Raw genomic sequence first — 144,179 nt, 5'->3', positions numbered from 1 at the left:
AAAATATTTTTAATCTGTTCAAACATACACTCTTTTTGTTGTACTTTTCTGATGCACCAGCATTCTTCACTATCAAAATATTAATGTAAAAGGAGTTTGCATCTTTATCTCCATATAAAAATAACTCATTTGGGATCTTTCAGCATAAATTAATCTTAAAATTGTTGCTAAGTTAACTAATTATGATAACTTGTATATGTTTATTTGCCTGAATTTACTATATCATTTTGGCAAAATTTATATTGAACTACTCATTCCAAACATAATCTCACAGGATTATTTTCTTCTTGAGGTTACTTCTGGAACATACTAGTAAAACTGTAGTGTGGATTGGCAGTTTTGTAGGCATATCAAAAGACCCAGCAGAATGAACTTTTGGCCTAAATACCTCATGTTATTCATTTAAATATTTAGGAGAGGATTGGCCACTTCTAGATGTAATTTATCCAAGAGTTTATAATTTGTTGGCTTGGGCTGGGGAATATGTATGCAAGGAAAATTTTAGTATATTTTATTTAGTATGTAATTCAATTTTATTAAAACATTTATTAAGCTAACTCTGTGCTTAGAGATTTGTACTTAAGTTATATAATTGGAATTTTAACAATAATACAAGGAAGTTATATAACTTTGACAGCAAAGAACACAGTGGCTCATATTTTCAAGCTGGGATCATATTGTATTCATCTTTGTACTTCAAGCATTTTGGTCAGTCCTGGTACATATCTCACACTCTACAATATTTTTTAATTTAATGAAATCTGAAAAAAATAACAGAAGTACAAATTCTTATGGTCAAAGCATAGTCTTTAGTCCTCTGATATTTATAGATATTAGTGTTCTTAAGTCCTAATAGTCTCTGCCCAAAACTGCTTTTTTTCCTAATAAGAGAAAATATTGGCCTAAAATAATGGATTTATATTTTAAATCTAGATATATTATCAAAATATATTAAAACTCAAGGAAAAATTATGAGGTTGGATTTTTTTAAGTCCCACATGATCACATATGAAAAATCTCTAAGAGAAATTTCCAGAGAATTTGCTTACTATGGAAATATATAAAAACTCACTTTATGTAGCTTTAAAATAAATATAACTGTACCTATTGGTTTAATAACCTAAAAGAATCTGGCACCTCTTGGCCAATATTTGATACAAATATCAACTATATACCAGTGAGACACAAATTTTGCAAATTTATATCTTTAGCTCCCAACCTTCCTCTTTAGTTCAATTTATCCAATTGCCTACCTAACATTCCTATATGATATCTGAAAAAAAAAGTGTTTATATGTTATACACAACATGTGTAAAGGAGAACTCTTAATTCTCTGTTCATCCACACACAATCTCAGAAATTGACTTTAAGTATTCATCCAGTAGCACTAGCAAAAATAAAGAATCATTCTTCATTCCTCACTTTTTTTCATTCTTCACAGCAAATCCAGGTTATTTCACTTTCATAACATATTCCAAATATCTCCTTTCTATTCCACCTCCCTAGCTCCCACCCCAGTTCATAGCCACCATCATCTCTCACTGTATCTCTTCCATAGACTCCTTAGTGGTCTCTCTGCTTCCATTTTTGGTCCTCTAAAATCTATTCTCATCAAATAAGCCAAAATTGTTTTTAAAAGTTAATTGATTTACAATTATTTTTTGAATTAGTGATATTTGGTCAGTTCTACCATAACAAAATTTGTTTATTGAAAAATATTTATTGAGCAACTACCATTATGCTATCCAGTTCGAGGCACTGAAAGTATAGTAAAAAAGATAACACAGTTTTTTAGTGTCTGCCCTCATTAAGGTCACATTTAAATAGGAAAGACAAATATTGAATCATCAATTTCAAATTCAGTGCAATATAAAGGAGAAATCATTGGTGGTGCCACGGGTGATAAAAAAAAAAGTAGTGATGGGGTAGGAGAATTATGCTAGTTTGCAGATTTAGTTTAACAATATATTATATTACACCTTCGATCAAGTGTAGAGGTTTTCTAGGGAATGAGGAATAAAAGCATCTTAGTTGCAGAGCATAGCATGGTAAAAGCCTTGTAGTGAGAAAGACCTTACTATTTGAGAAATTGAAAAAAGTCTACTAGATCTGATGTGGGACAAACTTAAAAAAAAAACGCTTTTGCTTTTGTCACAGAATTTTGTTGAGTTCAGACTTTGTTATTATAAATTGGGACTTGAAAGATGAAAGCAAGTTCTAAAGAAAATTTGTGTAATTCTAAAGCTATTGTCAATGAAATTCACATAAAGCACAGAATGCCAGTTTTCTACTGCTTCAAAGGGACACCTTTTGCTTATTTAGAATTTTAACCTCCATCAGTTACACTGGCTCCAAGCAAGGTCAGCCTCTCCTGCTCAGTGCCACAAGCCTCAGGTTTAATTTTGATAATATTCATCATATAGGCAAAATCAATAGTCTTAGGTATTGTAATATAGAGTAAAGTGAATGTGATTTGATTTAAATATTGAAACAGGAAGTATTTTCATCTATTTTTATGGTCAAAGCATAGTCTAACATTTTTTTTTTTGCTTGATTCCATATTGCAAAGGTATTATCAAGACTAGGTATTCTTGTAGATATGATGAGGGGAAAAACTAGTTGATTCAAAATATTAGCTTGTTTCAGCCATAAGGCAATTTTTTTAAAAGTAAGATTTCAAAGACATGGACAGAATGAGATCTAAAATGCAGGTGGAGAAAGAATTGACCTTAAATGCAGGAAAGACACTTCATCTCCTGACATAAAAAGAAAGGAGTTGAGGAAAAATGAATTGAAATATATTTGAAAGTTTGTGAGAGATGTGAAGTGAAATCACATGTGATGTTCTCAATTTTATTGATGAAAGAAGATAAAACTTTGAGAAAGTAAAAGAACTCAGAGGTAGTACTTAGTGACCTGCTTAGCTGGGCTACCAAAAGTTTTGCTCTACAAGGCATTAATTTGTATAGTTGTGTAATTTTTTTCAAGAGTAGGCTATAGTTTTAAAAAAGAGCACATTATTCTTGGTCAGAGTTATCTAGAATAACAAAGATTTTGCAATAAAATGTATTCCATTTTTTTCTCTTTGTTTGTTATGGCATTAATAGATTGGCAACTCCTCTCTTTACTTCTTTATAATACTTTGAAAGTACTGCAAGTCAGTGGAGAAAAAGAAACACATGCTATTCAGATCTTTAAAAGGCTTTCAACAAAGATTTTAGTGGTTGTTGACTCTAGAATATTTTCTAATCCTCCATAAGTGCTTTCTTATTTATACAATCTTCAGTTTATAAAGGAAAATGCCTGGTTTTATAAGAGGTCAGTTACATTTGGGTTGTTTTTTTATTTTTCTTTTTTAAATCCTGGTGGATGGAGTTGGTCAGGAAGAAATTTCCCTGTTTGTGTTGGACTAAATTAGTCAAATATTGTTGTACTAATTTGCACAATTCCAGACCAGTTGGGCAGAGCATAGCAAGCAACTGATTCTCCTTCCTCCTTCCTGGAACAATGCAAATCACTGCCGTGGAATCAGGCAAATGACTACTACTTTCCTAGACAATTGATTCTGTCCTTGGCTTGGAATATCAATCTAACCTTAGAGATAAGATGTATAAACATAGAAGGAATCATAGAGATTATATATTGTATAATGGCCATATTCTAAAGTAAACATGAGGCCAGGTCAAAGAGTTTTACTTTGCTTATGTCCAATCTCTTACTTCACCTTATATGTCCCAACACTGAGTTTTTACTAAGTGCCAAGGATTGTCCTAAGCACTTCATTACTAAGACATTTAATCCTCATAAAAACTCTGCAAGATTGGTACTATTTTCCTCATTTTGCAGATGAGAAAATTAGTTTCCAAGAGGTTTCAACATGACCAATATTAATCAGTTTGTAAATGAAAGAGCTCTTAAAAAGAAATCACAGACCCAAAATGCACATGTGCTAAAATACCCATGATACCAAACCTAGATTTAATCCTGATTTAATTGCAGTTTCAACCTCGTGCCGAAAAATCATCTTAACCAACCAGTCTGGGACTTTCTGGTTAACAACAATGAGGTTATCTGTCACGTAGGCCCTCTCCATTCCCCATAGGAAGAAGCAATCTGCCTGATAAAGCACTTGCCTTGCTGATCCCTTCCACCCAAAAGAAGATGCCCCGGTCTAAAAATAATCTTTTCTTTTCTTTTGTTAATGTACCCCCAACAATCTCTTCTTTTAAAACCTTCCATGTTTTATAATCCCTCCAAGCACCCTTGTCTGTCACTTTCTTGGCCCCCAGCTTCTTACCGCACTGGCCAGCATGCTTCTTGGCCATGTTGCCCTCAGCTCCTCCCTGGCACCCAGGGGCCCCGGGGTGGATGGAGGAGACCACAGCCACACTGGCCCCAGTGAATGTGTCTGTTCAGGCAGGCCAGGGCAGGAGACTCCCAGCAGTTCTCCAAGAGCAGGTGACTCACCTCCTCTTTGAGGGCAGACCGGGGGTTAGGCTGGATCAGCACCTGCTGGTCAGCAGCATGTGCCAGATGCCCAGCTCAGGTGTCCAGTCCCACTCAAGCACATTGGCACCTATCTCACCACTGGCACCCACATCAGGATGGAAGATCTTGGTCAGGAAGTACATCTTGGGCGGGGACGCAGGAAAGTCTTTTCCCAGCAGGAGTTTCATGCCCAACTGGCCTCTGGCATCTGGGGTCCCCTCAGGGCCCTCAGTGGTGATCTGCAGATCAGTGAGATCCCCCTCTTTGGGAACCTCATTGATGTTCCCTTCATTGAGAAGGACCTTGATGCCAGTGGGTGGGTCAGCAGTCAACATCATGACTTCTTTATACACCAGGCAGGTGGCCTATGGGTTGGGGGACAGGTTCTCCATGTTGAATTGAATAGTTGACATTTGAAAAAGACTTGAAACTGATGAAGGTGTGAGCCTTAAAGATTTATGGGAGGAGAACGTTCTGTGAAGAGAAAACAAGAAGTGAAAAGGTCTTGAAGCATGTACATCATACTATAATTTTTTAGGATTCCTCTTCACCTCATGAAAGGAAGAGAAGAAATTCCGGCACTTCTAGGTTCTAGGTTTGTAATAAAGGAGGCTGGTTTTATTTTTTATTTTTTATTTATTTTAATTAAAGTTTATTGGGGTAACAATTGTTAGTAAAGTTACATAGATTTCAGGTGTACAATTCTGTAATATATTACCTATATATCACATTGTGTTTTCACCACCCAGAGTCAGTTCTCCTTCCATCACCATATATTTAATCCCCCTTTACCCTCATCTACCACTCCCCTCCCTCCTTTCCCTCTGGTAACCACTAAACTATTGTCTGTGTCTATGAATTTTTGTTTCTCATTTGTTTCTCTTGTTCGTTTGTTGTTTTCGGTTTATATACCACATGTCAGTGAAAGTAATACAAGAGGCTAGTTTTAATATAAGTTGTTAACATTTTGCCTAAGGAGTGTCTTAAAACACATGAACATTATAATTCCAAGGCTTAGTTTAGTGGGAAAGGACAGGAAAGGTAGAATACAGAAGGGCATGGCTAAGTCTCCATAGCTGAGGTGATTTACCATCCCTAGAAATAGTTCTAAAGTAATAAAAGTTTCCATTTATTTAATATTTCAGTTAACACAAACTTATTGCATATTTACAGACATTATGTTTCAAATAGTGTGATCATCCCTGGAAAACTCTTGTGAACAATTAGTGTCTGTCCTTAGAGAAGACAAAGCACAATACATATTTGTTGAAAAAATGTATTCCAATAGAAATATCAGTTTCTTCTCTAAAGCAATATACATATATATATGTTCTATATATTCTATAGAACAAACATTGGAGATAAAATATTAATAATTTGAAACGTTACAACCCACTAAACTAGATCCAAAGCTTAGAGTTTTTCTCATGCAGTGCGCCTAATGCCCTTTTTGTTTGGACATTGTCCAGTCATAATACATGGACATGTCTCATATCATTAAAAGACAGAAGATCTATGAATAATTTAAAGCATACAGGTCTGAAGAAAGAAAAGAATGGCAAGCATACATATTAAGGTAAGAAGAGGTTAAATCATATAAAATAGTTGAATTGCATTGTGTTTAGTGAAGCATTTCATATGTAAATAATTTCAAATTATTTCAAACTTTCATTCTTTTCAAACAAGATCAAATTATGTCTTAAATTACTTCTTAAAATGTAAAGAAAAAAATATTTACAGTATATTTGCCCTCTTAAAATGTATATATGTAAAATTGTTACACATTTGACAATGAGTTTTAGACCTTACAGTGAATTTAAAGATTATCTTCTCTAAATTCTTGTTTTATGAAGAAAACAAGGTCTAGAAATTTGAAGTAGTTTTGGTAAGCAGTGACAAATCAGGAGGATAGACTAAATGGCTTAATAAACAGTCTAGTATTTTTTTCTGTGCACACAAATCACTGAGAATCTTGGTAAAATGTAGATTCTGATTCAATAGATCAGAGATGGGGTCTAAGATGGTGAATTTCTAACAAGTAGCTGATCCTGCTGGTCTAGAGAACCAGAATTTGAGTAGGAAGATTTTACGCCACCCAGATTGATGTCAGTTAATACAAACTAAATAATACTAGACATTATTTTAGCTTCAAGTGGCTCTGGATAGTAGTTTCCAATGCTGACCTATGAAATGAAGTTTACATTACTACTACACCAATACTCACTTTGAAATTTGTACCACAAAAAGAAGAAAAAAACTTTTACAGTTCTCATGGAAGTGTACTTTTAAAAAATCATATATTACAGCACACATACACGAAACTTGACGTCAAAACTTTAGTCAAGTGGATTTAGAAAACCCAGTTAGAAAACACTGAATTAGAAACACAAAATATCAAATTAGAAAACAGTGAATTCTAGAAATTTCATTGAAAGAGTTCATCAAAATTTTAATTACAGAATATATAAAAATTAAAATTAGTGTCAATAGAACATTCATAATACCGGTTATAGAATATTCAAATACTTTACTGTTAAGTAAAAATGAATAAAGTAAATTAATTGACTTGAGGGCCAGAAACCCAACATAAGCTCTGCTGAACAATAACTATGCTTTGGTGCCTGTCTGCATCCACCTGGAAGAGATGCTCCTTTCTCTTCACGCAAAGATATAAGCTGGTGACAGCCCAGACTTTAAGGATATGAAAGAGTAGCAAGTAATTCTTCAGTGTTCTAAAGACATGTACCTGGGTTGCTGATAGTCACATTCAGGACTTTACTAAATTCTTAGGACATACATTCCTTCCTCACAAAGACAGCATACTTTCACAATTCCCCAAGTAGTCACTATCACTTTGAAGGCTGTTCAGACTAGACTTATGAAATCATTCCAAGGCTAACATAATGTCTGTTCTCTCTGAATCAGATATTCCCTTGTGAGCATACGCATAACAACTTTTCAAGTTGGCAATGTAAGGAACAAGCACCCATTTGTTCATGGAAGAAATAGGAAGGGATGGGTAAGTAACCGAACAGAAGACTCAGGAATACAGAAACATGTGATTCTACAGACCAGCCAGAAACAGTATTTCTGTGTTTTGTCAAAAATCCTGGAATAGCCTAGACCTTGGGGGATAGATTCACTCACAGGAGTTGGAAATCCAGTCACTGTCCTTGCTTCCCACAGGTAGATCACATTATTCCCATCCTCTATAATACCTTGGAACATGTTAGCATCTTAAAAGAGTATCATGCCCATGAATTTTGTTTCAAATCTACATTGGAAACTATTAAAAGAGCCCTAGTAACTTGCAAAAAAATTAGTTTTAAGTACCATGAAAAACATAAGCTTTATTCATTTTCCTTCCTCATTATTAAGGAGTACTGATTTTTAATTTCTGTGGAAATTATATCACTTTATAGGACTAATCTTAACAGTTAAATTAACATAATTTAAGGTAGACTCCCTGCACACAATCACCTATCCTGAAAATATCTCCACAATCACCTCTGCCTGAAAATCTACCATTAGAGAGACTTTTCTTTTGGCCTTGAAGTATTTCTTTAGTATTCCTCACTTTATATAAAATGCACGTACCCCAGTATATTTAGCACTTCCATCAATATTATCAGAATGAATTTACAAGTGACAGCAGGAGGTTCTTCAGAGGGGGATAGAGTGGAATGCATGGAATTCGAAGGCAAACTGTTATTTTTTACTTAGAATAAGCCCAGGTAGTTTCTTCCCAGATGCTGTAAGAACATTTTCTTTTGATGAGGCAGACATTAAATTTTCTCTATGATGAGGCAGACATTAAATTATCTAATGTCTAGGCAGACATTAAATAACCTCTAAGAAGAGGTTAGTTGATATTTTGTATTTCACAGATCAATAAAATAATATAAAATAAAAATTAGAAAATTGATAAAAGATGGCTGATTTTTTATTTTTCCAAGTAAGAAATTGAAGAGTAAAACCATTTATTTTTACCATTACTCTATAAAAGAAAGGACATTTGATACTAAACATGTAGGAAGACTGTAAATTTAGAATGAAGAACCTAATATGTTGTCAGGTTTCTTTATTTCCCTAAGGATTAAAGCAAACTTTGTCAACAACACCAATATCTTATTCTCAGATATTCTTACATACACATTTAAGAAGCATTGCTCTGGTGGTTCCCAACTGGGGATAATTTTGCAAACCCAAGGGATATTTGGCAATATCTGGAGATACTTTTTGTAATTATAGGTAGGGGAGGAGAGTGCTACTAACATCTAGCAAATAGAAGTTAGGGATTCTGCTAAATATCCTATAATACAATGCACAGGACAGTCCCCACAACAAAGAATTATCCAGCCCAAAATGTCAATAATACCAAGATTGATAAACCCCAATTTAAGGGATCAAAGGAGTAAAGAAATTCCTGTATTGACAAGACAGCAGTTCAGTAGCAGTTCAGGGAAACACTCTTAAAAAGGACATCAGTGCTGTGTTTCCTGGGATTTTATGACTCCAGTTAGGGACTTTGACCCATATTTGAAAGCACGTGATTCAGAGTTGGTTACCATTTAACACAATGCATTCCTCATTACCTCCCTTTTCCCAAGCTAAATTTGTAGGCAAAATACACATGAAAGTACTTGGCACAGTGTCTGTCATGTAATAAAGGCTTAATAAATTTTGCTTTCCTTATTTTTCCTTCTAATTTTCTTTTTCTGGTAAACATTGTCTCCATGTATAAATCCATTACCGAACTTAATAAGCTATCTGAAATAACTTACCAAATATTCTCTCAGCAAGGAAAAATGGGAATGTTACATGCTGAGGAGTTGCTAGATAGACTGATAAATGTAAATAATCAAGTTTATCCTGAACCTTCTTATTGTTTTAGTTAGTTAATTGGAATAAAACCTGTCTTGGAACATTCTTGAATCCAATTCCCAGTCAAAGAACTGTTTCTCTCACTCCCACATCTAAAACACTTTAATGGATCACAGTTGCCATTTGGACAAAATAAATACAAAATGGCCTCATGATTTGGCACCTCAGTTTGCTTCCTGCCTCAAGCTTTACCATGTCCTGCTCTCTCGCTCTGCATTCTACCTGCCCTGGCCACTCTGAATCCTTGTACTTGACAGGCTTTTTCTTACGTCTAAGTTGTGGAACATTTTTTTATCTTCATTTGGGACCTACTGCTCACTCCAACAAGAGACATATATTTCAAACACTTTCCTGTCTTTCACATGAGCTATCACACATTCAAGGAGGTAGCCGTCCCTGCTGCTCAGGTCTGTGGGAGGCACCTTCTTATGTGCTCCTCTTCCACCTTGCTTTGCTCTTATCAAGGCACTTATCATACTAGATTTAGCTAGTTTTGAAAATGTCTCTCCTATTAAGTTGTAAAATCTCTTAGACTGTGAATCACTTACACCTTGTTAATTAATTGTTGAATTCCTAGTGCCTTGTTAAAGGTTTGGCCAATAGTAGGTGTCCAGAAATTATTTGTTAAATGAACGATAATTTTTGAAAACAAATTATCTTGCTTTTTACGTCTTTACCTAGTTAATTACCTGGAGGCCTTTAAAAGCAATACTTAGGTCATAGGCATTGACAGGAGTCCAACGACAAGAAGAACATGATGAACTCCCATGTGTTATACACAGCAATTTCATAATCATGCCTTGGAGGTATCCCTGAAAGTTCAAGATTACCTGTGATTGGCAATTGAACCAAATTGTTGAATTATATCGTATCTTGTTCCATGAGTGTCGTAAGAGCAATTTAGATTAACGTGCTTGATATTTACCATCACAGGCACAGTAGAAGGAAATTTGGACTTGCCTCAAGAAAAATAGGCTGTGAAAAAGTATTTTTGAAAATATAACTCAGGCCACCGCAACACAGTATATTTCCATCAAATGTATCATCACTCTATCACTGTGATATTAGAAAATGGCAGAAAGACTGATGTGTAAACTTATATAAAATAACATGGCAGTGGTCACATAGAAAAAGTTATTTTAAATATCAAAATGGTAATCACAGTGAGCTAGGTGTCCAGACTAGAAGGACTACTCAAGGTAGTCTGAGAATAGTCCAGATGGGCACAGTGAAGTAGGTCAGACCCACTCAGTTAAGGTCATTTCACTTTTATGATACTGTCTTTTCATTTAGCAAGCAAAGGAAAGGATGTACAAGAAAATAAGGATACACCTTCCAGCACCTCCCTTGTCCTTCAAAGAAGTGCCATCATAGTTTATTTTATCAATCTAGGAGTTGATGATGGAAGGAGGAGTAGAGTTTCACTGGTTCAGAGGAATCTAGAAGCCTGGATTAGCTAACTTTTATCCCCTTTTATTCTGGGAAGAAAAGAGAAAATCATGTCTTTATAGATGTGGCTGTGAACAAAAACCATCTTCCTCTCTGTGTCCCAGATGTCTGTAAGTTTTCATGCTGTGACCTTTAACCAACCTCACATCCTTAGCAAGCATACCAAAGCCTTCTAGTTGATTGTCTGTGTTCCTTAACACGTAGCCGTGAATATTTTTGTTAGTAATGGCCAGAATGGTATGACAACTGAGATAAATATCAAACAGGTGATAGTATCCATTATAAAAAATCAACCATCACAAGATGACCAGGAGGTATGGCCCCTGGCATGTACAGCATTCTTCGTCTTTGTCTTATCAATCATTAGTCATGAGTTATACTTGTATAAAAAAGTTACAGGAGTCTGTTAGTGGAGAATAATCTGCACATTTTGCTGGGTCATCTGTCTGCTCCACCCCTACATCCTGTAAGTAAATTACCCTATTATAAATTTTTTCATATTCTATGGAGTTGCCTGCATCACTCTTCAGTCTTAAGGTACCTTCTCATTATGGTGGCCATTACACCTTTGCCCCATAATCAGATAATACCTCATCACTCATACCTAATGTCTAAGTTCCAAATAAAAAAAAAAAATGGCCCCACAGTTTCATAACCTCTCCCAAATTGTATTTATTGCTGCACCATCCAGCCTGCTCAAGTTAAAGTATAACAATAGTCTTGGGCATGGAGTACAACATCTGATTATGGCTCTGAGTTTTAGATAATAATAAAATTAAGAATCTGAACATTCTCAAGTGACACCTCTTTGGTGCAATCCTCTTTGACCCTACCCTCCATCAGGTAGAAAATTTCTAAAATGTATATTTCTCTCTTATTGCATTTACATGGTCTGGAGTTGATTTTGTGTGTATCTCACCAATTTTATCACACATTCTTGAAAATATAATATATATATAGTTTGTTTGTTTCTACCCATTCACAAAATCTAAAACACGTATCAATAAATATTTCTAAGCCAATGAATAAACCTCTGTATTGAATGGATAATATTAGTTGAAGTCTAAATGCTTTCTAAGGTCATGTTTCTCTAAGGACAGTAACAAAAATTTCCAGGGGGATGGTGGTTTAGTGATGAATTACATAATTATAAATACTACATTATATTTTTATTTTTATTGTAGTTCCTTCCCCCACCTCAGCCACCCCTTATCTCAAGCTTTTAATATTTTCTCTAGTAAAGGCAAAAGTTGTAGAACTAGAGTGTCTAAACTAATGTATACCGATGGTAACATTTAGTAAGACTCCATTTGATATTTGTCTCTCTATTTATTTGTCTGTCTGTCTGATAGGGTGAAGTGATAGTATTTTGGATTGGTGGTGGAAGTTTAGGCAAATGAAAGATAAAAACTACCACTAAGTGACCTAGGATAGAATCCTGTCTTTAACAGTGTTCAACTTTGTCCAGTTGAAAAAATATGACTCTGTAAACCCAATCACATCGTAAGTTTTCACTTGGCCCTTCATTATCCATCCACTTCTCCTCCATTATTTTGTTGTTGTTGTTGTTGTTGTTACTCATACACAGGTGAATACTGTATAATTAGAAATTTCTTGGCAACTCTAACAATCAATCAGTGATGCAGAAAGTAAACATCTGAGAACAAGAAGGGCAATTTCATTCGTCAGGTAGAATGTTCCTTTATGAGGAAATAGTGATTTCCTTTTTAATGGATTACAACATCAGGAAATGAGTAGTTTAGTTTATTTTAAAACATAATTAACAGCCTATACATTACTGGTCTTGGGCAATACTCTTATTTGTAGTGTTGGCTTAAATGTATCAAAAGGTGAACTAGAAGTTCAAGATGTTCTCAGGAACTCTGAAATAAATTTTGAATTTCTGACAGACACTTCAAATGGACTATCATTAATTATGCAACTGGGAAAATCAAGAAAACGTTTCCTTGTTATTTCAAGTATTTGTAAAATATATAATGTCAAAACAACATCTCCTCAGATTCAACTAAGCGGCGTGAAGAAAATATAGCAGTATTGCTCCATGCCTGATGAATGTCACCCAACTGGAGTAGCAGAGTAGCCAGCCAAATCTTCACCAGTCTTTCTCTTGTTGTTGACTCTCTTCTTTCCCCTTGTAAATGGTTTCCCCACATAATTTTAGCAATATCCATGAAATCAAACATCATCTATAGGATGTAATGATTTCCAAATCTACATCCACAACTCCAAATTTTTCCGGGTGCCATATTTATTATTTCAACTGTCTACTGGTATCATATCTTTGTTGTACTGCAGTCACTCACACTTAATACATACCAAAGTTAAATCACCATTTCATCTATATATTCCTTTTGTCTTTCTCTCTTGTCTAGTTGCAACAGCATTTGCCATCAGTGTTAATCTTACCCTCTCCCTCTTTTTCATCCCCTTATCAAAACTGCCTCAACTTCTAACAATTGGAGTAAAAAAGATATTGTTTGATATTGCCATTGTTCAGGCTCTTGCTTCTGTAACCTAGTCTTTAAGCAGACACAAATGTGGTTCTACTACCACTATTTTACCCTCACTCCTTTCTGTTTTCCATGGAGTACAGAGTTATTATTATATTCATTACTCTTCAAAATAACATTCAAACTCCTAACATAAGAAAAACACTTTTTATAAGGCAACCACATGCTTTTATCAGTAAGCTTATTGAATGACATTTAATACCACATTTTGTTTTCTTCACCAAATTGAAACTACTATTATTTTTAAAGCACATACTGTATTTGATTATAGTCATAATTTTCTTCAAAAAGCTGTTACTTCAGTCACAATTTCTGCAGTTTCTACTCTACCTGAAAAATTCACAAGCATGTTAATATTTCCAACTTAAAATCTTATTAAATTATTTTCCAATTTTCCCATTTATCTTTTTAATGGGATTCTATTGAGTATTGCTCATAGTTTCAATATAGGATAGTCTTTGTATTACATGGTATTGCAATTTATATTGAGTGGACAGTGAAATATTCTAAGAAAAGAAGAGGTCTTACTCATCTGTTTACCATCAGGACCTGGTTCAATAATACTAAGTCCTCCCCAATGCACATTCTCATGATGCCCTATAATTCTTTCTCCTCTGTCACATTTGCCATGAGTGCAATGAAATAATTAATAGTGCAATTAGTTATTTAGCCTCTGCCTTTCCTGATAGAATGATAACTCCAAAACTTATATTCACCTCTTCATCCCAACCATCTACCACAATTCTAGCAGATAGTAGGTAATCAATAAATATGTGTGAATGAATGAGTGAATAGAGGTATTCCCATAGCAGTGAACACCAATAACCTAAATAGTATTGAATTTGTCAACTGATGATGATGTAACATCTATTTTCTATTACGTATATACCCCTTTGCTCAGTAGAAATCTGAGAAATTAGAATATAGTACATTAATCCATGTACTTTTGTATTTTTACATATGAAGATATCCTTCAATCTCACTTAAATTTATAATTGTTAAAAGAACTTTTTCTCAACCACTTACTGTCTGGGTTACCCTATGAAAATTAATGACTTTTTCTGATGCTGTATTTTTCTTATCTGTAAAATGAGAATAAATAATAAATTTAAAATTGTATTTTCTGAGGATTAAATGAGATATTGTCAATATCAGCATCTAGCACATTGCCTGCTAATTATTAAGTATTCAGCAAATAACTTCCCTCTTCAACAGTTCCTCTCTTCCTTTGTCTTCCCCCCTTTCTCCAATACTCCCTCCCGCCTTTCCTTTCTTCTTTCTCTTTTTGCCCCCTCCCTGTCTCCTTTCCTTTCTTCCCTTCTCTATTAGAAGGTAAACTCTTGTCAAGAACTGTGTCTTGTTCAACAAGTTATCTCTAGAAACTAGCACTGTTGCTAATTAATAACAAGTACTCAATAGATCTGGCTGGATACACATCTGAATTTTCTGGAATAAGAGCCCATTAACTTGATAAACATGTTAATCAGATAAAATTGTTTTGGGCCCTGTTAATTAGATAAAATCATATTTGAGAAAAAAGATATCATAAAAGCATGCTATTGCCCAAGATATTTTAAAAGAATAGTGCAAAACATATTTTTGTTAACAGTAAATTGCTTGATTAAAGCTAAGATAGAGTCATTTACTCAGCATAAAAATTTTACATTTACAAAAATAAAACTATTTTAGGGACGTTTCACTACTTTAGATTTATGGGCATTGGGAATAAAGAAATTGTTGCTTTGATTTATACACAATCTGCCTTGTGGTGCTGTTTGTCTTGAATGTTGATGAATGAAAGCTTGTGAGCTTCAATTGTTTTGGAAGCTAGTGACTTAATTTGTCTTATGGAGAGTGGAGTGTAGAGAGTTCTTCTAATAATAAGCCTATGCGGATGAGGGAAGGGTATTGGTCGAAAACGGAGACTCACAGTTTGAAGTTCCGTGGAAATATATTAAATCTTAAAACGGTAGGACAGGTCAGCCATTGAGGATTAGCATTTTAGAGGAAAAGCAGTCAAAAACTAAAGTCCTAAATAGGAATAGGAAAAGGAATGATGTCTTAATCCTACTGAGAAAACAACATGGTCAGAATTTTCGTGAACACACCTCTGCGTTGGAATACAAAATGTGGTCAACACGGAACCCTTGTTCTCGCATGTCTTAGGCCTCATCATTGCCTATATTTTACCTTCCATTACAGCTCCTTGTCTGTTATAATTGGTTTTGTTGTTCTTTCCTTCATATTTGCTGTTGCAGTGCTGCAAGGTTATTTCTAAAAATCTGAAACTTGCATTAACCAGTGTAACATTCTTTAAACCAGAGGCATTAACTCCATCGATATTTGAAATAGAAAGGATGTTAAAGAAAAAACAAATGGGAGAATTAACGCACTGGAGACTATCAAGAGGCTGCTAGTTTCTTTGGTATGGCTCATTTTCTTTGTAGAAATGTTTTTCAATCAAAATGATGGTAAATCTCTCCTTTTTTATATATATTTTTGCAATAAGTGATTAGTACATGTGTATGCACTCACACATGTATGTATTTATCACCTTTTCTTTCATTTTTAAATTATATTTAGGGTAGAAAAGGATATTGAACATTGTAAATAAAAACCTCACTATTTGTGTTCTGCATTATGAAATTATAAAAGAATAACTTAACAGTTTCAATTATCTGTAAAACGAGCCTGTATTGATTGAGATACCTATTTGCATCTGAGTTTTGGTAACATCAGATATGCTACTTTTCCAGAAGCCTGGAAAATTTACCTTTTGGGAACTGGAGTTATAGTTAACAACTTTTTTGGAGGGGCAGTTTTCTGCCAAGTGCTAGTTCCTGTGGTCAGCCCTGTGAGTGAGGTACTAAATTAAACGAATGAACTCCTAAGTGTCATACAACTGCTTTCTTTGTTTTTCTCTTTCTTCCTGTTCAACCTGTGCTGCTGATTCCAAAAACAGAGCAGCGAATTTAAACAGATCCAGTGAACTTAAGAAGGAAGTCATATATTGACACCCCTGAGAAGTAATGGGAAAGGTAATTTAAAATGTCGTTGGTAGGTCTCATGATACTTGCTCCAAAAAGTAATTGATCCTTCATTGTGTGTGACTATAAAAGCAACACTGTACAGAGAGAAGCAGAGTAGAAGGACCGAAAGTGGAGACTTGAGGCAGCTGACTTCTAATAAGAGAAAAAGAGAGACAAAGAGACAGAGAGACTATTTATCTTGAACTCTTTGTTGTTCAGGCATTGGGTTGAAATGGTGCCCACCATTTTTCTGAGTACTTTTGGGCTTTATTTTACTGTTGCTGTGGCTTCAGAACCGTAAGGGAATATTATACTCTCTATTCATGTTAAAGTACTAGCAAAGCGACCTTATTAAATATGTTCTGCGTTAAAATTTGATGTTTTACCACGTCAACTTCTGAGACCGAGTGCTGGTTTGCCTTATAAATGTTAAACAAGTGTATGAAGGGAATTGATATCTTTTTCTTAAGATACCTCTCTTGGCATACTCAAGTTTATTGTAATACTGTCTATGAAAAATGTGTATGTTGCAGGAATATTTCAGTAAGCTAACCTTGCGTTTTATGCATGTTCTGCATTTCTCCTACACTTGTTTAGAGTGTTGGTTACTGTATTTATACAGGCAGTATATTCTATGGGTCTCCTCTGTGATGCAGAGTCATTCTACAGAAAAAGCTTGTCTCCACCTTTTAAACCTTAATGAATCTGTATACTTGAGTGTTGTCTTAGAGGATAATGAATTCAATACCACTATCTTTGAGCAGTCTGTGGAGGAGGAGAACTTCTATGATTGTGCAGATTTCAAGGTGAGGCACTGAATTTGCCATTTCAGAACTTAAGATAGGAACATGAAATTGTTACTTAATATTTATTTTTAAAGAAAAAACAAATTTTGATTTCAGATGAATTGTGGAAACTAGGGAGTAAAACTAGAGAATTTCTGATAGGCAAGAAATACAGCAAATATTTACACAGGCAAAAAAACTTGTGACATATTGCCATTTTTCTATTATAGAAGAATGAAAAATAGAAGAATTTTTCTATTATATGAAACATCATATTTCTGATAAGACATAATTGCTGCTTCTAGGTAAAGGGAAGCAGAATTGGGATGTAGGGCAACAAAAAAAAGGAAATAGAAGGCAAGAAAATATAAAAAGAACTATTACAAAGAGTTCTCATACTAAATAAAGGAATTGTAACAGGTGATCACTAAGTCTCTCATTAAGAAATAATGAGTTTATAAGACTTTCTCAGCCTGAGAAGCCAAATTAAGATATTGTTTACCATTAATGTCTAAAAATAATTTTTCCATTCTCTGCTCTTAAACATAAACAGGTTTCTCAAAAGTCCTCTGAACAGTTGGCTTTTGTGACATTATTGGCAAAAGGAGATACTCTTAAAATCTTTGAGAGGAGGTCCGTAGTAGTCACTTCAGAAGAGACAGTGACCTTTGTGCAAACAGACAAACCAATCTATAAACCTGGAGAGAATGGTAAGTCAATATTCATGTCTCAATCTACAAAGACACCCTACAAAGTCTTTACAACATTATTGATTATATTCCCCAAATTGTCTTTCATATCCCCTTGGCAATATTATGAATACCAATTTGTGCTTTCTAATCCCCTCACCTTCTCCTCATCCCTACTCTCCTCCCAACTAGCAACCCTCAGTTTTTCCTCTATATCGCTGAGACTATTTCTGTTTAGTTTGCTCATTTATTCATCATAATGTTCTCTAGGTCCATCCACGTCGTTGCAAATGGTAAGGTTTCTTTCTTGTTTATGGCAGAGTAATACTCTGTTGTATAAATGTACCACAATTTCTTAATCCAGTCATCTACTGATGGGTATTTCTATTGTTTCCATGTCTTGGCTATTGTGAACAGTGCTGCAATAGACATAGGGGTGCACATATTTTGGGTGCACATATTTTGGATTTCTCTGGATAGATACTTAGCATTGTTTTGTACACCTGAAACTAATAAAAAACATGTATATATATTCATTTTTCCTTTGTATCACTGACCTTAGGAATGCATTCTTCAAATTCAGAGCAATCCACACACATGAATTTTAGTCTTAAATTTATTCTTAATGTTACGAGATTTCTAGAATTTTAACTGATTGGCTAGGTCAATTATAAAATAATTTCCTCCAACTTCAGTAAATGAATGCTTTGCTTCTTAAAATTCTGCATGCCACTTTCACTTTTGACAAATTCTAGTGACAAATTTTATGTACATAATACATAAATACAATACATAAATACATAATACAATGATTACAAGCATGGGATGTGAAGCAAAATTATTTGGTTTGAATTGTTGCTCCATAATTTACCAGTTGAGTAAGGTAGCTAAATTTCTATTTAGATTTGATTTTCTTCATTTGTAGAATAGAGAAAATAAGTGTCTCACTTACATAAATATTGTAAGAATAAAATAAGAGAATGAATGTAAAATAGTAACTAGTAAATAGTAAAGACTCCTTAAATGATATTTCTTACCACTGTTATTATTATTATTCATAACAGTAGAAGTAATCACAAATCTGATAACCTATGCAGAGCCTTTCTATTTTCTTTATTATTATTGTGAGGAGAATATAGCAGAAAGAACACCAAACAAGGGTTCACAAGGATATGGCTTTTGTCTTGGCTCTCTTAATAAATTATTGGCTTTTGCCAAGTAAATTCTGATCTTTGAGATCTTTAGTTTTCTCATTTGTAAAATAGGAAGTTAAATCAGAGCATTTTGTACTAATATTATACATTTGTATGAATATTGAAAAGAATTAAAACAGAATTTATATGATGAGATTTTTTTTACTGCATTATATTCTCTCTCTGTACTTATTAAAATGCTATGATGATGGATATCTATACAAAAGTAGCTACCATGATTTTCTAGAATTCTGCTAAAATTAATGTACTGTAATGTTTGCTAACATCCATATATTTTTCCAGAAAAATTATGTCTAACTCCTACCATACATTTTCCATTTGTCCTTTATGAATAATTCTGCTGCCAATTTGTAAAATAAGCTTATGGGTTGTTAGGGTAAAAGTTTCCAGTGGTGGCAGTAGCTAGTGTCAGCTTTAGTAACAAGAGTATTGTCAACAGAGGAATTACAAATGTGCAATAAGAGATCTCTCCAAATGGAACTTGAATCTCAAAGGGTCAAATCAGAGCTAGAGGAGAAGGGAAGGCAGTATTCTATGACAGCAAGGCACTTAATTTCTATGTATATTCATAAGCAATCATACCTGGAAAAGAAATAACAAGAAAAAAATATTGTCCTCTTTTCCTCTTTTAGTTCAAATTCGCATTGTGACACTGAATACCAAGTTCAAACCTGTTGAGGATTTGGTGAGTTCAGTAATTTATAATGGTACAATGAAACGTAAACAAATCCATTGCTATATAAAATGTGATCAGGCAGCTTTACACAAGTATGAAAATGGATTCTAACATGGAGAACTATGTAGGTATAGTTTCATTGTTAAACTTCAAATTTAAACATAGAACTTTTCTTTATAGTGAGCTAATTTATATTTCTTTAGGGCTTTCTATAACATAAGAAAACAATGGGTTGCATGAAATCTACTTTCGGTTCCAAGAAGAGATTTGGGATCTCTTTCATATTTGGGGTTTTCTTGGCATCTTTAGCTGTAGAAACTTTGCCCTCTGGGAAAGTGAGGGCTAAAGTCTCAGCAGTTAAATTAAGTCCGATAATCTTTATAATGCAATATGTGGCAAAATAAAAGAATGCATTATTATCGTATTAACCATTTTTTTTTCTCTTTCAGTATCCTTTAATCACACTTCAGGTAAGAGATCTACTTTTTCATACCCATTATTTTAAATATTCAGATAAATAGTGATTTGTGTGTAGTTTTTATTATGTATAGTTAGAAATTAAGATAACTGAAATAATCGACAGAGAAATCTTTATATACACAATGTAAGACATTAGACGAAGATCTAAATAAAGGGCTTTTACTTTTCGTATAGGCTGTGTGGCAAATGCAGTAACTTAGGTTTTCATGGAAAATAAAATATTGGCCTCTTTTTAAGGGAAATTTATGTTTAAAATTGCTAATTTTGGTCCCTGGCCCTTCTAAATCTTAATTTAGCCATATCTCATTTTAAAGGAATAGAAAACATAAACACCTATAAATTTACAAATTAGCTAGAAAGTTATATTGTAAAATGGAATATTTGCTTTCAGAAAATAGTTAATGGAGTTTTTTAGAACTAATTCAAATCTCTAATGTCATGTAGTATGACATTCAACTGTATTTGAAGTCTTATGTCTGTCAGTAAATAATAATCAACTCCAACATACATATTTGAATCTCTACATAAAATATATGCACCATTATTATTAACTAATTCGGCAGGTTAGTACACTGAGATCTAGTTTCATCATTAATGATTATGTATGTGAACACACACTTCAAATAGTCTTTATAATTTGAATGTTTTTGACTTTGTTATATGGTAGACAAATAGCTCATTCTTCTAGTAGGATCAATATCAAGTCAGCCATTTTTATGTTTTCTGCATTATTAGTAATCTATAAATAGTATTATCTTCGCATCCTAAATTCAGCTAGTGTTGTGTTCCATTGAAAGCAACAGAAAGTTTAACTAATATTAGTTTAAATTAGTAAAAAATTTATTGTTTTCACAAACCATTATGTCTGAGTGTAGGCACTTCAGATTTAAGATAGTAACAGCATAATGTTGCTGAGGACCCAAACTTCTACTTCTTTGCCTTCCTCAATTTGTTGTTTTATGCCAGCTGAGTCTGATTTTTCAGAATTTTTACCCAGTGACTGCCACTCACATTTAGATGGTCAGCACTCAGTCACATGGGCAATCCTTACTGAAAGGAAGTCTGGAAAATTAATTCAGCCTTCTAGACTTTATGGTAGAGGAAAGAAAAAAAGGAGAGTAAAGAATAATGTTTTTGTTTCTTTGTAGAAATCTTTTTATCAGGAATTCTTTAATCACAATTGGATGATATCAATAAATTTGAGCCATGCTCACATAATGTGTAAAATGCTAAAAGCAAATAAAGGAGAAAGGGTGACATTATCAATCCTTTCTTATTGTAGAACTTCCATTTAATAGCTCTTGCATGCATGTGGAATTCCTGACTAACTTACTTACAGACCAAACAAACTCCTGCGAGAATATTTATAAGTATTTGTTAGAATAAATATCTGCTTGTGCATCTATTGGTGTGGGTCCACTATACTTTACAGAGCACTGCTCTGGAGCATGCACATTGAGTTTTAAATTTTTTAACTATGCAACTCTGGTTCAGAAACATCAAAGTCAAAAGCATTGTTTTTTTTTCTTATCCTTTTGGGCTTAAGAGAGATATGCTATAAACTGAATTTGAATACCTAAGGAAATTATGTTATTTTTAAAATTTGAGATATAAATCTGATAAAATGGTAGAGCTTTCTTTACTTCACATAACTACAGGAAGTACCCAATGAAAAGAAGGAAAGAATAATATTCTTACATGACCTCTCTTTTATTTCCTCTTTATTTTCTAGGACCCTCAAAACAATGGGATTTTTCAATGGAAAAATGTGACTTCTATTCAAAATATTACCCAACTCTCATTCCAATTAATTTCTGAACCAATATTTGGAGATTACTCTATTGTCGTGAAAAGGAAGTCAGGAAAGACATTGATACATCAATTTACTGTTATTAGATATGGTAACCAATTGCTACTTATGGTTGTCCTATAAAAGTGAAGAGTTCAAAGGACTGAACAAAGCAACTTTTATGTTAGAATTTGGCAAAAGTAGGCGAAGCTTGATTTGGTGTTCTGCCATCTTCTTTTCTTGGCCTTTTCTGCTTTATTGTCTCTCCTTTCTTGCTCCTCACTCCTTGCCCATATCCTTATTCTGACTGCTGCCTTTTCTCCCTAGGAAATATTTCATTTTATAGAATCCAGACCATCTTCTAGGGAGGATCTAAAGGGTTGCAACAAATAAAACATGAAGTTCTAAGAAAGGGGAATAATGCATCGTTAAAGAGACACCATCACTTCCTGGCGCCACACAAAATTTGGGGCAATTGAAACATGGTCTATATAGACGCATACATAGGAAAATGTTGTGTCTGGAGGCATACTTATTTACAAGATTGTAATAAGCTTTGTTCACCAGTGATTGTGAAGGCTGAAGTATATTTCTCTTGGTTTCCAGTATTACCCAAGTTTGAAGTTAAGGTCAATGTACCACAAACAGTAACTATTTCAGATGATGAATTCCAAGTGGATACATGTGCTCAGTAAGTATTTATTCAGGAGAGTTGACTCCACAGGTCAATACAAGGCTCAGAGAAAATAAGAAATGAAATAAAATGAACTGTGTAACTTTAATTATTTATATGCTTAAATTAAAATTGTTAGAGAAGTAATGAATTCTCATGGTAAAATACTTGAAAAACATAAGAAATTGTCTATAATAATTCTACTAACTGACTATTAACATTAGGATTTTCTTCTAATTTTTTATGAATAGTTTCCACAACTGCAATCATTCTTTTCTACCCACTATAATTAAGAAAACATGTCCTTATATTTTGCCAACCTTTTCATGAATTCCAATTCCTTGCTATATAAACAAATCTCTATGTGGCTATACTAAATTTACTTAACTATTCTTTTATTATATAATAAGTAGGCTGTTCCATTTTGTTTCCTTAGTAATAAATAATGTTATAGTATATGTCTTTGTGTATAAGTGTGTAAGAAGTACCTTTTGAATTAAAAATTACTTAAGAAAGATTTCCAGAATTGGAATTACCAAAAAAAAATGTGTAACATTCTTTTAGTCTTTTGATTGCCATATTGCTTGTGAAATATGTTGCACCAATGTACACTTTCAACAGCTGGTACAAACATACCTGCCTCATTGAATCTTCATCATCTTGGGTATTTTCACTAAAAAAAAAAAAAAAGAAAGAAAGAAAGAAAAGAAAAGAAAATTTTAAAAATATCTTGGTGGAAAAAGGCATTTTATCAATTTAATGTGAATTAATTTTAATTTTTTAATTAAAAAAATTTCTATATGATTTGAAAAGATTGATTGTCTTTTTGGGAAATTATCTCTAGTTCTGTTTATCATTTCTTAAAGTGTTGTGACTTTTTTTCAAATTTTGAATAATAAAAAATAACTAATACTTATTAATATATGGCAATTAATGTAGAGCATGCACTGTGGAGTTTGAATTTTAATTTCATTAATTAACAATGTGGAGAAGTGAGTTACTTGATTTCAGTTTACTAATCTATAAAATGAGATAATATACCTACATCTCAGGGTCACTGAGGAAAAATAAATAAGATAATGTATGTAAACAGCAGATATATACTAGTGTCCAACATTTAGAAAATAAGTATTATAATTGATAAATTTAATTATTTTGAATTTTGCTATGTACTAATTTTACATTTGTTATCTGTTTTTCTAAATCTTACTGGACAGAATTCTCAAGTAACAAAAAACTCAAATCAACTGTATTTGCCTATCACCGAATCTTTAAAAACCTGTATTGTATTTTTTAGAGACAATGAGATACTTATTTAACCTTATCCCATAAGACATTATGCTTTTGATCAAAGCACATTTAGTTTATGCCAATCTCTATACCTTTTCTAGTTATTGAGTGGTAATATGAGAATTGTTTAAAATATTGCTCAAGCAGTATTTCAAGATCCTAAATAATCCTAGTTTTATTTATATACATATTTTTGCTAATGAAAAAAGTGCTGCAAACAATTTTTATATTTCTATCAGATTAAAATATAATTTTAAAAACTCAATTTAATCATTAAATCCTAGTCACTGAGATATTGAGTCTAACTACCTTGAATTTGATTTTTTTTAAACTTTTTATTTTAAGTGTGTTTTTCCAGGACCCATCAGCTCCAAGTCAAGTAGTTGTTTCAATCTAGTTGTGGAGGGCACAGCTCACAGTGGCCCATGTGGGGATCGAACCGGCAACCTTGTTGTTAAGAGTACAGCGCTCTAACCAACTGAGCTAACCGGCCACCCCTTTGAATTTGATTTTTAAAAAACAGCTGAATCCTCCTAACAGATCTAAATGCCTAATTTATCCTAAATTCTGTGGGGACGATAGAACCAGTAGGTGAGGATTCCTAATGGAATTTGGTCATTGGGGTAGTCACAGTTTAGAGATTTCATATATAATTTCTGAAGAAGACTATAAAATATTACTATGGTTTTATTCATCTATAATTACCAGTACACTCTCCTACTAGGTACACCTTTGGCCAGCCTGTGCAAGGGAAAGCCCAAATCCGGGTGTGCAGAGAATATTATTACTCTGGCAATTGTCAGACTGACAACAATGAAATATGTGAGCAATTCATTGCACAGGTACAGATCATGATTTTTATTCAAAAAATACATGTTTTGTGCATTTTTATTATTATTCTTTCTTTTATTTCATTTATAAAATGGAATTAACAACATATCATTTTGTGGATAATGGAGGTTGCAGCTAGATAAGGTAAAGAATGAGGAGACAATAAGATGTTTAACGATAGTCTCTTAATTCTTTAGGCCATGTAAATTGTTATCCACGTATAGATTAATACATTTTTAGAATTGAAAGATTTTATTGGCTTCCTTCTTTTATATTCTGTCTAGATGACCTCGCTTGATCTTTCTTTGGGGAATCATTAATCATCCTTTAAATAAATGAACCCCTCATAGTATTCTCCATGCAACCTCTATGCAAAAAAAGGTCATTTGCAAACATCTGCAATTCAGAGTATCAACTTTTATTACTTAAAATTAGAAGATCGTTTTTGAAGCTGTCACTTTGCTTTCTTGATCTGTAACGTTTTAACCTTAAGTGAACAACTCTGTCTATCTCTCTGAGGATCACCTTTGGACTTCAATAGTGACATTGGTATACACCACACAGTTTATATTTTAAGCAATCTGCTAAAACTGCCTTCTTATATGAGAGGTTTTATTTATTTAAGTTAATTAGAGTTAATTTTCTGAGTCAAAGTAGATAGATGATAGATAGATAGATAGATAGATAGATAGATAGATAGATAGCATCATATATAATTTTAATTTAAAAAAATATTAGCATTTTGTCCAAAACATTTTTTAAGAATTCAAATTCTTGTCAATAATTATATGAATACATAAAATTACCATCAGCAATGTATATAGGAATTTTAAAATTTTATCATTTTTATAGACACAAATTTATTGTGTTTAAATATTTTTGTTGTCAGTTTGAGTTTGTTCATTTGAGAACTCTTATTTATTCTTGTTTTTTCTGTTTATGTGAAATTGAAACTTTTATTATAAATATTGTCCTCTAGCCCTAAGAAAATATTGTTGTTCAAGTCCGTTATTTAAATATTGACTTCCATTGTGATATTTTTGAAATACTAAAGTTACGAATGTTTATGGGTTCTCAGCTTTAGAAAAAGGTCTCACCTGCCACTGTGCCATACATGTGGCTAAGTATGCGCTTAAGATTTTAAAAATTTCTCTGATCAACATAAAATAGTTTTTTATTATGTTCTAAGATAAGGAATTTTGTTTTCTTCCAGAGGGATATTCAGCTGTGTTAGCACCTAATCTTGTACAGTTTTGCTCTCCTGTTTATTTTTTAAAATGCTCATAAAAAGTTCATCTATGTTGGGTCTTACTCTGACTTTTGTTTTTATTCTTTTCTTGCTAATGTTATTTCTGTGTTCCTAAATAATTTATTTTAGTTTTCATCTTATTAATTCTTTTCCCTAAAATTTTAGTTAATTTTGTTAGTTTTAAAAAAGGTTAGTTGCTTCTTTTTGTGAAAAACACCTTCAGTTTTACATTTTCCTTCGACCATATCTTAACACCATAGATTTTGATGCAAAGCATTTTTTTCTTGACATTAATATCTAGATTCTTATTGATTTATCTTATATTTTCTCTCTGACTCGGGGATTACTGAAAAATATTTTTTTCTCTTAATTTCAAAGCAGTTAAGGTTCTGATTATTTTTCATTATTTCCTTTTAATTTGATTGTATTATTGTTACATAATTGTCCCTAGATAAATAGCAAATAAGTATAAGATAAATATCACCAAAGTTGCCTTTTCTGTTGATGATGATATTATAGTTAATGGTTCAAAGGAGCATATACTCTGAACTCAGAACGCCTGCTGAGCTCCCAAACCTTCTCATTGTGGAGATGATAATAGCATCGACCTCATATGATAGTTTTGAGGAGGAGCAAATGAATTGATATATCCCTCTAACATTTTAAATTTTGAATTAATAAACACTTTTTATTTTAAAATATAACTAAATCTGTATTTTTCTAATGATTTGTATCACTGATGAAAGATTATCTGCAGATTTTTCTTTATTTTAAAAGAACAGTTGACCTTAAATTGTGTTTTAATGTTACATATTTGAGCAGTGCTTCTGTTCCATCTGTTCTTAGTGCCTCTCAAGATTAGTTTAATTTTTCATTCTTAAAATGTCATTCAGTTCCATTTTTATCTTTTAATTTCTTCCTATCCACATTGTTTCCAGGGGAATAATATCGATTATATCTTTACTTTGTTTTAACTGCTGTTGAAAACTCCCCCTATCTACTTCTTTTGTAATTCTTTGATCATTTCAACAATTTTGTGAGATGGAGTCATGGGGCAGCAGGGGAGTTATATATACATCCATGCTAAATAAAACTCCATATTCTTTTACGACTTTTGAATCCCTAACTTTTTTATACTTTCTTTTTCAGTTGAGAAATGGTTGTGTTTCTCAAACTGTAAACACAAAAGTCTTCCAACTCCACCGTTCTGGACTTTACATGTCATTTCTTATCACTGTAACTGCTACAGAAACTGGGACAGGTAATTGTTATGTTTTATGGGCAATCTGGGGACATATGCAGCTCACCGGAGAGAAGTTTATTGAGCTAGCAGTACTCACCAACTATAGATCAATAATTGTTCACCACAGTAGTGATATCACAATCCATCTCTATTACTTACTCTATTTACTATCAGATATCTTTCAAATCTGGTAAAAGTCTAAAAACAGTTACCTTGCAGGCTGAAGAAAGATTTCAGAAAATAAAAGCCTTATTCTTGAGATGTCTCTGACATTCCCTATCATAAAGAAAATAACAAGCTAGAACTGAACAGAATGGTAAGAGGAAGGAAATTAAGAGTGTTTTCTCCTGCTTCTGATTCAAACATTTTCATATTAATTACGGTATTCAGTTTGATGTATGCTACAACCAGATTGATAGAGAGTACTCTCTCAGACTCTCTAAAGCATCCCCAGTTCCCTTTCAATGTAGAACAAGAACATAATCCTGTGCACAGATGTTTGCACATGTACCCTAAGTTATTTGTTCTTTTAAATTCTTGATCAAATGATTGATCTTCCTTGACACTGTTTTTCATTTCTTACAGGTGTGCAGATCAGTAAAAAGGCTTCTATTACCACCACTCAATTGCTTGGGAGTGTGAACTTTGAGAACATGGACCCTTTCTATAGAAGAGGAATTCCTTATTTTGGAACTGTAAGTTTGACTTAAAAGTATATGTTCTCATTTCATTTTCTTGGATCATATATTGACCTTTGGAAATTTCTGAGAACATATTTCATAAGACATTTACAATATTACTGCATCTGAATTTCTGGAAAAAGTCCTAGGCTGAAAGATAAAATTATAGCTGTTTCCATATTATATATTTATTTAATAAAACATCCTTCTATCTATAGGAATTTACGACGTTTACAAATAAATGACCACATTTATGAATAGAAAATTTTTCTGTATAAATATGACATTTTTAATTTTAAAAATTAATTCTTTTTTTTTAACAGCTTAAATTTTCCGGTCCTAATGATGAACCTATGGTGAACAAGTTATTGCAATTGGAGCTCAATGACAAATTTATAGGAAATTACACCACAGATGAGAATGGTGAAGCTCAGTTATCCATTGATACTTCAGATATATATGATCCAGAGTTCACCCTTAAAGTAAGACATCCCAAAGAGGATTTGAATGTTAGGAATCTCTTTTAAAAAATAGCTTGTATTGAGAATTTTAACAAACTTTTAAAATTTAAGGTATTTTATGTTTTCTTTTTCATTAAATAATACATGAGAATCATATTCAATGGTCATGTTTTATGGGCAATCTGGGGACAAGAGAACAAGATAATAGCTTATTATAATGGAGGTAAATTCTCTAAGAACCAATATTTTCCTTTGAGAAACGACATAGTTCATGAAGATGATTTGATTTTTTCATTTAATCATTTTATGCATAGATGGGGGGATACTATGATTTCTATTTTTCTGCTTTCTAAACAGAATTTTGCAGTTAAACAATTTATCTGTTTTCAAATATAGCAGAACCCACAGGACCTAAGGCTATTCTCTGACTTCAGTTACAAAGTAAAAATAAACAATTCATTGTAAGCCTAATGAAATAGATATATATTCATGGTCATGTTTTGTATACAAAAAGAGGAGACAGTGCTATTATTATTTTACTTCCAATAACTTAGAGTTAAAAGTCAGCCTCAAACTAAGATTCCGCTCTACTTTGCAGACATAGAAGCCTTCCATTCCATAATAACTACTGTCCTTGAAAGATCTTTACAGTGCTAAGATTCTTTTGTTTTTCAATTACACCTGACATTCAACATTATATTAGTTTCTGGTATACAACACAATGGTTAGACATTTATAGAACTTACAAAGTGATTCCTTCAATAAGTCTTGCACCCACCTGACACCATATATAGTTATTACAATCTTATTGACTCTATTCCTTAAGCTGTACTTTACCTCCCTGGTAAAGTACCAATTTGCACTTCTAAATCCCTTCACCTTTTTTCATCCAGCCCAGCAACCTTTCTCCCATCTGGCAACCATCAGTTTGTTCTCTGTATCTTTGAGTTTTTTTCTGTTTTGTTTATGTGTTTATTTTGTTTTTTAGATTCCCATTTTATTAATTGTTTTCTGATTGCTTTTGTAGTTCTTCTCTGTTCCTTTCTTATTCTTTTGCTCTCTGGACTTTTATATGTTGATGACTTTCTGTAGCGTTGTGTTTGGATTCCTTTCCCTTTATTCCTTGTATATCTCTTGTAGATTTTTGGTTTGCGTTACCATGTGCTTCACATATACCAAGCTATGTTTATGACAGTCTGTTTTAAGTTAATGATCACTTAAGTTCGAACACATTCTAAAATCACTACCATTTATACTCACCTCCACGTTTTTGTTTTTGTTATTAGTTTTTACTTCTTATGTATGTGTATGTATTTGTGCATATCCTTTAATTTACTGTTGTAATTACACATGATCTTTCTACTTTTGTCTTTTAACTTTTGCACTAGCTTAAGTATTGGTAGATCCACTGCTTTTATTATGTATTTGCCTTTGACAGTGAGGATTTTTTTTCTTTGAGATATTTTCCTTTTTTTTTTTATTCATATTTTTGATTTTTTTGTTCTTTTTTTTCTTAAAGAAGTCCCTTTAAAACTTCTTCAGCTTTTTCTTATCTGAGATCCTTTGTTTTTTTTTGTTTTTTTTTTTATCAGGCCACATATATTTACCATAAAAGCTGCTATCTTCCCAACTGGTTGACGCCTGAGTATAGGGATGACCAGTTCTCAGTCCCACGCTTTTACTCCCGAACTAACAGTTTCCTGAAGATTGTTCCTGAACCAAAGCAACTTAGATGCGATCAACAGAAAATTGTTACTGTGCATTACTCACTAAACAGTGAAGCATATAGTGATGATTCAAATATAAACTTCTTTTATTTGGTAAGTCTCAGCTGGTAGATTCTTAGATCTCGTCTGCTTCACAGTACAGCTTAGAATGTGTACAACCGTCATGTGTCTTCATCTGAGTGAGGCAACTTCCCTTTGCTGGTGAATACTATAGGTACCACTAAAAACAAACACAGAAACAAATAAATGGACACATAAAAAGTTCCAAGGCAATTTCAGTCTCCCTAACATTGAAAAACTTACTCCTCAGAGTCTGCTATTTTAAGCATTCAGTTATAACTCATATCAAGTATTTATGACCCTTCATGAGAGTAAAATATTAGGCAGATACCAGAGACTAAAATAGAAAGTTGATTTTGATAAGCAATAAAAGGAATTCGCCCTTTTAGTTCTGTTTCCATATTTGTCCATTTTGCCTCTATAAGGCATATGGAAAGGTGAAAATCTACAGACTTCAAAATTAAGACTCTTAATTGAAATTCTCCCCCCTCTCCTATTCATCATGCAAGTTAGTTGACCTTGGAGAAATTGTTTAAACTCTCTAAGCCTTAGCTTTTTCTGCTGTATATATGTAATTTGAAATAATAAAACTTACCTCCTGGGGCTTTATATGTGTTAACTCATTAATCAGCCTTATGGATATCTCCATTTTTACCAATAAGGGAACAGAGGCAAAGAAGGTGAAATGACTTGGCTGATTCGAAGCCAGACAGTCTAAACAGAGCTTTATGCACCCCCTTGCATGGTACATTGCATATTATTCACCAAGTGTCTAACACATAATAGGCTCTCAATCAATTGTAGTCATTTTCTCTGTTCTTTTGCAAGTTGTGCAAAGTCCATTTTTAATTTGTTCATGGAAAATACCTTATCTTACAGAATACAGTTATCATTACATCATTTATTATCTAAAAATAATATATTATCATATTAAATGATATGATTTCACATATTGTGTTGTTTTTGTTCTGCACAGATGATGGCCAAAGGAACTATCTTCCTCAGTGGACAGAAGGAAATCAGAAACGAAGGTATATATAATACATTTAATTTTTAATACATCCTCTTCCTGCATTTTTCTTTCTTTTTAAGGAAATATTGTGGTGGTAGAGTCCTCAGTTAGGTTAAAACAGTGCTTAACATTACGATTTGTTGATAGAGGGCAATAGTTAGCATGGATGGCCTAAGGCAGCCTGCTAAGTATGTTGATGAAGGAGATTTCAATCTGTTCCTATTATTGCCAGGTTATCAAGTACATTATAGAAAAGTGATGTCCAAAACCCAAATTGCCTATATTATGCAGTCTTTTTTATTTGTATATACAGTTCTCATTATTTCACTTCTCTGCCTTTAAAATAAAGCTCAATTTGCTCTTTCTATCCTAAGCCATTCTCTTGTATGTAAATTTACCCAGTGAGTCAGGAAACTTTGGGCATTGTATCTGTTGATGACTTCTTGTATTTACACAGCGTGGAATGGAAACTTCTCATTCCCAATCAACGTCAGTGCTGATCTGGCTCCTGTGGCCACCATGCTCGTCTACACTCTTCATCCCGATGGGGAAATTGTGGCTGACAGTGTCAAATTCCAGATTGACAAGTGCTTTAAAAATAAGGTCATGTTTCTTTTATTTCTTGCCTGTCTTGAGAGAGAGGGGTGAGAAGTTTTCTTCCTGTCTTCTCCTTCTTATCTCGCTACTATAAACTTAACACGGTAATCTCACAATAAATGTTGGTCTAAATTAATTGTTAGGGGATGAGAGTATCCCAAAACACAATGAATAACTTTTGATAGTAATGCCAATCCTGAGATGATAGGAGGCTGTCCCTGTATGGAGAGTTGAGAGTGAGAGTAAGCAGGAGAAATAGAGGTACAGAAACCTATAAAGATTTATTTGGAAAAGATGTAGTATATTCAAATTATTTTAATATAAAATTATGGTACTCTCGTTCCTTTTCTTCCCCTCCTTCAGGTTAGCATAAAGTTCTCTAAGGAGCAGGGACTACCTGGCTCCACTACTAGCCTCTATCTTCAGGCAGCCCCTGATTCATTCTGCGCACTCCGGGCTGTGGATAAAAGTGTTCTACTGAAATCAGAAGAAGAGCTGTCAGCTGAAAGTGTAAGCTCTCTGGTTTCCTCATTTTCCTCGTTTTTATCTGTAATCCTACAAGTCCAACGCTTCAGATGATGTTTTTATTTGAGATAAAACATATTGACAATAACAAATATTCTCTTTATTTGTTCTTTCATGGGTTCTATATATATATTTCTCTTGGATGACCCAGCACTCATAACAACATAGAATTCTGTAGATAATTATAATGAGTTAGGGATAACACAACAATGTGGTTTTAAAAATCATAGATGTAATCATATATATATATATATATATATATATATATATATATATATATACATAGAGAGAGAGAGAGAGAGAGAGAGTTAAATATATATATATGTAGAGAGAGAGAGAGAGTTAAATCTCTGTGTTGAAGGATATGCTTGGATACCGTGTAAAGTTATAATCTATTAATGGATTTTATATTTTCACAAGCATTTTCAGACCAGAAATCCCAGAATTTCACACCAAAATTGTTTCAGTTGATAACTGCTGGATATTTTCTCTTTATTTTTAACACAAGTACATATAAATATGGAAATTTATGATCATATATAAAATTAATCTAATAATTACGATTTTTTTCTTAATATTAAAATTGTACCTATTGTCTTAATCCATTAGGACAGCTGGAACAAAATACTACCAACTGGGTAGCATAAAAACAACAGAAATTTATTTCTCACAGTTCTGGAGGCTGAAAGTCTGCAATCTGGGTGCTAGCAAGATCAGGTGAAGTCCTTCTTTTGGGTCGCAGACTTCTTTTATCCTCATGTGGTGGAAGGGACAAGAGAGCTCTCTTGGGCATCTTTTATAAAGGCATCAATCTCATTCTTGAGGGCTCTGCCCTAATCACCTCCCAAAGATCCAATTTCCTAACACCATCATATTGGGCATTAGGATTTCAACACATAAATTTTGTGAAGATACAAATATTCAGACCGTAGCACCCAGTATTGTAGAAAATGTGCAAAATAAACAAAAGCATAGAGAAGGAAATCTTTAAAATCACTCATTATCTTAAAATTAAATGTATGTACATTTTCTTGTAATTTAAAAAATCTCTTTTCTGAAGGTATATATATTTTACAAACAAGATCTCATTGAAAAATGTAATTTTGCGGTTTGCTTTTCACACTCTATAGTAAATCAAGTTTTACACATAAAGCTATAAAAATTAATTAATAACTTAATATCTAAAAACCATGAATCATGATATACTCTATATAATTTTTCCCAATATAAAATTGTTTTACTAAAGCTGTGTTATAAGAAGGGCAGGTTATGTGTATATTAAATTCTAGATTCTCACTTTCTTTAAATTTCTTAAAAAAAGAAAAAAAAATTCTTGAAAATGCTACTCCACTATTGCCTTAGTTTGAATATTGCTTTTTAAGAATTGTGACATAAGTCTAATTAATTTGCCCTTGTAACTTAACTGATATTTTTGCCTAAGGGCTTTTTTTCTTTCTACTTTAAATTTAATAGTTTTAGTAAAATATGTGCCAGAATTTACAGTTTAGAGGAAGTTTTACAAAGTATTTAGTGGACTCATACAATGTGTAAACACGGATCTCCTAATATTTCCAGAATTTTTCTTGAATTATAATTTTAAATATTAGTTTTTCCATTGTTTCTTTTCCCCCTTCTCGAAGTACTCTATAAATATGCTCAGTCTTTGCCTGTTTCCCAATTCAACAATTTTGCCTGTGAACTGTTTTAATTCACTCTTTCTCCCATTTTTATTCTTTTTTCTTATGCTACTTTTTAACGTTTTCTTTCTATTTTTTTCTTGAGCTCCTAATACTTTAGCATTTATTTCTCCTTAATCTTAGAGCATCTTTGTTAGAATTAATTTTTTTTCCAGTTCTTGATATTTTGTGGACAATGTTCATATGCAAAGAGTAATCTTTCCTGTTGTTTTCATGAAATACAATTTCTTTAATAAAAATGTTGTTGGTGATAGAAATAGGAGTGGAGAGATTAGCATATTTTATTCCTCTTTTGTTTCTACAGTGTCCTAAATTTTACCCTTTTACAACCTTTCCTCCTTTAAGTGCTCTGTTTCCAAGGGTCACTATATTTCTTTGAATGATCTGATGATTTCCTATCAGCCATGCTGTTTGGAAGCTGCCACTTCCACACCCATTCATCTCAAGCCTTTCCCTGTTTCCTAGACTGGTAACTATTGATCTGAGGACTATTATTCATTTTTTGACACTTAATGTTGTACTTCCTTTTATTTGGAGTTGACTTTGTGTATTTCCTCTAATTTCTCCAAGCCATTCTCTTCTTTTTTTAATGTAGTCTCTCAAGCTTTCCCTCTCAAGCTTTCCATATCCACAGATGTTCAGTAGCAGTAGAAGCTCTGTTGAAATTTGGTGTCTATTTCTCTACTAACAAATAATTTGAAGGTCACAGTATTATCTGTATCCTAGTAATGTTAAAGACACATGTCATGGACTTTATTACTTCTCCCTGATTTTGTGTTTTCTTTGAAAGGATATTTGAGAAGATTTAGAATAGAGCAGCCACCATTTTCCTCCAGACTTGAAAATTCTAGCATCAGAATTGCAATGAATCATCTGTACAGTAGGCCTTGAATTAAGCCATAGATCTTCAGGCTTCTCTTTCTTACATGCTGTCTTAATTTCTGCACCAGAGCTGAAAAATTTTGTAAACATGTCATTGATCACCTAAAATTGAAGGTTTTTCCTCTGAAAGAATGAGTTGACTCAAAAATGTTGGATTCGATGTTATAGCTATGTTGTTAAAGAAAAACACAAGAATAAACGGTTATGGCACAAGTTTGTCAAGTTTGTAAAAATAAAATGAATGCTTAAAATCATTAGGAACCATGTGATTTTTTTTTTCTCATAGGTGTACGACCTTCTTCCATATGTAGAACTCTATGGTTATTTCTATAATGGTCTCAACCTTGATGATGGCAAAGTAGACCCTTGCATTCCTCAGAAGGATATGTTTTATAATGGTCTGTATTACGTAGCTGTAAGCAACAATGAGGATGGAGACACCTATGATATTGTCAGGGTAAGATCACCTAAAATTTTAAAAATTATTTTATCCCCATTTTAATTTTAGTATTCATAATGTGTATCTATGTTTATGAATTATGTAGTGTTTTTTTTTCCCTATTCTTTGAGATAGGTGTCCGTTATCTGCTTAAAGAGCACTTGGAAATCATTTCACTATAAAAAGTGAAATGATAATTTATCACTATAAAAAGGAAATATTAGTTTTCATTGATTTTCTTTCTTTTGTTGCAAATAAAATAAGTGGGAGCTGAAATTATAAAATTTCATGTTTGAAGTAATGAGATAGTCTTCAATTTATTGTGATAAATCTTATACAGAAATCTTCAAATCAAGATGCTAGAATATAATCTGGGTTTCATCCTACATGGATTATCAATTAGATATGCTGAGACCTCCATGAAAGGACCTTTATAATTGAAGTCTTAGGTATAGAAGAAAATGGGCATAGAATTAGATAGACTTTAGTTTAAGTCCCTGCTATCCAAATTATTGACTTGTACGTTTGTGTCTTTGCTGTTAATCAGGTTAATGATAGTGCTTATCTTTTTTTTTTTTCATTTTATTGGGGAATATTAAGGGACAGTGTTTCTCCGGGAGCCATCAGGTCTAAGTAGTTGTCCTTCAATCTAGTTGTGGAAGGTGCAGCTCAGCTCCAAGTTCAGTCGCCGTTTTCAATCTTTAGTTGCAGAGGGTGTAGCCCACCATACCATGCAGGAATTGAACCGGCAACCTTGTTGTTGCGAGCTCGCGCTCTAAACAACTGAGACTTCCGGCCCCTCCGCTAGTGCTTATCTTATAAGTAATTTTCCCTTAGAATCAAATGGAAAATGATATAAAATACTTAGCAAAATTTTAGCATATAGTGAGGCGTGCTAGATAAATCAGACTGATTATTGTTTTTCTTTTGCCATATATCAAATAGAAGTGACTTGGCTTTTTAAATCCCAGACCCTGCTAGAAGAGATTATATATATATATATATATATATATATATATATATATATATATATATATATATATATATATATATATATCATTATAATGTAACTGACAGGCCTTTTTCAGGTTTTGCATGAAAGGAACGAACTTTTTTTTTATTTGTTTCTTTGAAGGATATGGGTCTGAAAATCTTTACCAATCTCCATTACCGGAAACCAAAAATATGTTCAATGGAGAGGATGCCATTCCCTATGCCATTGGATCTAGATAGAGAATTATATGAACTGATGTCCAGTGCCCCATCTAGAATTGCATGTGGGTAATGTAGAATTTTGTATCTGAAAGATGGCAAAAAGGATTTTATGGAATTGGGTGTATTTGGGATAAAATTATTTTAAAAAATTGGAATTTACATGTTTTGGGCTACAACTACACATTTTGCAAAATAAAGCAGAATAAGGCAGGATAGAAATAGTTTGGGCTAAAAAGAAGGATTCACTTCAGATATGAGTGGAAGTTTATTGTTATTGGTACAATACAATATCAGAACGGTATAGGAGAAGGCAATGGATGGTGATATGGGAGGACATTCAATATAAGTGAGTGAGTATGATACAAGGGTATGAGGTATCCTGTGGGGATCTTATACCCTTATTATATATAAACCACAATTCCCAGAGTTCAAGGCAGAGGATATTTTGATTCCCAGGCTAAATGACTGGCATCAGAGAAATGTGTTTAAATACTAGTTATTTCCTATTAGAAGGACCATAAGCACAAAAGTCAGTCAGTCTTACATGAATAAGGTAATTAGGCAGATTTCCAATACAGAAATTTCATCTGAGAAGCAAAATGAAACAAGGTCATCAGAATAGAACCAAAATCAAAGCTGTGTTCCAGATCTGAAAATACTTGAATAGCATTCCTCAAATCCCTCTGGCCTGCCGTTGAGATTAATCCAGTAATTGAAGTGGGTCTGATCCTGAACATGGGTATCAGAAACTCCACTTGAGAAAAATGAAACGTTTGGCAACTTTATACAAGGGTAGATTCAATGAGTTAAAGAGGCCTTCTAAAGTCCAGAAGCTGAAACTACTTTGAAGTTTCAACTCGGTCAAAAGGTTGAAGCTATCTACTTTTCTACTACTAAATTAAATCATATTTACTGAGCTTTATCAGAAACATCTAAACTTTTTTAGTATTTTTGACTAAAATGTGCTGAAATAAAATGTACTGAAACTCAAAGTCTTTCATTTTAATATCTTCTTTCTTCAGTTATTCATTTATTAATTCACTCAACATTTATTGAGGCCAGGAATTTAGTTACATATTGTAAATACAATGGCGTAATCTCTACTTTCCTGGAATTTTTAGTCTAACAGGGAAGCCTCACAGTAAAACAGGTAATTCCCAAAACCTGGGAAGAGTGTATTAAATCGAAATAAGATCAACATGAGAGACCTAAATTTCTCAAGGGCTTATTATGTCCTTCTGGAGGAAGCAACATTTATATTTATACTAAGATCTGGAAGGTGAATGATAATACACCACAAAAAAGAATTGGAAGGGCACTGCAAGCAGAGAGGAAAATATGAAAAATAAAGAAACTAACAGCAGTTCAGAATGGCAGAAAGCATGGGCCAAGGGCAAGAGTAAAGACAGCTAAAGCAAAAGGGATAAACACACAGATCACGAAGACCTTTTAGGGCATTTAAAGAATTTGGAATTCATTTTAATGCAATAATACAATATTGACAAGTTTTAAGCAGACAACTTAATACGTGTTTTCAAAAAATGTCTCTGGCTGTTCTGTAGAAAAATGGATTGCGACTTGAGCTAGTAATTGAGTTGAGAGACTGTGGTGCTTGAACTACTATAAAAAGACTGTTTTCAAGCTGCTTTCATTTGGTTGGTTATGGTAGGAAATCCAGGATGAGGGGGGTAGGGTCAAGGACAATTCTTCAATTTCTGATTTGGGTAAATGGATAGATTTTGGTACCTTTCATAGAGATGGCAAATACTGGAGAGAAGCAGGGGAGGACATAATGAGTTTACTTTTGGAACAGTTTCATTTGAAATGCCTGTAAAACATCAAAAAAGACACATGCACAAGCATGTTGCATGTGCAACATGGAGCTCAGAAGAAAGGTCCAGGTGGGAGACACAGATTAGGGGACCTCTGCATACGTATTGTAATGAAGCCTGTGTGAGGATATCAGTAGGAGACAGTGCACAGTAAGAACAAGAGAACCTAAAACAGAGCTCTTAGTAGCAAGTCAAGGATGAGGAGAATACATGCTCAAATGAGAATAGCAAAACAAGAGTGACAAAAGAGATGAGAAGAAAATTAGAAGGATGTGATGTTATGGAAGTTTACAATAGTGACTGTCTGAGAAAGACACGGTGATTATAAGAATGTCAAATATAGCCTAGGGGCCAAGCAAATGAAAAAAAGTGTTCTTCATAATTAGCAATATTAATGCAATTAGAAGCTTTAGTGAAAGTAATTGTTAGCATAGAAGAATTGGCAGACACCAGACTGCTTTCTGGCAGAAACCATGATTTCAGATGAGACACATGATTCAGTGAATAGACCTCGCTTTCTCAAAATGTGGCTGTGGTGGAATAATGTAGTCTGACTGTTTGTTGTTGCTTCCAATAATGGGAGAGATTTGAGCACCAAAATGCTGATGCCTAGGTTGCTATGTACGTTTATAGGTAATGAGTCCCAGAAGCAAATCCCAATACTGCTTCACACTAAATATGCGCATTAAAGATGTAGATTATAGGTGTGTGTCATTGAAACATGTATTTTTATTCTCTCTAAAGCATTTCTCTTTTCTTTTACCTGGTGAAGTCACGAAGGACAACTCTGACTCTGTAGAATGGGCTAAAATGGAAACAGTAAGAGCAAACTTTCCAGAGACATGGATATGGGACCTCGTCAGAGTCAAGTGAGCTTTTAAATTTTTTCTCCTGTGTGTCTACATTTCTATTTTCTTACTATTATTTATTGAATTTTATTTCTGTGTATATAAAGCAATACCGTATTTGTAAAATATATACCATTCATTTATGTGTCCTAACCATGTATTTTATTTTTTTCTCCAGCCTTGTTTCTCATTTATTAATTTCATACAGATAGCTATAAGATGCCTCAATTTAAAAAAATAATGTGGTGTTTAAAGAAGTGTGATCATTTTAAGATTAATTTTATAGAAATACAGCTCTCAAAGCTTTTATCGGATGCCTGTCCAAACACTGTAATTCATTTTTAACCTTCAAGTATTAATTTTTGGTTTGTTCTAGACTACATTTAGTTTCTTAATTTACACACACACAAAAAAATGCATTTTACTAATAATCTAGCCTTGTAGTTCCTCAGGTTCAGCAAATCTTTCATTCCTCATTCCTGACACTATAACCCAATGGGAGACAAATGGCTTCTGTGTGAATGGAGATGCTGGATTTGGCATTTCGTCAACAATTGCTCTGAAAGTCTCCCAATCTTTCTTTGTTGAAATGACCTTACCATTTTCAGTTGTTCGAAATGAACAATCCGATGTGATTGTCAGTGTTTTCAGCTACTTGAATACATGTGCAGAGGTAAGTTGTTCCCTTTGCTCTGGAGACAAAAATCTAACAAAGGCAAAAGAGTCCTTAATATTTTCATTGAATATTGCTATATTTTTTATTCTCAAATGCAAACTGGTACTATAAAGTGATACAATTTGTTTCCGTATTCCTCAAGCAAAAGCAATTGCTGTAATTCACAGCAATGATGTAAATACTGCTTTGAAGATGTCATTTCATAATGATATGTGTTCTACCATATTTATCTTCTTGTGAAAGGAGTCATTTGGTATCTTTTATTTTTGCTAACTTAAAACAAAATAGATAAAGCTGAATTTTCTCAAGATATGAGGAGGAATAGTTAATAGCAAAGTATTTACAGTGCTACTCTCATTGCCATGACTCTTTTTTAGATTTCTATTCAACTGGAATCATCTCAGAATTTTGAGACAAATATCCGGACCCCTAAAAACAATGGCAGTGAGATTATTCAAGCTGGAGAGAGGAAAACATATGTCTGGACTCTTACACCTAAGAAATTGGGTAATCAGCTGTACCTATGCCAATCTCTCATGGAAAACCAGCCCATTTTTATTTCTTCTCTTTATTTTCCTTAAATTCTCTATATAAACACAATTTTCTCCATCACATTTTTAATTCTCCTTTTAAAAAATTCTTCATTAAAAATCCTATATTTATAATCTAATTTCTGGTTGCTAATGCTTGTGTAGAGCAAAACCACCTTTCATTTCTATAAAAGCATAATATGATCAAAATACAATACAAATGTTAATTTGCATGACCTATCAAGTCTATATATTATCCCAAATGAAAGTCATATGTTAATTAATACTGACCAGTTCCTTCACTTCTCATTTGTTCCTTCACCTATCGTCACGAACCTGTATCACCTATACAAAAATTGCTTCTCAAGCAAAATGCTTGCCATGAGTTGCAGGTTTACTAAATATATCATATATCGTGAGACACCGAAAAAACTGACTACATGGTTGGAGATCAAACACTGAGAAGAGTATTGTCTCAGTGCATATATTACCTACAGTATAGAAAAACAAGTTTGAACGTATCTTGTTGAAAATGTAAGGGAAGGGAAAAGTTAAAAAGAATCTAGTAAACAAAGAATGCTTGATGTGAGGCATAATACACATTATAACTAATTTAAAAAAATAAGTGTCATTAAAATTTCCTCTATTTCATGTCCTATATTCATTGTATTATTTTAGCAACAAAGACTATTTTATCAGCTCATTTTAGTTTACCTGTGATGTTGATCTGCCAAAGATTAGTTTTCCTATTAGATTTTAAGTTTCTCAATTTTTCTAACTACACAAGGTCTTCAAAAATCTTACCCTGGAAATTGAGATAGAATAGTGTACTAACTTGTATGGTTTTATGGAATTAAGTGGAGGATGCAGTTCTAAGATTGGAGTATCAAGGGCTTCCTTAAAAACAAAACAAAACAAAACACACCACCAATAAAAAAACAAGGATTAGATATTGGTACATAGGCATAAGGTAATATTAAACCAAAATAATTATGTTTTTTAATCCTCTAATTTTTATAAGTAGGAAATTTATGTGAACTATGAAGTCACAGGAGTTAAAAACAATGAATTTCTTTCTAACACTTGATTTAAATCCAGTGCTTTTTCCATTATGTCATATTTTATTATTTTTGTTTGTTTGATCTTGGAAGAAAACTAGGAACTCTGATTATCTAATGGTATCTCCCTATATTGTCATATCTAACCTTTATAAACCATCAATATCAAGAAAATGCCTCAGTTGGCTTTGCAGAATTATTATTTTTCTTTAATTGCTTAAGTTCTAGTTAAGTAAATGAGTCACTTATTTACTATAAAGAATCTTTAAAGAAATAAAATAGAACATACCAAATTGTGTCCAGTCAGGAGAAAGAACAGGTTATTTTGGTCTAAGTATAAATATGATAGAATTCAATTCATCCAATTCAAGATGTGATTCACAGACTCTCATTTCCCATTTCAGAAGAGGCCAATGGTCAATTTTTTTTTTCCAATGGTCAATTTAACTTATGTTTGGGAATGTTTTCCAGGTAAAGTGAATATCACTGTAGTTGCTGAGTCCAGACAAAGTAGTGCTTGCTCAAATGGAACAACCGAGCAGCAAAATCTAAACTGGAGAGATACTGTGGTCAAAAGTTTGTTGGTAGAGGTATGTACACACAAAACTACCAAACTCTTCCAGATAAGAAATAGACAGTATCTGGTAGGTTAAATATTAAAAGACATTCTCCTTGAAGATACTTAATTGACCGTAGTTACTTTTGAGACATGTCATTTTAAATGAATTAAAACAGCAATAAAATCCATCCTTTTCTAATTAGTACCTGGCCCAGGATAATAAAAATTATCACTTGAAACAGGCTTGATGATTTTTTTGTTTGTTTGGTTGGTTTGCTCTAGATGTGAGAGGTTTCCTGAACACTTGTTCTTCTTCCCTTCCTTTTTTAACTGACTCAAATCTGAGACAGATCTACTAGTCCTACACTCTTATGTAGTTCTCATCATCCTCAAAAAGAATCAATGCTTGTCATTGAAAGTATTCTCACTTCGCCTCTTGGCATGTTTTTACTGTGCAAAACATTATTTGTCTACTGGAGATGCCAGACAGGATCAAAGCACTCAGAATGTCCCACAATGACATCAGTTATCTCTGCCCTAACTATGGGAACACAGGGCCCAACATGGGTGTTGGTAATGTACAGTGGTTTCCAGATATAAACAGAAGGGGACAATGAATGGATCTCCTCCCAGGGATAAACATGTCCAGCCATGTCTATGTAAGCTGATGCTTGATTACCTTTCCTTTATGGAAAGATGGTCCAGACTCATTATTTTGTGCTTGTTTTTTGTTTATTCTTTGACAGCCTGAAGGTATTGAAAAAGAAATGACTCAAAGTTTCCTTATCTGTACAAAAGGTAAGAGGATCTTTTAGGTGGTCAAATTAGTCCTAAAGAAAATTTATCAACAGGATCACTTTATTTCTTCTCCTTTCACGTTAGTCCACTTGCCATACTGAGTACTCAGTGATTTCATTCTAAATACCTAATGGGGGATTATTTTATTTTATGCCCTGTCTTGATTGTATAATTTTAACAAACAAAAGGTATATTTATGACTTTTTTTTTCAGTTCACCCATAACATTGGCCTGCCTCAGCCTATTTTTCCCATCCTGTATACTTTTGACTCTTTTTGTCACGTGATTGGCACAACATTAGACAGTGGGAAATCAGAATTATGGCCAGATAGCACATAATGTAACCTTTGCTTTTTTACTCTTGGAATGAAACAACCCATAGATAAATTATAGCCTCTCAATAATTGCCCCTGTTTTATGGTAATCATGAGTATTGTTTTATCTGGTTGATGATGATATGATTTTAATGCCTGATAGAATTCTCTAAACTTTTATCTTTTGTATGTGCTGTTTTATATGTCATAGTCAGTAGGGTTTTTTTAAAATATTTTTTCCATTCTTAAACAGTTTAGGCAATAAACTAATGGAGAATGGGAGTCATTATTTAACATAGAAATTTACATATCATTTTGTGAATGTATTGTTATTACAAGCTAAATCTAAACCTCCATTTCATCTCTTCTAAAAAGCAACTTATGAAATAAAAATAATGGAATATATTTCCTAATATGTTTGTCCCACAAAACTTGTGCTATTGTTTATAAAAGGAAGTCATTACATTATCTATTTTATTAATATTTTCTTTCCAGGTACCAAAGCCTTCAAACAGGTAGTTTTAGATTTGCCACATAGTGTGGTAGAAGGATCAGCCAGGGCCTTTTTCACTGTTGTGGGTAAGTTGGTTCAATTGTGTGTTTCACAATGATTTGAAAATCTTGATTGAGGTGGTCTTTAAAAAGTTCCTTAAAATTAACAGGACAGAGAGATTTTTCTCATGCCATCAATTTAAGAGAATTATTATTGTTGAGGATTATCCTCTGTGTTTATTTGTATATGGGATCTGAAAAAATTACAGTACCCTTTTCAAATCTGTTTCTGGGAAACACTTGCTCTGGTACATGGTAATTGGTGTTTAGAAAACAAAGTGTTCTATTATAGCCCATTAACCTGAAATATTAAATTCCCCTTTGGAGAATCAGAATAATCTTTGCCTATTAAAGATGCTAAGCATTTCCTCAATTATAGGAGAAATCTGTTTTACAAAAGTCAAACTTCTATGGCTATCATTAACGTTAACACTTTTTAGGAAGGGATGGATCACAGTTTACAGTTCATAGAGTCAGTTTCTCAAAAAACAAACAAGCAAGAAACGTACTATCTGGTAATGAGATTTGTAGAAATGATTTGCATACCAGAAGCCCCTTTAACTTCATACTTCATGTCTATCTCCTCTTTAGAATTCATGAAAAATTGCCGTTTCCACCTTTCAGATTAAATTTTAAATATTTTGTACTTGCACTATGTCTCTTATCTATAGTTATTAATGCTGATCTCAGCATTAATGCCAACTTTAAGTAATAGTAACTTCCTGCTTTTCCTATTTTTAGGGGATCTTCTAGGACTTGCAATGCAGAATCTGGAGAATCTTCTCCAAATGCCCTGTGGATGTGGAGAGCCGAATATTGCCCTTCTAGCGTCTGATACCTATGTCCTTGACTATCTGAAATCTACCAAACAATTGACAGAGGAAGTTAAATCTAAGGCTTTTCTTTTCTTATCTAATGGTGAGAATATTTACGTAATTTCTGCTCATAATAGATGAAATCAGTTGTTACTGATACCAAGATGTCAAAAAGCTGTTATTTATAAAATAGTCTCATGGGGAAAAAGTGGATCTGAACTGAGGTACTCTTGAGTCCAAGCTATGTTTTTGTGTTTTATTTTTGGTATTTTGGGGTTTTTTTCAGATTTTAATACCTTTGTGGTCATTTAGTTTCACAATTTAGAACTGTAACCTTTCCAATAATAAGGTCAGTTTTTTTTAATGCCTAATATTTTGCCAAGCTATCTTGTTTGTTGTTGCTATTCTAGTAGCTAGAAATGGTTTATTTATCAACTTCTATATTTGTCTTTCAATTGTGTTCCATTGCAATGAAATGATTGGATTTGTATGTAGAAAAAAGATGTATAAACTTTGTACATCACACAAAATGTGATGTTAAAGAAAAGTCCAGGGATATGATTTCTTTGGGTTTTATTTGTTTGTTTTTCAGAAAGATAACACTGAAGTAAAATAAACTTAATAAAAAGATATTAAACAATTAGTAAATGCTAATTGTTGAGCCAGGCTTAGTCACATGTCATCTTGTATTTGTCATTAAAATCCTATAAGGTAGGAACTATTTTTCCTCACTATGGATAGAGAACTTGAGTTTCAGAAATTAAACTGAAATCATCCTAGTAATTTATGTCTGTCTAACACCTAAACACACGGCTTGCACTACACCATTCTTTTTTTAAACTTCTTAGATTAAAAAAAAAATAACCTCCTACAATGTTGTATTTTAGGTTATCAAAAGCAGTTGTCTTTCAAAAACCCTGATGGCTCATATAGTATGTTTTGGCAAAGGAATCAGAAAGGAAGCTTATGGTGAGACATGAAAATTTTATTTTAAATAATGTAGGACTGATCTGAGGAGGGCTTCTGTGAGAATGAGGGGAAGAGAGTTCAGTGGGGATTAAAAAGCAAAGTGGGTTTCAAAGTGAATTCACAAGGGTAAATCAGATAAAACTAAAATATTTGATTATTTCGATTCTAATACACTATACCTCGAGTCTCATGGCAAATTTAATGACACCCCGTCTATTTCCACAGCTTGTTAATTCCACAGAAAATTCCACAGCATAGTCTCAGAGGCCCATGTAGATTCAGGAGAGTAACACTAGAAGGCATCAAAGCATCTAATTACACTCACTCTCTTTCTACATGTGGATAATCTAATGAACCATATATCAAGAATTTTGTATGCATACGTGCTGGAAATTACCTACTTTTGTTTTCACATATTGCTGTTCAAAACATTTTACTGCCAAAGGAAAGAGCCACTATCAACAAAGACTCATTATAGTCAACATTAGCTAAATTATTAATAGAAACATCGATCACCCAAAGGAACAATGGTGATGAACCTGTTGAGTAGCTGACATCATCTTTCTTATCTAACTGTTGTCGAACTGGTGATTTGCATTACAGGCTCAGTGCCCTTACTTTTAAGACATTAGAGGGAATGAAGAAATATATTTTCATTGATGAACAAGTTCAACAACAGACCTTGATCTGGCTTTCAAGCAAACAGGAAAGTAATGGCTGCTTCAAAAGTGATGGCAAGCTTTTCAACAATGCCTGGGAGGTAAGAGATTAACCGAAGTAGGCTTTCCTTCCTCCATAATCTAGATACAACTCCTCATGACTCTATTATCTGCCTTACTGTCTTTAGCCCTTCCACAGAATCCATCTCTTTCAGTAGATAAACTGGAAATAGGAGATAGGGAAGAGAAAAGAAACCTAGAGAGGAAACATAAACCTGGAGCGCCAGACAATATGTTATAGAAAAGGGCCTTGAATAGATAATTAATTCCTCTTCAAGGATGGCAAGAAAATTGGAGGGAGAGCATCTAGTAATTTACATTGTTTCAATGAAGCACTCTTCCAATACCCTCTCAAGTAAAAGCCTGAGGGCCTAGCTCGCCCTAGGTCAGAATGTAAATAAGATGAACTTTGTCCTTGAGAGTAATCACTCCTTCCCTTTTCCTGTCTATATTTAAGTAAATCACTAGGCACTCTCCCTTCCTTCTGATTTCCTTTCTTTTCAAATAGCTATCCGTCTCCATCCCATCCTCTGTATCCTTTATCATTTCCTTCTGGAAATACAATCCCTGATCATACTTTAGCATGCCCTGATATCCTCTGAAATTTCCTGGCCTTTTCCTGTTTCCTTCATAATCACCACTCTTATTCTTGGATTTTGGAATATAAAGCTAATCCACTTCAAAATATGGGCGAAACATAACTCTGTATGGTATTTAATTTTAATGTGAATTGTTTTCAAATTGCTTTACTATTAATGTAGTGTGGAAAAAAATGTCTTTAAATTATTCCAAGCCTATTTCTCACAACAGAGGACCTGATAGAGAAGAGTACTTGTTCCTATGTAGAAAACTCAGAATTTTTCATGTTCTCTTCGAAAATATCTCCACATCTTTCTTATTGATTACTGATTACTGCTTCAGTTTGTCTGATCTTACCCAATCTTTTTTCCATAATTATAAGTGTATGTGTGTGTGTGGGGGGGAGGGGGTGTGGGTGTGGGTGTGCGCTCGCGCGCGCTGTATTGGGATGGAGAAAGAAGCAAGGGAAAAATAAAAACTTGCACTGAAGCGGAATAGTAATACAACTTTCCATAATTTAAGTGTGCTTTGGGTCCCCACACCTTATTTTAGTGTCTACCATCTGTAGTGATTTACACCTTGAAAACTGAGCTCCTCAGAAATTTTGTTTCTGAAGAAGAGAACAGTCACCTTTTGCTTAAATAGGTAAAACAAAAGGTTTATACTAGATCAATGGATCCCAAGTGCCATCTGAATGTTATTTGTGTCAGTACACTAGAGCACCCATTAAAATCCATTTCCCTGTGTCTCATTCCTGACTTCTTGAATCAGAATCTCTTGTGTGGATACTGCTTGATTTCATGTTTAAGTTTCGTAGGGGATTTTTATGCAGTGTCAGTTTGCAAACCACATAACTTATAAATGTTTTTCTAAGTTTACACTGCAAGAATCTATGAGACCTGACTGTTGTTACCTCCTAGGATACTTTGCCAGAGATGTTCAGGAAGTTCCACAGCAACTTTCTGTTCTATCAGAAATTCTTTGTATACTTTTCCAAGTTAATATCAAATAAAGTAAAATATGACTCTTCCTATGAATTGCTTGGAATTCATGCTAATACCAGGCTACATAAATATAATTATATATGTCATTTAGTATACTTGTGATTAATTGTACATTTTATTTCATTATTACATTGGATCGTGATGGAACCTTGCTCAGATAGTATGGTTATTAACCATTTAATTTAAAAATTATACATTTTCAGGGGTTTTATGAATAATGGTACTTGTTCCAGTGTTTCTTTTATACCTAGTTTCACTTCAGAAGACTAGCTGTTCTTTTGTGGTCTACTACTCTGTATGACTCATTGTTCCTTTGTGTTTAGGTTGGAGATGAAGAGGACATTTTACTCACTGCTTATGTTGTTGGAGCGTTCCTTGAAGCTGGGCTCAATTTCACTGTAAGGATTCCCATCATCTTTTAGTTTCAGTCAGTTGAATGCGTATCAAATAGACCATGAATTCAGAGCAATTTGAAATTCTCAGACTGGATGAAACATCAAAAGAACGTTTCATTCATTACCTCTCTTTAACTTGGTGTTACTCAAACTTTTTTTGCATTCATAGAAACCTTTGATGAACACTATTGGGTTTTTTCCCTAGGGAGAATATATGTATGCACATGTACACAAGTTTTTCATACCATTTCAGGTATTTACAGATCTCCTGAATTTCAGCCATGAAATTCAGATTAAGAAATCGTGCTTTAAGTATAATCATAACCCAGTATTCTGTTTGTCTAACCAATTCAGTGTGTAAACATTTCAACCCAAGTGTTGTTCATCTTGGCTGCCTCCCAATCCAAAGGTCAAATTATCTGATTGCAAAATCTATTCCTGAAAGAAGATACTAGGAACTTTCAGGGTCATTAGTATATCTCAAAAAACATCTTTAGAAACATAAGCTTCTATCTGAGGCATTAGAGTAAAATATCTTAGTTCTAAAAATAAATTTATGTTCTTTGCCACATAGAAGAAATTTATATTATTAACTAGAAAATGACTGATCAGATATAGAGACTGCCATGTACATACTACCTAACTTTTATTTCTCAAATACCAGTTATCCATTAAAATTAATTTTAATGATGTTTATAAAGTATAACACATATGTATATAAGAACAGGTTTGTATATATGAATATATACTTCAAGGATGTGTTATATATTATATACAGTATAAGGAATGATTAGTTTAAATATTCAGAAACTTATAAAGTGTTCAGATATTATTTTAGAATATTATATTATTATTCTTCGTGACTAGTTTCCTGCTCTACGAAATGGGCTCTTCTGCCTAGAGGAAGCATTGGAAAATGGTGTCACCAATGGCTATAATCACGCAATGCTAGCTTATGCTTTTTCATTAGCTGGAAAACAGGACAAAGTAGAGTTCTTACTCCAGATCCTGGATAAAGATGCTACAAAAATAAGTAAGTATTATTATTCACTTTTGCTAATGGAGATGAGCTTGAGAGGAAAGTGATGAAAATTACTTAACAATCATACAGGAACCCTGTTTTCACTAGCGTGATTCTATATTTCTTATGGAATTTCTGAGTGACATTTTATCATTTTTTACTTTATTTTTCAATTAGAGTTAACATTCAGTATTATTTTATATTAATTTCAAATGTACAGCATAGCGGTTATACATTTACATAATTTATGAAGAGATCACCCTGGTAAGTCTAGTACCCACCTGGCACCATACGTAGTAATTACCATATTACTGACTATATTCCCTATGCTGTACTTTATATCCCCATGACTATTTTGTAACTACCAATTTGTACTTCTTATTCCCTTCAACTTTTTCACTCAGCGCCCCCAAACCTCCCCTCATCTGACAACCATCAGTATCTGTGAGTCTATTTCTGTTTTGTTTGTTCATCTGTTTTGAGTGTTCCTTTATCTTTAAAGAACAGTATATATTTTCTGTTTCCTGCTTTCTCTTTTCTGCTAGTTTCTTCTTAAATGAGTGAAATAAAGGAAATCAAGCATAGTGACCATGCCATAGATGATAAAAACTGCTTGTGAAACTTAATCACACCATTCTTGACCTTAGAAGTTGCTTTTTAAAGCTATGTTAGTTTCTTAAGGCTACCATAACAAAATACCATACACTGGGTGGCTTAAGCAACAGAAATTTATTTTTTTCATAGTTCTGGAGGTAGCATTCCAAGATCAAGGTGTCAGCAGGTGTGGTTTCTTCTGAGACCTCTGCCCTTGATTTGTAGATAGCCATCTTCTCCCTCCACATTCACATTGTTTTGTTCTGCTTTGTTTTCTGTGTTATGCATCGCTGGTGTCCCTTTCATGTGTCCAAATTTCCTTTTTTGATAAGAACACCAGTCAGATTGGATTAGGGCCCACCTTAACTGCCTCATTTTAACTTAATCTCCTTTTTAAAGGCCCTGTCTCCAAATACAGTCATATTCTGAGGTTCTGGGAAGTAGGACTTGAATGTACGAATTTTGAGGGGAGGAATTCAGCCCATAACAGAGGCCAAGAATGGAATCTGTGTCATTCTTATGTATAACCAGTTCTTTTTCTAGGTAGGGGCTGTGTGAAATTTTTTTTCTTTTTCTCAGATAACGTGATATATTGGGAAAGCTCAAAGAAACCCAAGACAGAAGCATCCCCATTCTTTATTCCTGGGGCACTTTCTGCTAAGACTGAGAAGACTTGCTATGTGCTGTTGGCTATTATTTCCCAGAAAACTCCTGACCTCACTTATGCTAGTAAGATTGTGCAGTGGCTTGCCCAACAAATGAATTCCCATGGAGGCTTCTCTTCCACCCAGGTGATTGGTATGGGTCTGATATCAATAACAATACGTTTAATGCAAAAGACACTACTGTACAATAATTTAGACAGCAAAGGTAATAATAGAAAATACCTTCTGAGATGAAGAATGGTTGCTGTTAATAAATTTTATTACGTTTAGTTAACAATTATCTATTGGGGCAGTTCTTGTATATCAGAACTGATATACATATATCTACTACGGTAGGAATTCTCTATATACAAATGAATAAAACGAAGCCCCTTTTCAAGGAATTTATGCCTGATTTATATCTCCATTTAAATAGTAAAAATACAATGTAACTCTAGAAGTGATTGTTGTCACAAGCACCAGAGTGTTGATGATTATACTATGGTCAAACTATGAATCAACCAAGGAGAAATTTTCTATTTCTATGGTCTGCACATTGGCAAAAGTAAATGGAATGAATGAATAAGAGAAGAAATGAGTATGAACAACAATGATGTATGTTTTAACAGGAAAAAAATCTTTAATGCAAAGAAATGCAGTTTTATTCTCATGGGGAAAAAAATCTTCATTTCCTTCTTTACTTTCTTTTTTTAAGTCTTAGTTTCTGAGTAAAACCATAAAACCATATGTTAGTAAATCTCCTAACATCGTTTCCAGATTCTGACTCTCCATCTTTGAAGATAGTTGGGCATAAGCATTACGTAAGCAGCCTAATTATATAACGTCTTAATTTTTCAGGAAAGATTTGGCACTATTTTCAACAAAAGATTGTACTTCATGTAATCCTTTAGAAAACTAACATTTGATTAAGATTTGTAGAAGAAAATTAATTTAAATAACAACAACTAGCACAAGCAAATATATTTTCCTGTTCTTTAAGATAATGCTTCTTGGTGTTCTTCTATTGACCTGTCCTAGGAATATTTCTATGAATAGATTTAAAGTTCATGGTCAAATTATGACTAATACTGCAGCATAACAGAGTTTGGATTGTTGCTTATACTGTTCTGTACAGGGCACTGCTGTCTGTCTTCTTGCCATAACCAGCTACATGAAGTTAACCTTCTCTAATGGTGAAAACAATGTCACCTTTAGCAGTGAAGAATCCAGTGAGATTTTCCAGGTTAACAGTGACAACCGCTTACTGGTACAACGTTCAGAACTAACAAAAGCTGGTGGACAATACACAGTAGATGTGGAAGGACAAGGCTGTGCATTTATCCAGGTAATAGAAATCTACCTGAGAGGGAGATAAATGTTTGCTAATAAAAAGTCAGACTGTCTGCTCAGCTATATATGAACTGTTATTTTGCCATTTGGCATAGTTCCATGATTATTTCTATTCTTTCTCTCATGAATATTTTCTACTCGATAGCTGAAAATGCAAGTTTATTTAATGAAAAGAGATTTACTCTGAACAATAACTGGGTAACTGAAAAGTTTCTTGAGGATGTCACTGTTAGAAAGTATTCTAATATTTTTGTTAAATTATGTTGTTAAAGATTCTTGTATCTTCTGAAAACTAAACAATTATTTTTAGTGTTATTTCTTTATGGTAAAGATTTAAAATAAAGTGCATTACTAATGGAAATAAGAAAAAACAATAAATCCTTTAGTTTTTACTACAGGATAAATGGATGGATTTTCTTGTGATTTGTTCTTTTCTAGGCTACCCTTAGGTATAATGTGCTATCACCTAAGAAAGCATCTGGATTTTCCCTTTCCCTGGAAATGGCAAAGAAAAACTCTTCAGAGACATTCCAGAGTAATTTTGACCTGACTGTAACCATCAAGTAAGTGTCCCATTTTAATATCAACTCCCAGGTTAGAGAGAGGGCAATATATCAAAAAAGAATTATTTTAAACAGTAAAAAAATATGAACGATGTTAACCATAATGACTTCATTTGTTGCTGTGTAATTACTATAACATAGTCAATTTATAGCTTTCTGTGTGGACAACACAGTTTAGTAAATCTTAAACTAAGTCAGAACTAGAATTATGCAAGTACAATTTGTACTGTATGCAAGTATAATTTGCAAGCTTCTGCCACACTGATATTCCAGCAATGCTTCCATTTTTTGTGTGTATGTGTGGAAATACTGTCAATTTTGGACAATGGAGATACTATTTTCCCTCCTAAAGACAAGCACAGATGGGCTGGTAGGAGAAAACCTACAAGCGCTTATTTTATAACGGTACAGAGCAAACATTTAGATATTTATTTTTCAGAATAGAAAAACAAGTATAATATATAGATGCCAAAGAGTTTTAGCCTTAGTTAATATGTGAAGAAACACTGAGTAAAATTAGTTTGAAGGATTTTCTTAGGATTTCCAAGTGATAATCTCATGAACACCAGAGCTAAAATCAGAACTAAATACATTGTGGAACTCTTAACATCATGTTTCAACAGTGCTATCCAGATTTAGGGACATGACCTAGAAGATCTCTGAGGGACATTTCTACTCTATGATTCTACCAACATCCTGCTTTTTAAACAAAGATTTCCTCTGAGTGGTATGCAAATTTATGGCTGCCCTAAGTATATGTACTATCAATTTACAAGCTTTTTTTATAAGTTTTGACTTTGAGACCTCAGGTAATCTCAGGGTTTGGGGAGATTCTAAGGTCAGATAATTCATTATTTACTCCAATTTATGTTGCTTTGTATCATCTCATCTGTTTTCATTCTAGTTGTGCCTATTCTCAGACGTTTGCGAATGGCTTTCTTCAGGTGTTTTTTTCTTCATCTTTGCGTTTCCTCCAGACTTATAGCCAATTAGTACCTACGTACCCACCACCCTTGCCATAAGATGTCACTTTTCTAAAATGATGTCTAAACTAGTGTTTTGTTTTTAAACTTCAGATACACTGGAATGCACAATAACTCCAGTAATGTTCTTGTTGATATAAAAATGCTATCAGGATTTACTCCAGTCATGTCATCCATTGAGGAGGTAAATAACAGAAGCCCAATCTTTCAGCAGAGAAAAAGTAATAGCATATAGATGAAATAATTGGTTAGCAAAACCAAGCTATGGAATCCTTCATTTAAACAAACTTATTCAGAGTTCACATTTTAATTTTTGCTGTAACACTGGATAAATGGTATTCTTAATTAGCAATTAACAGTCATTACATCCCATAGTTTATACTCTATTTCTTTATTTTGTTTCTACTTGTACTTATGAAAACATCATGGCACAAGGGAACATGCTGTAAGATAGATTTCTGACGATTGGTTAAATAAACATTATGAAGCATTGCACACTGGAATGGTACTCTTTAATATTTATTCCCATTCCTCCCTGCCAATGTATTCAAAGCTTGAAAACAGTGGCCAAGTGATGAAGATTGAAGTCAAGAATGACCATGTTCTTTTCTACTTGGAAAATGTAAGTTGGGCAATAATTTTTTCCTTCCATGGCTTTCTTTTCTCCTAAGGGTAATAGGACGATCCTATTTCTTACAGATAGAAATGACAAAGATATGGGACATTAAAGATGATCAGTGCTCTTCTATCCCACTGATCATCTTCTCCCTGTTAACTCTAATGTTATTTCATGTATGCCTTGACTACTTGACTAGATAAATCTCAAGTTTAGAAACATAATTTCCCTATTTTTCATTCCTTATGGCATCTAGCATAACCTAGTCACAGAGAAGATGTATAATTCTTTTATAGTTTGACTTGAACTGCAGCGAAACCTGGTGTGAGTTTTAAACTTATCCTTTCTATGTGTACATCATTACCATGCACGTAAATGCATATATTACTCTACTGCTTTCAACTAAATTCCTTGCACCTCAATATAAGCAATGGAACTTGAATTTTTATACAATATACTGTTACCTAACTCATTATTTTTTCATTATGTAAAATATTGATATCCTAGATCTATTTAATTGGGTAGATCATGAACTTCTGGAGATAATTTGCTCAGTGACATTTTTTCTTTTTTGCACATCTGCTCTGATATATTTGTAATTTGTGTCTTTATAGGTTTCTGATACAGCAAACAGTGTCACTTTCTCTGTTGAGCAAAGCAACCTTGTGTCCAACACTCAGCCAGCCCCAGTCATGGTCTATGATTATTATGAAAAAGGTAGGCAAACAACAACCATGCCTTAAAGCTATTGATCATGATATCTATATCAGGGATTCCCTGAACTACCAAATTGTACAAAATCATCCTGTCTACAAAGACTAAAATATAAATGGTTTTACTTTACATTTTTTCTACTTCATGACATTTTCTAACTGTGCCAGTCTCCAGTTATCAGAGTTTTTCAACACCTAGACTCCTTTTGATATAATGTGCAAGAGCTCCCCTTTCATTTGAAATACAAACTATGTTTAGCATCTGGTTTTTTGTTGTTGTGGTTGTGGCAAGACTTACCATTTCATACTACCTTTATGAACTTTGATTTGAGAAGGGGAATGGGCAATATTCTGAAAAGTTATAGGAAAATGTAGATTGATTAGGTTTCAAACCAATTGCTAAGATGTTGTAGAGACCGAAAACATTTTCCTTGGATTGTGAGTGTCATTAATTTCTTGGTGAATATCATACAGTTTGTCAAGAAGTATCGGCATTCTGGCTCTATCATTTACTAATTGAATGTAATTTATCAAGTGCCTTACGCTTTAATAAGATATTTTTGGATTTAGAAAAAAAGAAGTGATTGATTCTCTTGCAAAGTTACTGAAAAGATTAGACCTAATGTATCTACAATAATCTGACATAATATGATTATAGCAAATTGGAGCTCTAATAAGGATGAATTTTCCCTTTATTTTCCAGAGGAGTATGCCATTGCTTTTTACAATGTCAACAATGTTTCAGTTTCTCAGTGAGACAAAACGAGACACAGGTAAGGGTAAGGAACTTGTACATATCACAGACCATTGAAAACACATTCATGTAAACGTTATACATGTATGTGTGTATTTGTTTGTATATATGTATGTTTGTATATATATATATATTCATGTATATATACATAGATATATTTATTTATTGTTTAAACTATGTTTTTAAATCCCAGGTGGAAAGCAATTTACTTTGAACAAACTCATTCTTCTGTGTTCAACATGGAAGAAAACTATGCATATTCCGTAAACTGCTATGACTTCTCTTCACATTTTATTTCTTTATTATCCATTAAATACTGTGATTTTGCATTTGAGTCTATGATTTTCTTTTCTTCCAGTACTTCACTTATAATTTTAATCCTAGAAAACTCTGGGCTTCATTTTATAGCAACTCTAAATATTTGCTTTATTGCTGTCAATTCTGAATTCAAGCTTTTAGACATTAGGGCATACAGAATAAAGAATCCCCTAACATTCAGAGAAAAAGAGAAAGGCAGGATTGATGAAGGGGAGAGAAAGAGACTTAAGTTGAAGAGGATTTCGTGTGAGCTCAAGAAAATAAAAATAAACACACAAAACACAACAAAACACACAGCCTCTTGTCAGGAAAAGTTCATCAAAGAATGGGGGAGATTACTTATGGAGACACAAATTAATTGATAGATTTATTGAGATCATGTTCATTATTGAGAGGGTAATTTGCAGGCATTTTATCTTTCCAAAAATTATTTTATTCTGAGCTTATCATTTATTATTGATAAGCAATACTTAATGTCTATCATTTGCTTAACTTAACACTACTATTATAGCAATGAATTAATATTGAGAAGAGGGAAGAAATGAAAACAATTTCTCTATGAACTTTAATACAGTTAAATGTATAGATATGTACCTCTGCTATGATGCTGCTACTGACAACAAAAAGCCATAGATAAATTGCCCAGTTGCGGAGTTAAACAATTTGGAAACACAGTGTCCTAAACTCTATCAATAGTCAACAAATTTAAAATACAGTGTTTTAACAGAAGATGGCTCGACATTTATTTTTATAATCTGTCTGCCCAATGTATACTGCTAATAACACCTAAGTTACAAATGGCCCTTAATAAATGTTTATTAATTGGTTTATCATAGATGAACTGTTGGCATCAGTCTGTGTGTGGTGCTACAAAAGTTTATTTCACTGTGTTAAGAATTCCTTTATACCATTTCAGTTCTCCTGTCTCACCAAAACATGGCATATCACATGTGTAAATAAGACATCAGTATTCATATTTTAAAAAAACATACCAGAATTTATAGCTATTGAAAGATTCCACTCAAGGAAAATGTGACTCTTATAGTACATTTTGTGCTAAAGCTTCAAGAAAAATGAAAGTAATTTACTTTGTGGTACGTAATATCTCTTGGTGGGAAACTTTTTTTTTGTTTACCAAAGTCAATAATCAATACTTAGTCCTCATTTTACTTGACATGTAGTCAATAGTTAGCCTGCTCACATAATAAAATTGTTCCTCAAAGTATAAGCAAGCAAGAAGGGTATGCAGAGTCAACTACTTGCTATACCCGCACAGAGAATGTCTGAGATTTAATGTTTACATTCGCAAAAATTTATTGGTGTCACAATGAGTATGGGAGGTAACAAGGAACTGAGATTAAAAAAAATTTTTAAAGACTTCAGATGAACAGTGCAGCTCTGTTACTTACCCTTTCATTAAAACCTCTCTCTAGCTTATTTTGGACAGAAAACCAATCATGTCCCAAATCAAATTTTAATAGAAAATGGGGCATAAGGAACATTCCAGTTTAGAAGTGTTGAATGGGAAATGCCAAGCTTTGATGTGATTGTGTGTGTCTGTGTGTGTGTGTGTGTGTGCTTAAGAAAAGGCCTTAGTAAATCAGAACACCATGAAATATTTCATGCAAGATTTATAGCTCTGGTTTGAATGAGGCTTGTGTTATCAAAGCATTATCTGACACTTACTCCTCTTTCCCTTCCACACAAAAATACTGTGGAGAATGGGAATTCATTCCATCTATCATGCTCTTATGCAGTAATCATACTTTTTTTTGCATTTTAAAATAAATTATGTATACATTTAACTAGTACCTGCAATACTTAACATTCCTTTTACTGTCTTCTAGAAATCCCATCCTCTTTGGCCTTCTCGTTTCATCAGTTTTGTCTTCTTTCTCTTTTCTTTAGTCTCAGCTTCTTTCCCTTTATTGTGTTTTCCCTACCATCACCACTTAAAGATTTTATTTCTTTCCTCATAATATACACATTTTCTTCTCATCTTCTGAAAGCTTATTAACTTTTTTTGTCTCCACTTTCTTTTCCCAAATATTAAATAATATTTTCTTCATGATTCTAACAAACATTTTTTTTCACTATACATACTAAAAATATTGTGATTTGAATTACCATCTATACTTTTATGATTTCCAAATATATACCTCTATATCTACATTTTAGCCCCATATTTGCCATTACTTACTACTGTATTCTTTAACCAAATATCACACAGGCACCTCAATAAGATCCATCATCTATCCCTAAACCATCTCCTGTTGAGATTCCTATCCAGTGTGTGAAAAAATCACCATCAAACAGTCACCTAAATGTCAACATTAACTCTTTCCCTCTCTCAGCTCTCCCATTCTATTAATTATTCTTGATAATTGATCATTGTTGATCTATCTCCTGAATGATTATGAATCCACTTGCTTTTATCCACCACTGCTGTGCTGCCTCAGTTCAGACTACCAAGCTTGAGTGTGCCAAACACTATTCTAGATGCTTTCAATATGAAATAGTAAAATGAATGAAAATAATAAAAATGGTTGCCCCGTGGAGCTCATATGCTAATGGGGGAGACAAATAATACATGTAATACTATTAAACAATATATACAGACAAAATCAACATTATAGATAAGCAAAATATAGGGAATTTGAAGGGAATAAGTATTATGGGTCATAAAAAATGTAGAAATAGGTAAGAGCATCTAGAATTCCCAAAGAGATGGGAAGAGGAGAAAGACTGAAATACAAAGTAGGAAATTTAGAGTCAACCTCATTGAGGCAGTGAGATTTGAGCAAAGTTTTGAAGGAGGAGAGGGAGTTACCCACATAGATATCTGAGGAAAGACTATTCCAGACAGTGGGAGCAGCTAGAAAATATTAAGGGGGACTGGGCGTAAGGCATAAGATGGAAATGTGTCTTGTGAACTCAAGGATCTTCAACTAAGTCAGAGTGGCCAGAACAGAGAGCAAAGAGGAGCATATAGTAGTAGGTAAGGAGATGCGGATGTAACAGGGAGACAGAATAGGTAGGAGACTGAGGGTCACCGTTAGGATTTTAACTTTCATTCTGAGCAAAACTGGGAAATGGAAAATAAAGGATTTTGTGCAGAGAACTGACTTGATCTGCTTGTGTTTAAAACTGGTCATCTGGCTTTTGTATTGAGAATAGGCTATAGGAGTGCAAAAGTAGAAGCAAGGAGACCTTTGCTTGCTTCTAGAGGCCATTGCAGTAATTCAGGTTAGAAAAATAATAATGCTGGCTTAGGTCAGGGCCATACCAATGGAGATGATAAGAAGCAATCAGATTCTAGGTGTATTTTGAAGGCAAAACCAATAGGATTTCCTTATGGATAGAATGTAAGGAATAAGAAAAAGAGTGATTAGAGATTATTCCCATGATTGTAGTCTGAGCTACTGGAAAATAGAATTCCCATCACCTGAGCTGGCAATGGTTGAAATAAGTTTTGGGTGGAAGGTTAGGAATTCATCTTTAAACGTAGTGAGTTTGTGATTTTATGTACAGTGGACCCTTGAACAATACAGGTGTTAGGGGAGTAGACCGCCCCCCCCAATGCCCTGCACAGTTGAAAATCTGCATATAACTTTGACTCTACAATCTGCCTTTCCGTCTGTGGTTGGTTGAATCTGAAGATGTGAAAGCCACAGATAGGAAGGGACAACTGTATTTATTGAAAATAATCCGTTTATAGGTGGTCCCATGCTGTTAACGCCCATATTTTTCACAAGTCAGCTATACTCAAGTTGAGATATCAAGTTGGAAACTGAACAATCAGTAATAGGAGTTTGGGAGAGAGCTATGGGTTAAAAAATATAAATTTGTGAGATTTTAGCAAATATGAGGTCGGACAATTAAGTTTGCGAACTCATCCTAGAAAAAGTGCTACATACCTCATTGCTGAATATCACTATGGTCACCTTTGAAGTACTCCTCTTTGGAAGCTATGCACCCACACCAGCAACTAGTCTACCCTTCAAAGCAATTTTGGAACTCTTTTTCTGGAATGGCCATCAGAGCTGTCATCGTATTACCCTTGATGTCCTAAATGTCATCAAAATGTCTTCCTTTCAATATCTCCTGTATCTTTGGGTAAAGAAAGAAGTCAGGTGAGTAGGGCGGGTGTTCCAATACAGCTATTTGTTTACTGGCTAAAAATTCCTTCACAGACAGTGCCATGTGAGCTGGTACATTGTCGTGATGCAAGAGCCATGAACTGTTGGCGAAAAGTTAAGGTTGTCTAACTTTTTCACACAGCCTTTTCAGCTCTTCCAAATAGTAAACTTGGTTAACTGTTTATTCAGTTGGTATAAATTCATAATGAATCATCCCTCTGATATCAAAAAAGCTTAGCAATATTGTTGCAACAAGTTCGCAAACTTAATTTCAGACCTCATAGACCATGGATGGGAAGAAATCACTCAGGCAGTGAGTCTGGATAGATAGAAGAATCAATGGAGTTGCTGTGAGGCACTTGAACATTAAGAGGTGGAGAAGGCACTAGTTAAGGAGGAATCAATAAAAGAAGACCATGAAGGAGAAACCAGTGAAGTAAGATGAAAACCAAAGCAGTGTGGTCTCCCAGAGGTCAAATGAAAATGTGTATCAAGGAAAAACGGAATGATTGGTATGAAGTGCTGCTGATTAGTCAAGTAAAATGAGAACTGCACATTGATCATTTACTTACTTAGAAAAATGTACTCACAAAGGGACTTCATGTATCAAAGTAAATTGTATTCATTCTTCTTGAGACTTTAGAACAAGTGTGTTAGAAGAGTCACATTTTTCTGTGGTGAATTTTTCTGGAACTTTCTAGGTGCCTGGGATGTTAATAAAAAATATGGAGCAATTTAATCAGAATTTCTCCTATTCCTCCACCTTCTTCTCCTCCTCCTTCTCCTCCTCCTTCTTCTCTCTCTCTCTCTCTCTCTCTCTCACTCTCTCTCCCCACAACCCACTCTTTCTACCAAGGATCCAAACACTGGCTGGGAGGCTCCAGCACCATAGTACTTTTCTATAACTGCCTCGCAAAGAAAAGAAGAAACATTCTACAAACAAAAAATATATATATTCTTAATATACTAATGTTTACAAGACAAGGTGAGTAAATCTAGTTTCCTTTGAGCTACAACAAAAGTATAACTCCTTTACTCAAAGTGGTTGCATTGACTATAAACCTTTCCCACCAGGGTGCATTTTTTCCCAACCACACTCTGACTGAAAGACTAAGTCTGCCTCTGTTTGCAAAAAGAGTCTGGAAATTTTTATAACTTGCGGTGACAACTTTGCTAAACACCAAACACGTTTACAGACAACGTATTATTTTCAGTAACGATGATTCCGAAGAGAACACTGTGAGCCTGCTACCCGACAGTGCCACTACCACAGGTGCATACCCATGTGGGTCTCCACACAAGAGAGGTCTGAAGGGAAAAGACAGACGAGCATGGCTTGCCATTTACTGAATGGCATATCTGCCTGCTGAGGTGGTGGGTGGAATTCTCGATAAAAACAGGTACTGGAGAGGGGAGGGGAAAAGTTCTCATTTGTTTCATAACTCACAGTAAGCCCCTGGCAGATTACCCCTAAGCCCTTTAGACTCTGTCTAAAAGAAGAAAGGTTGCCTAACACGAAATGTTATATAAAGTAATGATAGACAAAGGTTGGAAAATGGTTAGGGTTCTTTCCAGAAGTTTTATATCTCTCTAATATTAAAATTATAAATACAACCATACTTTAAAGAAAATAAAGTAGGAAAGGTGGGAAGGACATAAAGCGGAACAGAAGTTCTACTACAAAATTGACTTTGGAACTGAGAATATATTTTCATTAAGACTGGAAACATACTTTATTCTTTTTCTTTTTACTTTTTACAAGTATGTATTACCTACTTACTTTTTAAGAGCATATATTTCCTGTATACTTTTCAACTATTTTTTATGGTAGACAAAGTTATATGGATATAAGATGTGTTTGTATATTATATATATATATATATATATATATATAGTGGAAATAAAGGTATATCATACCTATGAATAACAATATTGCAATATATTCACAAGTTACACAGACTTGGACACATGCCTTATTAATATTCTATCTTGAAATTTACTTGCAGAGTTAATAAAACTGAGATTACAAACTACTTAAAAAAAAGTGAAAATCAAAGACCCTTCATACTACAACTACCAGAGTTAAAGAAAACTAGTACTCTGAGGAAAATATATGACTTAAAATATGATCATCAAAGAAAGACTATAAATAAAGGTGTCTATGAGTCAATTTGTGAAATTAAAAAAATATTGCAAGAAGCTAACTGAAGAAAACTTGAGTGAATTAATTTAGATCAAAGGAAAAATAAATAAAACAGAAAGGCAAACCAAAAAAGCAGTGAAATCTAAAAGTGAATTCTTTGAAAATAAATACTCGTATAAAAACTAATCCCCTCACAAAACCTTAAGAATAGAGATCAAAAACAGCATTGGAATGAGAAAGGATACATAATTTATGCCTATGTAAGCATCGAAAAATTTATGAGTGGAAAACCTAAATCCTAGTTGGCCTGGGACCAACTGGCTTGTGCCTGTTGGCCTCAAATGATTATTAATAGTGGCCATTTGTTCTCAAAAGTCCTAAATTGGGCAATATAGTATATAGTCTTCCCAATTACAAGAGATTAGTACAATAAGTATCAGGAAAAGAATTTGAAACTAGAAAGAAAACAGGTATTTTCTGGTATAAAATAAATGACTAAAATTGATCCAAAGGGAATGGAAAGCCGGAAGGAACACCACAGAAAAGGTTAGCAAGTTTTAATTTTGCTAATAAAGGCATCTACATATGGTTTCCTAACTGAGATATACTTAACCTTTAGAGAACTAGAGACTTCCAATAAGATTTCACTTCCACTCCACTTTATGAAGTCAGCCTAATGCCAAAATCCAGAGGTATGGTTCCATAAATGAAAACGGACATCGATATCAATTATGAGTATCAATAAAAAAATTCAGATGAAATATTATCAAATACAAACCAGGAATATATCAAAAAATAAGTTTTATTTACAAAATACAAAAGTAATTTAATATTTAGACATTTTTAAAATATAATTTATGTCAACAATGTACATTCATTGGATTCTTCACCAATCAGAATTAAAGGTCCTTTTAAAAAGACATTTCTCAAACTTAGATTTTGCCCTTACACTTCTCATCACTTCTCATCACCAGCTTTGCCCTTACACTGAGCTGGTGATGAGTAAGCAAAGGGCCAATGTAGAAAATATTAACATATATGTACAATGTTTCAGGCATTTGAAAGGAAAACTAAATGTATTGTTAGTATGCACGAGTCATGAATCACTGAAAGAAAATTCACAAATATTTCCAGTTGGTTTATCTTTTAAAAGCAGTGCTCATTTCAGAAAATGCAGGATATTTGAAACAAGTTCTTCCTGAAAGAAATGAAGATATTTAAATTAACCGTACAGCCCTTTGTATTTATGGGCAGCTGAAGGCTTGGATAAAATTCACATTTCAGAAACAAAGTGTGGTAAGAAATATTTTCTTAATTGGTCTGAAGAATACATTCTAAACACTCTCATGGTATTCTAAAGAACTCAATAGACAACGAATAAGATTTGTAAGACGTTCCATCACAATACTAAGAGAGTGTGTGTAAAAGAAGAGAGAAAGATAGACACGGAAGGACAAGAAAAAACAAGCAGGAAAAGAAAGGAAGAAAAATAAGGTGAAAAGAGGGTGAACAGCTGGTTTATGACCCTTTTCCAGACTCAGGGATGCCTGAGGGTTTTATCTTTGGTCAAATTCTCCTTGACACACTAATTCAAATAATTTATGAGTACATCAGATCTAAGACAAATGGGACTCTGGATGAGGTTACTCTGTACTCATTGTCAAGTTTATTAAGTAAAGAGTAACCTGTGGTGATGAGGCCTAGACACCAGAAAGAGGGCAAGTCACATATGCCTCGAATGCTAATCGGGGAGGGTGATGTAACTAACAGAGCAGAATTGATGGTTGCCCTAAGCTAAAGTGGCCTGAGCCAACTCAGTACTATCTATATGACCTCATGACCACATGTGTCCGAGTTGCTGTGTGATTTGGGGATGCCAGAATGCTGTTCCCTAAAATGTTGTTCTGCCTATCCTGCATATTTTCATAAAGAAAGTAAATTTGGGCACAGGGAAGACTTGTGGCTCATGGTTTCATTGTTAATATGAACCTAAAGCCACAGATGCTGGTCAAGCCAAATAAGCATGGCAAGAAAACAAAGGAATTGGGAAGTGAGAGTTATTCAGTGACTATGGAGCAGATTGAGAAAAAGTACTCACACAGCTCTTCACTTCTTCCATTACTTCATGCAACATTTTGAGAAATGTTCTCTCGTTTTTGTGGAGCAGGAATATCTTAATTAAAATACAATTAAATTATAATTTACTATTCAATCCTATTTAATTTAAAAGTAATCAAGTTGGTTCTCTGGTTCACAAATTGCTATTGGCCTTACTTCTTTTCTAGAATGGCGGTGAATTTTCCTTAGTATCTTCTCTTTTCTTAACTCACACACTCCATCCTCGTCACTCTCAGAAACCAAGGATTTCTTTTCTACCTCCTCTTTATAGAGGTTCAAGTTTGGCCCTTCAAAAACAACAAACCCTGAGGGGAAAACAACAAATGTCAGTTTTTCCTGAGTCAGTGATATTTGATGTCATGACCCATGCATATAGGAATATATATATACTCAAGGGTGAATGTATGCCTGAGCAATTTAATTGATAGCAGCTAGAAACCTGAAATAGGTCCTGGCAAATATAAGAAACCAAGAATAAAATGTGTTACCACTCACATCCCATCTAGACCCCTTACCCTATTCCAATTATCTTATAAAACCTCTTCTAGACAGATAAGCCTGGTGAAGTAGTTTCAGGGACATCAATCGTTCCTGCCATTTCTTTTTCTCCATTTGCTCACATCTCTAAGAGTATTTTGAACATCTTACATTTCATAGTTTTGTAAAAACTTTCCCAGAAATTCATTGCCAATGAAGGGTTTACCGGATAACAGAGAAAAAATTGCTGAAAACTGGAGCCTCCTAGGAAAGTGTAGTTCACCAAAAATATTTCTCCTACTCAACATGCAGTAATACCCCCACTTCATGGATTAGAGTTATGGTGCCAGTCGGGTGGAATGGAGAACAAGGAGTAAAAAAAAAATAAAAATAAATAAAAATAAATTAGATAACAAAAAGAATAAAAAGAGGGAAATTGCCAAGCACAATCTGAGAAAGATAAGAAGTGGCACAGGTATTCAGGTGAAACAGAGGTAGTAAGGATTTAAATTCACATAAGACCCAGATCTCTTAAAATTTAAATCTATAGTCTTGTCTTCAGCCTTGATGTTTTCCTTAACCAGAATAGAAAACTGTTGAAAAAATCAATAAATAAATATTAAGGATCCTAAAGGCAACACATAAAACAATAATAAACACAACTTCTGAGGTGAGAGCCAATGTTGTGAAAAGCATACCTGTATGGGAGATATCTTCTTCTTGGAGTATGTTCAAAGGACTCTCCAATAAATGAATGATTCTGGAAAATAAAATTCAGAATATTTTTATTTCGGTGAGAATTTTAAGCATAAGGGAGCTATTCAGATGTATTGAACATGGTAGATGACTTAATCTTGCACATGTGTGTCTCTTTTTTTGCTAAATTTTGTCACTCAGGAGATAAAGTGAAACTAAGTCTATGGTTATCCCTACAGATTTCAATTTTATCCAAAAAATTTTAGTTGGCATATTCCCAGGCAATTAGGTCATTGCCATCTGTTGCCGCACAACAGCCTAGCCCTTCATGTCTTTCCTTAAGGAAAGAAGAGTTTGTGAAATTGTGCCTTTCTGGGACTCTGTTCCATCCTTTGTATACACCTTATGTCTCTCTGTCTGGTCCCCAAAAGATGGTTTGCAGCCAAAGACGGGTAAGATATCTCACGGGAGATACAACCTAAGCCAGGCGGAACCGAGTGGGGACCCCAAACGACCCCCCTTGGACAGGTATGGGAAGGGGCCTTGCCTCCCCTTCCCCTTGCTTGGGAAAGTGTATTGCTGCTCTGGCTTTCCCCTTGCACCTGGTTCCACTTCTCTCAACAGAGTTGTTACAATGTGATAGACTTGATCCTGAAAAGGTACATACTTTAGGTAAAAACATCCTGGGACCTTGTGCTTCCGCTGTTAACAGACAAAGGGTAATTGGAATAAACATTTTTCTGTTAGGAAGTCTGAGCCTCACAGACCATGTAAGAAACAATGCTGCTTTCTTGTAGTTGTAGACCTCTCAATAAAAACCTCCAGCCAGCTTTATTCTGGGCTCCAGCCCTCAGAGACTGAGAGACCCCAGGCCTTCGGAAAGATTTAACTGCATTAAGTCTCTGGTTGTTTCTTGCTTAAAAACTTAACCCAAACCTCCCCTTCTCGCCTCCTCACTGCCCTTGTTGCTCGGGACGCGACACCATCAAGTTGGAGAGAGTTCTACAGTCTGTGGCTTTGCCCCAATGCCACTTTGATTCTGTGCCCAATATTGAGCTTGTGACAAATCCAATACAGCTGCAGTGAACTCATGCTCCATCCTTATACTACCGTAAACCTCACAAGTCCATTTACAGTTATATGCAATTTTCTAGAGCTCACACAGCTCTTAGACAAGCCACTAATACTTTCTTCGTGCAACATTTCCTCCATCTAAAGCAGGGGTGTCCAAACTGCGGCCCGCGGGTCAATTGCAGCCCTCAATCCATTTTTAATTGGCCCGCAGCAAATTCCAAAAATATATTTAGTTAACTTAAATAAACCAGGTGAGGCAATATGTACTTCACCTCGAGTGAGTGGCCCGGCTGTTTGTGTATTTTACCGCATACGGCCCTTGGTAAAAAACGTTGAAAAAAGTTTGGACACCCCCTGAGCTAAAGCATGCCCTGAACACAGTCACTAGCACTTTTATGTGTCCCGTGTCAATTTTCTCTTGGGATCCTGTGAATGCTCTTTGTCTTAAAAGAATTATATAATCTTGATAATAGTTTTCTGCTAATCCAATTTACCTCTAACTCCTGGAAATGAATGACAACTTAACCTTGGATGGTAAGCACTCCATTTCTGAAATCACAGAAGACAGACTTCCACCAAGAGGATGTGCTTTTTAAGGGAAAGCAAATGAAATCGATGAAAACAAAGGGATTAAATTGGATGCAAATCAAGTGATTAGATCAGGTCTGTGTGGCTGCATGTGTCCCTGATAACCTAATCAAAGCATTAGACTCTTTAAACATGAAGATTCATATTCTCACTTTCATGTTAGTGCATAAAATTTTCTGAGGGGCTCGGATAATCCCTGAAGCCCACTTATGAAATAGTCATGTTTAAAATCCCTAGAGAGTCTAGTGTCTAAACACAGTTGTATTAGTATTTATCCTGCACCTAAAATTTAGGAAGATCTATAGTGGTGCCAAAAAAGATTAAGTATAACTATATTGAGAGGTTACCCCCAAAAAAGAGCTCTTCGGTTTAGACTCAGTGTTTTTCACATCTAGAATTTGGATTTGAGAAAGGGAATGTAGACTTGGCATTGTAGTGATGACTAAAAAATGTTTGACGGATTCCGAAGGATTTTTTTTTACTCTGTCAAAAGTGACGGTTTTTCTTTCTCAGCTCAATAGAAATGTTTTATTTGTTTATTTTGAACAAGATCATCCAAAGGTCCTACAGAGAAATCAACTAAGGATGATGTTTCCCATCCATACTACTCCAGGAAATCCTGACACGAGAGAACAGCATGCTACTTTGTGCTTGAGGGCTGTTTTCCATCTTTAGGTGGAACTGAAAGACATTCCTATCCCAGTAACATTAAATATTAGTTTGATGATGTGTTTAGGGACAAAATAAGGATTCGTGAATTTCTTTGACTTTTTTTTTTTTTTATCTCTTGTTATCCTTGAATTTTTGCCCTATTGGAATGAAAGGAAACAAACTTCAATTTGTCCTTGGAAAGGAAGTCACTCCTCATTAGGGAAAAATACTTCCTAAATCTCCTCTCAATTCTTTATAAAACTGATCTTTCAGAGACTTGTAAAGTTCTTTAACTTTTTACTAAAGAATATATATGAGGAAGTGAACTATAATGTAAACAAGTTTAATTAAAAAAACTGACAACAGCACTCGTCTTAATTTAGTCTTCCTTCACTTGGGAAATCAATGGTTCAGTTCTTTGTTACAAAAACAGGTTTCCTTTTAGAAAATTATTTATTGAACAAAACTTCAGAAACTCTAATTTTATTTTATTTTATTTATTTTATAATCAATGTCTTTTAAGTAACTAAAGAAATTACTCATTTAAGAAAGTCGTATGTCCATTGATACAGTATTACTGTATACAATGTAAAATGTTTGTATACAACATACAATTTTTGCAAGGGCTTTTTTCCCCATAGAACTCAATCTTCCTAGAATAAAAGAACTGTAAAGTCTTCCTTACTTGGCTTTCAACTTCCACGCCATGATCAAAAAAAGCCTAGAATAATGTTCAGCAAAGAACAAAGTCTCACAAAATATCAAACTCTTTTCTCTTCCAAGTTGTTTTTCTAGTATGCACATCCACTCTGCTTTGTTACTGGATGAGTAGCAGATGACTGGAGGGGCAGAGGGGCCGCTGACACAATAAAATGGATTCAGACCCATGAAAGAGGTCAGGGGCCCTTCACACGGTTAACGGAATCAAGTGCCTCCTGCCTCGGCTGTGATTAAGTCAGGCACCAGCCTGAAATACAGGGTTAGTTCAGTCAGCACAGTTTTAATGGGTCTGTCATTAACATTTCCTTTAAAATAGTTCATGTCTTTCCTATTGCTTCAGAATCAAAATATATGTGTTAATAAGTTTTAAAAATCTTGGTGAAGATGAGAGATCGTTGTAAGCATAGTCCCTAATACAATTTTGTTTCAGGAAGTCTTAGTCACTTAAATTACATTTCTTAAATTGTATTCTATGATGACATCTATCAATGCTCAAAAACTAGCAATTTGAAGTGTGTATCTCTCTATTTTTGGACTTTCATCTTAATGTCTTTTTTACTTCCATTTTCCTCTGAGGCAAATCCCTTCACGTGTTTGAGACCTGAACACATCACTTTCCCAGATTGCTAACTCTTTCTAAGTCTCTACCCTTGCACCCAAAAGGTGACTTTTCAATATGAAGACAAAGCATGACATATTCATTCCTAAAAATACCTTTTTCATTTATTAGTATGCTTTAGAAGACACAAGTGATATTTATTTTGAATTATGTTTCTCTGAGCATCAAAGTTATTTTCTTTTCGAATTCCTTTAAACTCATTATTATTTTGTTCTCAGTTCATACTTATTATCTAGGTCAGTAATTCTAATTTGACCTAGGCTTAATCTATTTTTTATTTTAAATTAATGTGTGTTCTTTAATGATATAATTTACCTCAATATATTTTAATATATTTATTCTATCATCTCACTTTCCATTGAATTCCCTTTTTTAAAAAATAAACAGATACTTGAGTAATTGTACCTAGTTTCTATCCTTACTAAATGTTATGCACTAACAAAACTTTTCTTTCCATTCTAACATTTCTTTTTAATAGTACGTATACTTTTTCCTATGTAATACTAACTTAAAACCATAAAACAAAACTACAGACAAATCTTATTCATTAACATAGGTATATTACTCTCTTAAAAGGATTTTTAAAAATAATATATCAGGAAGAAGTGTGCTTTACTGCAGGAATTAAAGAATGGTTCAATACACAGAAATTAAGTAACATTATCTGTTGATGTAAGTTAAAAAGAAAATTATCATATGATAATTCTCGTCAGTGTTAAAGGAAAAAATTGACACTGTATAGCAAGCTTGTGACTTAAAAAAATGCTATTGAACTAGACATAGTGAAGTGTTTTTTAAAAAATACATCAATTTATATAATACAGATCTTTTAATGTTGAAAATTTTTAACTATTATTCGTAATAAAATAATAAGCTGATTTCTAGATGCCAGCACAAAAGTAAATGTCCCCTTTGCTAGAGCATGTTGCTTGTGAACGAAGACATCGGTGTTAGCAGACAGGCTGAGCTTCTCCAAGGATTATCACTCCGGAGACGACCTCACAGTTTAATAGCACTACTGACCAAAGAGTCACTGTAGGAGCTAATGTTTCAAGGGCCTTGAGAGAGTTTCTAGATTAGCAAAATGTTGCCTTGTCTGAACTGAAACTCTCAAACCGACCTCACAAAGTCTCAGTATATATAGTTAAGGTCCCTTTGTCCTAGTTGCTTCTCTACATGTTCTTATCCTCAGCGGGGCACCTCAGCAGCTGGGTTGCGGACTGCTGATCAATGACAGCAGATGCCAAATGATGACATCCTGGCACAACTTATTTCATTCTTATATCAAAGCAACTTTTTTGGGGGGTCATTGTCATAAACAAGTGGATAAAAACAACTTCACTAAGTCATAAACAAGTGGATTTGAAATCATATTAAGCCAATACATCACAGAGCTGCACAGAAACCTGGTGTGTGTCGGAGGCTAGAGAGTTTCAGTCCTATATTGGAACTATCGTCTCACTCGTCCTTGGCTTCTCTTGGCATGAGAAGCGTCGGCAGGCTTGTAGTTCTGAAAAGTGTTAGATCAGAAGTTAGGCAGCACCTACTTCTGTTGCTAGATTTTCCACACCCAAAGGAGGGGCACTTTCCATGATTTAATTTATCCCACTCTTGAGTCCAGCCCAGTAGTTGAGCGAGATATAGAGTCATCTCTCCTTCTTCCCTCCAGCTTGGAGCTCTCTTATGTCATCTGGGGATCTGAAGAATCCCTTTTAGATTTTCAAAATTGGGCAGCTTTTCCTCCAAATAATCAACTTATTTTTCTGAGTAGTTCCTTTAAAATGTATGCTTATTTTCTCCTTAGGAAATTGCAGATTACTTGCTATTACTAGATACAGCTCTCTTTGACAAGGAACAGTGACCATCTAGACAAAAATTCTCCCTTATAATCCAGTGAGAGGAGCCATGCAATAAACAATAAATGCAATGCTGACCACAGCATTTAAAATTTCAGTCTACCTCTTTATCTTGTGACACTACTGATCTCCTGTGCCCTGCCTTCTTTTTAAAACAGCACTTATCATTTTCTGACATATAATGCACTTACTTATTATATTTATTTCTTGTTGGCCGGCTCCTCTCACTGAAATATAAAGCAGAGATTTTGTCTTGTTGGTCACTTCTCAATGAGAAGTATGTCCAGGAATAGCAAGCATTCAATAATTATTTGGTGAATAAATGGATGAAGAATCATGTGCCCATGAGACATGACACTTGCTTCTCATTGAGAAGTTGATAGAGAAGCAAAGGTTTAAAGTGAGGAAGTTACTTATCTACGTGAACACCTGAAAGGAGAGAAATACACAGAAGGGAACAAAAAGCACAAAGTCTTTAAGGCAGGAGTGTTCTCAAGTACGGGAGAGAAGCAAGGAGTTTAGTATGGCTCAAACAGACAAAATAGAGGAGTCAGCCGATTGGAGGTGTGGGGACTGGGGATCATGGTGGGGAAGGGGTATGCTTAGAAAATGTCAGTCTCCTGTACAGATTTCCACTGATGACTCAGAGAAAGAAGAAGGGGCTAAATAGAACACTGCTTTACCTCTAGGGCAGTTTTTAATGATGTGTGTGAGGAAAATACCACTGCAGGCTGAATAAGGCAGGCTGGAGGAATCACAGCTCAGTTGACAAGCCCAGTGGCTTGATGTATGAATCAGCATGGTAATATTAAACATGAGCCATCCTAATAAGACAAAAAATAACACATTCCTGGTATTCTTTTTATCATTTGTCCTGTCTCTCATATTTGGTGCCAGAAAATCCTTGAAAGATGGAAATTCTTCAAGACACAGAATTTTCCAGCCTGCTCTCTACCAGGCCAACTATTCAAAACAAGAAAAAAAATATACAGAAAATCAGCAAGTTATCATAAAGGATAAATCACCACAACCAGGATTCCCACTTATTTTATTTATTTAAAATATTGCTATACGTGTCCCGTACATGTTAATATGAGTTTTAATTTCATTCTACATATGGTAATGATTCTAACTGTTCCTCCCCCAACTTACACTGAGATGTCAAGGACACTCATTCTCACTCACTCACAGTTACTCAATGTTCTGTAAACACATTTTTCTTTGGAAATAACATTGGTTTAGAAATATGTCCAAAGGTAATGGTGTCTTTCATAGTTTTTTTTATGTAATTTTATTTGAAACTTTTAAAAAATCCGTTATACAATTAACATATAAGAATTATCAGCAATTACAAAGTCAATTCTTGTCATGTTTCATTCATCTTCTCTAGTCCTTGTAAATATTTAATGTCATTTTTAGAGTCATAACTTAGCTTTTGTTCTGTCTTTTTCATATAAAAGTAAATAATTAAAGCTTTTGATGTGTGGTAAAGTCTTCATGGTTATTACTTTTGATAGATATGTAATAATCTATGAAGGCAATATATAACATGTGTTTTATTTGCTAATAAACATTTCCACTTATCTAAAGTTTTACCAGTATTAATTTTTGCTTTAGTAAATGATTTGGTGGATGCATTTTTACTTTTTGTGTGGGGATTTCTTGACTCAGTCAGTTATTTATACTTGGTGCTCAAAACCATGGATCTTACACATCAATTAGGTACAGCCAATGTCTCTTGCATAAAGAAGAGTTTCTAAGACAAAAATCAACAAGATTAACTGAAATGCCGTCTTACTAATAATAACTGACACTTATGTAAGTGTCAATGTCAGGTACTTTCTAAGTGCTTTACATATATTAATTAATGCAATTCAATCATAGGAAAAGCCAACTTTACCAATGAGGATGCTAAAGCATTGAGAGGTGATACAATTTGTCAAAAATGGCACAGTAAGTGAGGAATCTGGAACTCTATCCCAGGCAGTTTGACAACTGAGTCTATTCTCTCAACCACTATGGTGTGCTGCTTTGAGCAGTTACAACATTCTCCTGTTGTATTTCAGATTGTTTCTTTTCCATGTGCTTTTACTTCCTGTATGAACATTACTTTAGCCAGGAACGATGTCAAATCATTTTTTTTTTCATTCAACAAATATTTATTGATTTCCTATTAAACTGATGACTGGAATATCATTACTCTATTTTCATTCACACGAGTTAAGTGACTATATACTATTAAAAGTTGGAATTCTGGGACATTGATCTCTGACTTTGACATTTGGCTAAAATCTGCCATTCAGGCTCATCTTTGGCCTCAACCTATTTCAACATCATTTTTGGAATCCCTGAAATTGTGCATGATCAATAATCCTATGATTTTTGTAGGTAAGAATTATATAAAATCACTATAATAATATTGATAAAACAATCAAGGCATGATGTGGATTTATTTTAACATAGAAATATTCACTTATATGTATTGTAGATGTATTTTAGAGTGAAAAACTTTTTATCTTTTACAAAAAAGCAATTCTAATGTTGATATTTGCACAAATTCTCTTAAGGCATTGGAAGCCCATTGTAATCCTTACATATCTACCTGTCCTAAATATATTTCTGTTACCTAAAAAAATAAGTATGACATTAAAAATGGGTACTTTAGGCCCATTTTGAAATTTTCTGCACTCATACATATAATAGTGGTGGGTGGCAGAAATAACGACAATTTTCATTTAAAACCCCCACTTCTTCCTTCCTCTAACTCATCAATATTTGTATTGCTTCTCAGAGTTCCATAAGAATAAAGCGCCCAGCAGTGGGCGACATGTTCCAGGGCCTGGGAGCTCCAAGGCCATGAAGCCCTGGGGAGGAGAATAGAGCAATCTTTTTGGAAGTCCAGAAAAAGCTATACCTTCAAGCAGGCCTAACAGGATGGCATCTAATATTTTGGACCAAATGAACAACCTCAGAATATACCTAAAAGGACCAATGCTGGGCGGAGGGTAGAAGGGGGGGATGGAGTAGTAGTATTTTTGACAAATCAACATCTATGCAGATTTGACAGCATCTGAACCCACCGGGTAGGAAGAACAGTGACATTTTGGGGTCCCTAGTCACTGACACTTCACCCTTGGCATTCCCAAACAAACTCAAGGACCATGTGTTCTGGTGTGAAGGAGATGACCCAAAATCAGACCTTAAAGAGGCAAGGATCATCTTGCCCAGAAAAGAGCCAGATGAGATAGAAGGCAGAGAGAAGCAGGCAGTGCCCAGGAGCCAAGCCTGCATGCTCAGCTGACAGTAAAGCAAGGCATAAGCTGAAAGATCAAGAGGGTAGTGGGGATACCTCTGGATAAACCACCCCCTCCTATCCTCATGCCATTTACCCTTTATGGATAAGGTCTCATTCCTGGAACTACCGCTGAACCCCCAATGCAACCTGTTCACTTCAGCCCCAGTGTATTGTTCTGCAGTCTATTTTTGAAACATCTGGGTTTCTTTTCCTTGGAATCTGTCAATAAAACCCCAACAGTTATTCTCAGTCTTATGCTTTATGGAAAGATTTTGTACCCTGATCCTCTGAGGTGCCCCATTTCTGCCATTCAAAACCTTGGTCAGATCTTACATAGGGATCTCTGCCTTTCATTCACCAGGGACTGGGTCTGTTCTCTTCACAAGCTGACTTCACTTGTAAATTGTTTCCTTTTTTTCCTCATTAGCCTTAACTCTAGGCCTTTGCTCTTCACTGTTGATGTGGACAGTTCCTTTCCCAAGCTACAGTTCTTTCTAGTAGCAAAGCCCACTGACTTCTGCAAAACTTTAAAATTCTATCCAGATATATCCAGGTAATGGAGTTATTTAAATCCTTCATGTGTTTTACTTTATTCCTGTTGGTGGGAAGAGACATGCTTGAGAACCTTGGGTTCTTAGGGTTTGAATTCCTTAATAATATTTGATGAGCCATTCTAAAATACCAGATTTGTATAAGAGACCATTGACTCTGGTCCTCCGATCTGTTTCTGATACCTTTCTGATAAAAAAAAAAAAAAAATGTCCGTTGCTAAGGTGCACCAAAGAGAAAGAAAAGTTTGCTTAAGCCACCCTTCATAAAGGTTTGCAGAACCTCTGGACCATATTCACAGTTTCCAGAAGAGGCTTCAAGACCTTAAGCCAGAAGATTAAGTAGTTTGGCAGCAAAGTCTCAACTGAGGCCAATTCCATGATATTTGCCAGCAAAGATAATGAGCTGACAAAAGTCATGTTGCTTTAATCTCTGCTGGGCGAAAGTTTCTCCCAACACTGAAGGGGTCTGCACATGGCTTTGTCAACTCAAAACAATTTTCCTTCCTTCAATTGCCCTGCTGACTTTGGAGCCAAAAAACACTCGTTCCATGTGCCTCTATCAAGTACCTCCTGTCTCCATCCTCAGAAAGGTCATTTAAAAGACAGTTGTAAGGAATTCAGAGCATTGTTCCCCATTAAAAAAATGTCTTAAATGGTGGTTAGCTTTTAAGCCCAAATACTAACTAGTTGAACTTACAATGAAATGTTCTAATGGTAGAAGTGAACTACTATTTATAACTATGTTTTGTTTTGTTTTTCAATGTACAAGAAAATGATTTGTGAATTCTAAATTGGGTTGTCAAGAAGGACCATGACATTGTAGTGTTGGCCCCTGTGGCTTCACCCCCACCTTCACTGTTAGCCAAAGAAGAGGAAGAACTCTCTAGTTCTGTCCACTGGCAGGGATTTCTGGGATGGAGATGAAGGAAACCGGAGATGGGAAGACAGACCCGGCGAGATGAGGAAAACATGAACTATAGCAAAAAAGTCTGGGAAGCAGAACTCCCTGCCTGACCTTTCTCCCCATCTTTCCCCCCACTTTCTTTCCCTCACTGAGGCCCTAAGAGTAGGTTTAGAGTGTGCTTTAGACATGGGGGACTGCCTAAAGATTCATTAACTCTTAGCATCTTGTTCTCAACCTTTAAGCTGCATTGAAAAATTACTAGTCTGTATTTTTTCTTAAGCCTTAAAACTTTTTTTTTTATGTGAGTTTGGTGCCAACTCTTTCTGGAGCTGTACAAAAACAACAAACCTGTACTCACGTAACAATGTGATTTTGAGAGGAACGTTTTTTGTTGTTTTTTTTTTATATATATAAGGCAGAATTGGATGTAACAGTTGAATTAAACTTAGCAATTACGTTTTTTAAAAAAGAACAAAACAGAGAATATTTGTTTTGCAGAAGAAAAATAGGTCTCCAAGGTAGCTGCGACCAGCTACTGATGCCCAGGAATCTGATATGAAAAAAGTATTATCTGTGACTAAAGAAACACAGACTTCTCTCAATTCCTTGGACCTCCCCCTCCCTTAGCATTGTAATTCAGTCCAGCCTTTTCTTCCAAAATCACAAATAAACCTTTTGCTTATAATCCATTATAATCTTTTGAAACCACCTTCATATATTCTGTCTGTCACTGACTAAAATGTCATGAAGCGTCTCATGACTGTATGTCACCCATAGTTTATTATCATCATTGGAATTTTAATATCTTCCACATATGTAGTTTTACAGTTCACCAAGGGCTGCCATGTACATTATCTTCACTTCTCACTCTTTCAAATCATATACAAAATGTATGTCAAGAACAAAATATGCTTCATTCACAGATGTGCCTGTTTCTCATCATATCATATTTTATAATTCAAACCAGTTCTTTAATCAAAACATACACATTTCAATTTTGTGGGGACCTAGTTATATTAATGTAACAGTGTGGATCTTTCTTATTTTCAGAATGTCACTAAAATAGATTTTAATATCCCAACCTCCCTTGGAAAGCAAATAAAATGAAGAATCACTATTGATAAAATATTTTTATATTGTTCAAGCTAAAATTAAATTAGAGTGTTCATCAAATAAAGGTTATTTCCTTAGAGAATAAAAAAAAATAATTGGCCTTATATTCTAGATGTTAAATTAACTAAAAACAATAAATATAAAAAACATAGGTTGATATATCTAAGTGAACTATCATTTTCTTTGTTAAACAAATATAAGGATAGCTATAAAAAAGCAAAATGGTGAGATTATCTTCAAACTGATTTTGTTTAAAATCTTGTGATAAATTTTATTTCTTTGTTTCCTTAAAAAGCCATATAGGATGAAGCTTTGGGAAATATGTGATGTTCCCTGGACCACCAAGAAGAGATTTGGGATATGTATTTACCTTAATAGCTCTTTAAAAAAAGGAAAGAGAAATCAAGATATATCCATAATTTTGTCAAATTATGTAATTTAGTTTGTTTTTTTTCTTAAAAATATTTAAAATTCTGATTAATAACCAGAGCCAGTGTAGCCTCAAAGCACTATTTTTCAAGTTCTTAGAAAATTTGAGAAAGTAGATGAACGAATACTGATAGCTGTGGAATTGATTTTTTTTATACTGGAAGTAGTTAATGTGTTACGAAAATAAATGCTTAGCAATTTACTTTCACTGCCCATCAGGTAAAATAAAAACCAGTGATTCTGGAACAAGAGCAGAGTTCAAGGAATCAAGGGCTCAGACTCCCATTATTTCCTTTTCCTGTCTACATCATGAGGGGAAATCAACTGCCCAATCCAGTCTTGATTCTACTTTTCTTGCTCTTTGCCAGAGATGTTTCAGCTACTTCAAAACCGTAAGCAACATTTGCAGAATAGTCTATCGTTCTCCTCTTTCCCATCGTGTTGTCTGCTTCTTGGTGTCTGTCTTTTTATTTATTTTCTGATTCCCTGCAAAATGGTCTGTTGTCAAAGGGGCTTGGAAGGGTCAGTAAGTTGTTATTTCTCATGTGGAAAGAGGTATACTCCAATTCTAGAAAACTCAAGAGATATAGGGCAGTAACACTTATGAAACATTCACCAGATAAGAATATAAAATTCTACAACATTCATAAAATATAAAGGATATAGAATTCCTACCTTTCCCCCCAAAGTGATAACTTTTTTATTGGCTCGTGAAAGGGGATTCAGTGTCTTGGTTACCATGAGGTGACTCAGTGTTTGTGTTTTTCCCAAGTCAGGGCTTGCCAAAATGGATGCATGACCTACAGACAAGCCAGGATTTTGTGTGTCAGTTTACTTAATCCTTCAGCAAACCATTAGATATTGGGAATATAAAGATTAATAAAATGTAGACCCTGCCCTTAAACAGTATGGAAAAGAGAAAGAGTTGGTGCACAGAAAAATGAAAAACCACAGTGCAAAAACAGAAGCAGGCATTGCAGCTTCTGTTTTCTGTGAGCATATTCACAAAGGAAACCTAACTCCTCATGGGACCTGATATAAGGGAAGGGGTATCATCTAAGTCTGTATAGAAAAAGTTGCTTTCAAGATAAGTTTTTTTTTTAAGAATTTTTATAAGAGGTTATTAGAGCCAAACTGATAACATATGCCAGGGAGCAAGATCTCAAATGCTCCTCGAGATAAGTCTCATGAAGCAAATAGAAGTTTTCCAGATAGAGAAGGACACTTCAGAAAGAGAGAGACATGGGCAAGCTGAGTTTTCAAAGTGCAATTTGTTGGGTGATTATAAATGATGAGCAAAGAGCCATAGCAGAGTGATACTTTCTTCTGGGTTTATATGGTAATACATTTGGTGATTAGCCTAGCTTGGCATGGCTTTTCTCCCATTACCAGAGGGTGAAAGATAGAAAAGAGCTAAAGTTGCATCTGTAACAGTAGTAAAAAGCAATTCAGCTCCTCCCTATTTATTAGTGGTATCTCTTTAGTGTTTCCTGGAACAAAGAAATTCATGATATCATCTATATGAAACCCAAGACCACATGAATACAGGTTCTTAATACTTTCAGTAATGATTGATTGATAACATTTAGTTGTTGCTAAAAATAATGAAATGTGTTTTCAGCTTTATTGTCATACAATTGACAAATAAAATTGTATTTAAAGTGTCCAACATGATTTCACATATGTATATATTGTGAAAGGGTTTCCCTCGTTAAGTTAATTAATACATGTATGTCTCACATATTTATTCTTTTTTTTCTTTATGGTGAGACGCTTAAGTTCTACTCTCTTAGCAAATTTCAGTTACACAATTGAGTTATCAGTTATAGGCACCATGTATCCCCAGATCTTATACATCTGATAACTGAAAATTTGTACCCTTTTACCAACCTCTCCTTATTTCCTCCAGCACCCCCTAGCCCCTGGCAACCACTTTTCTAATTTCTGTTTCTATGAATTTGGTTTTCTTTTTGTTTTTAGAGTCCACATATAAGTGACACCACACAATATTATCTTCCTCTGTCTGGCTAATTCCACTTAGCATAATGACCTCAAGTTCCACCCATGTTGTCACAAATAGCAGGATTTCCTTCTTTTTTAAGGCTGAAAAATATTCTATTATATATAATCACATTATCATGATCCATTCCTAAAGTTGGAAATTAATTCTATCAAAATACATAATAACTCATGGATTGCTTATCTATAACTTATTAACAGGTTTACAAATATTATGAGGGTGAATATTTCTGCAAAAGAAGCATATTAATGTTTAGCTTATTGGGGGTTTCTAATATATTTTGGATTGGCCTTTGAAGAATACACTCTTGCTGAAATCCGGCTTTGCTCTGATTGGTGGCAGTAGCAAAGATTATCTAGGAAACAGCCACAACAATGATGTGTTTTTAACATCTCCATGATTGATCCAGTCCCTTCTTCTCCACAGGCAGTACCTGGTGCTGGTCCCATCACAGCTGTATGCTGAGTTTCCTGAGAAGGCCTGTGTCGTGCTTAATCACCTGAATGAGACAGTGACACTTAACGTAATTCTGGAGTATGGAATGTACAGCAAGGCTCTCCTCACAGACCTGGTGGCAGAGAAGGACTCCTTCTACTGCAGTCCCTTCACTGTCAGTATCACTCCTTGGAATAAGGGATATTGTTAAAGAATGTGCATATTAGTGGATGCCTTGTGTTCTGACCTCCAATAACAACAACAAAAAGCATAATGAAGAAAAAAGGAATACAGAGTGAATTTCAAATTAGATTCTAAAAATGAAAGTTCTACTGAATGTGCTTACGTAATATTTACAAACAGATCTAATGCAATATATAAAAGGTAGCAGTGGGTATAGAAAAGATTTCATTTGCTCTTGAACTTCTAAGATAAATAATGTTTACGCCATCACAGATATAAACACTGAGATTCATAAAGTTAAGTGATTTATCTAAGATCTCACAGATGACTGATGGTTAATACAGTGTCCTTGTGGGGACAGATCCAGGAGTGCAGTTTCCAGGCGCTCGGCCTCACATGGAAAGGTACTGGCTCAGGTAGTAAATGGCCATCAACTGTGATTGGATGGCCATTAGCTGTGGCTAATTGGCCGCCAGCTGTAACCAGTGAGCCATGGGCCACTAATATAACTGCCGAGGCCTCGCTAGTAGAAAATGGGGGCTAGCAAGAAGATGGTGGCTGAGCTACCAAGAGTGTATTGCAGTTAGCACAGCAGATTGCAGCTAGCAAGTGAGATTGGTTGGCAGACAGAAGTGGACGGCAGTTTGCAGATAGTGTGGCTCCTGCTTCCTGTGTTCCCAACCCAGCCACCAGCAAGACTATAGTGGTATGACTCCCCTATCTATGGCTTCGTTGGCGTTCCTTTTTGGCCTCGCCATATCCTGCGTTCTTATGTGGGGAGGGCATCTAGAGACCCCGCCTGACACCCCGCATGACTGTCCTAGTAACTTTTATTACTTAAGGTATTAAATATTTAGTTAATCATACTGGCTTACTACCAATGATATCATATAATTACTGTGAAAACGCAAGCATGTTATTCCCTTCGTTGTTATTGCTGGTTGAAGAATTAGTTCATTTTATTGCAATGACATTTTCTCTTTAATTAAATCAACAAATTGTTACTGTCATGTTACACAATCATAATAATCTATAAAACAGGGGAAATAATCCTTGACCTATCCCCTACTAATTCTCATGGGACTAACCAGAGAAATGAGAAAATCATAAAGGCTGAGACATTCAGAAGTGGGTCTAGGCAGATTCTTCAGCTCATTTCTGTTTTACAGATTCCAGAGTTGCCATCTTCTTCAGCGTTCATTACTGTTCAGGTGAAAGGGCCAACTCAGGAGTTCAAAAAGAGGAAGCCAATGCAAGTAACAAAAGCAAAGAGCCTCGTCTTTGTCCAAACAGACAAACCCATCTACAAACCAGGACAAACAGGTATAAGGAATCATATGAGCAAGGGCAACTATAAGGGGTAGGGTTTGGGGGCAGGGAGTGGGGTTCTCTATTACTTTATTCTGCAATCATGGAAGTCCTGGCATGTTGTTATCTGGATTCTCATTGGATTTCATGGGAAAAATCTCTGTATTTCAGTGAGATTCCGCATTGTCTCTGTGGATGTCAATTTTCACCCTTTGAATGAAATGGTGAGTCTCATAACAATGGGTGAGGTTGGGAGAAACAGGCAAAAATTAAAGCCCAGTTTTTTGGAGAACCTGAGACCAATATGAGGCACTTAAATCTACCAGAGAAAGATTTCATAAGGAGAATAAGGGACCATCAGTTCGTCAACAATATTCTTAAAATAAATTAAATATCCAGCTTAAATTATCCTCATAAATATACCAGCAATTTTTATTGAACAAAAGAAAATAAATGCATTTGATTTCTCTCTCAGAAAAAAAAAATTGTCTCAAAGATAAATACCATGATTTCTTAAGAGATGTACATCCCAAACTGAACATATAAAGTGCTGTGAACCAAACTGGTGCACAATTTCTTGTTTGGCAAAGAAATAAACAGAATCACTTTCTCTGATCCAGATAACCTATCAATGCTGATGTCATGGTTGTTTCTTTCTAAACTCTATCTTACACTCATATTTCTTTTTTTTCAGTTCCCGGTTGTTTATATTGAGGTAGGTAATATATTACATTTCTCAGTTGGAATGAGGACTTACTACAAGTTATATTAAATTGACTCTCTCTACCTCCTCCCTCCCAATTAGCACTTCAAAAAAAGTACATAAACACTTTCCCCTGTCTATCTTAAATCCTCTGGAGAGTGGATAAGATTTAAAAGAAGGAACAAAATTTCTTGAGATGATGCAATTTAGTGACTCTTGAAATATTTCTGACTGCAATAAATATGCATAATCCAAAAAACGTACTGTAATCTGTAATATCTCATGATTGATAAACTTATTACCCTTTTCTCAATGGAGAATTCCTAGAAAATTTTGCTAATACCTTTGGTACCAATTTACCAACCATCTATTATCCAACTCTCAATGTCACCTCCCCTGAAAACCTGTCTAGTCAAAAGTATACATTTCAATTGTTTCTATGAATGCATAATGTTTTTACCTATAGAACCCCAAGAGGAACCGAATTTTCCAATGGCAAAGGCTCAAATTACAAGGGGGACTCAGCCAGCTCTCTTTCCCACTCTCAGTGGAGCCCAGTCTGGGTCCCTACAAGGTCATGCTGGAGAAGGAGTCAGGAGAAAAGATAGAGCACTCCTTTGAAGTGAATGAATATGGTAAGAATTCTGCATGTGTCCAAGACATTTATGACATTAGAGTATTTAAGATTGGATAGTTTTTATATACAGGTGATGAGCAAAAATCTAGCATGTAATAGTTGAAAATTAACAAGCTTTTTTATTTACCAAAAATGTGCTAAGCACTTTTCATGCACTATCTCAATTCATCCTCACAAGAGTCTTATGGGGCAGATACCATATTATATCCATTTTATAAATGAGCATGTCAATACTAGAAAAGTTAGTAATTTACCAAAATCACAAAGCCAATAAGAGGCAAGAGAGATGTTAATAGGTTCGTTTGACCCAAACTTAAATTGTTAATCAATATGTTATGCTAACTATTTGCATCTGTTGATCTATGTCTTATAACTAAAGGTATCCCTGGGATTATCTACCGGGATTATAATCTACACCTACCCTACTCTAATCATAGTAATCAAACATTTCAGCCATTTTATTAGTTATCAGTTTTATAGATTTTCTAATGTAAATTAAATATATCATGCAACAGACAAGTAAATCTATAACAAAAACACGATTTCCAAAACTCACCAGAATTTCCAAAGAATTATAGAGAGGGATTTATTATTTTGAGTAACTAACCTTATACAACTGTGGAAGGGGCCATAAAAGTAAGGGTCTAACAGGAGGAGTTGGTGGATCAAAGGAAATTACTATCCAGTTCTCCAGAAGCAATGGTGGGGATGGATAAATCAGAATTTACAAGGGCACCTTCAGCTGCCAGAGGAGACCATGAAGAAAAACTGATAGAAGATTCTATGGAAGGCTATTACCTCTTAATATCTACCAATTCAGTATTTCTATAACCAAGTGTCTGGTGGTGGGCTTAGGGCTTCTATTAGTAAGCAGGGCTAGCAGTTGTGACGATAAACTGGACACAGGGAAAAAATAAGAATAAATTGGGACCTACTGGCCTCTGTACCTGGTACCACATCTAACCATATGCTCTTCAGAGACTTATGGGACTGCTTTCTTTCCACTTTTGAAATCTTAAACAACTTCAGACAAGGAGATTCTAGGAAATACAGTACCAGCTTAACCAAGTTAACATGGTATGAACTGCCCATGGTTGTGAATGGCATCTTCTTTTCAGTAGTGTGCCTACTGCTCCATATTGTAATTGAAAACATTTCATATGATCCTACGTTAGAAGGTTCTATAATAGAATCATTACTAATACTTGCAAGATCTCCTGCCCACTCTCATCTCTTTTTCTCTTCTATTGACAACAGTTTTGCCCAAATTTGAGGTCCAATTGAAAATGCCCAAGACTATTGGTTTTCTAGATGAAGCATTTGTGGTATCTGTGTGTGGCATGTGAGTTACATTTTTTTCATCTCATTTCCATTCTTCTACTCTATTTCTATTGCAAATAACTGTTACTGGATTTTGAAGTATTTTAATTAAAGAAGGAATGACTCTCTGTCCTAATTGCCTGAGCCTTGACTAGGGAGCAGGGACGGTAGCATACGACACTTTTACTACTAATAAAATCATTGGCTGAACACTGAAAATGTGCCAGACAATGATTTAAGTGTCTTGTACTTATTAACATTTTTTTCTTACACTAACCCTGTGAGATAGGGATAGTTATCCTCAATTGACAAAGGCGGAAACCAAAACACAGAGGATTAAAAAACAAAACAAAACAAAACGAAACAAAAAACTTATTCAAGCTTCTACAGACAGTAAATGGCAGACTGAAATTTAAATCCAGCAGTCTGGCTCCAGACCCTGACCATCAATATTCTATATTGCCTCTGAAATTTAAAAACAATCTAACTTCATGAAGCGTTTATTGTATCCCAATTGCTGTGTTAAACTGAACCCAGGCCATTCAACTCTGGAGCTAATGCTCGTAACTTCTGTGTTATTCTGTGTCCTATTATCCCCTTTTGTCTATTGCTCTGAGTTTCTTAAACTATGGAAAGTTAGAAGAAGGTAAGTAGACTCTCTGTCTTAAATGCTGGGTATATAATTTAGAATTCAAAATCCATGTCATAGTTCTTTCCTCCCTGATTGCCTTTCAGTAGTGCAGTAGAGCATCCCCTGCATACTCCAAGGAGAGAACATTACCTCTTGCTTTTGAAAACAGCATGACATACATGTTTTCATCTTTCTCACTACCTTTAATGCTTCAAATGTTTCCATCAGAGGGAACACCTTTGGATTCAGATTTAAAGATAAGATTCAACAAAGTGATTGAAATGTAGTAAATAATGTATTACTTTATCAGCACTTGTAGAAATTTTGAGGGGAAATTATATAAAAAGCGAAGTATGGGGACACTGAGGGCAAATCTCACCTTCCTTGCAGTTTGAGCTAAAGCAATAGGTTTCAAACTTAAGTGTATACCGGAATATGTGGAGGTGCTTAGTTAAAATGTAGATTCCTTGGCCCTACCTCTAGAGATTCTAATCATATATCTGAGGAGAGATTCAGGATTCTGAATCTCGGTGCATAGCTCAGGTCATGTTGTAGATGGCCCATAAAGCATGCTTTGAGAAGCAATAAACTAAGTTCTGCTTCACATTACGCCTTAGTCCATTCTGGCAGCTATACCAAAATACCACAGGCTCAGTAACTTATAAACAACAGAAATTTCTTCCTACAGGCTGGGAAATCCAAGATCAAGGAGCCAGCATGATCAACTTCTAGTGGTTCATAGCTGGTGCCTTCTCACCATGTCTTCACATAGTGAAAAAGGCAAGGAATCTCACTGGAGCCTTCTTTACAAAGACACTAATCTCATTCATGAAGACTCCATCATTATGATTTAAGTGCCTTCCAAAGGCCTCATACCCTAATACTGTCCTCTTTGTGGGGTGGGATTTCAACACAAACATTCAGATGATACTCGTCATATCCTTCCATCAGATTTGGGAGAAGCAGACTAAGTCATTATGACACTATTCTTTTATAACATTTTTGTTTTATAGCTAATGCTTTCCCATTTAACTTCTCATTTATCCTCTTAAAATGCATATGAATTAGGGAAGACTTAGAAATACACTCTCTACATGGTCTTATTTTTTTCCCTAAATGATTTAAGAGGTGTTGTTAAAGATGGAATTATAACCTGGATAGACTGACAGCAGAAAAAGAAGGAAGTAAGACAAGCTTATGATAAAACCTCAACCAAGAGGAAGGAAAGATCTGAGAAAAACTATATTGTTAATTTTTCATTGGAGGTGTTTCAAAAAGATTCAGTAAGTTATAGAACTGTGCTTACTTAGATAATTAAAACAGTTTCAGAATAAATGTTTCTAAAGTCAGATGCTATGGGAGGAGGAGATACAATTATTGTAGATGAATAAGATGGGTATGTATGGATCAAATCATGAGAAAAACATCTGAGTTATTTACATTAAATATTTTTTGTATGATTGCTTTATTGTTATAGATACACATATGGAAAACCTGTCCCTGGTCTGGTGACAATTAATGTATGCAGGAAGTATGCACGATACCATTCCTCCTGTCATGGAAAACATTCACAAAGTATCTGTGAAGAATTTGGTCAACAGGTATATGGAAACCATTCTCCCCAAGACACTAACACCAGATCTTGTTCTCTCCTGAATTACAATACAATAGAGAATGCAATAGAGTATTGTATTGTGAATACAATACAGTAGAGAGTGGTGTTTGAAATAGTCACCTTGGAAAATTGTGGAATAAGGGAAACAGTGTATTTTTGCCTGGCAAATACAGGAAACACCGTATGTTTGCCTAGCAACATTAAGATCCAACTTGAGGGTTGGACTCATGGAGTTACACTGATGTTTATTTGTCTAGTTTTGTAATTCCCTTCCAAAAGCAATCAACATGCTTTTGGAATAAAGGTATAAGGGCGTAAAGGATGTGGAAATATCCAAAGTTGGCTTTTATCAAACAGATAATAGAACAAGAATGTGACAAATGTTAAGAATTTGGCTAGTGGTAGAATCAAGTGGCATACTATGGAATCTAAATTGCATATGGAAGAATATGAAACTAGTATCAGCTTGAGGAGAGGGAGACTTAGAGAGACAATGGACCAGAGACCTCAATTACATCAAAGAAGTGTAATAAGGATAACTAAAGGAAACAGCAGAAAATAGAATATGTTGTATTAAAACATAAAATGTATAAATTACTAATTTCAAAGAAAGGGTACATAAAAGTCCAGGATGTGGCAGTGTGAGCAGGCACCATAAAGGTATGGAAAAGAAAGTTATCAAAGCTGCAGATAACTATTAAATGAAAGGATAGGGTGATGACTATGATGATGAATGTCAAGATAAACACTGACAAACAGAGTACACATGAGAGAAATCTAGCTGCCAAAATCTTTAATGTATTAGAAAGACTAAGATTAATTTTAATTTTCAAATGAGTCATGACCTCTATATATAAGTAAATTAAATATGATTAAATTTTATTATGCAGTAAATATTTTTATGTAAGTACAAAAATAAAAACAAATCTTTATTAAAACATGGTTACCAATATTTAGTTTGGAAATCTGATTACAGTCATGCATTGCATAACGATGTTTCACTCAATGACAAACCTGGTCCACCTCTCTCCATAATACCATAGTACAATGCATTACTCATGTTTGTGGTGCTACGGGTATTAAAAAACCCACTGCTCTGCCACTCGTATAAAAGCGTAGCACATACAATATATACAGTACATAATACTTGATAATAAATGACTGGTTTATGCTGGTTTATGCATTTTCTATACTATACTTTTTAATCGTTATTTTAGAGTGTACTTTCTATTTACAAAAAAAAAAAGCCACTGTAAAACAATGTGCTGTGTCACACCAGCAGCAGCCTCATGTATCTCATGTTTACTGTGTCTCTTGATTGTATCATTTTCTCTTGCACTTGATTTACTCTCGTGTTGTTTTGTACAGTAACATGCTGTACAGGCCTGTGGCCCAGGAGCAACAGACTACACCACATGGCCTAGGTGTGTAGTAGGCTGTACTAGCTAGGGTTAGGTGAGGGCACTCACTCTGTTTCATTCACATATCTACCTAATGACATATTTCTCAGAATGTATCCCCATCATTGACTATACTATATTAATTCATCTATTAAGTGGATATATATGAATAGATATATTCATATCTCTATATATGTATGAATAGAATAGATATATTAATGAATAGAATAGATATATATGTATGAATATGAATAGATATATTAATGTCTGAGACATCAAGAAAATATAATCCTTAGTCAATATTTAGGTGGAGGTGGTTATGGAGACTTCTTAGAAAATGTTATGTCTGAGTTGAGTTTAGAAGAGCAATAACTATTGGCCAAGATAAGAATAGGAGAAAGAAGGCTATTATTTGAGGATCAACATATGCAAAAATAGAATTAAAAAATACTGTGGCACCTTTGGACACTCCATGAAGTTTATTATGGCAGAAATGTGATAAGCTTTCAGAAGAGAGGGGAGAAGGCAAAGCGTGGCAAGAGTAATTCAATGATTAATGAAGACATTTCATGCCATTTTAGGGACTTGGGAAAAGGCAAGCACCTAAAAACTGGCCAGAATATTTGTAAAATTTCTTTCAATAGCTAATGAAAAATTTTCATAGGTTGATGACTGACTTTTTGGATAGCAAATCAGAAACCTAGGAATTCTTTTCCTTTCTCTTCAGGCAGATGATAAAGGCTGTTTCACACAACTCGTAAAGACTAAATTATTTCAGCTGAGACAACAAGGGTATGACATGACAATACAAGTGGAAGCCAAGGTCAGAGAGGAGGGAACAGGTTGGTATTATTTTTAAATATCAACAATTCATCAGTTTATTAATTTATTAAACATTGATCAAAATTCCATTCCTGTAAACACTTTATTGTTTCTGGGGACTATGAAAATGACATGATCCCTACCCTCAAGGAATTAAAAATCTAAAAAGAAATTATATACATGTATATGTTTATATGTATGTATGTATGTATGTATGTATAACCACAATAAAATTACCACAAGAAATATAGAATCTAAGGGCTAAATGAATCTGAAGAAAAATAATTAATTCTAAGACAAAGACAAAGAAAGTTTTATAAAGTAGCATTTGAGCTGATTTGTATATAATGAATATTATTTTGAAAGATAGTGATGGAGTCAGATAGCATGATAAGCATAAAACAAATGTGTTCGGTTTCAGAAGAATCTGAAAATGTAGGGTTGGTGCTAAGGTGTGTAGAAAAGTAGAGTAAATCATATACTGACGATGTCAGACTTTATTATGAAAAGCATTGATTATCTTTAGATATATATACTTGAGAAGAATGACCTAAATAAATTGATATTTTTAAAAAGATAATTCTAACAGAAAAGAAGAGGACAGGCTAGATGAAAAATCTGATATATCAGAATGTTATTCAAAGATGATTACAAAGATTACAAATTTGGGAAATGGAAAACAGAAATGCCATTAACCAAAATAAGGAGTAGATGAGAATGAATTATAGTTAGAGAATGCGTCCAACATGATTAGTTATAATTTTGAATATCAAAATGGAAGCTGATTAATTCCGCAGATAATTTAAAAAGAAAGCCAAAGCAAAATCAGGACCAGAAATGTAAATCTGAAACCATTCCCATTGTGTCCATATTCTACTAAGAGTAAATGCAATTGTTCTGAAAGTGAATTCATTTAGCACTGCTAAATTGAGGCTAGAGGCAGACAAGGAGCGGTCCAAGGACAGAAATAACTACAGTCTCCCCTTATCTGTGGTTTCCCTTTCTGTGGTTTCAGTTACCCACGGTCAACCACAGTCCAAAAATATTAAATGGAAAATTCCAGAAATAAACAATTCATAAGTTTTAAATTTCATGCATAGTTATAAATTAAACTTTATCGTAAGTATGTATGCATAGGGAAAAACATACGGTATATAGGTTTGGGTACAATCTGTGGTTGCAGGCATCCACTGAGGGTCTTGGAACATATTCCCAACATATTAGAAGGGACTACTGTACAGTTAGCAGATAGTATCAAATAAGTCAGGATAATCAAATTAGGAGTCAGAGGGATAGAGGGAAAATTAAAAAGTACAATTTCTTAGAAGCCACTGGAAGAGTTCCAGTCACACTAGTTATGTATGAAGTACTTTTGAGAGTTCATTTTGTTGAAGTGTGAGATGAGATTACTATGTTGGAAGCAAATAAGGGATCTTTTAGACTTTGATAGAGTGGTGCTTTAGACGTGGAAGATAACATACAGATTACATTTCATTGAATGGAAAAGCATCAGTTTGGTTATACTTTGGATAGGCCATTCAGTGAAAAGAAGGGTCTTGCTGGAGAAGTTTTTTGTGACAGAAATTTAAGGATATTTTTAGGCCACTGTGAAGAATTATGTTGTATACAGAAAGTTGTGGGGAGAGAGCAGTGATGTGAGAAAGACGGAAACAAAGACGGAGCAAGATCACAGAGCAGATGAGGAAAACTTAAGAACATAGGTGGAACAAGTAGGATACCTGTGAAACCAGAGGAACTGGAGAATTATGCATGCCAATAAATTTTTATATGAAGGTGAAGCTAACATCAAAATGCTTGAGTTTTCTAAGTGTGAGAAATCCTAGAAAGAACAAGAAAAGAAAATATGGATGGTAATTTATTATGATGGAGTGAAGCTGGGATGGAGGTAGGAGGTGAGTTGAATACATAGAACAGTTCAACTGACCTCATTTCTTTTTCAGGGTTGGAATTTACTGGACATGGATCATGTGAAATCACAAATACCTTAAGCAAACTTAAATTTACAAAAGTGGATTCACATTTTAGACGTGGGCTCCCTTTCTTTGGGCAGGTAAAATATATTTTCAATATATCATAATTTGGAGGATGTGGCTTTTAAGAAAATGAGTTTTAAAATCAAAATTTATTATAAAAATGAATATTTATTTACAGTAAGAAAATAAATTACAGCAATTTGCAAATTTGGAAGGCAAAGGTCATCACAAAATCCAGAAAAATAAAGTATATATTTTTAAATTAACTTCCTTAGACACCTCTACAATAAATTTTTTCTGAGTAGTTTTGCTGCATACTCTTTGATTGCTTCTTTATAAACAATGATTTTGTAGTATTTTCTATAGAAATACTCTTTCTATAGAGATACTCTTTCATCTAAATGATTGAGTTTTTTCATTATTGATAGTTTTTAAAAAATTTTTTCAGTTTCAAGGCTCAACATTGGCAATAATAATGTTAAATTTTAGGATTGATATTCAACTTAGTAAACTATCAATTTTCTTTCATAAAAGAGATGCAAGATTTCTGGGTATTTAAAATTTTTTTTGTAGTAACTAATCTTCAAAATGACAGTATTTAGCCAGTTTCCTTATTTTAGTGGCATATTATAAATTTTATATAATCTTCATTTATTCCAGTATTTCATATCAAATTGGCAAGACATTAATCAATATATAGATATGATTGGGCAAGGTCATTTCAGGTCAGGGGAAGAACATAAGAAAACTGAACATAAGAAAACTGAAAGATGAATATGACTTGGCCAGAAATTTTAAAAAGATGGGAGAATATCTCAGGCTCTGTTTAAGAGCAAAGAACCAAGAGGTAGCCAATGTGACTGGCTAAGACAGAAAACATAACTGTATTGACTAGTTGTAATTAAGCTAAAACAGATTTTAAAGGACCCTTTAGTATATGTTCAGAATGCTAGATTGAGAAATTACTGAAGGGTTTTAAGGAGAGTAACATGATCAGTTTAGCTCAGCCTGTGTAGAAAATGGTTTGAAGCCAGGGTGAGGCAGCAAGAGGGTGGACTGCATAAGATTAAACAGAAAGCTATTGGAAACCAGATGGGAAAAAATACTGTGGTTTTAACTGGAACGGCAGCAATGGATTTGGAGAGAAGTAAATAGCAATAAAATGTTATATAAGAGAAATGATAGCACTTGGAAATGTGTTAGATGTAGGCAGTGAAAGAGAAAATGACAACAACAATAAAAATAAAAGCCCTCAGTATTCCTGCATAAATTATTGGACGGATAGAAGCACCATATACCAAGATAAAGAACACTGGACATAAAGAAAATTTGGGAAGGTAACGTCATATGTCCACTTTTGGATATTCTCAATTGCATGTTCATGAGTTATCTAAATTGAAATATCAAAAAGAAAAATAGTTCATAGAGCCTGAAAAAGCAAATCTTATTTTCAGATTCTAAGATCTTCAGTAAATGACAGTGGCCAAGAAGTCAAGGGTGAACATTGTACTTAAAACTAGCTTTCTCTTTCATATTTCTAGGTTCTTCTAGTTGATGAGAAGGATCAGCCAATCCCCAATAAAACTCTACTGGTCAATGTGGGTCCAACGGCATACCATTCCAGCTTTACTACTAATGAACGTGGTTTGGCAAACATTTCTATCGATACCACCAACCTCACATCTTCTTTGATTACAATTTCAGTAAGCAGAAAGGGGCATCGGAACTAGAAAGGGAGATCATTGGAGCCATATAATTTAAGGATATATGGGAAGCATATGAGCTCTAGGGATAAAAGAAAAGGTAATAGAGTAAAATAGAAATTAAGCAATGTGGAGACAAACTATAAGAAACAAAAAATTCTCTGTCAGAAAGCTTACTTTAGATCGACTGTGTTTACAACGAAATCTAGTTTCAGGAGATATTTATTATATCATCTTGATATTCTCTTGAAAAATTCAATATTTGTATAATTTTATTACATGTTATGTTTTTCGTGGTGTCTTTGGTATACCAATATTTTCATTTTATGTTGAATATTCAAATGATCTTATGCAATAGATAGTCATAAAGGTATTAAGAAAATGTAATTGATCTTGATTGTGCGTGAATAATATCTACTAAATCAGTATTGCATAACCTAAAACAAACTTAAGGGAAAGTCATAGGATATGCTTTATTTGGGAAAGCAGCCTGTAATGGAACCAAGTAAGTATGGTTCATATAAAATCTTCAGTAAATTACAGAGATTGACTAAGATATACAAGATATATATTAACAACAAATAGCCTATTTGAGACTTTTATTCCTTCCATTAGGTCATTTACAAAGAGAATTCCATGTGTTTTGATAACTGGTGGCTTCAAGAATTTCATAATACAGAAGCACAGCACACTGCAAAGCATGTTTTCTCTCTCAGCAAGAGTTATGTTCACCTTGAACTTGTTGCCGGTACCATAGCCTGTGGGAAAACCCAAGAAATCCGAGCATACTACATCCTGAATGGAGAGATACTGAAGGATGAAAAAGAGTTAACCTTCTATTATGTGGTGAGAATAAAAGCAACTGCAGCTCTTTCTAATTGTGTAGACTCCCAAAAAATTCGATTCCTATCTAAGTGACGCTCTTTATAAGACATCAATATAGGTATATTTGTTTTTACACTTGAAGAGACGTTGCTTTCAATACATAAGTAAGCAAAAGATAAGAATCAAGAACTTATTTGACAGGAAATAAAAATGTTAAACAATCCTCTGGAACAATATTCAATTTTGACATTAATTGGAGAAGTGAAAATTAAAACAATAAAGCAGCAGCATTTTATACTTATAAAGGTTCTAAATAATTTACAAAGTTTATAACTGGTATAATTGAAGGAAAAAAGTACATTCACAGGCATATTATAAATTGGTATGATATTTTTGAGGCCAATATACCTATTTATGCCCCAAAATTAAAAATACTCAAAGCTGGTAACTACCTAGTAAGTCATTTTTAAAAGAAAAAAATGTATGTGTAGGAAATTCTGTATAGGAAAAATAACTATAAATAACATTCTTTAAAATTCTATGAAAAAGTTTAAAAATCGACAATAAGTTAGAATTTTAGCTTCATTGCTTCCTACTTTTGTGACCTTGGGTAATTTACCTAATCCTATCTGTAAAGAGAAATGTCAGTCATCCCACCTGAATACTGGAGATGGTATTTATAATTACTCCATGTGGTTACTGTGCAAATTAAATAAAACGCTAAAACTAAATTATTTAGTTCAGTGTTTGGCACATAGAGAGTGTCAATACATTTCATATTTTAAAATAGAGACAATGGAGAATACAAGTACATATATTTTATACCTGCTTTCATTATAGGTTGCTTTGCATATGATAGATGTTAAAAGATTTTTTAAATATGTAAATTTGAATATTAATACTCATGATAGAAAGTAAATATTAAAATACTAAAACCTTGTAAAAGTATATGCTTGTTATTTTAAATGTGTAACTATACATATAGGAAATATTAGAAGAGAAATTTAGTGATCAAAATTAACTTCTGGACTGGAGTAGTGAGATAATTGTTTATTTATATATAATAAATATGTTTCAGTAAGTTTAATATGTACCCTTTAAAACAATAAAAACGCATTTCCCTCTGTCTTCAGATCAAAGCAAGAGGAAGCATCTCCCAATCAGGAATCCATGTTTTGTCCATTGAACAAGGAGACAGTAAGTACTTTCAGGATTTCCTATTTTTACTCTCATAGTGTCAAATCCTGAACATTTTAGCAAGAATGAGTTATTTTTACAGAAGAGTAAATGGTCAACAACCTTCTTCCATCAACCAAAGATCAGAAAGCTGAAACAAAAGTATGCCATACTGGGTTTATTTTAGTCCATTTAGTATTTTTTTCTTCTTTGTATAGCATTTGTATATTTGAAATTTTATTCCTGAAGTAAAACATATTTATTTTATAATTGTTTTAAAATGACAGAAAATAGTTGGAAAATGCAGAAAACTCAACAAAGAAAAATTTTACTCTATATGTTTTTGTATTGGTTTCCTATTGCTTGTGTAATAGACTACCACACACTTTCTGCCTTAAAACCGTGCAAATTTATTTTACAGTGCTGTAGGTCAGAAGTCTCACTGGGCTAATATCAAGGTGTCAGTAGGACTATATTCTTTCTGGAACTCTAGGTGATTATTTTTTGCCTTGCCTTTTCCAGCTTCTAAAGACCACCTGCATTCCTTAATTTGTTCCCCTTCTCTCTTCAATGCCAGCAGCACACCATCTTCAAATTTCTCTCTTGCATTCCTGCCTTTTTCTTTTAAAAATCATTGCGATTACATTGGGCCCACTTGGATAACCCAGTATAATCTTCCCATCTCAGTGTCCTTGACTTAATCACATCTGCAAAGTCCTTTTGCTATATAAAGTAATATTTACACAAGTTTTTGAGATGATGACGTGGATTTTTTTTTTTGGGGGGGGGACATTATTCTGCCTACCACAAACTGCCTTCTGACCCCAAAGATTCACATCCATCTGACATGCAAAATATATTCACCTCATGCCAACATTCCCTAAAAACTTCAATACATTACAGCATTAAGTCAACTTTAAAATCTCATCAACTTGAAAGTCCCAAATATTATCTCAATCATCTAAATTAGGTGTCGGTTAGGCCCTGGGTATAATCCATTCTAGGAGAAAAAGAGTCAGCAGTCCTGAAGACACATTTTTGAAATCCAGCTGCATAAACAGCACTAGGTTTCAAGACCTGGGAAAAATCCTCTTTAGTTCATGTTTCTGCCCTCTGGGCTCAAGGCTCCACTTTCAGAATCTTTTTTTTTTTTCATGAAGGGATAGCGTGTGTTTGCAACTAAGTGGTTTTATCAACTTGTTTCCTACCTGTAGAATATAAGTGTAATATCATTTTTTTCATTTTATACTCTCTCTGTCCCTTTTTGTCCAAACTGGCAACGTTTCTGCTGATATAAATTTGCCAAAAATCTTGTGGATCTCCCATGTGTCACATTGACTCACTCCATTAAACAAGAAGCTTCTTCACAGATTTTCCTTGAACAATTTTATCTCCCCTTTCAGTTATTGCTGAGATAGCTGAGAGGATCTATGAGTTATACACTTAATTTCTTCAAAGAGCTTTTATGTGACTGAACACTCTGATCTTTTGATTTTTCTAAGATATTAGCAAAAGACTGTCCATCACAATGGATTTTTCTCTAGAGCTCAATTTCCTGACAGTGACTGTCTTGATTTTAGTGTCTTTTGCAATCTAAATAAGCTGAGAATTTCCCAAATTATCAAGTCTTGGTTCCTTTAAGATTAACAATTTTTCCCTTACCTCTTGCATTTTACAATAAGCAGAAAAAGAAAAGAAAAAACCCTCAGGTTGAACACTTAACACCTTGCTTGGAAAGCTCCTCAGCTATATATCCAAGTTTACTGTTTACAAAATTTACTTTGTGCATAACTGTAAGACTAAATTAAGATTTCCACCATTAATAGCAAGAATCCCCTTTGCTCCAGTTTCCAATAGCATGTTCCTAATTTCCTTCTGAGCCCTCACTGTCAGTGCTTTTAATGTCCATATTTCTACCATCAGTCTGTTTATGACAAGTTAGGTATTCTCTAAGATGATGTGTGTTTTCTCTACCTTGCTTCTCACTTTATTTTGAGTCCTCCCTAGCACAAATTTTAGCATCCATATTTCTAATTGTCTGTTTAAAACAACAAAAGCCTTTTCACCAAATGCACCTCAGAACTGTTCCAGTCTTTTTCCATTACCCAATTCTAACACCACTTTCCAAATATCACGTTTTTTAGGTATTTGTTACAATAACATCCCACTTCCAGGTAACAAAATTGGTAGATTTCAAGTCATTTTTCCATGAATTCTTTTCAAAATAGTCAATTTATTTAATAATGTTCAATAGGCAGCTTTTTATTAAATTACCAATACCTCTAAAAACTTCCTTTATGCTTTTAAATATCCCTCTAAAACACAATCTTATTTACTGAAAAATGTTCCATCAATTCTAAATCATAAATCTTGTCCCAGGTTCCTGTCTTCAGACATCTAGATTAAATTATGACTAATAATACAATAAAATCCTTGTTTATTTCTAAAGTACATTTCTACCCATTTCTTCTTTGGGGTTATTTTTCTTCCTGCATTGTTATAGCTTATTCTTTTTAACAGCCTTATTTTGTTTCTATTAAGATGATCTGTTTTTTCTTTTGTAGTCTGTTAATATAGTGAATTACATTTACTGATTTTTAATATTAAACTAATCTTGCATTCCTGGAATAAAAAATTTGGTCATGATGTAGTACCCTTTTATATATTGTAGGATCCAACTTATTGAAATTTTGTAATTTTTACCATGGTTTTGGTATCAGAAAAAAGCTGATCTAATGGAATGAATTGGAAAGTATTCCTCCCTCTTCAATTTTCTGGAAGAATTTATTTAGACTTGGGTTTTTTTTCCCCTTAAATATTTGGTATAATTTATCAATGCATCCCTCTGGGCACAAAATTCTGGGCACAGAATTTTCTCTGTCAGAAGATTTTAGCTACAAATTCATGTTCTTTAATAGATAAAATGCAATTTAAGTTAGCTATTACTTCTTGGGTGAGATTTGATAATGTGTAGCATTCAATGACTTTGTCTATTTCTCTAAATTGTCTACTTTATTGACATAAAACAGTCTATAATATTCCCTTACACTTTTTTTAATAGCTGTAATATCTATAGTGATAATACCTCTTTGGGTCAAGATATTGATAACTGTGTCTTCTATCATTACGTCTTGATCAATCTTGTTAGAGGTTTATCAGTTGTATTGATTTTCACAAACATCTGGTTTTTGGTTGAATTGACTTTTCTCTGTTTTTCTATATGTCATGATATTCACTGACTTCTATCATTTATTCCTTTTGCCTACTTTGCATATAATATAGTCTTCTCAGTTTCTTCATGTGGAAACTGAGGTCATTGAGACTTTTTTTTCTTTTCTAATATAGGTGTTGGTGCTATACATTTTCCTCATAATACTGCTTTAGCTATATCCTACAAATATTTATATGTGATATTAAAGTTGTGCTAATAGCATATCAAAACCCAAACTGCTTCATAAAGCAAATTCTTAAAAATTAGTTCTTGTAATAGAGTTTAAATCATATATGAATTGAGTACCTAAAGAGATGGCGTTGGGAGAAGGAAGTGTCTCTCTACCTAAGAAAAAATATACTTCATTTTATTTGATGATAACTATATAAATGGTTGTTTTTCCATGTCTTTGACTTCTAGAAAATTCATTGCTAAATTTAAGTACTCTAGTATCTAACCATTTTGTTAATAAAATTATTAATAAAATTAATACCTGCCTATGTTTAACCCTGCTCCAGAAATCCACCCTCATATGGTTTCAGAATTGTTTCCAACTTATTTTCATCCTGCTGTTTTCATGTATTTTCACCACAAGCTGCCCTCAAATCTTTTATAGATATAGGAAGGCTATAGTTTTTAAAGAATTTTATGCTACAAAGATCAAACTTAAGACATTTATGAGAAAATTAAGTGGGCACATTATGTAAGCAGCATGCAATTCACACAGAAAGCAACCACTAAGATAAATATACAGAATTATTTTATAAAACTCAGAGGCATAGCTTGTTGTGTGTGTGATTATTCGTACCTCTACCTCTGCTCTATTGTAAATGGTCTGAAGATAGAGACTGTGTTGCATTCTTTGAATTGTCCTCATGCATATGACAAGAATTGTGCTGCTTTGGATCATAGGTAGAGATGATTAAAGATGTCTAGAAGCTTTTCTCTCTTGACTTCTTTCTTAATAAATCTTTTTTAAATTTAAAAATTGAAAAAAAATTGATACATGCACTAAATGATTTTTTTGTTTTGGTTTGGTTTGGGTTTTTTTGTTGTTTTTTGTTTGTTTGTTTGTTTGTTTGTTTTTGCTACTTAAGAAGAGAAAATGAGCAACTTAACCTTCATCTTTAAGGGAAATGTCATTAGTTTAGCATATATTTATTTAGCACTACTACATGTACAATGGTATAAATGCATGTTTTTTCTTACTTCAGTATGCTCCAAATGTGAGTAGGTTAAATTATTTGAGAACCTCTTCTTTATAAAATTGAGAACTTTTCCTTCTTCCTAATCTATTGTCTTGAACTTTCTTTGTTCTCCAGTGAAAGGGATATTTTCCTTCTCCTTTCGAGCGGAATCAGACATTGCTCCAACTGCCCAGTTGATTATTTATACTATTTTACCTAATGGAGAAATTGTTGCAGATACTCAGAAACTAGAGATTGAAAACTGTTTTGCCAATAAGGTGGGTGTTTTCTTTAAGACCAGTCCTTTTATCCATTTCCCTTTTTGAATTGTGGAAAATAAAGTTATGTACATTAAAAGATTGCCATACAGTGCTCCTAAAATTTTCCTCCAAAGGACCTCTAGAGACAGTGATGTTATATACCCTGAGAGGTCTAACGGAGTAGTCCAAGCAGATTACTGTGAACACAATTTTTTTAATGTTTCTTGTTTATCTTGTTTTACCATGTGAAATTTAGAAGTTATTTTATTATAAACTTTTAATAGTTTTAATTTTAAAATGTTCTGTTCCCAAATTTTTCAATTAAAAATGATGCTTTAATTTTATGCTTTAATTTTAATGATGTATTAATTTTATGCCATCATACCTCTCCAACATACCTTCATACACTACTACAGAAACCATAACTTATTGTGAGTTTAAGCAGTTTGGTAATACAGAACAGGGGTATATGTATCTACCCCAATTTTGAGAAACATAGCCTGAGCACTCTGCTAATGACTCTAACATAAAAATAAAACATAGTTGCAAATGGGATCTTCTCATATTTCCAAAGAATACGTAGCTGTAATGAGGAGCCTACTGAGCTATAAATAAGCTTTTCCCAACAGAATTTGGTGCTGTAATCATAATATTAACAATCAGATAGGATCCACCAACTTCAGGTATATTTTTAAAAATATACTAAAGACTCTTTCACATTGTTTTTATGGAGATTAAAACAGTATGCTTTTATAGCAAGTGAACATTTCTGCAATTAGAACTATATTTAGATTATACATTTTTTTAATGTACAATGATCAAAGAAAACACACAATGGTTTCTGATATATGTTTTCAATTCCATCTTACTAAAGAATGCTGTTAAACCTGAATAGGTATCCAAGAACATAGTTTCTGTTCTATTTGAATATTCTATGTGTTTCATATGAACTTAGAAGAAATTCCTGCTTTGAGCTTGAATGCTCTCGTTGCTAATCATGGACAGTTAGTTGTTTGTTAAACCTTAGAATGGCCATATTATGCTACAGTTTTCAACACACGTTACTCATTCTAGCAGAGGTGTCTCTCTGTGCAAAACATGTGAAAACTCCTGTGTAACTCCATAAAACTTAGAAGCAAAAGTCCATGGACATTATACAAATCACTTTATGTCAAATATTTTTAACTTAGCATTAATCAGACATGGAAATAAACTATGAAAAAATAAGTAATTATAGAGTCATTTAGAAGAATATTTATAGACACAGTATTTAGAAGAGAGTTGACTATTTTTCACTTACCACAAAAATTTAGAAGAGAGCTAGTTAAAAGTTAAAAGTTAAAGCCCCTAGAAGTGAGACATCTGACAGAATCATGAGCAAACACAGGAAAGAGTGGGCTGAGAACGTGAGGAAAGATCCAGGTCAGTTTGAGACATGTGTTCCTTCAAACCAATATACTTTAAATATTTTTTCAATCTTTGTTGGGATAAAGAAAAACTGCTTTCTATTTGAAATCCATGTAACCCTTTATTATTTTAAAAATAACAGATTTAGTATATACATTAATTACTATGTAACAGTTTAAATTGCCTGTCATTCTTAACTGGATATAGTTATTCATTACAGATAACATTGATTAATATAGATAGGTAGAGACTCTCAAAACATGCTTTAAAGTTCTTTTTTGTCCTCATATCAGTAAAATACTAGAACTATATTTAGAACTATAGAACTATATTTAAACTATGTTTTCAGACATATCCACTTCTCGGTTAACAGTATTTTCAGTTGACTATAATTCCAAATAACTCAGTTGACATGGGCATTAATAAACATATTTTAATAACTTAAATTTTCTAAAAATAAAAACAGGTATATTTAAAATAGAATTGTTTATAAGCAGTGTTTTCATAATATATTTAACTGTAGAGATGAATACTACTGCATCTTGAGGAAAAATCAATTATTTTTTCATATATGTCTCATGATACATGATTCTAACCTGTTATATCAATTTTGTGGACTGCATAACAGGATTATCATAGTTAAATATAGCAATCCAAGTCAAATATTATTTCTAAACATACTGGCATTTTATTTTGATCCAAATCAGCTTTTATTTCAAGAATGTAGGAGGTTAGCTAATGCTACTGCAGTAACTAAATTCTAAATTATTTTACTTTATATTTTGAATATAAGATAAAACTCAGATTCTACTCAAGATATATTCACACAAACATAAGATTCATTTACCAATGGATTGCTACTGGCCGAAGCAGAATCAAATCTCTGAAAAAAAATGCACAATTTTTCATTATTTTGTAGTTCTTATTCTTTAATCACAGTAAATTTTATCAATCAATTAACTCTTAGGATGCATATTAGATGTTTAGTTTTTTAAGGCCCAATAAATCTCTGATCCTAATAAACAACACTACATTGCTTTAGCATGTCAGATTAGTAAAACTGCCAACTGGAGGCGACTTTGGTTGACTGGTCTCAGGTGAAGTGTGATTTTTCACAGCACCATGCAAAATACATCACAAAACACTGCATGAAGATAGGTCAGCTACAGAAGATATGTACCTTTGTTAGCACGTGTGTTCTCATTCCTATTCAGGATTCTATTTCAAAGTGATCAAAACCAATTTAATTACAACAATTATATAAGGAGTGGGAAACCTGAGTTAACTGGAACTGCATTTCCAGTTTATTCCAGAGATTGTTAACTGGTAGTCTTCCAGGCGGTTTCACCGTTTAATCCTGCTCTAAAATGAATAAAGAGAAAGGAAGTGTAAAAAGGACTAGTCCTAGCCTGGGGTAGAAGAGAGTTTTGAGATTGTAATAGTTAGAAAAATTGCTGGTGTAATCATATCTCTTTATAGGTAAATTTGAGCTTCTCCTCAGCCCAGAGCCTACCAGCTTCACACACCAGCCTGAAGGTCACAGCCACTCCTCACTCCCTCTGTGCTCTGCGTGCAGTAGACCAAAGTGTACTGCTGATGAAGCCCGAAGCTGAGCTCTCATCTCAATCAGTGAGTCCCATTTCAGTCTTGGGTATTAGAAAATGCACATATGTGTGCTAAGACCATTTTTGGAAGTTGTAAGTTATAACTGCAAAGGACAAGTTCTTCAGAGTGTCAAGCATAATGTATGAGTATAGTAAGTTATGTATGAGTTGGAATTCAATTCAATCTTACAAAAGACATTGCACAAGGTGCTTTACATATGTTATCTCATTGCATTCTCTGTTACGATATATTCTCAGTGAAGGAGCACTCTTGTGCACCACTATATTCCCTATGCCTAGCACAGTACCTTACGTATAATAGATGCTGAAAGTATTTTCAATGAATAAATAAATGAATAATAATTCTTTAAGTTGGGTATTACTACCTTAATTTTGTGGATAAAAAAACACAGGTAGGATAGATCAAGCAACTATAAATCCAGACAATTAAGTTCACGAATTCATCCTAGAAAAAGTGCTAGATACCTTATTGCTGAATATCACTATGGTCACCTTCAAAGTACTCCCCTAGGGAAGCTATGCACTGATGCCAGCACCTAGTCCACCCTTCAAAGCAATTTTGGAACTCTTCTTCTGGAATGGCCATCAGAGCTGTCATGGTGTATTACCCTTTATGTCCTGGATGTCATCAAAACGTCTTCTTTTCAATATTTTCTTTATCCTCAGGTAAAGAAAGAAGTCATTGGGGTCCAGTCAGGTGAGTAGGGAGGGTGTTCTAATACAGTTACTGTAGCCCGTTTTTTACTAGCTAAAAACTCCCTCACAGACAGTGCCATGTGAGCTGGTGCATTGTCGTGATGCAAGAGCCATGAATTGTTAGTGAAAAATTCAGGTCATCTAACTTTTTCACGCAGCTTTTTCAGCACTTCCGAATAGTAAACTTGGTTAACTGTTTGTCTAGTTGATACAAATTCATAATGAATGATCCCTCTGATATCAAAAAAAGGTTAGCAATATCATTGCAACAAGTTCACAAACTTAATTGTCAGACCTCATATAGAAAGAGCATGCCAAGAATATATTTTAAAGGTGGAATTTGAACGAAATTTTATTTGATGCCACTTCTATTTTACCACATTTCAAGGCAGCATGTGAAATGTCAGATTTTTAAACTTTCCCTAAAATCCAGGTACTTACTCATTTGTTTTAACTATGGACAAAACAGTTTCTGTTGAAACTTGTCTTTCAAATATATCTCTGATAATGAAGCACTTTCAAAAAAGTGCTATAGTTTACAGACTTCATGGTCAATTTACTTATTTAATAAATATTCAGTACATCTTGACTACAGTATGGAGACTACTCTGGGGATAGTTTTGATGGTGAACAACTAAAAATGTGGTCTTTGACCATTGTAGACTTATAGTTTTGTGAGGTATTAAGACAAACACACAAATAAACAACAAAACACATACACATATAGGAATTTCAAATTTTGGTGTGTATAAGGAAAGGAATAAGCAGAATGTTGAGATAAAAAAAGGGTTCAACAACATTTATTTTACTTTTCTTTTTCCTGTTTTATTGAGATCTAATTGACATATAACATTGTATTAGTCCAAAGTGTAAAGCATAATGACTTGATGTATGTATGTATTGCATATGTATGTATGTATATTGTATGATTACCACAATAAGTTTTGATGCAATGATTAGGGGTTTCTTCTTAGATTGTCAGATAACAGAGGGGCAGGAGTAGGCATTACAATGAATGAAAGCAGCATGCTCAATGGTCCTGAGATCAGAATAAGTCTGAAGTGTTCTAAAAAGGAAAAGGTAATGACCTAATACGTAGTCGTGCCAAAAGCAGATGGTAGAGGCTATGGAAAGTAAAGAAGATCATGCCACTTGGAGTGGAGTTTGGAGTTGGCAGTAAATGCAACAGCAAATCACTGAAAAGTTTCAATTTGGATTTATCTATTAAGAAGATCCTGTTTGCAGTCCCATTTACAATTGCTTCAAAGATTATAAAATACCTAAGAATAAATTTAACCAAAGAATTAAAAGACCTGTACTCAGAAAATTATAAGACACTGAAGAAAGAAATTAAAGAAGATACAAATAGATGGAAATATATACCATGCTCATGCATAGGAATAATTAATATCATTAAAATGTCCATACTGCCTAAGGCAATATACAGATTCAATGCAATTCTTATCAAACTACCAAGGACATTTTCCACAGAAATAGAACATATAACCCTAAAATTTATGTGGAACCATAAAGACCCTGGATAGCCTCGGCAATCTTGAGAAATAAGGACAAAATGGGAGGTATCATGATACCTGACATCAAATTATACTACAAGGCTATAGTAATCAAAAAAGCATGGTACTGGCATAAAAACAGACACATAGATCAATGGAACAGAATAGAGAGCCCAGAAATAAATCCATGCCTATATGGTCATTAATCTACGACAATGGAAGCAAGAATTTACACTGATGTAAATAAAGTCTGTTCAATAAATGGTGTTGGGAAACTTGGACAGACACATGCAAAAAAATGAAGCTGGACCACCTTCTTATACCATATACAAGAATAAATTCAAAATGGCTTAAAGACTTAAATGTAAGATCTGAAACCATAAAACTCCTAGAAGAAAATATAGGAAGAAAGTTTACAGACATTACCTGGAGTAATATTTTTACTGATATATCCCCTAGGGCAAGGGAAGAGAAAAACTAAACGTATAGGATTACGTCAAACTAAAAAGTTTCTTCACAGCTAAGGAAACCATTAATAAAACAAAAAGGGAGCCTACTGAAAGGGAGAAAATATTGGTCAATGATATATCTGATAAGGGGTTAATATCTAAAATATATTTAAAAACTCAGTCAACTCAACACCAAAATAACAAACAATCCAATTTAAAAATGGGCAGAAGACATGAGGAGACATTTTTCTCAAGAGGATATACAGATGGCAAACAGACATATGAAAAAATGCTCAACCTTACTAATCCTTAGTGAAATGCAAATAAAAACCACAATGAGATACCACTTCACCCCAGTCAAAATGCTATAATAATAAATATATAATAAATCAACAAACAACAAGTGCTAGAGAGGATGTGGAGAAAAGGGAACCCTTGTACGCTGTTGCTAGATGGGAGGTAAGTGGGGATGAGGGGGAAGATGAGGGGATTAGAAAGCGCAATTGGTAACCACAAGACTGCCACAGGGATACGAAAGTCAATTAGGGGAATATAATCAATAATGTTGTAAAGATTTTGTAGGGTATACGATGGACACTTGTCTTATTAGGGAGACCACCTCAGGGATGCTGTAGATGCCTGATCACTGTGCTGTACACCTGAAGCTGAAGCTGAATAATAATGAATGTCCACCATAATTTTATATATATACATATATATATGTATGTATATATGTATATATATATATATATACATATACATATTTACAAGAAGTGGAATGCAGCATAAGGAACACAGACAGTGGAAATGTAATGGCTGTATGCGATGTCAGAAGGTAGTAGATTGGAGGAAGGGAGTTATCTCTTTTTGAGGGGTATAAATGATAAACTATTACAGTGTTTTGTACACATGAAACTAATAAAAAAAAAAGGATCCTGTTTGCTGCTGAGAGTATGAGGATAAGCATGAAAAAATGGAAATAGATTATTGTAGTAGCTCAGATAAGAAATGACTGTAGCCAAATTAGGAGGTCAGCATGGAGTCCAGTGTGTGTTTAATGGCCTGAACACTATATGGCTGTGCACATGGCTTTACACTAGGCTGTGGGCAAAAACTGAACTGGAATTTATTTATTCCAGAGAAAAAAACTGCACCTAGTTTTTTCTCAAGCTAAGTTTGGTCCTAAAATAGTAGGCAAAAAATAATAATAAAAAACTTGGTTAGAACTTAATCGAATAAAATGGGGAAAGGAAATGAATCAAGTATTTACAGAGTTTATTGCTGGGTGATGAGAATATAAAGGGCTTTTGTTTTCTTGTTACACTTCTCTGTACTGTTCACATTTTCTACTTCCTTTTAAAAGTAGGCATTTGGATAAGGAGAAGGTTGCCTTCGGTTTTATTCTTACTCAACTGAAATGGATTCTGAGATTCTAATCAATTAATTTGATTTCTCTATATATTCATTTCTTTTGTGCAACAAAAGGATTAGGATCCATAATCTTTACTATCTCTCCACGACTCTCTGTGTTGCTTTTTATAACGTTGACAGAGGAGTATTAAATGAACACCATGATCTTTTAAATCCAGGCCAAATTGAACATTATCACATTTAAAATATGAACGAAAAAAATCAAACCAAAAGAGTTTTTCCTTTGTTCTCTGAATTTTGCAGATCTATAATTTGTTACCAGTAAAGAATGTCCCTAGTGTTGGAAATGGAGGTTTCATGAATGAAGATGGTGAAAAATGCATAAATGCAGAAGACATAACTCACAATGGAATCCTTTACACAGCAAAGCAGATCCTGGATGATGATGATGTTTACAGTATCTTTGAGGTAATTCTTCGAAAAACATACCCAAAATTGATTTCTAAGTCTTTGTTCAGATGGAGAATAAATGGACTTCTAAGCTTCAAAATCTGATCCCAACGCTAACTCCCAGACAAAGTTATGATTAACAGGAAAATATTAAAACCTCAGAGCACAGTAAACTTTGTGGACATACGGGTATTCAATCATGAGTTTCTCTGATACTTTAGACAGTAAGTGGTATACTTTTAGGCCCTACAACCTTAATTAAGTTGACCCCAAAGGTAGTTACCACTGTCATGTTTCCCTCTCAGTGATTCACAGAGATTCTAATATGTGAGGAAAAACATTTTCCATAGGGTCTCTGACACCCCTGGAAAGGTGAATACTTCATTGGCAGCCATTACATGAGTTACTTGCATAATAAATATATGTTGAAACACTGAATACACAAAGTACAATACTTAGGTCATCACCTTTAGTGCAGTAACATTTCAGGAAAACTGAAAGTAACCTTTTCATGAAGAAAAGATTTACAATACTTGGAGCAGAGATGTTAGTGAGCTTTAAGTATGTTACCTAAAATGTTTATCTTTAGGATTAACTATAGCTAGGCAGAGTTATGAAAGGAAAGTTTATCTAGGTTGTGAGACTAAATATGATCACACCAAAAAGGAATAAAAAGTCTCATTATACCTTGACAAAAATATATGTCATTCTCCCCATAGAGGTCTGCAGCTTAGCTGAGGGCAAATTAAGTCTTCCTCTTCTGGAGTCCAGAATCATAAATCAGTTGTTGGTGGAAGGATGGAAAGAGGACTCTAGGTTTATTAGCTCACTGTTTCCCCTTTAAACATTTATTTCTTACTTCTTTCTTCCTATTCTATATCACTACCACCACTGGCCACTAGGCTCAGAGTCCCACAGTTTCCTATGTTCTCTGAGATAGGACAGCAAGTAGTATTTAACTATGAGAACTATCAAAGAACGAGGAAGTTGGGAACAGGTGGGATCTAGGAATGGAGCTACTGTGGGCATCTGCATGTGTGTTTTGGATGCAGAGATTTGATATAATTTTTAAAAATCTGAAAAAGAAACAAGGAAGGGGATGAGTTGGGCATAGCTATTCAGGGAAAGGCATAGGATCCAGGTGTGATCAAAAAATATGGTAAATGTTTAAATTTAAAAATATGTTACAGAAAAAGACACATTGCCATCAGTCCCCTTCAAAATACTCCCCCTCACTTCGAACACACTTATCCCATTGTTCTTGCCACTTTCTGAAGCAGTTCTGGAAGTCCTCTTTTGTGAGTGTCTTTAGTTGTGCTGTTGTGGCTGCCTGGATGTCCTGAATTGATTCAAAACATTCATGGTCATTTTGACTTTGAGGAAGAGCCAGAAGTCACATGGTGCCAGATCCAGTGAATGAGATGGATGAGGACACACCGTAATGTTTTTATTTGACAGAAATCGCCATATAACAGAAGTGATGTGTGACACCAAGTGTTGTCAGGATAGAGGATGATTTACAGCATACTTTATACACCCCTTCTCTCAACCGTAGCACACACCCAACTGACTGCACTGAACAAGTTGAAACTTGTCACACACTGTTACTAAGGTTTGACTCACCACTTCCCTCTATTGAAGATCTCTGCTTTTCCATTCATGGCACTCGGCAGCAGCATTCACCATACTCTGTGATCAAAATGGAAAGGCTTCGTGTCACATATCACTTCTGATATACAGCAATTTCTGTCCAATAAAACATTATGGTGTGTCCTCATCCACCTTATTCACCAATCCGCACCATGCAACTTCTGGCTCTTCCCCAAAGTCAAAACGACCATGAAAGGTAAATGTTTTGAATCAATTCAGGACATCAAGACAGCCACGACAGTGCAACTAAAGACACTCACGAAAGAGGATTTCCAGAACTGCTTCAGAAAGTGGCAAGAACGATGGGATAAACGTGTTCAAAGCAAGGGGTGTATTTTTGAGGGGGATTAATGGCAATGTGTCTTTTTCTGTATTACATTTTAAATTTAAACATTTACCATATTTTTTGATCACACCTAGTATTTTCCAGTAAAATAGAAACAAAGCAAAGTTTGCTAAGACTAAGAAAAAACCTCCAATATGCAACTATATAATTTCAAATGAAAAGAAGCAGAAAATTACCCTCTGCAATAAAGCTATGAGGTGTGTGTGTGTGTGTGTGTGTGTGTGTATACGCACATACACATATATGTGCTATATATGTATATATGTTATATTTGTTTGGAGCAGGGGAAAGGAAGGGAAGAAAACAGCCAAAGCAAAAACACTCAGTTTTCTGGATACAAAAGATAATTAAAGAGGCATCAGCATACAGCAGACAAAATTCAGAAGTAGGAATCAAAAGAAGTGGGTTCTAATCCCAACTCCCATTCACTAACTGGATAAACTGGATTTTTTGTGACTCCATTTTCATATTTATAAAATAGCTGTCTTCTCTATTGTGGGGAATTTTCATGATGATCCTATGAGCTATATGTATAAAAATAGTGCAAGTGTAATACAAATGTAAGAAAATATTCCAGTTTCAAGATTAGATTGCCAATGTGCTCTAATAATTAATTTTCTTCCAGTCTGCAGGATTAAATATTTTTACCAACTCAAAAATCCGCAAACCACATTTTTGTCAGCTGCCTCTGCCATATTCACAACCGCCGATGGCCTATGCACTTCGTGTCGGTGAGATTTATTTGTTAGAATAATAGGAACTATTATTATATTTCTATGATAAAATAATAGAAAATAGAATAATAAAAAAGAAAAATAATGCTTTGCTGGGCTGGGTTGGGATAAAAAGCTATTTTTCTATATATTGAATATTGTGACTCTGCAGCAACTACTTGGTAAGTTTTCTGCGAATAACATTTTTCCCCTAACAAATAGTATTTTTTTTTAGCAATTATTTCCTTATCTCTCCCTCTCTGAAATCACAATTGACTGATTTTGTCCTAGCTTTAATAGTCTTGCTACTTCAAATTATGCTATGCACTACGGATTCAATACCTAAATGAGTTTGGGTAAGATAGATTATATTTCAGTAAAAAACAAACCCCCACATCTCAGTGGCTAAGCACATAGCAGTTTATTTTTTGCTCACACAAAAACTGCTTATGAGTCCAGTAGCTCTCCAGAAAAGGTCCCTACCAATGGGAGTCACGGATATGCACTCTGCTTTCATCTTGTGACTCCATCATCGCCAAAGCGCCTTTCAAAGTCACTATCACGGGAAGAATAGGTGTGCACATGACTTTTGCAGCCAGCAAGGGAGGCTGAGAAGTGTGAAGGAGAATGTGGATATTAATTGTCCCTGTCATATTATTTTATGAAAATCAAAGTGATTTTGACATATTGAACAAAATGTAATAATTCACCTTTTGGCAGATATATTACTAATCTCTTTGTGTGTTTCAAGTATACCTGGAAATGAGGAAAAAGTTGAAAAGATTCTAACTCTGAGAATTCTTTTCTACTGATATCAGGATTAGAGAAATTTCTCACTGCATGCTTGGATATCTACTAATCCTACTTTCTAATAAGAAATGTGGTGGTACAATATGATTTTTAAATAAAATAAACACATATTTTAATAAAGTAGAAATTATTGACCTGGGAATAAAAGGAATAAAGTTCTAGTTGAAAACAGAAGAGTGAATAAGAATATTCGCTCAACAGAAAGAAAATTCTGTACATTGAAAAAGAGTCCTGTGCTAAGAGCAAAGGGATATGTTTGCATCATACCCCTATCTGGTATGACATATGTGACTTTAAAATGTGCAGACTCATTTAAACTTTTGAAGGCCCAAGTTCTTCATATCTAAAGTCAGAATGACACCAGCGAAGTCACTGAGGCATCATGAGCATAAAATGAAAAAATATAATTATGATCCCATGTAATAGCATGTTCTTTGTTAGAAAAAAATAAATAAACTGAAAAGCACTATTACTTTATTGCCATATCTTTCTTTTTTTCTTTTTTTTTTAGAATTTTTTTAAATTTATTTATTGGGGTGACAATTGGTAATGAAATTACATAATTTCAGGTGTACAATTCTGTATTACATCATCTATAAATCCCATTGTGTGTTCACCACCCAGAGTCAGTTCTCCTTCCATCACCATATATTTGATCCCCCTTACCCTCATCTCGCTCCCCCCACCCCTCTTACCCTCTGGTAACCACTAAACTATTGTCTGTGTCTATGAGTTTTTGTTTCTCATTTGTTTGTCTTATTTTTGGTTTATATACCACATATCAGTGAAATCATAGGGTTCTCTGCTTTTTCTGTCTGACTTATTACGCTTAGCATTATACTCTCAAGATTCATCCATGTTGTCACAAATGTTCCTATATCATCTTTCCTTAACGCCGAATACTATTCCATTGTGTATATATACCACAACTTCTTTATCCATTCATCTATCGAAGGACATTTTGGTTGTTTCCATGTCTTGGCCACCGTAAACAAACCTGCAATGAACATTAGAGCACACGTATCTTTATGTATAAATGATTTCAAATTCTTTGGGTAGATACCCAGGAGAGGGACTGCTGGGTCATATGGTAATTCTATTCGTAATTTTTTGAGGAACCTCCACACTGCCTTCCATAGTGGCTGCACCAGTCTGCATTCCCACCAACAGTGTATGAGGGTTCCTTTTTCTCCACAGCCTCTCCAACACTTGTTACTATTTGTCTTGTTGATGATAGCTGTTCTGACTGGGGTGAGGTGATGTCTCATTGTGGTTTTTATTTGCATTTCTCTGATGATTAGCGATGTTGAGCATTTTTTCATATGTCTATTTGCCATTTGTATATCCTCTTTGGAGAAATGTCTCTTCAGGTCCTCTGCCCATTTTTCAATTGGGTTGTTTGTTTTTTTGTTGTTGAGTTTCATGAGTTCCTTGTATATTTTGGATATTAGCCCCTTATCAAAGGAACTGTTTGCAAAAATCTTCTCCCATTCAGTCGGTTGCCTCTTTATTTTGTCGATGGTTTCTTTTGCTGTGCAGAAACTTTTAAGTTTCATATAGTCCCATTTGTTTATTTTAGCTTTTACTTCCATTGCCTTTGGAGTCAAATTCATAAAATGCTCTTTGAACCCAAGGTCCATAAGTTTAGTACCTATGTTTTCTTCTGTGCAGTTTATTGTGTCAGGTCTTATGCTTAAGTCTTTGATCCATTTTGAATTAATTTTGGTACATGGTGACAGATAACAGTCCAGTTTCATTCTTTTGCACGTGGCTATCCAATTCTCCTAGCACCATTTATTGAAGAGGCTGTCTTTCCTCCATTGTATGTTTTTAGCTTCTTTGTCAAAAATTATCTGTCCATATTTATGTGGTTTTATTTCTAGGTTCTCAATTCTATTCCATTGGTCTATGTGTCTGTTTTTCTGCCACTACCATGCTGTTTTGATTACTGTAGCCCTGTAGTACAAGCTAAAGTCAGGCAGTGTGATACCTCCAGCACTGTTCTTTTTTCTTAAGATTGCTTTGGCTGATGATTTTTTGTTCTATTTCTTTAAAAAATGCCATTGGGATTTTGATGGGGATTGCATTAAATCTGTATATTGCTTTGGGTAATATGGCCATTTTAACTATGTTGATTCTTCCAATCCATGAGCACGGAATGTGTTTCCATTTCTTTGTGTCATCTTCAATTTCTTTCAAAAATGTTTTATAGTTTTCAGCATATAAATCCTTCACATCCTTGGTTAAGTTTATTCCTAGGTATTTTATTCTTTTTGCTGCAATTGCAAAGGGAATTGTTTTTTGTATTTCTTTTTCTGAGATTTCATTGTTAGTATATAGGAATGCAATGGACTTTTGTACGTTGATTTTGTAGCCAGCAACTTTACTGTATTCATTGATTGTTTCTAACAGCTTTTTGGTGGAGTCTTTATGGTTTTCTATATATAGCATCATGTCATCTGCAAATAGTGATATTTTAACTTCGTTCCCAATTTGGATGCCTTTTATTTCTTTCTCTTGCCTGATGGCTCTGGCAAGGACTTCCAACACTATGTTGAAAAGCAGAGGTGATAGGGGACAGCCCTGTCGTGTTCCTGAACGTAGAGCAAAGGGCTTCAGTTTTTCACCATTAATTATGAGATTAGCTGAGGGCTTGTCATAGATGGCCTTTATTATGTTAAGGTATTTTCCTTCTATACCTAATTTATTAAGTGTTTTAATCATAAATGGATGTTGTATCCTGTCAAATGCTTTTTCTGCATCAATTGATATAATCATATGATTGTTGTCCTTTATTTTGTTTATGTGATGTATCACATTGATGGATTTGCGGATGTTGAACCATCCTTGTGCCCCAGGGATGAACCCCACTTGGTCATGATGAATAATCTTTTTAATGCATTGTTGTATTCGATTTGCTAAAATTATGTTTAGGATTTTTGCATCAGTATTCATCAGAGATATTGGTCTGTAGTATTCTTTTTTTGTGTTGTCCTTACCAGGTTTCGGTATCAGGGTAATGTTGGCCTCATAAAATGAGATAGGGAGTATCGACTCTTCTTCAATTTTTTGGAAGAGTTTGAGCAGGATTGGTATTAGATCCTGTTTGAAGGTTTGGTAGAATTCACTAGTGAAGCCATCTGGTCCCGGACTTTTGCTTTTGGGAAGGTTTTGGATGACTGATTCAATTTCTTTACTGGTGATCGGTCTGTTTAGATTTTCCAGTTCTTCATGGTTCAGCCTTGGAAGGCTATCTGTTTCTAAGAACTTGTCCATTTCTTCTAGGTTATTGAATTTGGTGGCATATAGTCCTTCATAGTATTCTTGAATGATCCTTTGTATTTCTGTGGTGTCTGTGATAACTTCCCCTTTCTCATTCTGATTTTGTTAATTAGTGTCTTCTCTCTTTTTATCTTAGTGTGTCTAGCCAAGAGTTTGTCAATTTTATTAATTTTTTCAAAGAACCAGCTCTTTGTCACATTAATTTTTTCTATTGTCTTTTTGTTCTCTATTTCATTGAGCTCTGCTTTGATTTTTGTTATTTCCTTTCTTCTGCTGACCTTGGGTTTCACTTGTTATTCTTTTTCTAGTTCTTTGAGGTGTAACATGAGGTTATTTATTTGGGATTTTTCTTGTTTCTTGAGATAGGCCTGTAATGATATAAATTTCCCTCTTAAAACTGCTTTCGCTGCATCCCAAAAATTTTGGTAGGATGTATTTTCATTGTCATTCATTTCTATATATCTTTTGATCTCTCCTCTAATTTCTTCTTTGACCCAGTCGTTCTTTAAAAGTATGTTGTTTAATCTCCATGTATATGTGGTTTTTCCTGCTTTCTTTTTGCAGTTGATATCCAATTTCAAAGCCTTGTCATCAGAGAATATGCTTGGTATGATTTCAATCTTCTTAAATTTGCTGAGGCTGCTTTTATGCCCCAATATATGGTCTATCCTTGAGAATGTTCCATGTACACTAGAAAAGAATGTATAGTCTGATGTTTTAGGATGAAGTGCTCTATATATGTCAATGATGTCCATTTCATCTAATGTGTCATTTAGGGCTGCTATTTTGTTATTTATTTTCTGTTTGGATGATCTATCCATAGCTGTCAATGATGTATTTAAGTCCCCTAGTATAATTGTGTTTTGGTCAATTTCTCCCTTTAGTTCTGTTAGTAGTTGCTTGGTATATTTTGGTGCTCCCTGATTGGGGGCATAAATATTGATGACTGTTATGTCTTCTTGTTGTATAGTCCCCTTTACCATTATGAAATGTCCATCTTTGCCTCTTGTTATCTTTTTCACCCTGAAGTCTGTTTCATCTGCTATCATTATGGCTACACCTGATTTTCTCTGGGTACCATTTGCTTGGAGTGCCAATTTCCACCCTTTCATTTTGAGTCTATGCTTGTCCTTGTAGCTGAGATGTGTCTCTTGGAGACAGCATATGGTTGGGTTTAGTTTTTTGATCCAATCTGCTACCCTGTGCCTTTTTATTGGTGAGTTCAGTCCATTTACATTTAGGATGATTATTGATACGTGAGGATTTCCTGTCATTCTATCTTTAGTTTTCTGGTAAAGCTGTGACTCCATTGTTTCTTTGCCTTTTTGTTGTTGTCTATTATTTCTTTGTGGTGGTATTCTATGATGTTTCCCTCTGTTTCTTCTTTTATTACAGTATATATTTCAGTTCTGGATTTTTTTTGAGTGGTTACCATTAAGATTATGTAAAAGAAAGTTTGATATTTAGAGTATTCCATTTTCTTCAGCACGCTTACTTTCTCCATTGCCATATTCCGGTTCAGGCCTTTACGCTCCCCCTTTTTATGTTTTGGTTGCCACAAATTGTCCCTGTTGATCGTGGTCGAATAGCCTCCTTTAGTATTTCTTGTAGTGCAGGTCGTGTATTAGAAAATTCCCTCAGCTTCTGTATGTCTGGAAAGGTCTTTATTCCTCCTTCATATCTAAAGAATATCTTTGCTGGATATATTATTCTTGGCTCATGATTTCTCTCTTTCAATAGTTTGACTATTTGGTTCTACTCCCTCCTGGCTTGTAGAGTTTCTGCTGAAAAATCTGATGATAATCTAATGGGCTTTCCTTTGTAGGTTACCGTCTTCTTTTCCCTGGCTGCCTTGAGGATTCTTTCTTTGGTGTTAATTTTAGACAGCTTCAATACAATGTGCCTTGGAGAAGGCCTCTTGGGATTGAGGTAATTAGGTGTTCTATTTGCTTCTTGGATTCGAGGATCCAGTTCTGTCCACAAATTTGGGAAGTTCTCATTAACAATTTCTTTGAATATATTCTCTGTTCCCTTCTCTCTTTCTTCTCCTTCTGGTATGCCCATTATTCTTATATTGCTCTTTCTGATGGAGTCAGAAAGTTCTTGTAGAGTTCTTTCATTTCTTTTAAGTCTCAAGTCTCTTTCCTCTTCCATCTGTGTAATTTCCAGGTTTCTATCTTACATGTCACTGATTCTTTCCTCCAACTGGTCAACTCTACTACCCAAGCTGGTTATTTCATTCTTAGTTTCTTCTATTGAGTTCTTAATCTCCAGAAATTCCATTTGGTTCTTTTTTAAAATTTCAATCTCTTTCATAAAATGCTCATGGTGTTCTTTGATTGCGTTTCTGAGTTCATTAAATTGCTTTTCTATGTTTTCTTGCATCTCTTTGAGGTTTTTCAGAACTGCAATCTTGAATTCTCTATCATTTAAGTCACATATTTCCATATCTTTAAGTTCCTTTTCTGGAGACTTTCCACTTTCTTTCTGAGCAGTCTTATTGCCTTGGTTATTCATGGCAATTACTGATTTATTATTTCTCTTCCTAGACATCTACAGGAGTGGCTTCTGCAACAGGTTGCTAGGAAGAGGTCTTTCTTTTGTTTTCCAATACTTGTTGGAAGAATGTTTTATTTTCTCTCTGACTGCAGCCTTTTTTTTTCTCTCTGACACAGTAGTGCTACATTTTCTCTGCACTTTTCCAGCTTCTCACACAATGGGGGGATTCACTGGAAGATGGGCCTCTCCTCTGTTAACAGTTCACCTGGATCATAGGGTGCCATGTCCCTGTGGGGGTGCGGAGAGCTTTTGAAGTTCCAAAGCTATTTCTGCACCAGATTCAGAGCCCGTATGTTTCAGCAGTTCTGTTTACTCCTGCAGGGATCCACCCAGATAGGTGGGGCCAGGGGCGGGGTGAGTTGTGAGAGGTGGCCCAGAGCAATGGCGGCAACCACCACCACAGCCAGTCCTGTTTCCACAGCTCCCTCCCCTTTGCCGGAACTAGTTGGGCTGCGAATCTGTTTCTGCGGTCCACAGTTCTCAGAACAGCAAAAATCCTGTCCTTTTGATCTGACACTGCTACTTTATCGCTTCTAGCACCAGGCAGGTGGGGGCGGGGCGAACTCTGGGAGGGTAGGGAGGGGCGGCTAGTCTCAGTGCCTAAGGCTTCCGTTCTCCGCTCGGCAGTGAGGGCTTAAACCACCGTTTTCAGCCTTCTTCCCTCAGTCTTTTCTCCGAGTTCTCTGCCATGAGCGTTGGGTTCAGCCGTGTTATATGCTGCCCCCTCAGCCCTGTGGGCCATAAGCGGAGCCCTAGCAGTCCGAGTCCTTCCCTCTCCCACAGCTGCAGTAGTTCCCGGATGCAGCGAGCTCGGAGCACTGAGCCAGGTCTGCGTCCTGCGCCAGCGCGTCCCGCACTTCTCCCTTCCCTCCCCCCCGCCCCCCCCCCCCCCCCCGCCCCCGCTCGCCCGATTCACCCACCTGGAGGTGAATTCAGTAGTGGACCTCTTCATCTTGCCTGTCTGCTGTGCAGGGAGTCCTTTGTGGAGTTATTGTTGTCCGATTAGTTCTAATTCCAGGAGAGCTTTACAGAGGCTCACCTCACGCAGCCATTTTGATCCCTTCGCCATATCTTTCTTAATACTAAGTGTGTATTTTCTTTCCAATCCTAAGAGAAAACATGGTGGAATGATCCAGAAAAACTAAAAACAATGTACCATCATGATGTTCTTTTCTCAAATATTATGTAATATTCTTAACAATTTTTTTATTTGGTATTTGTCACGTATTCATTCTTTTCTTTTTCAGTTACACCACCTTAGTCCTACCCCTCATTTTTTCCTAACCAAATTATTTACCACACTAATTTACCTTCTGTGCCTCCAGTCTATCTCCACTTCAATCTGTCCCATCTAGTGTGAAAAGTATATCACCTTTAAACATTGCTTTTATCATATCACTTATTTCTCATACATAGTCACTACTTCCAGAATTCATAGAATTATTATACTTCAGTTTTTAAAAAAGCATGTCCAACTCTATTATTTTATATATATATATATATCATATATATCATATATATATCATATATATTTATACATTATACATATTATTTTTATCTTCTGATCTCTGGAGTATCACTTTTTAATCAAGCTAACATCTGCCTTAACAGATCTAATTTATTTGTCCCAATCTTCATGGTGTTTTATTATATAATTACACCTATTTACTTAACTTTGTTAAACATACCCCCAAAAGAGACATTCTATTCCAGAGGGGTAAGTTTTTCATTACTCTTTTGGAGCATCCCTTCTGATCTCTGTGTGCATTCTTGCATACCTGTTTCCTTGAAATGCCTTATCTGTTCTCCTATTTCTCATCCTCCAGTGATCATCTAAGTTCTACTTTGATAAAGTCTTTTCTGGCCAATCTAAAGTTCATTTTCTGTCCTGTGTTGAGTCTCTGCTGTCTAACACATACTTTATCCTATTATTCATGTCTCCATATCTTATTCATTGTTAAATAAAAAATCATTCCTGAAATCCTCTTGCTGTAGCTATTATCCATTCCTCTTGTTTGATTCTCACCGCAAATAAAGAACACGTGATCACCATGTCAGTGTAAAAGCAACATTTGGTGTATTAAATTACTCTATATTCTTCCCTCCACCAGCTGAATAATCAGCTTAGGGAAAGCTACATTTTTTTTTTATGTCTAGAGAAATATGCATTTACCTCCAGACTATAGGAAGGACTAGCCTGCCTGTAGGACAGATACATAAATAAAAAGTTGGTATGTTAAATTGTTCAAATAATAAACATTCCCTGAGCAAATGACTTTATTCTACTTGATGAATAAGGCAACTATAAGAAATTAATGGTAAAAGTGAGGTTTACATTGGGCCCTGCATGTTGTCGTTCCATAGGAAGTCAACCAGGCATTGCAGGATTTGCTTCTGCAGTTTATCCAATGACCTTAAGAGAAGACTTTGCAGCCGAAGAAGTAAAAGAGACAGTCCGGAAGTATTTCCCCGAGACCTGGATCTGGGACTTGGTGCCACTCGAGTAAGTTGTGTATTGCCTGGAATTTAGTCCAGGAAATTTGAATTTGCCTCTGTGATTCTGGTGTTATCCTTAGTTCCTGATCCTTTCAGTTCTTCTCCACTACTTTCTGGTAAATATTTAGATTCATAGATCATTTACATCATAGTTGAACAATGCAATTTTTTTCTAATTTTGTCCTGAGATACCTGAAATAATAAAAAGCAGAAAGTTACCCTTGCCCCTAAAGAGAAAAGAAAAACTTTCAGAGATTTCATTAATAGTGTCAAACCTTATCAACTGTAACATTTACCATCCTAGGTTACTAAGTTATCATGTTTTAGGATCAGCTATGGTCCATGCTAAAAAAGGGATTCATTCACTCTCCTCCTCTTTTTTTTCCCACTAGTTTATCAGGGAGTGGTGAGTTGGCAATGAAGATCCCTGATACCATTACAGAGTGGAAGGCCAGCGCATTCTGCTTGTCTGGAACAACGGGGCTTGGCCTCTCCCCCATCATCTCTCTTCAAGTCTTCCAGCCCTTCTTCCTAGAACTCACTCTCCCCTACTCTGTGGTGCGAGGAGAAGCCTTTACACTCAAAGCCACTGTATTCAACTATTTGTCCCACTGCATTCGGGTAAGGGCACTTCTCTAGAAGTGAGCAAAAGTAGAAGGAAGGAACACAATCACCATTCATTCCCTGGGTACCCTAGGTAGTCTCCTACTAAATCATAATTGAATACGATGTAACCTAGTTTTGTAATGAAATAAGTACTAAGAGCAAAACTACCTGACAGATCTAAAGTGGTACTGTTATACTCATTTGGGACTTTGTATTATCTGTGTATTCCTAATTTCAGATATTATTTCCACGTGATTACTTCATTTTTTCACTCTGACTAAGGAAACTCAATTAGCATGCATTGTTCCTTTAAGCTTCATTCCTCCATTACTGACCCTCTGCCTGTGTTCTTTCTCAACTTGTGGGTGGGTATGGGGGACAGATCAGCGTGCAGCTGGAGGACTCTCCTGCCTTCTTGGCTGTCCCACTAGAGAAGAATGAAGAATCTCACTGTGTCTGTGGAAATGGGAGGATAACTTTGTCCTGGGCTGTGACTCTAAAGTCACTAGGTGAGTAGTAAAGTTGTTGCAAATCCTACCTCTTATGTTGTAATGATTTGCTTTCCTCTTTAACCAAGTTATGTGTTGTAATTATTTGCTTTCCTCTATGACCCTCTAACAATGATCGACTGAAAGAAAACCATTATAGAAATTGGGGAAATAAAATAAAAAAAATTCAACATAGAATTACTTTTTAACTCCTTAAGAATCTTATTCCCCAGGAATGGTGAATGTCACAGCTACTGCAGAAGCCCTGCAGTCTCAGGAACTGTGCGGTAATGAAGTGCCTAACGTTCCAGCACTTGGACAGAAGGATACTGTAGTCAAGCCCTTATTAGTCGAGGTATGCAGGTATACTTCCTCAGAGGTCTTATTATATAATATGTATGTGACAGTGACATTTAATTCCCCAAAATATGGATGTATCCACAACTCAATTTTTTACTAACATTTTCTCCTCGAAAGTGATTTTTCTCTTACACATTCAGTGTCACTTTACTTCTCGACTTTTTTTTTTCTTTCAATATCAAGCCTGAAGGAATAGAAAAGGAGGAAACTTTCAACACACTCCTCTGTGCATCAGGTAAGTGTCAAAAATAGACAAAATTCTCATGTTAAGCCCCTTGCCAAAGCATACGGTTATAAAATGTCCTTTGGGGTATGGTTTTCTCTGGGAAGAAATTGTATACTTTCCATGTATAAATGTAAGGACACTTGATGAATAACAATCTTTTCCTGATGAAGGCATAGAGAAGTCAAAAGCCTTAACTAAAAGTTCTGGGCTAAAAAGCAGGATGAAATCTGATGACTGTAGGGCAGGATTCTTTCCAATACAAAACTGTGTTTCCCAAACCTCTCTCTAAACAATTTTCACAATATTGAAATTTTTGCATGATGCTAGTATTATTTATTATTCAGATAATAGTTTAAATTTACTCATTTTTTTAAGTAAGCTATTTTAAGAAGAACTTCAGGTCTAATCTGCTCTTGGAACACATCCAGCATGCTCTAATCTCTGGAGTCTTTTCACTTTTTATTCCTTTTTCCTGAAAATCTCTTCCCCCCAGATATCTATAATTCTTACTCCCTGACTTACTTAAAGTCTCCAATCACCTGTGATTTATTTTGTCAATGAATTTTTAGTAGGTAGCCCTCTCCCCGTACCCTGCACTTCCTGATTTGCCTTGACCCATATAAACACTTACTCTGCTTTAATTTTCTCCATAGAACTTAACATCTATTATACTAAATATTATTTTTTATCTTATTACTCCCATTAAAAGAAAAATTCCAGGAAGTCAGGAAATTTGTTTTGAAAATTATTATATCATTGTACTTAAACAACGATATAGCACAGACTTAATACACATTTATGGAATAAATGTGTTTTTAAAAACCACTAACAATAATACAAATTAACATAAACAATGAAGAGAAGGACATAAGTATTCTGTATAGACATAAAGAAATCTATGGAAATTTAGCACAAATTTGAGTATATGATTAATATGAACTGTACTATGAGATGCTTTAGAAAAAATTTGGATTGCATCAAACAAATTACATAATGACCAAGAGAAATAAGAGGTTAGATCTTGATCATATAGAGAAAATATTCAAACAAAAGTAGAACATTTCTCTTGTTTTTCCTTCCTTTTCATATATTTCTTTTCTTTCATTAGAAACAGGAGTACCTGAAAAGTTGTCACTAAAAGTTCCATCAAATGTGGTTGAAGGATCTTCCAGGGCGACATACTCAGTTTTGGGTGAGTCTCCCAGCCCAAAGGAAGCAGCTGTCCATCTCCATAATTCTAATGCATGGGGCCTCACTGTCCATGGTTAATGAGGTCCCTGACTCCAGGCACTGGATTGAGAGAAAAAGCACTAAAATAAGGATTGCACTGTGTATTAGTCAGAAAGGGGGATGAATAGATGTTGTGATATATATCTTGATATACTCTAAAATGTAAGAAGGGTCACCTCTCTGTGTTCTTTATCTTCAAGAGACTGAGTATGTGTTGATGCTTCCTAATAGATTTGACTACAGTTGGTTTATACCAGATGTGTGGCTCATCAGAAATGATATCCTGCCATTCAGTTTTTTGCATCCTTAAATCACATACTTTATTTTGCCTAATTTTCTTTCTTTTTTTATTTCTTGTTTTTCTTTACCTCCTATGCTTTCTTGTCTATCCCTCTATCAGTGACTTGACCTCTCACTTAGCTAGTAATCTATATTGCTATCCCAACATAAACCAGCTCCGAGTTCCTCTGATTTTTCTTTACCTTTGATGCCCCAGGTGATATATTAGGCTCTGCAATGCAAAATCTTCAGAATCTTCTCCAGATGCCCTATGGTTGTGGAGAGCAGAATATGGTTCTTTTCGTTCCTAACATCTATGTTCTGAATTATTTGAATGAGACACGACAGCTGACAGAGAAGATCAAGTCCAAAGCCGTCAGCTACCTCGTCAGTGGTAAGAGATCTCCCCAATAGGAGAAATCTTAATTGAGTCCCTAAATATCTCCTTCAGTGAACTCAAATCAGTAGCCCTTTGGTTAAGACTTAATAATTATTGTTGTTGTGATATCCAATAAAAGGTGTCACTTTACAATCAGAAAATTCAATGACATCATCGAGTCTTGGAGATATCTTAATAAAAATGCAGTTTTCCTACGACTCCTCAACAAGTTTTGAGATAAAGACTGATAATTTTCCAATGTTTCTGCTATGTCATAAATCTATGAAAACTTCCTCTTCAGGGTACCAAAGACAGTTGAATTATAAGCACAATGATGGTTCGTACAGCGCCTTTGGGGATCGTGATGGTAGAAGTCAGGGAAATACTTGGTAAGATAATTATTTCCATAAGCTTTTGTAAATCCATAATATTTCAGAATTCTGGAAATAGTTATTCGCTGAGTTCTTCCACAGAACTCAGACTTCTGTATACCTGGAGTTCTTTCACAGAAATCTGTTATATTTTAAAAAGCCATATGTGCATTATCATACTGGGTGATTTCACCATTAGTCTATGAAAGCCTACCTGCTCTGATAGCACAGCAGATAGCAGTAAAATAAGGATCCCCGAAATGGAAATATAAGGCAGGAAGTGTCATGATGTGAAATGATCAAGGAAGAAGTTTCTACACTGTGCATTAAGAAAGGGGAGGAAAAGAGACTGTGATGTGGTAACATCATTCAGAAAATGGAAGTTTTGGTGGGGGGAAGGCTTGGAGCCTCCAACAAACATTTCATGAGAAAAGACGTGAAAAGCATCAACTCTGGAGAAACCAATAAATTTGAGAGATTTAAAAAAACAGTCTGAGAATGGGGTAATAGATGGGGGGGGGCACTGTGAAAAAAGTGGAGGGATTAAGAAGTACAAATTGGTTGTTACAAAGTAGTCATGGGGATGGATGTAAGGTATAGCATAAGGAATATAGTCAATAATATTGTAATTACTATGTATGGATCAGATGAGTACTAGATTTGTTGGGGTGATAGATGGGAGGGGGTTGGGAACCAGTGTGAAAAAGATGAAGGGACTGAGAAGTACAAATTAGTAGTTACAAAATAGTCATGGGGATGTAAAGTAAAGCACAGGGAATATAGTCAATAATATGGTAATAACTATGTATAGTGCCAGGTGAGTACTAGATTAGTCAGGGGGATCACTTCTTAAATTATATAAATGTCTAGTCACTATGCTGTACCCCTGAAATTATTATAAAATAATATTGAATGTCAACTGTAATTGAAAAACTAAAAAAAAAGGGGGCAGCGTGAAGGGGAATAAAAGGTCCAAATTTCCAGGTATAAAACAAATAAATGATGGGAATGTAATAGACAGCATAGGGAATATAGTCATTAATACTGTGATAGCATAGTACGGTGTCAGATGGTTGTTGGACTTATCATGGTGATCACTTCTTTAGGTATATAAATATTGAATAACTATGGTGTACCCCTGAAACTATGTAATATTGTATGTTAGCTATATTTTTAATAAAAATCTTTTAAAAAGAGAGAATATTCAGGACCCAGGTATCATTTCCCCACCAATTACCCCCAACCATTTTCTTCCCTGAATTGTGAAAACCAATGTCTGCAGGCAATGCATAAGGTGAGCTTTAAGTGAGATGGTCCTCATATCTCAGACTCTTCTCTGCTGGACAGGCTCACTGCGTTTGTGCTCAAGTCCTTTTCTCAAGCCCGGTCATACATCTTTGTGGAAGACTCACACATCACGAGTTCTCTCACCTGGCTCTCACAGAAGCAAAGGGAAAATGGTTGTTTCCAGCGCTCTGGATCACTGCTCAACAATGCTATGAAGGTGATGTCTTTAATATTGTTCTCGTTCTTGAAGATGGTGACATGTAGGAGGAGCAAAGGTGCTTCTATTGATTCCTCAAGTCTTGTGGGCATAGCTTTGAGGAAGGACAGGCGACTCTAAAGCTTCTGAAATCTAGCAATAAATTAGCAGTTTTTATTGAATAAAAATAGTGTGCCAACGTATTACTGAAAGTAAAGCAAAGGGTCTTGGGACAGATTGGAGAATTTTAGGGTAGAGGAAAAAGGAGGAAAATCAATAATATTGCTCAAGAAAAGATGCTTTCTAATGAAGATGTCTAAGGGGAAATGTAGATGGAGTTAGTCAACTCTCCTTAATGAATATTGGCATGTTGGACTATCTGCTTCTGATCCTTACAGGGTGGAGTAGATGATGAGCTAACACTCTCTGCCTACATCACCATTGCTCTCCTGGAGATGCCACTGCCTGTTACTGTATGTACTAGCACTCTCACAAATGTAAGGGGGGAAAAATCGTGGAGCTATGAATCTCTGAGGAAAATGAGTTGTGGAGTTTGTGTGATTTAATTTTGGTGTGTTTCACTGGAACATAAAAAACTACAATCTTTTGGAAGCTGCAGAGAAAATTATTCCAAACTGTGAGGTTGCACAGGAACATTGGAGCTTTTAATCAGGCGTTAGCCTGGAGGATAGTTCATTCACCTGGTTCTGCTATCTTAAGATCTCCTTTCATCTTCTTTATAGCACCCAGTTGTCCGCAATGCTCTGTTCTGCCTGGAAAGTGCCTGGGGATCCACCTCCGAGGCCCAGGGAAGTTTTGTCTATACCAAGGCATTATTGGCCTATGCCTTCGCCCTAGCAGGAAACCAGGCCAAGCGAAGTGAGCTGCTTGAGTCACTGGACAAAGAGGCTGTGAAAGAACGTAAGAGCTGCTGCTGCAAAGTTTACTTCCAAAAATCACCAGTTAACAGAAGAAGGGACAGGACTTATTGAACTCAAAACTATCATGATTATATTATATTATATTATATCATATCATATCATCCTATACTATATTATAAGAATAATTATCATTGAACACAAATTCTCTAGGTAACATGGATCATTTTATAAATTCACACCTTATATACGCTATACAGCTCAACTTCTAATTTCACACAAGCATATAATAGACAGAAAGACACAATGTGATTTGCTGGAACCTCAATTTACTTTCTTGGCAAAGATTTGTTTGGTTGGTGATTGCTCAATACTTTTACTTCCTTTACATCAATTTACTAGGTGAGCTCTAATTATAATGATCATTCATGAATTAGGTTTTGAAAACATTCTCTAAGCTTAAGATTCTGTCATTTTCCATTTGAAAGAGGACTCAATCCACTGGGAACGTCCAGGGAAACTTCAAGAAGCTAAGGCATTCTATTATCAGCCTCGGGCTCCTTCTGCTGAAGTAGAGATGACATCTTACTTGCTCCTTGCCTATCTTACTGCCCAGCCTGGCCCATCTTCAGAAGACCTGTCTATAGCCTCACGTATTGTGAAATGGATCACCAAGCAACAAAACCCCAATGGGGGCTTCTCCTCCACTCAGGTCTGTGGAGAAACTCTAGGTAGAAAAATAAATACATTAATACATATGTAGACACAAACATATTCAAGGAATTGAATACTTGAATAGTGTATCTAATTCATATTTTCTTCATATTCTCTAATTCATATTCCTCCATCACCAGAAAGGTTCAAGCCTCGCTACTTTATATATGGATTATTGCTTTATCTTGTAAACAGTCTCAATATTTTCTCTCCTTAGTGGACCCTCAATGTAAAGTAGATCAATTGCCATAAAGCAAAGTTTTTATAAGATTACTTCCCTGATAATGTAAATCTTTTTTCATCCAAAGACTAAAATTATCTAATATAGTACCCAAAATATTTCCTCTCCTCAGTAAACATGAATATTCTTAGCTAATTAGGTTGATCCCTTCATTTTTTCTGGAATCGGCTCACGCCCTTTTCTAGGTCTTCACTTATAACATTTCCCACCCTGGTACTCCCTGATTCCTCTCATCTGTCTATATAAAGTTTTCTCATTATTCAGAGATAATCATATTTCTCACCATCTTCACAGTCTTCTCTTACTATTCTAGCTCCAATTTCTTCTCCCTTCTCTAAATTTTTACAACAAATATTATTATGTTAATTTATAAATTATTGAAATAGCCTCTGCTTTGTGTCAAATATTTGAGTCTTATTTCCATATGTATATTGTAAACTACTTGAATGAGGAAACTTCTTCATTTCCCCCCAAAGAACCTAGACTAGTTCGTGATGAATAACCATGTCTGCACTGAACTGATATTCAGTTAATGAACTGTGTTTATAACTAAATAACTCTGAGAGAGTAGTATTGATATGGTTTACATCTAGTATGATTTCGTTACCTTCCTGCACTCATTTTTTTTTTCAGGATACGGTGGTAGCTCTCCAAGCACTTTCCAAATATGGAGCAGCAACTTTCTCTAAAAGGGAGAAAGCAGTTACAGTCACCATTAAGTCTTCAAAGACCTTCTCAGAATCATTTCAAGTAGATGATGCCAATCGCCTATTGCTGCAGGAGGTTGCCTTGCCAGAGATTCCAGGGGAGTACAGCACAATGGTGTCAGGGTCAGGATGTGTGTACCTGCAGGTGAGAATGCCCAGGTTCAGGGGACACTGCAAATGGGAGAAAGAGTCTCAAGAATTAGATTTGAATTTCAAAATAGAAAAAGAAACGTGTGCTAAGGGAAGGTATGAATCATCTAGAAGAGATAGACTATTTGAGTGCAAAAATAAAAGATTTTTTTTTCAATTTGTTTTAGACATCCCTAAGATATAACATCCTGCCCAAGAAAGAGGGGAAAGTTCCCTTCACTCTGAATGTTGATACTCTCTCCAAGAATTGTGATGAAGCAAATGTTGACAGGAAATTCCAGATTCACATCACCATTAGGTAAATCCTATGTCACTACCAGAATTTTTATAGAATATGGCAAAATCGATTTTCTTCTGTGGGAGAACTTCATTGTCCAAAGTCACACGTAATGAATATGGAATTCTTGCAATATTTATTAGCAAGAAAATTTTCTTCACTCTTACTGAAAAGCCTTAACATTGAGAATATGATGTTGCCATATGTGCAGAGTGTGATTTCATAATGATGGGCTTTTCAAACAACCACAGCAGAAGCAAATAAAGTAGATGGAAAAGCTCAGTCGTTGTTAGGGATAGAAAACACAAGAAATGAAAGAGAAGGGAAGATTTCTATTTTGAATGAATTCCAAAGAATTTTTTTGAATGCCTTGATTTCATAGTTACACTGGGGAACGACCCAGCTCCAACATGGTCATTGTTGACGTGAAGATGTTATCGGGCTTCATACCTGTGAAAGCATCAGTAAAAAAGGTAAACCCTAAATCCCTTACAGATAGCAGATAACAAAGTTCTGATAAATATTGTTATTTATGTTTGTTAATTTTATTTTATTGATTCAGTTTTCAAGAGATTTACTCCCTCAAACTTGCCTCTCTAGAGTGTCTTTCCATCATTTTAGTACTGGGTACCATTGTTATGCGGTCTCAAGTATAAGGCATAAGTTATAAATATGGCTAAGAATGCTCCAGCAAGCCCTGAGACATCTAGGTATGTGGAGTGGTATTGAATTATCTTCCAACTATATATAAAAAGAAAATGGGAGAATATGTAATATATATATGTATACACATATATGTGATATATGTGAAATAAATATGGTATAATCATCCCTTTTTTCTTTTTATATACAGTTAGAAGATAATTACCTATATTATATATGAAATATAGATAGAAAGAGGGCTTAATAAATATTACTATTATTATTATTGTCATTATTACTATTAATCTTGAAGAAATCAAAATTAGTAGTTTGGATGTTTCTGACCAACCATTTAGACCATAAATACCCCAGAACTGCTCTCAGCCTGCTCTCATCTCATATCTCTGGTTTATTCTCCCGGTCAACAGCTCCAAGAAAGACCTCAGATTCAAAGGACTGAAGTGAGCACCAACCATGTCCTGATTTATTTTGAAAAGGTAAGATTCTCTGTAACTCTGTTAGATCTGGGAGAACTACTAGAAGTTCTAACAAACCAATCCAGATTTCAAATAATGTTTTTCAGATATACAGGTGAGGATTAAAAAAAGCTGCAGAGGGAAATGAAGCCAGGACTGGTCAATAAGGTTTATTACCGGTGACTGTCCATAGAATCATCTTTTTTTGCCTTTCTTTTATCTGACATTGAGTGTATTATGCAAGTTTCAAAATGTCTCATTCTTTCCATAGGTTTTGGTACAAATGGATAGCATACCTATAGGTTTTGATAATATCTTAAGAAGACAAGATGCTAACTAGTAACTAAGTTAATCTTTAATTCTAATTCAGTTTTTCTGTCTCTCCAGCTAACCAAAGAAGCCCTGAGTTTTTCCTTCTCAGTGGAACAAAGTATCCAAGTGAAGAATTTAAAACCAGCTACAGTAAAAGCCTATGATTATTATGAGACAGGTGAGTGAGATTTAGACATGTTGAACTTTGCAAGGAAAAAAATGACTAACCTAGTAAAAGATCACCTTAACTTAAACAAAACTCCACAATCTTTTGCTGGAAAAAACAGTGAATTTATGGTCACTGGATAACCATTTTCTTGTATATTAACCTCTCATGTGTCCCCTAAACAAGTCTTACAGCCACTCTTATAGATTGATCTTGAAGCAATAGGGGATCAATTCTTTCTAAATTGCCTTGTAGAGTTGTTTGCTCCGGACTGAATTTCTCCATAAAGAAGAGTAGCTATGTCTAAAAAAACCAACATATCAATACTGATGTGTAATGTAAGATCTAAAATTGGATCTATTTTTGACTTGTGCCTTGAATACTCTAACAAAATTTGGTAAACTTTGTAATATATCAAGACATTCTTCCATTTACTTATGACGTTGAACTAGAAACTTAGCATCATAGCATGATGGTAGTGTTAAAACTTTACTCCTTACATTAAGGAAAGGTTGAAAGAGGAAGGTACAACTCCAGTGAGAAAAACACAGCTGTGAAAAGGGGCTATACAATGTCCTACAGATAGAGACAGTTTCCATGCATCTGTGAAATCTGCCCCTCAATTCTGTATCCAAGCCCAACTATCTCTTATTCTCTCTCACTTCAATCCCAAATGGCTTAGTACAGAAGTAAATCACTTATATTGGCTCCATACTGTGTTTACATTTTTTTTCTTAGCTTACATTATACAGTTTATTTACAATTAACTGCTCATGTGCCCGTTACTGAATGTTTTCACTCTTTCTGCCTTATCATTCTTGTGTTTCAGAGGAATTCACCATTGAAGAATACAGTGATCCCTGCAGTGCTGGCAACATGTAAACAGTCAAATCTAATGCCAACATAAAGAAAGTAAGTAAACATCTGTTGTCTGCATAAGGCTGCTTCTTGAGTATATCCATACCATATTATAAACCCCCCTCATGTATCATTTATGAATTAAACTATTTCAAATGTATTATAGAATTTCTCAGTAGAAAAAAAATGCAAGTAAAGTATAATTACTGGTGTCTAAAGTGACTTATTTGAAAATGAAATCAGGAATTTACCACATATAACAATCAAATTATCTAATATTGAGCTTATATTCTATATGCAGTGGTAATATATTTATCACTCATGACCTTTTCAGGATGTTTCTAAACTTATATTAGTTAAGGTCAAGAAAATTTTCACTGTAATTATCCGTATAGCACAGAATGAGAGATGTGATCTATGGGACCTTCCGCAGGCTGGTTGATAGGTTTCATCTTTGACAAAATAATGCTTGCTATGAGACCTGTTTCTCCACTTTAAAAAAACAACAACAACAAAAAACTGAGAACAGCCCTATCACTAAAAATACTTAAAATTGTATTAAATTCAAATATTTATATTTGAAACATGAAAAATTATTCCTTTTGTAGATCACAGTATTTTTCTAATGTTTCTACTGTTTCTTTAACTGTTTAGAAACTGAACATGGAAATGTTTAAAAATGGAAACTTATGGACCTCATCATATGAACTTCTCCAGAAATGAAGAACAAAGATTTGTCAAGAGTGAAGTTAGTGGGAGAAAGAAGGGACAGCAATCGGAAATAGATGAAATTTGTATCTTAAATAAATTTATGACATTTACAACACTATCTTTTGTTTTTTATCAATATTATACTTCCCTTCTGAAATATGTATCTATTCCCCATTGTTTATTTTTTAGTTTTTTATTACTAAATTTATTGGGATGACACTAGTTAATAAAATTATAAAAGTTTCAAATGTACAATTCTATAATACATCATCCATGTATTGCATTATGTGTTCACCACCCAGAGTCAGTTCTTTCACAGTGTTTTTTAAAAACACTTTAAAAACTATAAAAAGAGGTGTACTCAAAAACAATGTAGAAACAAATGTAATTGAAAAATATGTTCAAGTAAACCACAGGAAGGTAAGGAAAAGAAAATAATGTTTCCAAATACTGAAACAACAAAATGTCCATCTATAAGTGAATGGTTAAACTAACTGGTACATTCATACCATATAATATTACTCAGCAATAAAAAAGAACAAACTATTGACATACACAACAACTTAGATCTCACAAACACTATGCTAAGTGAAAATAAAGCCAATTTCAAATAGTCATACTGTATAATTCTTTTTTTACTTTATTAAATTTTGGGGGTGGCATTGGTTAATAAAATTATATTGGTTTCAGGGCCAGCTCAGTGGCTAAGGCGGCTGGAGCTCCATGCTCCTAATGCCGAAGGCTGCTGGTTCGATTTCCACATGGGCCAGTGGACTCTACAACAAGTTTGCCGGTTCGACTCCCACAAGGGATGGTGGGCTCTGCCCCCTGCAACTAACAATGGCAACTGGACCTGGAGCTGAGCTGCACCCTCCACAACTACGATTAAAAGGACAACTTGACTTGGAAAAAAATCCTGGATCTATACACTGTTCCCCAATAAAGTCCTGTTCCCCTTCCTCAATAAAATCTTTATTTAAAAAAATTATATTGGTTTCAAGTGTACAATTCTATCGTACATCATTTGTGTATCAAGTTTTGTGCTTTATATAACATTCTTGAAATGACAATATTTCAGAAATGGAAAAAAAATTAGTGATTTCCAGGGGTTATGAATGGTAGAGTAAGGGAGAAGGGTGTGAGTACAAAGGGACAACATTAGAGATATTTGTGATGATGAAATCGTGCATGTGTAAGAACAAAAGTCCTGGTTCAAGTTTTTACATTTAATTCCATCTCAAATTATTTTTATCTATTGTGTAGTGAGTATCTAAACTGACTTTTCTTCTCACGTAGCTTTTTAATAATCCTTTTATCATTTATCAACCAATTATACATTTCCCTGCTAATAAACAGTGCATCAGTTATCACAAACTAAATTATTATATAATCTACGGCTTGTTTCTGGGTGATTTATTCTATTCCACTGATTAACTAGATTATTCTTTTACAATACTAAAATATTTTAATTACTGTGGCTTAGTAAAATGTTTTAATAACTACTATGGCTGGTCCCTCCACGTTTCTCTGTTTTCATCCTTTCTTTACAATACTAAGCTCGTTATTTATTCTAGGTAAAACATTGAAATCCACTTATCAAGTTAATTAGTCATATTGGGTATTGTTTAGTATCATATTGTGTATGGATCAATTTATAATTATGAATTTCACAATATTTAGCCTTCCTTATTCAGACATAGTTTATCTTCATTTATTCAATTCACATGAAGTAAATTCTAATTCTGACTTAATTTCTGAATGTGGACTGAACTACAAAGTTAAAATTAAAGATTAACTTCATGGACATGTATAGTAAGATAAGTTAAAAGCATAAAAAAACACGAGTAGAGACAAATTTAAAGATACGGACAAAAATCAAATTACAAGATAATGAAAGACTAAAACAGTATTTCTCATTTGTTGATAGAAATAATTGGAAGGTTTTAAGCAAGAGAATGTTTCAGATTCACATTATGATAGTTCAGTTTCTTGGCAAAGACTAGAAAAAAGCAAGTTTTTGCAGATCTCCAGATACACAGCCCATTTGTGCAGAACTGGGCTGTCTTCTTCACGCTTAATTAATTGGTTTAGCACACACATCTCTCCTCCACACTTACACAATTCTACACTTTTAAATTTTGTTTATTTTCCTCTCATCCAGAGATTCAGACCTTTTTGAAAGCCAAACCTGCATCTTAATCATGTCTACAGCCTCCTCAAGCAACACAGTGCTGGGAATGCCATAGGCTCTCAGTAAAACAAAGGAGTAGTTAAATGGGTCAGTGCAAAGTGAGCACATTCCCACAGATTGATGGAGGAGAAGTGGAATGACACAAAGGTACACACCAGTACAACAAATGAACTAGAAAGATTTTCACTGATACCTGACTTATTGCTGAATGCTTCACAAATACTTCATGGAAAAGTTTCTCATACTTTTCCAAAGTCAAATAAATGAGGAGAAGCAGGAATTTGGGTTATTTATTTGGACTTTAAGCAAAACTTGTTTAAAATTACATTTTATGCATTCTCTGAGCTCTGAGGGAAATCATTAGCCCTATCTTGTGAAATTAGCTGGCAGCAATGATCAAAAGTGTTAAACACAAATTATCTGTTGTGGGTTGAATTATGTCCCCCAAATAGATATGTTGAATTCTTAATCGCCGGTACCTGTGAATGTGACAATTTGGAAATAGGGTCTTTGCAGATGTAATTACGACATAAGTTAGGATGAGGTGATACTGACATAGGATAAGTCCTTTATCCAATATTACTGTTGTCCTATCAGAAAGGAGCAGATATACAGAAACAGGCACACATAGAAGGAAGACAATGCCAGACACACAGGGAGAATGGTGTGTGACGACGAAAGCAGAGACAGGAACACCAACAACTGATGGCAACAAAAGATAGAAGAAAGGCATGGAACAGATTTCCCCTTGAGAACTTGGCAGGGTGCATGACCCTGCCAACACCTTGATTTCTGACTTCTAGCCTACAGAACTGTGAGAGAATAAATTTCCCCTGTTTTAAGCCAGCCAGTTTGTGGTATTTTGTTACAGCAGACTTAGGAAACTACTATAATAACCAATTAAAATAACATCTTTTCATTCATTGACCTTACTAAGTTAATTCTTATTTGTCTTGTAAATCAGAACAAAAGAGCAGGTCCAAAATAATTGGGTAGAGGAAAGAGAAAGCAAGAAATTTTCTTTTCCTGATACCAAAACCTAGTAAGGATAACACAAAAAAAGAAAATTACAGACCAGTATGTCTGATGAATACAGATGCAAAACTTCTAAACAAAATTCTAGCAAATCGAATACAACAATGCATTAAAAAAGGTTATACATCACAACCAAGTGGGGTTCATTCCCGGGGCACAAGGATGGTTCAACATACGCAAATCCATCAATGTGATACATCACATAAACAAAATAAAGGACAAAAATCATATGATTATATCAATTGATGCAGAAAAAGCATTTGACAAGATACAACATCCATTTATGATTAAAACACTTAATAAATTAGGTATAGAAGGAAAATACCTTAACATAATGAAGGCCATCTATGACAAGCCCTCAGCTAATCTCATAATTAATGGTGAAAAACTGAAGCCCTTTGCTCTACGTTCAGGAACACGACAGGGCTGTCCCCTGTCACCTCTGCTTTTCAACATAGTGTTGGAAGTCCTTGCCAGAGCCATCAGGCAAGAGAAAGAAATAAAAGGCATCCAAATTGGGAACGAAGAAGTTAAAATATCACTATTTGCAGATGACATGATGCTATCTATAGAAAACCATAAAGACTCCACCAAAAAGCTATTAGAAACAATCAATGAATACAGTAAAGTTGCTGGCTACAAAATCAACGTACAAAAGTCCATTGCATTCCTATATACTAACAATGAAATCTCAGAAAAAGAAATACAAAAAACAATTCCCTTTGCAATTGCAGCAAAAAGAATAAAATACCTAGGAATAAACTTAACCAAGGATGTGAAGGATTTATATGCTGAAAACTATAAAACATTTTTGAAAGAAATTGAAGATGACACAAAGAAATGGAAACACATTCCGTGCTCATGGATTGGAAGAATCAACATAATTAAAATGGCCATATTACCCAAAGCAATATACAGATTTAATGCAATCCCCATCAAAATCCCAATGGCGTGTTTTAAAGAAATAGAACAAAAAATCATCAGATTTGTACAAAACCACAAAAGACCCTGAATAGCCAAATCAATCCTAAGAAAAAAGAACAATCCTGAAGGTGTCATACTGCCTTACTTCAGCTTGTACTACAGGGCAACAATAATCAAAACAGCATGGTATTGGCAGAAAAACAGACACACAGACCAATGGAATAGAATTGAAAACCCAGAAATAAAACTACATAAATATGGACAGATAATTTTTGACAAAGAAGCCAGAAACATACAATGGAGAAAAGACAGCCTCTTCAACAAATGGTGCTGGCAGAATTGGAAAGCCACATGCAAAAGAATGAAACTAGACTGCTATCTGTCACTATATACCAAAATTAACTCAAAATGGATCGAAGACCTAAACATAAGATCTGAAACAATAAACTGCATAGAAGAAAACATAGGTGCTAAATTTATGGACCTTGGCTTCAAAGAGCATTTTATGAATTTGACTCCAAAGGCAAGGGAAGTAAAAGCTAAAATAAATGAATGGGACTATATCAAACTAAAAAGCTTCTGCACAGCAAAAGAAATCACCGACAAAATACAGAGGCAACCAAACAAATGGGAGAAGATTTTTGCAAACAATGCCTCTGATGAGGGGCTGATATCCAAAATATATAAGGAACTCATACAACTCAATAACAAAAAAAACAACAAACACTCCAATTAAAAAATGGGCAGAGGACCTGAAAAGATATTTCTCCAAAGAGGACATACAAAAGGCCAATAGACATATGAAAAAATGCTCAACATCACTAATCATCAGGAAAATGCAAATAAAAACCATAATGAGATATCATCTCACCCCAGTCAGAATGGCTATCATCAACAAGGCAAATAATAACAAGTGTTAGAGAGGCTGTGGAGAAAAAGGAACCCTCATATACTGTTGATGGGAATGCAGACTGGTGCAGCCGCTATGGAAGGCAGTGTGGAGGTTCCTCAAAAAATTACGAATAGAATTACCATATGACCCAGCAATCCCTCTCCTGGGTATCTACCAAAAAAAATCTGAAAACATTTATCCATAAAGACATATGTGCTCCAATGTTCATTGCATCTTTATTTACGGTGGCCAAGACATGGAAACAACCAAAATGTCCTTCGATAGATGAATGGATAAAGAAGTTGTGGTATACATACACAATGGAATAATGTTCTGCCATAAGAAAAGATGAAATAGTACTACTTGTGACAACATGGATGGATCTTGAGGTTGTAATGCTAAGTGAAATAAGTCAGACAGAAAAAGTAGAGAACGTATGATTTCACTGATATGTGATATATAAAACTGAAAACAAAAGAACAAGACAAACAAATGAAGAAACAAAAACTCATAGACACAGACAATAGTTTAGTGGTTACCAGAGGGCAAGGTGGGAGGGGGGTAGTAGATGAGAGTGAAGGGGATCCAATATATGGTGATGGAAAGAGAGCTGACTCTGGGTGGTGAACACACAATGTGATACATAGATAATGTATTAAAGAATTGTACACCCAAAATCTTTGTAACTTTACTAACCATTGTCACTCCAATGAAACTTAATTTAAAAAAAAAATTATCTTTTTGTTTTATATATTCCAAAATTGTTTAATTCAACAATGAAAATTTCTTGTTCTATAACTTAAAACAAACAAAAAACAAAATCTGAGATATGGGGTACAGTTTTTAACTTCTAGCCCTCTGCCTTGCTTATAGTTTATCTCAAAAACAGTAAATCTCTTCTTGTTGTTAAAGTTCTCCACAAAGAATTCTAAGGTATTTTTCTTATAGAATTTAGGAAACAGAATTGATATGATAACATTCAAATAAAGAATATTCAAGGCGTTAGAGGCATAAATTCTGCAAGGTTTCAAGTTATCACTGAAAAATTTTTGCCTAAGAAAATCTGTGCCAAAATACAATTTGTACTTAATCTGACAAAATGAAACTTGTCGTGTCCCGTAAATGATCTATGATTATTCAAAGTCTGTTAATGTACAAACCACCAAAAGTACATCAGTACACTTGGGTAACATTTGGTTCCAAATTCTCTCTTGATAGGCACTGAGCAGCTGAACATAAAAGTAAATTGCTTCTTGGAATCAGGCATAAAAAAAAGAAAAGATTAAAAATAAAAGGGAATGCCTTTGTAAAATTGAGTAAAATAAAAAAGCATTTTTTCTAAATAAAATACTTTATAATTCATACTGGTACTCATAGATGGATATTAACTATGCTGGGTTCTTCGACAATTTATTGGTAAAATTATAATTTTCAAAAAGAAAACATATATTCTTATGTATATAAGGGAAATTTATATTCTCAGGCAAATATAAAAAGAACACATGTCAAAAATTTGATTTAACCTATTTATTAATCAGGGAGGAAGGAATTGGGAACTGGCACAATATTTGTTTTGGGCATAATGGAATGTTCAATCATTAGATAGTGACGATGGTTGCATAACACCATGAATAAACTAAAACTGTACATTTGAAAATGTGATTTTAATGTTATGTGAATTACATTTAAATGAAAATTGCTCAAAATGTGCCACCTATGGGAAAAAATGTGTTGCTTTTTTTTTTCAGATTCAATGTCATAAATGAAGGAAAAAATTCACTTCCTGCAGACCTTATTCTACATCCATTCAAGTTTTTTCATTCACTGTTCTATTTCACAGCATGAAAGAACAAGACATTTTAAAAGAAAACTGCTCTTTTTTTCCCCAGGGAAAACAAACACTTAGCCAATTACCTTGCACACACAGTTGTGTTTTTCTGTTACTATTGTTCCCACTATGGTCTGAACCACCCATACTATTATGACTTTTAGCCCTATTTACAGATAAACAACTAAGAGAAATCATTGAGAATTGACTCTCCTATACAAGCATTTTAGCAAGCTAGTAAATCTCAGGAATATATATGATACAACTTTCTGCACCCACACATATTCTTTTTACAACTTTTTCAAGATTGAAGTTATGAAAACAAGAAATAAAAAATATAACACAAGAAAAACATGGTTGATTTAAAGAAGAACCCAATACAAATAATTCACGAAATGAAAAGTAAACGTATTAAAATAAAAAAGAAATCAACTAATGGTTTAAGCAGTAGATCTGACAGAGATAAAATAAAAATTGACAAATTCAGTCAAATTTGAGGAGATTACTCACAATTCAGAAGAGTGAAAAAGAGATACAAAACATGAAAAAAGAGGTTAAAGAACAGAAAGCACAGAATAGAGTCACTACTTACTTCTGACAAGATGAAAAACCAGCACAGGCTGCTTCTTCCTTCTTCCAAATAACCCTGGAGAAACCATACAGAAGGTCCCCAACTTACAATAGTTTGACTTAACAATTGTTTGACTTTATGAGGGTGCAAAAGCAACATGCATTCATACGTAGTAATACATAGAAACTGTACTTTAAATGTTTAACTTTTATCTTCTCCAAGACTAGTGAGATGCAGTACAATAGTCTCTCGTGATGCTGGGCAGTGGCAGCCAGGTGCAGCTTCCAGTCAGCCACGCAATCCCGAGGGTAAACAATCAATACTCTATGGTGTATTCATCGTGTTCAATGATTTTGCCCAACTGTAGGCTAACGTAAGTGTTCTGAGCACGTTTAAGGTAGGTTAGGCTAAGCTATGATGTTTGGAAGGTTAGGTGTATTAAATGCATTTTTGACCTAAGATATTTTCAATTTATGATGAGCTTATCTGAACATAACCCCAGAATCAAGATGGGATGACTGATGAAGAGATATAATAAAGATCAGAGCAGAAATAAATGAATTAGAGATAAAAAATAATAGAGATCAACAAAAATAAAAGATGGTTTGTTGAAAAGATAAAATTGACAAATCTTTAGGCTAACAAAGAAAAAAGAATATTCAAATAAATATTATTTGTTATTCAAATATTATTTGAATTATATTCAAATAAATAAAATCAGAAATATTACAACTGATATCACAGAAATGCTAATGATCATAAGAGACTAATATGCACTTTAGTGGGCTTTGCCACTAGGTAGAAAATGTGACTAAACCAACAATGATCATCAGTCAGGAAGGAAACAAAGTGGTGATCTGGACTCAAAGCACATTCAAGAACACAGAGAAAAGTTCGATGAAACCACTACAAATGACAGAAACTGTGTTGTTAGCCTGGATGGAGACAAACTGATTCATGTACAGCAATGGAATGGCAAAAAACAAATTTTGTAAGAGCAATTAAGGATGGCAGAATGGTTATGACTCTTACTTTTGGTGATGTAGTTGCTGTTCACCATTATGAGAAGGCATAGAAAAGTTCCTGATCTAGAACTGGAGAAACTCTACAATTTTTCTGTTTTCTCAAGTCTCAGTGCTATCCCACTATTACAACATGGCCGATCGCTAATTTAAAAGTTATCCTTGGTGTGAGGGTGGAAAATAGTGATTTACAAACTTGTTTTAAAAACGTGTTACTTTAAGCAACTAGTCCAATTTTGATCTGGAAACTTAATCATGTTTTATAGTTGGCATTAAATTTTAAGCTGCATTTTTAAAATTAAGAAGTGAATACATTTTATAATTTTCATTGGAATGTAAATCAATTTGAAACAAAAATCTTATACCCATGTGAAAAAAAAATAAGAAACTACTATGAACAGGTATATGCCAACAAATTGATTGACCTAGAAGAAACACACAACTTACCAAAACTAAGTAAGGAAGAAATAGAAAATCTGAACAGACTAATAATGAGTAAGGAGATTAAATCAGTAATCAAAAACCTAACAACAAATAAAAGTTCAAACTAGATGGTTTTACTGGTGAATTCTATGAAACGTTTTAAAAAGAATTAATGACAATTATCTTCAAATTATTCCAAAAACCTGAAGAGGAAGAAACATACCCAAACTCATTTTATGAGGCCAGCATTACCCTTAGAAAACCTGGCAAATTTGGGAGATCTCAAGGACCAGGGTAAAGGCAGGAGTTTGGGCCTAATATAGTCTCTGAGATTTGTCTGTCACTATGGGGAAAGAGAGACTTCCTCATTCAGCTTCCATGCTACTTCTCCTTGTCCCGTTTTCTACAAATGCCTCACACTCTGCAGAACCATGCCACTCCAAGTCTTTTCCTCGAGAGTCTTATTTGTTTCAGTCTCTCCTTTTATTTTTGCTTTGCCTTTCCTGTTAAATGCTACCTTTCCATTCCTCAAGATATCTTCCAATTATAAGAGATAAATCATAAATGGTTAATACATTTTTCCTTTTATTTATCCTATACTCTTGAAATCATTTTTCCCCCATTGGGCCAATCATTGTCATCAATACAATAAGTCATCAGTAGGAAACATGTTTTCATTAGAAACTGAAACGTCAGACCCCACCATCACAGAATCATTCTTTTGGATGGGAAGCATTTCCCATTTAACCAGATGAAGAAGTTATTGGAGATTCAGAGAGTTCTGAGACTGAAAACTGTCTAGCCAACAAGCTGAGTGTTCTTAGCATAAAAACACAAATAAATGGCTATCATCTATTTTACCTCAGAGAAAATTGAGTTCAGAAAAGAAAAATGAATTGCCCAAAGGTTCCCAGCAAATTAATGGCACAGCCAAATCTCCAGGTAGCTAGCACAATACTTTTTCAATTATACGAAATTGTCTCCACATAAAACATAATTTAATTTTATAAAAGGCTTAATTACTCCATTGACCAAAAATAATTTTACGTAAGTAGGATCCATATTATCTAATACTTTGGCAACATATGAATTCATTCTATTTTTAGACACGGCAACACACGTGGTGAATCTTAATAAAATTTAGCTTTCATTAAGTCCTTTGTGCCCTCCTCCATTGATTCAATCGTGTGAGGTAAGATGCTAAGACTCAAAAGTTCCAAAAATCTGAAGAACGAATATAAATACTTTATCATGAATCATATGTGAAGATGGGCCTCTAAAATCCAAATGAGTTATTTATCCCTTATGATATATCTGTTGTCTCCTTAGGACAAAACAACCTTTTCAACAGCAAAGGAGAGATAAGAAATGAGGCTCCCGACTGATATTTCCAAACACAGTCATATAAAGCTAAATGTTAGGATGACGGGAAATGTGAGTTACTGCAGGATCACACAAATAGAAGTACCGGATGACTTTTGTTTCATTTCCTACAGGTAGATTTGAGCTTCAGCCCAGCACAAAGTCTTCCAGCCTCACAAGCCCACCTGCGAGTCACAGTTTTCCTCAGTCCCTCTGTGTTCTCTGTGCAGTGGGCCAGAGTGTGCTGATCATGAAGCCCGAGGCAGAGCTCTCCCCATCCTCGGTGAGTTCCCTCAGCATCAGGGATCAGGAAGGGCCACATAAGGTGCCCAGAGCAAGGAAAATCCCCTGTTGAGAGTAAAACATAAAAATATAATAAGAATATTTACCATTTGTGAAGTTTTTTATAATTTCTTAAGCTCTCTCACACATTCCCTCATTTAATCTTTCCAACCTCCCAGAGAGTAACAGCCGCATTTAATGATGTGAAAACTAAGATGTATAACAGTTGGAAGACTTGTGCAAGATTACCCAGAAGCAAGTGGTAGAGCTGAGATGTGATACTGAAACAGCCTACAAACTTTGATCTCTTCTGTGACCTAATTTCTATTTCTGTAAAGAATCAAATCTAAACCTCAATTACTCATGCTTTACAAGAATCTTAATGAAAGCTAAATTTTATTACAATTCACTACTTATGTTGCCATGTTTAAAAATATAATGAATTCATAAGTTGCCAAAGTGTTAGATAATATGGATCCTACTTAGGTAAAGTCATTTTTGGTCAATGGAATAATTAACCTTTTTGTAAAATCGATACTAGTATAAGTCATAAACTTTCCAACAGATACAACAATTTATGTCTCTAGAGTACTTGGGATCTGTGTAAGTGGTAATAAGTGATTCATAAATTATTTTCAATTAAAAAAAAATGACCTACCACACCTTTGTCAGCAATGATGATTCACAGACTAAAATTTTAAGTCTCTGCTTTTTTCTAGAATTATATAATTCATAGTGATAATATTTGGAGTGTCATGGTGATTTGTCATCATCATCATCATCATCATCATCATCATCACCATCATCATCATCGCAAACACACTATGCATTGGGTCTGTTATAGGAGCTGGGAAAATATTAGCAGTAAACATATCACAGTCCTTATTCTTATAGAGCAGTTTTACTCTGACCAGGAATAAATATCTAGGCCTCTTAGCTCCACCCTATGGGTTCTGGGTCCTTTCATTTGTCATCCTTCTTGTTCCAAAAAGTAGCCTGTGTTTATAATTGTGTAGACACTGTTCTATTGAATATAGATGATATATAGTCATGTATGTACCTATATGGTTCTTCTATCCAAGAACGAAGCTAAATAGCAATAGAAGTTAAAAGATGGCAATGATTCCTTCCTAAATTCCTCAGGACATTAACTATTCATCCAACACAGAGGCAAGTTAGATGTCCTTCCTATATTTGGTCTAGTTTTATCTCTAAATTCTCCAGTGAAATTTTCATTAATCCTTGGTAATTTAAGGCTTTATTATTCCATGGAACTATTTTCCCAAGTAGGTTTTACATCTTTAGACAAAAAAACACTGGTAAAAACAGACAACATTTTAAACTTGTCTCTTAGTAACTACATGAAGTTACAAAAGAAACATGACAAGTATCATACTTTGCTCAGTTCACAGGATATTTCAAAACAAAAGCAGGTAAGAGTTCTGTCTTTAATCTCTCCACTGTTACAGTTATATAATCTGCTAACTATGAAGGACCTCACTTCCCTGAAAATTTGGACCAACAGGAGGAAGAACAGTGAGCCATACCTACGAGTATCCTTATAACATTGGTAAAGGAGTTGTCTATATTTCCTTAGCAAGTTATGATAAAGAAGACATGTATAGCTTCCTAAAGGTAAAATCCTTACTACTTATTCATGTACTAGTTTATGAAAGTTTGAATGTTAGTAAAACTTTATATATGTAAAGAATTTTAGTAATTGTTTAGCCTAACAGTAAGTCACAGCCAGGATTAGACCTAGAGATGCTGTATTTGAAAGAATAGGAAGGAGAAAAAGTCTCACTGGTGAAAAGAAATAATGCAAAAATGGCAAAAATATCTTATAATCCAGGGCCAAAAAACACGAATATAAAACATCACATAAAGCAGCCTTTTTCTAGGCCCTCCAATTTCCCCCAAAAACCTCTGTCCAATCCGAGGTCTACTTGTAGCCCATTAGCCAACCCTTTTCCATTGCTCTCTCACATGATTCTGCCAAATCTTTTCTCCAAAATATTATTGATGTCTATCTGTTAATAGATATTAACATCTTTTGAGTTTGGGATGATGAATCAGAGGTCTTATCTGTGAAGTGGGTGTATAATGCCTTTTCTCTAAGCCTCAAATCCTTCATCAATAAAACAATTTGGCTAAAGGCTCTCCAAGGCCTTTCAAAATACCCAATAAAATAAATATCATGTATCAAAGCAAATTAAAGTTTTTGACTGTTTAAAGTTTGCCTTCTGTGTTCCTTGACATTGAGTCTATTGCACTAACCATGTGAGATTAATATCCATCTATAAACCAGCCCTATCATGAAAAAAACAATGCTGTCAGCTCACTTTTAAAAAAAAAAAATGGACTGTTTTTCTCCAAGTATAAACTTTGGCACCAATTCCAAATAGTTTCTCGGTAATGGTAAATATTATTTTTTCAGATAATTAGGATAAATGATGGAGAATAAGGAAAGGGAAAATAATCATGAAAGTTACATAGAAAGAACCTCAAGCTTAAACTATGAAAGTTTGAGGGAGAAGGAAATTTTCTAGAAGATAAGAATAGAATCTCAGCCATATAACTCAGAAGAAAAAAAACTTCTGAAATATATGATGAATACACAAAGGAGATTGAAATGGGTAGATTGAAATGACTCAGATATATGAAGCAACGGAAGAGCTAAGAAAATTAGAAATATTTTGTGAAAGTTCTTGAAAATAACTGGAAAAACATAAATCCATTTCCATGACTGTCTGGGAAGTCATCATGCAACCTTAAAGTGTTTGATGGCATAGAACAGTAAATATGGAGACTGTGACTTTAATAGTGTCCCTAGGACCAGAGAGAGAGAGAGAGAGAGAGAGAGAGAGAGAGAGAGAGATCTAAGGGAAGTAGAATCATGTTAGATATTATTAAACAATGGTAGATATTATTAGTTATAAATATGAAAGTTATTATTCATGTGTTCAGTAAATATTAATTGAACACTTACTGACATAGTTTCTGGACATATAATAAATAGTGAAGAAGAAAATTTTTATATGAAAGTTATGTTCTAATGGACACAGAGTGTAAACAAAATAAGCCAGTAAATTACATAGTTTATTAGAAGATGATAAGTTCCATAGGGAAAATTCAAATAGAGAATAAGGGAGTTGCAAATTTAAATTGGAGTGGTCAGTGAATGTCTTGCCAAGAGAGTAAAATTTGAGCAAAAATCTGAAGAAAGGGAACCATCTAAATGACTATCTGAGAGTACTACAGTCACAGAACACAACCCCAGTAATAAAAAATACCTATGGAGTGCTTACTATGTTTCAGGAGTTAGATGAAAGGTAGATAGATGATAGACAGGAGATAGATAGACAGACAGACAGATAGACAGACAGACAGATAGATATCCTTAACTCTTACTGCAATCTTATAAGGTAGGTATGCATTCTTACCATCATTTTCTTCTTTTTGTTTTTGTTTTGTTTCACTTTTCTCCAGCTTTATTGAGGTATAATTGACATATAACATTGTGTAAGTTTAAGGTGTACAATGTGTTGATTTGCAGCATAGGTAAGAGGTCACATGCCATGACTAACATCATAGCCCATTAACTTTGCTTCCTAAACAGTCTTCTAAATTCACAAATCTCTACAAGTCTATTCCTAGATCTGAGACAATTCATGTGGCACATTCTCACACACACAAAAAAATACCTTTGGAAAAGAGCACTTGCTCTGTGGTGGACTCTCCAGTTTCAGATATTCACTCCATTATCAGAAAATTCTATAAGCTTTGTTTATTAATTTTTTTTAGGATATCTATCAGTAATATGCAACATTTCACGTCACAGCTATTAAGTTTCTTCATCCCAAGGGTCAACTAATTACAATTCTCTTGCCTAATCTAACCCAACGTCTATTTTTGTAAAGGAAGTTTTATTGGAACAGAGCCACATTCATTATATTACTATTTTGTATGGCTGCTTTCATAAGTTGGGTATTTATGACATAAACCATATGGCACATAAAGCCCAAAATATTTATCATCTGGCCTTTCACAGAATATGTTTGCTGACCCCTGATTTAGCCCACTCTGCTGCCCAGAGTCAACTGAGGGAGTATTCCTGAGGACACT

At 34.4% G+C, this 144,179-nt stretch overlaps 2 protein-coding genes and 1 pseudogene across 3 annotated transcripts; 2 read left to right on the top strand and 1 right to left on the bottom strand.

Annotated features, from left to right (window-relative positions):
• Positions 1-4,067: 4,067 nt before the first annotated feature.
• On the bottom strand, positions 4,068-7,716 carry LOC308501839 (ubiquitin-conjugating enzyme E2 S-like; annotated as a pseudogene). Its single transcript has 2 exons — positions 7,636-7,716; positions 4,068-4,853 (listed from the first exon to the last, which is right to left on the bottom strand). The product of its transcript is annotated as a ubiquitin-conjugating enzyme E2 S-like (transcript).
• Positions 7,717-16,492: 8,776 nt separating this feature from the next.
• Positions 16,493-55,810, top strand: LOC308502793 (ovostatin homolog 2-like). Its single transcript, XM_081061086.1, has 36 exons — positions 16,493-16,678; positions 17,004-17,187; positions 17,720-17,876; positions 19,702-19,754; positions 20,195-20,215; positions 21,958-22,126; positions 22,621-22,705; positions 24,702-24,819; positions 27,207-27,318; positions 27,886-27,995; positions 28,304-28,462; positions 30,034-30,261; positions 31,205-31,259; positions 31,698-31,843; positions 32,201-32,347; positions 35,228-35,398; positions 36,516-36,657; positions 39,200-39,296; positions 39,720-39,948; positions 40,329-40,458; positions 42,011-42,129; positions 42,845-42,896; positions 43,706-43,789; positions 44,504-44,680; positions 45,465-45,546; positions 46,150-46,306; positions 48,172-48,246; positions 49,111-49,276; positions 50,438-50,649; positions 51,638-51,847; positions 52,291-52,415; positions 53,492-53,582; positions 53,952-54,020; positions 54,629-54,731; positions 55,431-55,500; positions 55,675-55,810. Exons 1-35 carry the CDS (start codon positions 16,614-16,616, stop codon positions 55,481-55,483), a joined length of 4,353 nt encoding a protein of 1,450 aa, XP_080917212.1. The 5' UTR covers positions 16,493-16,613; the 3' UTR covers positions 55,484-55,500; positions 55,675-55,810.
• Positions 55,811-77,431: 21,621 nt separating this feature from the next.
• On the top strand, positions 77,432-130,140 carry LOC308502792 (pregnancy zone protein-like). Its single transcript, XM_081061085.1, has 36 exons — positions 77,432-77,564; positions 79,619-79,802; positions 80,980-81,133; positions 81,290-81,342; positions 81,813-81,833; positions 82,288-82,456; positions 83,716-83,800; positions 85,887-86,010; positions 88,152-88,266; positions 90,208-90,317; positions 91,782-91,943; positions 92,559-92,789; positions 93,902-93,965; positions 98,478-98,620; positions 101,489-101,638; positions 105,968-106,132; positions 108,736-108,841; positions 117,839-117,977; positions 118,363-118,591; positions 118,959-119,085; positions 119,298-119,419; positions 119,608-119,659; positions 120,759-120,842; positions 121,377-121,553; positions 121,840-121,927; positions 123,257-123,413; positions 123,791-123,865; positions 124,136-124,313; positions 124,759-124,982; positions 125,859-126,077; positions 126,250-126,380; positions 126,742-126,832; positions 127,430-127,498; positions 127,865-127,967; positions 128,785-128,867; positions 129,468-130,140. Exons 1-35 carry the CDS (start codon positions 77,482-77,484, stop codon positions 128,835-128,837), a joined length of 4,437 nt encoding a protein of 1,478 aa, XP_080917211.1. The 5' UTR covers positions 77,432-77,481; the 3' UTR covers positions 128,838-128,867; positions 129,468-130,140.
• The last annotated feature ends 14,039 nt before the right edge of the window (positions 130,141-144,179 follow it).

This window comes from Rhinolophus hipposideros, assembly GCF_964194185.1.
Source record: "Rhinolophus hipposideros genome assembly, chromosome: 9".
In the NCBI taxonomy this organism is placed as follows: Eukaryota; Metazoa; Chordata; class Mammalia; order Chiroptera; family Rhinolophidae; genus Rhinolophus; species Rhinolophus hipposideros.
The sequence above is the reverse complement of the archived record's forward strand: the minus strand, read 5'-3'. Positions and strand labels throughout refer to the sequence as shown.

What these genes read in the sequence shown, in the direction of transcription:
- LOC308502793 (XM_081061086.1), top strand. Translation starts at nt 16,614, where the DNA reads ATGGTGCCCACCATTTTTCTGAGTACTTTTGGGCTTTATTTTACTGTT. An exon ending in CAAGTGGATACATGTGCTCA is followed by an intron (nt 22,706 to 24,701) that starts GTAAGTATTTAT and finishes CTCTCCTACTAG; the next exon opens with GTACACCTTTGGCCAGCCTG. An exon ending in TTTTCTTTTCTTATCTAATG is followed by an intron (nt 44,681 to 45,464) that starts GTGAGAATATTT and finishes GTTGTATTTTAG; the next exon opens with GTTATCAAAAGCAGTTGTCT.
- LOC308502792 (XM_081061085.1), top strand. Translation starts at nt 77,482, where the DNA reads ATGAGGGGAAATCAACTGCCCAATCCAGTCTTGATTCTACTTTTCTTG. An exon ending in GTTTCAGCTACTTCAAAACC is followed by an intron (nt 77,565 to 79,618) that starts GTAAGCAACATT and finishes TCTTCTCCACAG; the next exon opens with GCAGTACCTGGTGCTGGTCC. An exon ending in GGTCAGAGAGGAGGGAACAG is followed by an intron (nt 88,267 to 90,207) that starts GTTGGTATTATT and finishes TTTCTTTTTCAG; the next exon opens with GGTTGGAATTTACTGGACAT.